The sequence below is a fragment of the Arachis ipaensis genome, chromosome B5, assembly GCF_059453495.1.
Source record: "Arachis ipaensis isolate K30076 ecotype BB chromosome B5, ASM5945349v1, whole genome shotgun sequence".
NCBI classification, from domain to species: domain Eukaryota; kingdom Viridiplantae; phylum Streptophyta; class Magnoliopsida; order Fabales; family Fabaceae; genus Arachis; species Arachis ipaensis.
The window spans coordinates 126699702-126843880 of NC_142440.1; the positions used below are offsets into that span (position 1 = coordinate 126699702).

The window sequence follows — 144179 nt, forward strand, 5'->3', positions numbered from 1 at the left end:
GCACGCGTGGATGGACTTTTTTGCAAATGATGCGCACGCATCAGGGACGCGTACGTGTGAACAAATTTGTGCTTCTAGCACACTTCCTGCCCAAGCCAGCACAACTCTCTGTCAAATTTTGTTTTTCACGCACACATGACTGACGTGCATGTGTCAGCGACGCTTGCGCATCGTGTGCTCTCTTTTTTTTTTAATATAGCCTAAGGTGTTCGGCTCCTGTGATAAAATAGCTGCATGATCAGTAAAACAGTAAAAATTCAATAAAACTTAAATAAGTAAGAAAACTACTATTACGAAAAATAACTAAGGGTACGAGATTATCGGGTTGCCTCCCGACAAGCGCTTCTTTAACGTCACTAGCTTGACACTTGATTATTGAAGTTTCTTCCTCTTCTTCCAGTTGGTTAAAAGAAATGTCTCCAAGGGGGGAGAGTTGAAAATTAGTGCCCCCTAATATAAGTTCCTCCTAACAAGCTTTCTTTTATTCTGATTAGCTTGATTCACCTTGCTTGTTGGGGTAGAGATTGGATTATTTTTTTTTACCTGTTTTCCTTCATGGATATTTTCTTCTGTTTCTTGGTCACAATCCCCTTTTTAGTGCTTTCCTTGGTTATCTTCACTTCTTTGATTTCAACATGTGGGTGTTGTGTGATGGTTAGAGTGTACCCTTCATCAAGAACTTCTTGAATTGGTGGTTCAATAAACTCACCCTCCATGCCACTCTCTGCTTCATTAAAGTGTAAATTCTCATAATTGTTTTCATCCCTTGCAACCTCCTTTGTTTGTGCATCTTCCTTCTTTGTTGGTGAATCAACCTCCTTTGTTCTTGCATCTTCCTCTTCTTCCATGTGTGAGGGTGGAAAGTTCTCTAATTCACTGGAGTATAAACTCCTTTGATTGATTTTCTCACTTTCTTCCATAGGATCTTGCACTATATCTCTTGGGAAGGAATTTGCTTGCTCCTCTTCTTGTGACTTGATAATTGACTGCACATGTTTCTCTACATTTTTGACACTTGTCTTTATATCATGTATGCATTCTTTCATGAGAAGCTTAAGATCTGATGGTATTTGAAATGAATAAGGAGATGGTGGCTTTTGATATGGATAAGAAGGAGGTGATGGTTCTTGATAAGAGTAAAAAGATGATGGTTCTTGTTCATACCCTGGGTCGAGCTATCCGACCCGGGATGTTTAGCGACAAGGTAACCGACCTCTTCAGGTCCGACTATCCGACCTCTTCTCAAAGAGCTCGGCCAAACTGCCAGGAAAGCCCAGTAAAGGGCCCAAATAGAGGAACACGACCCAAGTCCAAAGGCAGTCCAAGCCTATAGAGATAAAGGCGGTTCCCTTGAAGATAAGCTGACCTCACCCAAAGATAAGATAAATATCTAAGAAGGTCAGCCCACACTATTATAAATACACTGGAGCACCCAGGTATAATTCATACTCTGATTCTACTAAATACCTGCTTAATACCTATGCTAACTTAAGCATCGGAGTCTCTTGCAGGTACCCCCCACCCTCCGGTGACGAAGGATCAGCAGCGCATCCAGTCTAACAAGTCAGACACGATAGCTCCGGCCGCCACTCACAGCCGGACACGTCATCTCCGATCAGCACAGAAGATCTCATCCGAGATCGACCTACAGTTTCAGGTAACCCTCGAAACATTGGCACCATTGTCGGGGAACCTGGAAGTCATCCCATCACCATGGCGGACGACCATGACAACGACCACGATTCAGATCTAGAGGATAGAACACCGCACAAAATGCGGACACAACACTGAAAGATACCCCGGAATCTAACGGGGACAAAAACTCATCAAATCTGGGAGTGATAGAAGTGCTTCAAAATCGTTTAAAGCAACTTGAAAAAGAAAGCCAGCATCAACGAGAAGTTGGGAAGGATCTACAAAAGGAGGTAAGGCGACGCCGAGAATTAGAAGACAAACTTCTAAAACTCGAAACCGATCTCAAAGCCAAAGCTACCCGATCTACTCCTGAGGACAACTTCCACCAGGATCAAGATCCATTCATTAGGGAGATCATGAGGACCAAAATCCCAAAAGACTTCAAACTTCCGGATATGTCTTTGTATGATGGCACTACAGATCCCAACCATCACCTCAGCAATTTCAGAAGTAGAATGTACCTCACCGACGCCTCAGATGCAGTTCGCTGCAAAGCTTTTTCAACAACTCTCACAAAGATAGCAATTAGATGGTTCGACAACCTACCTCCGAAGTCCATCTCAAGCTTTGATGACTTAGCCAAAAAGTTCCTAGCCATATTCTCCATCCAAAAAGATAAGGCTAAGCACACCCCCAGTCTATTAGGAATCAAGTAAGGAGATCGGAAAAGTCTTCGCAACTACATGGAAAGATTCAATAAAACATGCCTAGACATACAAAGCCTACCAACAGAGGCCGCCATCATGGGCCTCATCAATGGCCTACGAGAGGGACCTTTTAGCCAATCTATATCAAAGAAGTACCCCACATCTCTGGATGAAGTGCAAGAACGAGCGGAGAAATACATCAACATGGAAGAAAATTCTCGACTAGGAGAAACCTTAAAATCCGGATTCACCTACCGAGACAAAGATTCCAAAAAGAAGAAAGATAGACAAGGGGAAAAAATTAAAAAATATCATAATTACACCCCTCTTCAGGTGTCCCTTGTGGATGTTTACAAAGAAGTCTGCCACATAGAAAAAATACCCCCAGCTCGACCACTCAAAGGCAAAAGAGGATGAGGAAACCAGAACGAATATTGTGAATACCATCGAGTTCGTGGGCATTCCACCAACGAATACTTTGACTTAAAAAACGTCATAGAAAAATTAGTGAGAGAAGGAAAACTAGATCGGTATCTGGCCACCCAGGACGATGAGCAAAGAAAAAGGATAAGGGACGAGGAGGTTGGACGAACCGAGCAATCACCTCGTACACCAGAAAAACATGTTCATATGATACGCGGAGGGTTTGCAGGAGGAGGAATCTCCAAATCATCTCGCAAAAGATATCTCAAAGAAGTATATCATGTCGAAGGAAAGGAGGAAGCACCCGACATCCCTGCAATTACGTTTACCAAAGAAGATGCATCCGGTATCATCTCAGGACACGACGATCCCATGGTCATTACCATTATACTGGCAAATGCAAATCTCCACCGCACACTAATAGACCAAGGGAGCTCCGCCGACATCTTATTCAAAACTGCTTTCGACAAGCTCGGCTTAGAAGAAAAAGAGCTTAGAGCATATCCAAACAGCCTGTTCGGACTGGGAGACACTCTAGTGCAACCACTGGGATACGTCCCACTACACACAACCTTCGGAAAAGGAAACCAATCCAGAACACTCAAGATAAACTACATAGTGGTCGATGTGAGTTCAGCCTAGGTCGGACAACCTTAAATCAACTCAGCGCAATAGTCTCAACTCCATATCTATGCATGAAATTCCCAACTATAGAAGGGATAGCTACGATAAAAGCATATCAGAAGATGGCGCGCCGCTGTTATAACGAAAGTCTAAACCTCAGAGGCAGAGGAGAAGAATTTCACACAATCGAACTTGGTGGAGTTCAGAGGTGAGAAGAACTCCGCTCACAACCTGAAGGTGAAGTAGAAAAAGTCTAGATCGGAGACATCTCAGACAAAATAACCAATATTGGCACGATTCTAAGAGGAGACATAAAAAAATCACTTGTACAGTTCTTACGAGATAACGTCGACCTCTTTGCGTGGAAGGCCGCAGACATGCTAGGCATAGACCCCGAGTTAATGTGTCATAAGCTAGCAGCCTACCCTGGATCTCGGCCAGTACAACAGAGGCGTAGAAAGCTCGGGCTCGAACGATCCCAAGCTGTGGAAGAGCAGGTACAAGCTCTACTGGAGGTAGGATTCATAAGAGAAGTCAAGTATCCACTATGGTTAGCTAACGTTGTCTTGGTGAAAAAATCAAATGGGAAGTGGCGAATGTGCACCGACTACACTGATCTCAACAAAGCCTGCCCAAAAGATCCTTATCCACTCCCAAGTATCGACGCTCTGGTAGATGCCTCCTCCGGATATAAATACCTCTCGTTTATGGATGCATATTCCGGATACAATCAAATCCCAATGTATCCACCTGATCAAGAAAAAACCTCGTTTCTAACACCAAAAGCAAGTGTTCGACACTATAAGGAAGCATGGCATGCAACTCAATCCTGCAAAATGCACCTTTGCAGTAGAAGCTGGAAAGTTCTTAGGTTTTATGCTCACACAAAGAGGAATCAAGACAAATCCGGATAAATGCCAGGCCATACTCAACATGAAGAGCCCAACTTGTGTCAAAGAGGTACAACAACTCAACGGAAGATTGGCAGCCTTGTCCAAATTTTTAGCAGGATCAGCAATAAGATCTCTTCCCTTCTATGCTAGTCTAAGGAAAGAAAAGAGGTTCGAATGGACAACGGAGTGCGAACAGGCCTTCCAAGATTTCAAAAGATTCCTAGAACAGCCACCTATCCTATCTCGGCCACGAGAAGGAGAACCACTCATATTATACCTCGCGGTAGGAAGTCGGGCAGTAGCTTCAGCACTAGTTTGAGAAGACGACAATGGGCAACAACCCGTATACTTCATCAGTAAAGCATTACAAGGATCTGAGCTAAACTACCAAAAAATAGAAAAATTTGCCTATGCTCTCATACAAACATCTCGACGACTTCGTCCATACTTCCAAGCTCACACCATTAAGGTTCGGAGCAGCCAGCCCATAAAAGGGATATTGCAGAAAACAGACCTAGCAGGCAGAATCTTGAAATGGGCAGTCGAGTTGTCCGAATTCGACCTTCAATACGAAACTCGGACGGCCATCAAATCACAATACCTGGCTGACTTCATTGCAGAATTTACAGACACCCCAAAAATCCCACAGAATGGAATCTCTACGTGGACGGCTCCTCAAATAAGACCGGAAGTGGCGCGGGTGTGATGATTGAAAGTAATCAGGGAACCCAAATCGAACTCTCTCTTAAATTCGGGTTCCCTGCCTCAAACAACCAAGCTGAATATGAGGCACTACTAGCTGGTTTGAAGCTGGCTAAAGAGGTTGGAGCTCAAAAACTCATCATCTTCAGTGACTCACAGGTGGTCACTTCACAAATAGCAGGAAGCTACCAAGCCAAGGACCCCACCATGAAAAAGTACTTGGATAAAACCAGGGAACAACTCGGACAACTTGGAGAGTATGAGGTCCGTCACATACCCCGCGAACAAAATGCCCGAGCTGATGCACTCTCAAAACTAGCCAGCACCAAACCAGGGGGCAACAATAGAAGCCTCATCCAGGAAATACTACAGAACCCGTCAATCTCGGAAGAGGAAAAAGTCCTAGCCATAACAGGTCTAGATCAAGGATGGATGACTCCTATAATTAACTACCTCAAAACAGAAATACTTCCTACAGATGAGAATGAGGCAAAAAGGTTAAAATGGGAGGCACAATACTACACTATCATAAATAATACTCTATACAAAAGAGGAATTTCAATACCATTGTTAAAATGCGTACCGACTTTCAACACGAAGGAAGTTCTAGAAGAAATACACAGTGGCATCTGTGGCAATCATCTCGGAGCACAAGCACTCACCAAAAAAGTACTCCGGGCAGAATTTTATTGGCCAACTCTACAAAAAGAAGCCATGGAGTTCGTAAAGACATGTCCACCATGTCAAAAACATGCTAACTTTCACATCGTCCCGCCAGAGGAGCTCATCAGCGTGACCTCACCTTGGCCATTCGCAAAATGGGGACTCGACCTTCTCGGACCCTTTCCTCAGGGATCGGGACAAGTTAAATTCCTCATAGTAGGGGTAGACTATTTCACAAAGTGGATCGAGGCAGAACCTCTAGCTAACGCTACTGCTCAAAGAAGTCAAAATTTCCTATATAGGAACATTGTCACAAGATTCGGGGTTTCATACTCCATCACCATAGACAATGGCACCCAGTTCACAGATGCAGGCTTCAGAAAATTAGTAGCCGACTTGAACATAAAATACCAGTTCACTTCCGTAGAACATCCCCAAGCCAATGGACAAGCCGAAGCTGCCAACAAAGTTATATTGGCTGGGCTAAAACGGAGATTATAAGATGCAAAGGGAGCTTGGACCGAAGAGCTCCCACAAGTCCTATGGGCATATCGAACAACGCCACATTCCACCACAAAGGAATCACCCTTCCGATTAGCATACAGAATGGAGGCAATGATCCCAGTAGAGATTGAAGAAGGGTCGCCTAGAGTGATCCACTACAATGAAGAAGCCAACTCTCAACTTCAAAGGGAAGAGCTCGACCTACTTCCTGAAATCCAAGAGAGAGCTCGGATTAGGGAAGAAGCATTGAAATGTCGAATGGCTTCCAGATATAATCAAAAGGTAGTGCCATGAGGTTTCGCTGAAAATGATCACATCCTAATCTGAAATGATATCAGAACAACTCGACCTGGAGAAGGAAAGCTGGCAGCAAACTGGAAAGGACCCTACCGAGTCATAGAAGTACTTGGGAAAGGCTACTACAGACTGTCCGAACTTGAGGGGTGAGAGCTTCCCAGGTCGTGGCATGCCTGCAACCTAAGAAGCAATAGATCGACAGAAAGTGAAAAATAAAATTCACTGCACGATCACGATAAAAACCAGCAGAGATGAAAACCAAATTCATCTAAAGATCGACTAAACAAGGATTAAACCCACCTTCTACAAATCGACAAAGATGAAAATAGAATAATGCAAGAAGTTATCGAAAGTGATCCGGAGAAAGGACCTGACGAGGTCTTAATGAGATGGATTGCTAAATAATAACTTAAAGACTGGCCGACATTAAGAAGTCAGACCAAGTCAACCAAAGTTATAAGTAAACCCTAGAAAGAGGTCTGGCCAACCCTATAAAAGAGGATTACTTTAACTTAGAAGGGCTCGACATAACGAAGTCGGCCCAAAACATAAAAGTTATAGAAGTAATCCCTGAAAGAGACCTGAACAAGGTCCAAGAAAGAGGATTACAAAAATAACTTAGAAGGGCTCGACATGACGAAGTCGGCCCAAAACAAAAAAGTTATAGAAGTAATCCCTGAAAGAGACCTGAACAAGGTCCAAGAAAGAGGATTACAAAAATAACTTAGAAGAGCCCGACATGACGAAGTCGGCCCAAAACAAAAAAGTTATAGAAGTAATCCCTGAAAAAGACCTGAACAAGGTCCAAGAAAGAGGATTAAAAAATAACTTAGAAGAGCCCAACATGACGAAGTCGGCCCAAAACAAAAAAAGTTATAGAAGTAATCCCTGAAAGAGACCTGAATAAGGTCCAAGAAAGAGGATTACAAAAATAACTTAGAAGAGCCCGACATGACGAAGTCGACCCAAAACATAAAAGTTATAGAAGTAATCCCTGAAAGAGACCTGAACAAGGTCCAAGAAAGAGGATTACAAAAATAACTTAGAAGAGCCCGACATGACGAAGTCGGCCCAAAACAAAAAAGTTAATAGAAGTAATCCCTGAAAGAGACCTGAAGAATGTCCAAACAAAGCAGGATTACTAGAAATAACTTCCGAAGCCTCAAAGGAATCAAAGCCACAAGCAGGAAATACAAAGGCAATCCAAAGAGGTCGAGCAACAAGGCTCCAACACTACCGAAAACCTAAAAAAGGGTACCAAGATAGATAAGGACCGACATGATATTAAAAGCATGAAGTTGTAATAAGAACAAGCTCAAAGAGGCTACCCAAACCAGCCCCAAGAACTTGGAAGCTATTTTTTGTTTTTCAAAATAAAGTTGCTAAACAAGCAACTGAAAAAGTGTCAACAGTCAGCAACATTACAAAAAGAAAGTTTTAAAAGCCCACTGGCCGGGCTATCTACACAAGACATTTACATAATCAGGGAAGATCCGAAGGCTTCTCGGCGGCACAAGGTGAAGGAGGGTGAGTCTGAAGGGGAAATGCATCCATCGTCCCGTCATCCTGATTTAATATCTGACAATCAGGCTCTGGTTCGGGATGACTAACCCCAGCGGGAGGAGCTGAAGAAGTCGGCACAACAGTGGCTTTGGCGACCGGCACAGGAAGGGGTTCGACATCATCGTCATCAGGATCGTCAGGGACAATCTTGCCATCCCTTACAATATTATCCAGACTAAAGAGAGTAAGGTTGGCCTCAGGTGCAAGAACCTGAACCTGCTCCTTCAGGTTCTCATAAGCAGCATTTACGCTGCCTACAAAATGACCCTGGAGCTCGGCATAATCAACCAGGGCAGACTCCAACTCCTCCCTAAGACGCATCACCTCCCTGTAGGCCGTAACATAGCTATCCTTGTGCCTCAAAGCTGTGTCTTCAGCCAACTTTACAGAAGCCGCCAAGGCAATAGAACTAGCCTTCTCACCCTCCAACTCTTTCTCCAGCTTGGTCACCTTCACCTCGAGCTCCCCCTTCAAACCTTTCATCCGATCGAACTCTAATTTGGCCTCCTCCATAAAGGCCTTCGTAGCATGAAGAGGAAGATCTTGGGCAGTCCGATATAAGACCGCCCCCATATGTGCCATCTTGACACTACTCCGAGTTATAAAGTCTAAATAGTGAAGGAGTGACACATCATCCATAGGGAGGGCACCATAAGGACCAATCTGCTGGTCGACAAACCCAACAGCATCGAAGTCAGGGGCATCCAGATTGAAGGGCTCAACAGTTCGAGGTCTTTTGGAAGGTGGAACGACCGGAGGAGAAGATGCAGTAGCAGCAGAAGACTGCGGAGGATCCACTACACGGACTCAAGGAGTAAGGATCATTCTCCTCGGGCAAGGAGAGCTCGGCACGGACGATTTCGACGTCACCTGTGAAGATCCTTCCCCATCCATTTTGGTCGAGATGTTCTGAGCGGCAGCAGCCTTTCTTGCCTTCTTGAAAGCTTTCATCAAGTCATTATTCTTGGCCATCTCTGTAAAATAAAAACCAGCAGTTTTACAGACCAGAAAACAAGAGGAAAGCAAAGCAAAAACAAGAAGCAATATATATCAAGTAATACCCAGTGCAGTTTGAACAAGGGAGGGGTCCCCCAAGGATTTTTTAGTATCTAGATGAGGAGGTTCCCCCCAAAGATCCTCCAAAATAGTTACAAAAGCCTGCTCAATCTCGTCAAGCATTTCCCACGTATATCGGGATACTACTACATTCTGCTACCAACACAGAGGGAAGGATGGCTCATCATTCGCTTCCAGAAAAAAGGGGCGAGCTCCCTCAACAGCTCGAATCTTGAAAAAATAAATCTTGAAGTCCCTAAAAGATTCGTCATACATGGTAAAAACCTTATGTCCTTGTGCAGATCTAAAAGAAACCCACGAGGCTTTCTTTTTCGAAGAAATCCCGGGCTTAGTTAAAACAAACAAATAAAGGAAAAGAGTTTGAGAACGGGTAACATCCAATTCTTGGCAAAGAAGCTGAAAAATCTTAATAAAACCCCAGGAGCTCGGATGAAGCTGGGACGGAGCTATATTACACGACCATAGCAAATCGGTCTCAAAGGAAGTAAAGGGAAAAGTGATGTCCAACTGGCTGAAAAAATAGTCGTAAGCATAAAAGAAAGGGCGCTCCCCTTAGGTCGGGACAGGGAAGCAAACCCTCTCCTCGGAGTCAGGCGCCACCAATTCATAATTCCTCTCTTGATCTCTACTCTTGCAGAGACGATGATGTTTTCTAAGCTCTACGCAAAATTCAGAATTGGCTAAAGAAACATACAGCAACACCAGGGAGTCCAACCAATCAGACATCCCCTCGGGAATCTTAGATGACGCCTCTACAATATTTTTGCGAGAAGACATGGCCAACTAGTCCTACAAACAAGAAAAGAAGATCGGATTACTAAAAAATATCTCGGACAAAAGACAAAACAACTCGGCTAGTATGATTCAGGGAGAACAAACAACAAAAGGAAAACCCCAGGACCCATACAGAAGGTCCAGGGGCATCCTTTGAAGGCAGTCAGGGAACAAGGATTCAGAAAAACCTACAAAACTAACGTCCCAACAAAACTCGCATCAAAGACAGAGATAAACCCTTTCTCAAAAAAGTAGCATCCCTAGAAAGCTACAAATCAAACAAAACCGAAATAGCTACCTTCCAAATTTGCATTCTCAAAATAGCAAAACATATCAAGAAGAAGTCATCAAAGACGCCATCTTTTTTCAAGAGAAATAAATTCCCCCAAAAAAAGCAAAACAACACGAAGAAATAGTTGTTATCTTTCACAAAATTCATCAGCAAAAGCTACCAGCATGACAAAAAGGAACAATCTTTCAAGAAAACAAGTAGTATGAACCCTAGAATACAAATGGACCATTTCAAAAAGCAAGAGAAATCCCCCAAACAGTAAACAAGCAGGCGCACAGTGATATGAAAAGATTCAGATTTTCCAAGTCGAGACGTCAAGAGAAAAATCGAAACTCCATCAAAAGCCGAAGGCAAAACGACGAAAGAAGTACAAGGAAAGAAAAACCAACCTGAACAAAGGAGGAAGCTTCGAAGGAGATTGAAGATGGAGAGACGAAATCGCCCAGAAATCGCCAAAGGACGCCGCAACACAAAAAATGCAAAATTCAGGCAAAAATAGAAAGCGAGAGAGTAAAGGGGGAAGTGACAAAAACGAAGAAGAGAGACCGTTTTTGTGTGTGAAATTCAAAATAAATGAGACAAGAAAAACGGAGCACTAAAAAACAATTAATAAAGGTATTAAACCCTCGCATGTTGCCAAGAACAGAGCGCTAATACAAAAGCATGCGCTTTTAGAAGAAAACGTTCCACATTCAAAAAGGAAGACTCTACAAAGAAAAAAATCGACAAATGCTCGAGTTCGGCTTCACCAAAGAAGGATCGAAGTCCTAAAAAGACTCGACCTCAAAAAGAAAGACCGAGCTCGAGCAGGGGCACTGTTCATACCCTGGGTGGAGCTATCCGACCCGGGATGTTTAGTGACAAGGCAACCGACCTCTTCAGGTCCGACTATCCGACCTCTTCTCAAAGAGCTCGGCCAAACTGCCAGGAAAGCCCAGTAAAGGGCCCAAATAGAGGAACACAACCCAAGTCCAAAGGCAGTCCAAGCCTATAGAGATAAAGGCGGTTCCCTTGAAGATAAGCTTACCTCACCCAAAGATAAGATAAGATAAGATAAGATAAGATAAGATAAGATAACTAACTTATCTTATCTAAGAAGGTCAGCCCACACTATTATAAATACACTGGAGCACCCAGGTATAACTCATACTCTGATTCTACTAAAAACCTGCTTAATGCCCATGCTAACTTAAGCATCGGAGTCTCTTGCAGGTACCCCCCATCCTTCGGTGACGAAGGATCAGCAGCGCATCCAGTCTAACAAGTCGGACACGACAGCTCCGGCCGCCACTCATAGCCGGACACGTCATCTCCGATCAGCATAGAAGATCTCATCCAAGATCGACCTACAGTTTCAGGTAACCCTCGGAACAGTTCTTGGTATGGATAGAGAGGTGGTGGTTCTTGATATGAATATGGAGATGGTGGTTCTTGATAGTTGAAACACAGAGCATTGAAGTTTCTTTGGTTTTGACTTTGCCAACCAAAATTCGGGTAGTTCTTCCATCCACAATCATATGAATTACTACTTGGGTGGGAGTAGTAACCCATGTGATCTCTCTCCATTATTTTTCCTTAGCACAACACACCAAACAGAATTAAACGCACCATGTGGTAAATAGGAAAGCAAAGAAGAAAGAACAGAATTATAAAAATTAAAATAAGAAAAATTAAAATAAAACTAACTAGGAAACACCAAACTTAATTTTAGAAATTAAGAAAAATATTAGTGCTATTTATTTATTTAATTTTTTTTTAAAATAATAACAAAAAAAATTTAAATAAAATTAAAATTAAAACGCCTAATCTAAGTAATCAAACAACTAATAGTTGTTAATCATAGTCAATTCCCCGCCAACGGCGCCAAAAACTTGGTGCGGATTTTCTAACCACAAACTATCCGGCAAGTGCACCGGGTCGTACCAAGTAATACCTCAGGTGAGTGAGGGTCGATCCCACGAGGATTGAAGGACTAAGCAACAATGGTTACTTGATTTACTTAGTTAGGCAAACAGAAAATAGTGTTGACAGTCCAAAAAGCATTAAATATTAAATTCAGAGTTTAAAGACAGACAGGTGAATAGGTTGGGAATAAAATATGAAGAAATAGTTAAGGCTTCAGAGTTATCTATTTTTCCGGAATAACTTTTCTTACTAACTATTTTAATCATATAGGATTTAATTTATGACAAACTATATGTGACTAGACCCTAATTTCTTAGACATTTCTAGTCTCCTCTAAAATTCATTAACTGCCAATTCCTTGGTCAATTAATTCCAATTAGAAGCTGCATGATCAAATTCCAGTTTATATGCCACAAAAACTCTAATTACCCAAGAATAAAAGGATTATATGTTACGTATCCCGTTAAATCCAGATAATTAAAATTTAGGAGAATATGTTTTCAAGATGTTGTTCAAGTAAAGAGCTTTTCCAAGTTTTACAAGAACTCAAATAGAAAGAGGGTCATACTTCCGTTCCACCCAAATTCATAAGATAAAGAGCAAAAACAATTCTTAAATTATAAATCCATACATGAATTAAAATAGAAAAAGTAATAAAATCAATCCATACAAATAGACAGAGCTCCTAACCTTAACAATGGAGGTTTAGTTGCTTATGGTTCATAGTAGAAAACTAGGATTGTAAATTGGAATGGAATAATGTTGTGTTCAAAATGTTGTGGAATCACCCTATTGGAATCCCTTTTATATCTAATCCTAATAATTTAAAATCAAATTTCTAAAACTGAAATAATATCTTTTCCTAAAAATAATATTTGAATTTAAATTTGAATTAATTAACAAGTCTTCAGTTGATGGGTGGGGACCACTTGTTTTGTCCATTCTGCAGCTTCTAATCTGTGTTTTCTGGGCTGGAAACTGGGTCAAAACAGCTCAGAAATCGCCCCCAGTGTTTTTCTGCATTTTCTGCACGTGGCGCATGTCACGCGTACGCGTCAGTCACGCGTACGCATCGATGGTCTTTTTCGCGAGTCACGCGGACGCGTCGGTCACGCGCACGCGTCGCTGTGCAAATCTTCAAATCACGCGTACGCGTCAGTCACGCGCACGCATCGCCTTGTAAAGCTCTAAATCACACGTACGCATCAGTTACGTGTACGCGTCGCTCCTTGCTGCCATCTCCTTTGATTCTTATGCTGCAGAAACTCCATCAAATTCCGCCAAATGATACCTAAAATAAACAAAATTACAAAAGACTCAAAGTAGCATCCATATTAGCTAAAAGATAATTAATTTTTTATTAAACTCAACAAATTAGATGCAAATTCACTAGGAAAAGATAGGAAAGATGCTCACGCATCACAACACCAAACTTGAATTGTTGCTTGTCCTCAAGCAACCAAAATTAATATAGGTTTAGGATGTGAATTTACATGAGAATGAGAGTTCGATTAAGCTCATGTCTCTTCTTATAGTGGGGTTTACAACTGCAATCCTGAATAGTTTTGGCATCTCACTTTATCCTTTGAAGTTCAGAATGATTGGCATCCATAGGAACTCATAATTCAGATAGTGTTATTGATTCTCCTAGTTCAGTATGTTGATTCTTGAACACAGCTACTTTATGAGTCTTGGCCGTGACCCTAAGCATTTTATTTTTCAGTATTACCACCGGATACATAAATGCCACAGACACATAACTGGGTGAACCTTTTCAGATTGTGACTCAGCTTTGCTAGAGTCCCCAGTTAGAGGTGCCTAGAGTTCTTAAGCACACTCGTTTTGCTTTGGACCATGACTTTAACCGCTCAGTCTCAAGCTTTTCACTTGACACCTTATCACCACAAGCACATGATTAAGGACAACTTGATTTAGCCGCTTAGGCCAGGATTTTATTCCTTTGGGCCCTCCTATCCATTAATGCTCAAAGCCTTGGATCCGTTTTACCCTTTGCCTTTTAGTTTAAAGGGTTATTGGCTTTTTCTACTTTTTTTCTTTCTTTTTCTTTATTTTATTTTTTGATTATATATACTTGCAAGCTTCGTGTTTTTCACTGCTTTTTCTTGCTTCAAGAATCAATTTTATGATTTTTCATATTATCAATAACATTTCTCTTTTTTCATCATTCTTTCAAGAGCCAACAATTTTAACATTCATAAACTTCACTATCAAAAATATGCACTGTTCAAGCATTCATTCAGAAAATAAAAAGTATTTCCACCACATCTAAGTAAATAAGACTACTCTTAAAATTTACTCAATTTCTCATGCAATACATCACTTCTGTATTTTTTATTTGAATTCAAGCTCAGTGAGTAATACATGAGACATCTTTTCAGAATTAAAGTAATTAAGAGAAAACTAAACTAGACCTAGGATTCTAACTAATAAAGGATCATGCAACAAACAAAGCAAAAATAGCAGAAAATGGGGACATCATATAGAAAAGGAGGAGAGGAATAAAAAATGAAAGGAACTCAACCACCTTAGTTATCCTAGCGGTCGTTTTATTCTTCAGGTTATGCTCCTCAGTGAAGATGATTCGCCTCCCTTTTGGTGCCATAGGAACAAACAGAAAACCCTTAAGCGAAGCGTCAACACCAAACTTAAAGGTTTGCTTGTCCTCAAGCAAAGAAGAACTGAAAATAGAAAGAGACAAATATTATGATGAAAGAAAAAGAAAAGGATAAAAGAACAAGAGAGAATTAGGATTGGGAGAGGGAGAAATAAAATCAAAAACTGGGCGGCGAACTAGTGTAATTGTGCAGCGTAGACGACGCGTACGCATAGAGCACGCGTACGCGCGGGTCGCAATTTTTCCTTTATGACGCGTGAGCGTCGGGCAAGCGTCTGCGTGCCCTTGGTTTTGTGCGATTCACGCAAAGCCAACTGCGCGCACGCGCAACTCTCTGTTCGCGTGGCTTGGGAACCAACTTTTTCATACGACGCGTGCGCGTCATGCATGTGCACGCGTGGATGGACTTTTTTGCAAATGACGCGCACGCGTCAGGGACGCGTACGTGTGAACAAATTTGTGCTTCTAGCACACTTCCTGCCCCATTCCCTTGAGCTCTTTCTTGACAACTTCTACCTCTTTGCAAGCTTCTTCAATTTCAACCTCTTCCTCTTGGTAGCTTTCTTCCAATTCGATCTCTTCTTCATTGCTTACCAAGGGCATGGGGGTTGTACTTCTTCTTCTTTAATCTCCATCTCTTGATCAACCTCTTCAAAGTCTTCAACCATGATATTCCTTGGAGGTTGTACACCCTCTTCAACATCAAATTCAAACGTGTTTGAAGGAGGTTCTATGACTGGACTTTCCCATGGAGGTTCTGCATCTCCTAAGTCTTTAACCACTTCTTCCTCTTCAATAATTACTGCTTTGTCCAGTTGTTTTAGTATAAAATCGTACTCATCCTTGATGATTTCCTTTCCATGACAACTCCTTTCAACTATTCCTTCATCTTCAAGGGTCTCTCCTACCTTCATCTTTTGGGCCTCCTCTTGCTCTAAGACAATATCAAACTCCTCCTTGATGTCTTCCTTCACTAATTCTTCAACCACTCCTTCGACTTCAAGGGTCTCTACTACCTTCATCTGTAGGGCCTCCTCTAGCTTCTTATGAAGTATGGATTCGCGAAGATCATTCCTTCTTTCTTGTTCCATATCAATAGCATAATTGGGATCATCTTGCTCTTGGATTGATGGATGTGGGTGCTCTTCCATGGAGGGTGGTGATGGGATGGAAAGATCATTATGTGGTTGAAAAAGAAGTGCACTAGAACTTTAGGGTTGAATATTGGAGGTAGAAGGTTGGTTCATGCGGGATATAAGATTTTGGAGTGTAGAGGTGAGACCAATGATGTTAGAGATGAGTGTGTTGTTATCCAATGGAAGTTGGGGTGGATAGGAGGGTTCATTTGTTAGTGAATGGTGGAAATTGGCTGGTGAGTATGGTGGTTCAGAGTTATGTTGAGGAGGGGGTTCATAAGCATATGGCAGGGCTTGTTGGTAACTACAAGGAGGTCCACCATATTCATCATCTTGATATGTACCCTAGAATGGCTCTTGACCATAGTAATTTGGTGGAGGTTGGTTGTCACGAAAGGGTCCACCATAACTGTTGTCTTAGTATGCATCACAGAATGGTTGTTGGTTATAGTGCATTGGAGGGGGTTGTTGCCAAGAGGGTTGATCAAATCCTTGTGGCTCCTCCCATCTTTGATTCTTCCAACCTTGATGCATATTTTCATTATAGTTTCCATTCCTTACAACAACATTGAAACCAAACTTAAAGCTAGAGGAGTGAGAATTTATAGTAGCAATTAAAGACAAAAATTAATAAAAATTAATGAAAATAAACTCCTAAAACTAGAAACACTAACAAAGAAACAAAAAAGCAAATATTTACAATAACCAATAATAAGGCACATGTTTGCAATTCCCTGGCAACAGCGCCATTTTGATGATTAGATTCTTGCCAGTAAAGAAATTTATAAAATTAATCGCGTTGTAAATATAGTTTCTAAACCAACAGAGAATCCTTTCGTACAAAAATTTGGTTGTCACGAGTAACAAAACCCAATAAAATTTGTAACCGAAGTATTTAAACCTCGGATCGTCTCTCAAATAATTGCAGGAAAGTATAATTTATTATTGGTTATAGAAAAAGGTATATTTTTGGGTTTTTGAAATAAGGAACAAGTAATTTAAATGGCAAGAAAAATAAATTAATAATTAGAAAAACTCTTGGCAAGATATGAGAACTGAAAATCCCATCCTAGTTATCCTTATCAGGTGTGATGAGAATTGTTTAGTGCTCCCACTTAGTTAACCCTTACTAAATAAAGGAAAGTCAAGTGGACTAATCAACTTGATTTCTCAAGTCCTAGTCAACTCCTATGAAAAGACTAGCTTTAGAGGGATCCAAATCAATCAGCAAATTCCAATTGTCAATCAACCGCTGAGTTTGACAACTCAAGTGTCACCACGTACTCAACCAAAGCCAAAAGGGAAGAAAATCTATTCGAATAAAAATGCCTTTTCATCAATTAAAGCTAAGAACATAAAAAGCTAAATTAAAATCATAAATCTGAAATACCTCGAATTATATTAATAGAAAATCAAATTAAACATAGGAATTCATAAACCAAATTGGAAACTTCAAGTAATCAACTAAAGCAATAGAATAAATAAAAGTAGAAGAGAACACAAAGTAAAGGAACATTGAACTTGGAATGAAGAAATAACCATAAGCTAAGAGAAATCCTAATTCTAAAAACCTAAGAGAGAGGAGAGAGCCTCTCTCTCTAAAAACTATATCTAAAACCTAAAATTGTGAATGTTGAATGTTGTGTTCATGAATGAATTGATTCCTCCACTTTATAGCCTCTAATCTGTATTTTCTGGGCTGTCTCACGGCATTGTCATGCGTGAGCGTCGTCCACGCGTGAGCGTGGATTGGGTTTTTGCCAGGTCACATGTGCGCGTGATCCACGCATGCGCATCGCCTATATTCGGGGAAGCTATGGCAAATTATATATCATTACAAAACACCGGATGTTAGATTTCCAACGCAATTAGAACCGCATCATTTGGACCTATGTAGCTCAAGTTATGGTCAATTTAGTACCAAGAGGTCAGGCTGGACAGCTTTAGCAGTTCCTTCAGTTTCTTGTATTCCTTCCACTTTGCATGCTTTCTTTCCATCCTCTAAGTCATCCCTGCCCTATAATCCCTAAAATCACTTAACACACATATCACGGTATTGAATGGTAATAAGAGAGGATTAATATTAGCAAATATAAGGCCAAAGAAGCATGTTTTCAATCAAAGCACAAGATTAGGAAGGAAAATGTAAAACCATGCAATTTTATATGAATAAATGGGCAAGGACTTGATAAAAACCACTCAATTGAGCACAAGATAAACCATAAAATAGTGGTTTATCAACCTCCCCACACTTAAACATTAGCATGTCCTCATACTAAGCTTAAGAGAAGCTATAAAGGGGTGAAGAGGAATGGTAGAATGTATGAAATGCAGCCTATCTATATGAATGCAACTACATGCAAAATATTTCTACCTACTTGGTTAAAAGTAAACATATCCTTCAAGAAGAAATATGAACTAGATCTCACTAATTCAAATCATAAATTAAGGTACAAGTAAACTTGCAAAAGAAAATAGCTCGTGAAAGCCGGGAACAAAGAATCGAGCATCGAACCCTCACTGGAAGTGTATGCACTCTAATCGCTCATGTGTTGAAGGTTTGATCTCTTAATTCTCTACTAATCTTGCTTTCTAAGGCTTGCTCTTCTTCTACCACTCAATTGAGCACAAGATAAACCATAAAATAGTGGTTTATCAGGCAAAAATCTCTTTTTCATTATTTAAAACTCTTCTTTATCTTTCACCTCTTTTCTCCTCTTTACTTTTTCTTTTCCCTTTCTTTTCTTTTCTATTTATCATTCTTTTTAGTAACTCAACTTAACTTCACACTCTTCAGTCACCTTTCTCTTACATGTCATATGGAAGGAGAATCACAAGATTATTAATTTAACTTTATTTCTAATGCTTTTAGGAAATCTTATTATTTTATTTTTATTTCTTATTTAGTAATAATAACTTTAATAAAATTATACCAATACAATTAATAATATTTAATATTTTTATTTTAATATTAAAAACAAGTTTGTAAGGCTTTATTCTTAAGTTTTTAGAAATTTTGTTTCAAATCTCAAGCTTTTAAATATTTTACTTTTTAACTCAACATTTTATAAAATTACTAATTTAACTTCATATTTTTAGAAATAATCTTGAACTCTTATAAAACATCCAGTGTAATCTGAAACTTTTACTTTGTACTCAAAATACCCCAAAATTTATATAATTACTATTTTTAATTCGATCTTTTATGAAATTAAATTTTCATATTCAAAAATAATATTTGTGTTGGTGGCAAATACTCTTTTCAAAATCAAAATCTTCTCTTGTGATATTTCAAAATATATACTTGATTTTAAATTCGTTTTCGAGTTTATCGGTTACCGATTTTTCTTAATGTTTAATTCTAATTTCGAGCCACTAAATCACATGGATTCATCATGTTTCAAGCTTATAATCACCTCAACTTTTACATAAATCAGTTTGATTTTTTTAGCTTTTCAAGGAACCGAAATTACAAACTATAAAACATCAGAATTTTAACACAAAACTAACATATAATCATTCAATTTCAATCACACTACAACTAGCCACCATTTCAACAACATAAACACATTCAAATCACAATAAAATTTACCAAATCCTACCTCCATACAAGATCACAATAACCAAAACTCCAGAAAAAGTTTCTAAACGAGAAATTGAAAACAAAAACATCAAAAATCGGCTACTCCCTCCAACCACTCAATTTTGGCCGTGACATGCAAGAGGAGCTACAGCTTTTTCATCGATTTCTCTCGAACAAAAGTAACGTCAACATAAAGAGAATGAAGATACGAACACTTTAATCGGTTTGAATTTTTTATCGGAATTATGAATCTCAAGAAATCAAGCTTGGAAGCTCAACGTTGCCATGGAAATCTCTCTCTCACCCACGGACCTTTTCTCTCTCTTTTCTCCAATTCAGTTTTGTGATGATGATGATTAATGAGGTATAATGGTGCTTAAATAATTAGATGACACATGGGGGTTTGGGTGTTGCATTATGGAGGCGCTAAGTCAGCGATTCAAGTTATAAATATCTTAAACGGATAACTAAGAAAACTGGATATATTAAAATACAAGTAATAAAATATATGAGTTACTAATTTAAATGATATTAGTAACATAAGGATAGAAAATATATGATGAAGCATAAGCAAAGCTAAGTTCATCGAATAGTACTGATATTTACTCATATTGGCAGATTTTAAACTTGAAGTATCAATTACCAAAATTAAATTATAAAATATTCATTATTAATAGATTATTAAAATTATAATTTCAATTATGTAAAATATCTTATTATAGTAAAATTATATAATAGTCTTAATTAATGTAAACTCAAGGTATCATAAAAATTAATGTAAATACTTTTAACAAAATAATTTCTAAAAATAAAAGCTCTAATAAAATAAGTCATAAATTATTCATAATTAATAATTTAAAATATGATGTTTAGCAAAATATCAATCACTTAATTTAAATCATATAATTTTTACCATTCATAAATTACCGAAATTCTAGTTTCAATCATAGTTATCAAATCCGGACCGGACCGGTCGGTTCGACCAAAAAACCAAAAAATCGGACTCCAAACCGGTCCGGATTAACAATTTAACCGGACAAGTATTCAAACTGGTCAAACTCGGAAATCTGATTAAACCCCGGTCTAAACTGAGAATCGAACCGAACCGATTCAACCGCTGATGTCAGCACACGCGCATCACTTTCATTTCAAAAAATTGGAGCATACCCTGCAACCACTTGGACAAATTTGCTTTTTGTATTACAGCGTATCTTTAAATAAATTATTACTAACTATTAAACATATCCTAATTAATAACTTATATATTAATATTGTTAGTCATGCAAATTTAAGATATTTTTATCCTTTTTATTCTAATAAATAGTATTCATATTAATTTAATTTATTTTTTATTTTATATTTATTCTTTCTTAAATTAATTAATTTTTAATTATATATCATTATTAAAATAAAAATTAAACTTTATTAAATATGTATAAATTAAAAAAAAGATAAACAAAAATTTTTTATTAATCATGACATATTTTTGTTATTGATAATTATATAACATCTATTAATATTAATATTTTTTAACATATATTTGATTAATGTAATAAATACTAATTAATTAATGAATTAGAAAATAAGTTAATTTGATATAAAAATAAATTTTATATAATTATTTAATTATGACCAGGTCAACCGGTTGAACCTGTGACCCACCGGTTGAACCAGTAATTCAGTGACCCAATAATTTAGCCAAGTCGATTGCCGGCTCGATTCTGATAACTATGGTTTCAATTATGCAAAATATCACATTTAATAAAATTATATATATGATAATCCTAGTTAATTTAAACTTCAATAATCATAAAATCAATTTAATTATATCTAATAAAACAGTTTCTAAACAAATAGTTAAATTTAATAAAATAGGTCATAGATAATTTATAAGAGAAGTTTCAAAATACGGGTTATTACACCTAAGGTTGCAGCTTGTGACGACAGGAAGTATTCACAGAGATTTTGTTAGACATACTTTTGGCCTGGGACCGCAACCTGTGATGACAAGGGGTGTTCACAGAGCCTATAATGACAGAGGGTGTTCACAGAAGTATGTCAGGCATACGTCAGCGAGGAAAAGCCACCATGTATTGACAGGGGATGTGTATCGGGGGCATGCCAACTGGAAAGCCGTATTCGGATGTGATTACCAGATAATGTCGAGAGCGGGTATGTAACTGACAAATGAACTCATTACCTGCACTAGGAAAAGATATGCATCATAGTTATTTGTGCATATTTTCTGTGAATTTTATTTTCTTATATGATGTGCTTGACTTTCTATATTCTTTAGTTATTATGCTTTGTTGTGTTTGTTGAATATTGTTGTTGACTGAGTATAGTATTAAAACAGACTTAACTAAATACCCTGACCCTACTAAGAACTTCTTAGTTCTTACTCCCTATTTCTACCCTTTTCAGCTACAAATGCGAAGGCTTATTGTAAAGCTACAGGAGCATAGAAAAATATGTTTTCAAGTTGAGTTGTCGTTAGGATTTATTTTTTCCCTCACCTTATTAGTTGAAGTTTTATTCAAAGAGGTAGGTTTTGTAATTAGTTTTGTATGTAATACTATAATGTATTATTAATATTAAGTATATGAATATGCGTTATTTATTCTTGATGGAAAAGTTTTAACCTTTTAGAAAGGTTGACTACAGATTATTGTGTAAAGGCTCAATATTAAATAGATAATATAGGAATTAGGTTACTAACGCTTTACTTTTGGTACGGTCATGCGTTATTTTACCTTAAATAGAATTTTATGCGTTATTTTAATAGGCAAAATTAAATTAATTTTTATAATTATTATTATCATTTGAGTTTGGATTAATTAAAATTATTATATAATTTTACTATAATAAGATATTTTATATTATTAATTTTTTTATAATGAGATATTTCGAGAAAGATAAAAGAATTATTATTATTATTATTATTATTATTATTATTATTATTATTATTATTATTATTATTATTATTATTATTATTATTATTATTAAAATAAGATTTATTTAATAATATTATTATTAAGTTCAAAATTTGTCGATATGAGTAAATATCGGTACTCTTCGGTGAACTTAGCTTTGCTAATGCTTCATCGTATATCTTTTATCATTATGTTACTAATATCATTTATATTAGTAACTCATACAAATTTATCCCTATATATATTATTACTTGTGTTTTAATATATCTAGCTTTCATAGTTATCCGTTTAAGATATTTATAACTTGAATCGCTGACTCAATAACTTTATAACTACATGTGACCTAAGTTTGACATTTAACCCCCTATGTATCACTTAATCACCTTAATTATCATTAATCGTTCATTTCCTTCATGCATGACCGACCCATTCCTTGTGAAAAAGGAAGAAAGAAACTATGAGAGAAAAAGAAAGAAAATTTCATGGCACCGTAAATTTTTGGCATTTGATTTTTTGGGCTCCGTAACTCTGAAAAAAAAAATCTAATCCGATTAAAGTGTTCGTATCTTCCTCCTCTTTACGTTGATGTTACTTTTGTTTGAAAGAAATAACAGTGGTGTCACTGATCTTCGATGCATAGTTCGGGCAGGTGGGAGTCTCGGAGGTGGAGTAATTGATTTTGACGTTTTCTTCTTCGATTTCTCATTCAAAGGGCTTTCTTGGTGTTTCGGTTTGGTAGCTATTATACAAAGGTAAAATTTGGTAATTTCAATATAAATTAAATATGTTCTTGATGTGTGATTATTGGTTTGATGATTATTACTTGAAATTAAGTGATTTTGTGCTTGAAAGTTTGTTGAATTTTGTCGATTTTGATGTTTTAAGATTTGGCCATCATAAATCAGCTATGAAGCAAACTATTTTTGATATATTTGGGGTTGTTTTTGAATTTGAATCTTGAGAAAATTGATGTGGGTTGGTAGTTGAAAAGTTAAATTGAAAGCTGTAAAAAATCAGTAATCGTAAAGCTCAAAAACAAATTTAAAAATTAAACAAAAAACTTGAATTTTGGAAATGGTGTTTGGTCCTTTGGTAAAGTCATAATCATGGAAATAAAATTTATTTTTGAGATTGAAATAGTAATTTAATAAAAATTGAAGTTAATTTTGTATTTATATAAGTTTTGGGAGTATTTTGAGTAAAAAATAAAACTTTCGGGATAAACCGAATATCTTATAAAAATTTAGGGTTATTTTAGAAATATGAAGTTAAATTAGTAATTTTATAAGTATGAAGCTAAATTGGTAATTTTATAAAATGTTAGGATAAACATAAAAATTTTTAAAAGCTTGAAGTTAAATATAATTCCGAAAAGTTTAGAATAAGACGTCAATAAACAAGTTTTGATATAAAAATAATAATGCTAATACTCTTTTATTATTAACACTAGTTTGCTTATAGCAATATAATCTATTATCTTTTTATTAAAGATATTAATTTATAATAAAAAAGTAAAACAGTAATATTCCCTAAAATTTTTAAAAAGTTAGAATTAACCTAAGAATCTTATGATTCTCCTTTCATAAAACATCTAGAAAAATGTGAGAACAAAGTGTGAAGTTTAATTATGAAGTTAAAAAGAGAAAATTAAAAGAAAGATAACAAAGAACTGATAACTAAAAGAAAGAAAAGAAAAAAAAAAAGAATGAAAGATTAAAGAGATCTTTACTACAGTAGAGCAGAGAACAAAGACTAAAGAGAATCTAAAGAACCTCTACTGTAAAAAACCCAAAACTTTTAGAAAATTTCATTATGAGTCAATTTCAATTTATTTATTTATTAAAAATTTTAATTTCAAAAATTATTTTATTAAGGCTAATTAAATCAAGTCTTGATAATTAAATTTGGATTTTCATTTAATTTCATAATTATTGGATAATTTCTATATTTAAATTAAAAAGTTTAGTAATGGTAAAATAATAAAGATTTTATGATTTAATTTAAATAATTCAGATTTTTAAAATTTAATACCTTAATTTTTAGGAATAAAGAAAACTAATCCTATTATCTTAAATTATTGAATTAGAGTATTTATTTGAAAATAATTTGCAAGTTGATGATAAAATGGTATTTTAAAGATAATTGTTTTATACTTAATTTTAATTTAAATTATTACTTTATTCTATTATTTTATTAATATTTTTACTCTACACAAATCCTAATTTTAACACAACAAATCGTAACCTAATACTTTTCTTTCCCGCCATTCTTTTCCCCATCCCCTCACCTTCAGTACATAGCACACACAAACACACTCACACACGGTAGAGGGGGAGAAGAGAGAGTGAGATTCGAGAGAGCAGTGAGGGAAGAGCGTCGCTGGAGGAGAGCCTGGCACCACCGTCGCCACTGTTCGTCGCACCCTTTTGCGCTGTCACCCTGTCTGTAGCGCTGCCACCAAGCCACGCCTCGCCGTCGAAGCTCCACGTCGTTGCCGCTGTTGATTGCGAAGAGAGAGACAGCAGCGTCGAGAATGAGGGCTTGAGAGAGAGGGTTTGCGAGAGGGAGCCGCTGCTGCTGGGTTACCGTTTTGCCTCGCCGCCGTCGGAGCCAGTGTCGCCCAATCGTCGCGCCTTGCCTCTGTTGCCGCTGGGCCGTTCTACTGCCGTCGAAGCCAAGAGTCATCACGTAGCCATCGTTGATGCTGGTCAGGGTTGCTGATGAGCGGATAATTTATACGCTTTTTGACATTATTTTTAGTATATTTTTAGTAGGATCTAGTTACTTTTAGGGATGTTTTTAATAGATTTTGTGTTAAATTCACATTTCTGGACTTTACTATGAGTTTGTGTGTTTTTCTGTGATTTCAGGTATTTTCTGGCTGAAATTGAGGGACTTGAGCAAAAATCAGATTCAGAGGTTGAAAAAGGACTGCTGATGCTGTTGGATTCTGACCTCCCTGCACTCAAAGTGGATTTTCTGGAGCTACAGAACTCGAAATGGCGCGCTTCCAATTGCGTTGGAAAGTAGACATCCAGGGCTTTCCAGCAATATATAATAGTCCATACTTTGGCCAAGAATTGACGACGTAAACTGGCGTTCAACGCCAGCCTTCTGCCCAAATCTGGCGTCCAGCGCCAGAAAAGGATCCAAAACCAGAGTTGAACGCCCAAACTGGCACAGAAACTGGCGTTCAACTCCACAAATGGCCTCTGCACGTGCAACACTTAAGCTCAGCCCAAACACACACCAAGTGGGCCCCAGAAGTGGATTTATGCATCAATTACTTACTCATGTAAACCCTAGTGACTAGTTTATTATAAATAGGACCTTTTACTATTGTATTAGACATCTTTGGACGCCTGGTTCTTAGATCAAGGGGGCTGGCCATCTCGGCCATGCCTGGACCTTCACTTATGTATTTTCAACGGTAGAGTTTCTACACTCCATAGATTAAGGTGTGGAGCTCTGCTGTTCCTCAAAGATTAATGCAAAGTACTACTGTTTTCTATTCAATTCTTCTTATTTCGCTTCTAAGATATCCATTCGCACCCAAGAATGTGATGAAGGTGATGATTATGTGTGACGCTCATCATCCTTCTCCCTTATGAACGCGTGCCTGACAAACACTTCTGTTCTACATGAAATAAGCTAGAATGAGTATCTCTTAGATCTCCTAACCGGAATCTTCGTGGCGTAAGCTAGAATGATGGCGGCATTCAAGAGAATCCGGAAGGTCTAAACCTTGTCTGTGGTATTCTGAGTAGGATTCAATGATTGAATGACTGTGACGAGCTTCAAACTCGCAAGTGCTGGGCGTTAGTGACAGACGCAAAAGGAGGGTGAATCCTATTCCAGCATGATCGAGAACCGACAGATGAATAGCCGTGCCGTGACAGGGTGCGTGAGCATATTATTCACTGAGAGGAGGGGATGTAGCCACTGACAACGGTGATGCCCTTGCATACAGCCAGCCATGGAAAGGAGTAAGACAGATTGGATGAAGATAGCAGGAAAGCAGAGGTTCAGAGGAACGAAAAGCACCTCCATTCGCTTATCTGAAATTCCTACCAATGAATTACATAAGTATCTCTATCCCTATTTTACTATATAATATTCGAAAACACCATTATCACTTTATATCTGCCTGACTGAGATTTACAAGGTGACCATAGCTTGCTTCATACCAACAATCTCCGTGGGATTCGACCCTTACTCACGTAAGGTATTACTTGGACGACCCAGTGCACTTGCTGGTTAGTTGTATCGAAGTTGTGACAATTACGAATTAAGATCAGAGCACCAAGCTTTGGAGCCATTACCAGGATTTGTTCGAGCCTGGAGATCACAATTTCGTCCACCAAGTTTTTGGCGCCGTTGCCGGGGATTGTTTGAGTCTTCGGCAAGCTTTTGGTCCGGTAACATCAGTGCCAGATTCCCTTTTGATTCGGCAACAGCACCAAGTTTTTGGCGCCGTTGCCGGGGATTGTTCGAGTTTGGACAACTGATGGTTCATCTTGTTGCTCAGATTAGGTAATTTTCTTTTTGTTTTTTTTTCAAAAATTTTTCAAAAATCTTTCAAAAATCTTCTCACCTGTTTTCGAAAAAAAAAATTGTTTTCAAAAATATATTTTTCTTCAAAAATTTTAAGAATGAATTCTAGTGTTTCATATAACATGTTTTAGCTTGACTGGCCATGAAGCCATGTCTAATTCCCAGGATTTTGATTGAGGACTATGAATTCATTACTTCCTTTTTCCCAAATGTTTTCAAAAAAATTATACAAAAATCCAAAAAAATTAGAAAATCATAAAAATCAAAAAAATATTTTTTGTGTTCTTGTTTGAGTCTTGAGTCATGTTATAAGTTTGGTGTCAATTGCATGTGCATCTTGCATTTTTTCGAAAATATCATGCATTCATAGTGTTCTTCATGATCTTCAAGTTATTCTTGGTAAGTCTTCTTGTTTGATCTTGATGATTTTTTGTTTTGTGTCTTTTCATGTTTATCATATGCATTCTTGAATTCTTAGTGTCTAAACATTAAAGAATTCTAAGTTTGGTGTCTTGCATGTTCTCTTTGCATTAAAATTTTTTCAAAAATATGTTCCTGATGTTCATCATGACATTCATAGTGTTCTTGGTGTTCATCTTGACATTCATAGCATTCTTGCATGCATTCATTGTTTTGATCTAAAAATTTCATGCATTGCATCTTTTTAGTGTTTTTCTCTTGCATCATAAAAATTTCAAAAAAAAAAAAAATATCTTTCCCTTTTTCTCTCATCAAATTCGAAAATTGAGTTGACTTTTTCAAAAATTTTTAAAATCAAGTTGTTGCCAATGAGTCAAATCAAATTTTCAATTTGAAAATCATATCTTTTTCAAAATCTTTTTCAAAAATCAAATCTTTTTCAAAATTCTTAGTTATTTTCGAAAATTCCAAAAATATTTTTCAAAAATCTTTTTCTCATTTTAAATCATAATTTTCGAAAATAACTTAAACAATTAATGTTTTGATTCAAAAATTTGAAGTTTGTTACTTGCTTGTTAAGAAAGATTCAAACTTTAAGTTCTAGAATCATATCTTGTGATTTCTTGTGAATCAAGTCATTAATTGTGATTTTAAAAAATCAAATCTTTTTCAAAATTCTTAGTTATTTTCAAAAATTTCAAAAATATTTTTCAAAAATCTTTTTCTTATTTTTAGACCAAATTTTCGAAAATAACATGATCAATTTATGTTTTGATTCAAAAATTTGAAGTGTGTTACTTACTTGTTAAGAAAGATTCAAACTTTAAGTTCTAGAATCATATCTTGTGATTTCTTATGAATCAAGTCATTAATTGTGATTTAAAAAAAAAAAATCAAATCTTTTTCAAAACTAATTTCTATCATATCTTTTCAAAAATATCTTCTCATCTTATCTTTTTCAAAAATATCTTCTTATCTTATCTTTTTCAAAAAGTTGGTTTCAAAATATCTTCTCTAACTTCCTATCTTCTTATCTTTTCAAAATTTGTTTCAACTAACTAACTAACTAACTTTTTTGTTTCTTAACTTTTCCAAAACTACTTTCTAAAATATCTTCTTATCTTATCTTTTTCAAAAATATCTTTTCAAAATATCTTTTCTAACTTCCTAACTTCCTATCTTTTCAAAATTTGTTTCAACTAACTAACTAACTTTTTGTTTGTTTCTTAACTTTTTCAAAACCACCTAACTAACTCTCTCTCTCTAATTTTCGAAAATATCTCCCCCTTTTTCAAAAATTTCTTTTTAATTAACTAATTAATTTTTATTTTTAATTTCAAAAATTTTCGAAAAAAAAAAATACTAACAATTTTCAAAAAATCGTTTTTAAAAATCACTAACTCTCTTTTTCAAAATAATTTTCGAAAATTATCCCTCCTTCTCTCCCATCTTATTCTATTTATTCATTCATATCCTAACATCTCATCTCACATTCCAATCCTCACAGTTGTGTTTCTTCCTTTACATCACATCCTTTATCTCCCCCTCTTCTTCTACTTACAAAGGGATCCCTATACTGTGGTATAAAGGATCTCTATTATTATTATCATTTTTCTGGCCATTCTTCCTTGTCATATGAGCAGGAGCAAGGATAAGAACATTCTTGTGGAAGCAGATCCAGAACCTGAAAGGACTCTGAAGAGAAAATTAAGAGAAGCTAAAATACAACAATCCAGAGATAACCTTTCAGAAATTTTCGAATAGGCAGAGGAGATGGCAGCCAAAAATAATAATAATGAAAGGAGGATACTTGGTGACTTCACTGCACCTAATTCCAATTTACATGGAAGAAGCATCTCCATTCCTGCCATTGGAGCAAACAACTTTGAGCTTAAACCTCAATTAGTTTCTCTGATGCAGCAGAACTGCAAGTTTCATGGACTTCCATCTGAAGATCCTTTTCAGTTCTTAACTGAATTCTTGCAGATATGTGATACTGTTAAGACTAATGGAATAGATCCTGAAGTCTACAGGCTCATGCTTTTCCCTTTTGCTGTAAGAGACAGAGCTAGATTATGGTTGGATTCTCAACCTAAAGATAGCCTGAACTCTTGGGATAAGCTGGTCACGGCTTTCTTAGCCAAGTACTTTCCTCCTCAAAAGCTGAGCAAGCTTAGAGCTGATGTTCAAACCTTCAGACAAAAAGAAGGTGAATCTCTCTATGAAGCTTGGGAAAGATACAAACAGTTGACCAAAAAGTGTCCTTCTGACATGCTTTCAGAATGGACCATCCTGGATATATTCTATGATGGTTTATCTGAGCTATCAAAGATGTCACTGGACACTTCTGCAGGTGGATCCATTCACCTAAAGAAAACGCCTGCAGAAGCTCAAGAACTCATTGACATGGTTGCTAATAACCAGTTCATGTACACTTCTGAAAGGAATCCTGTAATCAATGGGACGCCTATGAAGAAGGGAGTTCTTGAGGTTGATACTCTGAATGCCATATTGGCTCAGAACAAAATATTGACTCAGCAAGTCAATATGATTTCTCAGATTCTGCATGGAATGCAAGCTGCATCCAACAGTACTCAAGAGGCATCATCTGAAGAGGAAGCCTATGATCCTGAGAACCCTGCAATAGCAGAGGTAAATTATTTAGGTGAACCTTATGGAAACACCTATAACTCAACATGGAGAAATCATCCAAATTTCTCATGGAAGGATCAAAAGCCCCAACAAGGCTTTAATAATGGTGGAAGAAACAGGTTTAGCAATAGCAAACCTTTTCCATCATCAACTCAGCAACAGACAGAGAACTCTGAACAAAATGCTTCTAATTTAGCAAATCTAGTCTCTGATCTATCTAAGGCCACTGTAAGTTTCATGAATGAAACAAGGTCTTCCATTAGAAATCTGGAAGCACAAGTGGGCCAGCTGAGTAAAAGGATCACTGAAATCCCTCCTAGTACTCTCCCAAGCAATACAGAAGAGAACCCAAAAGGAGAGTGCAAGGCCATTGACATAAGCGCCATGGCCGAACCTGTGAGGAGAGGAGAGGACGTGCATCCCAAGGAGGAAGACCTCCTGGGACGTCCAGTGATCAATAAGGAGCTTCCCTCTGGGGAATCAAAGGACTCTGAGGCTCAGCTAGAGACCATAGAGATCCCATTGAACCTCCTTATGCCCTTCATGAGCTCTGATGAGTATTCCTCTTCTGAAGAGAATGAGGATGTTACTGAAGAGCAAACTGCCAAGTTTCTTGGTGCAATCATGAAGCTGAATGCCAAGTTATTTGGCATTGATGCTTGGGAAGTTGAACCTCCCTTGTTCATCAATGAACTAAGTGATCTGGATCAACTGACATTGCCTCAGAAGAGACAGGATCCTGGAAAGTTCATAATCCCTTGTACCATAGGCACCATGATCTTTAAGGCTCTGTGTGACCTTGGTTCAGGGATAAACCTCATGCCCCTCTCTGTGATAGAGAAACTGGGAATCTATGGGGTGCAAGCTGCTAAAATCTCACTAGAGATGGCAGACAGCTCAAGAAGACAGGCTTATGGACAAGTAGAAGATGTATTAGTAAAGGTTGAGGGCCTTTACATACCTACTGATTTCATAGTCCTGGATACTGGAAAGGAAGAGGATGAATCCATCATCCTAGGAAGACCTTTCCTGGCCACAGCAAGAGCTGTGATTGATGTTGACAGAGGTGAAATAGTCCTTCAATGGAATGAGAACTCCCTTGTATTCAAAACACAAGGATCTCCCTCTGCAACCATGGAGAGGAAGCATGAAAAGCTTCTCTCAAAGCAGAGTCAACCAGAGCCCCCACAGTCAAACTCTAAGTTTGGTGTTGGGAGGCCACAACCAAACTCTAAGTTTGGTGTTGAACTCCCATATCCAAACTCTAAGTTTGGTGTTGGAGAGTTTCAACAAAGCTCTGCACATCTGTGAGGCTCCATGAGAGCCCACTGTCAAGCTATTGACATTAAAGAAGCGCTTGTTGGGAGGCAACCCAATGTTTATCTAATTCTTATTTTTCATGTTTTCTTAGGTTCATGATCATGTGGAGTCACAAAATAAACAAAAAAATCAAAAACGGAATCAAAAATAGCAGAAGAAAAATCACACCCTGGAGGAGCATCTGTCTGGCGTTCAAACGCCAGAACAGAGCATAGTTCTGGCGCTGAACGCCCAGAATAGGAGCATCCTGGCGCTGAACGCCCAGAACAAGCATGGTTCTGGCGTTCAACGCTAGAAATGGCAGCAAAGGGGCGTTGAACGCCCAAAATGGGCACCAACCTGGCGCTGAACGCCCAGAGTTGTGTGCAAGGGCATTTTGCATGCCCAAATTGGTGCAGGGATGTAAATGCCTTGACACCTCAGGATCTGTGGACCCCACAGGATCCCCACTTTACCTCCTCATAATCCTAGTTTTTATTTCCACATCATCTTCTTCATCTATTCCTTCTTCTTTTGCTCGAGGGCGAGCAACATTCTAAGTTTGGTGTGGTAAAACAATTATGTAAAGGATCTATAGCTCAGTGGTAGAACATTTGACTGCAAATCAAGAGATCCCTGAGATACCTCAGGGGATACATTTTCTTCCACACAATTATTGAAAGCAACTAAGGGTGGAACATCAAGAGCACTCCATCATCCTTCATGAAATCAGAGAAGATCTAAAAGCAATGAAGGAGGAGCAGCCAAGGCAAGGAAGAGACATAGAAGAGCTCAAGGACATCATTAGTTCCTCAAGAAGGAAACGCCACCATTACTAAGGTGGATTCATTCCTTGTTCTTATTTCTTCTGTTTTTCGTTTTCTATGTGCTTATCTGTGTTTGTGTCTTCATTACATGATCATTAGTAGTAGTAACTATGTCTTAAAGTTATAAATGTCCTATGAATCCATCACCTCTCTTAAATGAAAAATGTTTTAATTCAAAAGAACAAGAAGTACATGAGTTTCGAATTTATCCTTGAACTTAGTTTAATTATATTGATGTGGTGACAATGCTTCTTGTTTTCTGAATGTATGCTTGAACAGTGCATATGTCTTTTGAAGTTGTTGTTTAAGAATGTTAAATATGTTGGCTCTTGAAAGAATGATGACTAGGAGACATGTTATTTGATAATCTGAAAAATCATAAAAATGATTCTTGAAGCAAGAAAAAGCAGCAAAGAACAAAGCTTGCAGAAAAAAAAAAAGAGAAAAAAAAAATAGGCGAAAAAAAAAATAGAAAGAAAAAGAAAAAGCAAGAAGAAAAAGCCAATAACCCTTAAAACCAAAAGGCAAGGGCAAATAAAAAGGATCCCAAGGCTTTGAGCATCAGTGGATAGGAGGGCCTAAAGGAATAAAATCCTGGTCTAAGCGGCTAAACCAAGCTGTCCCTAACCATGTGCTTGTGGCGTGTAGGTGTCAAGTGAAAACTTAAGACTGAGCGGTTAAAGTCAAGGTCCAAAGCAAAAAAGAAGAGTGTGCTTAAGAACCCTGGACACCTCTAATTGGGGACTCTAGCAAAGCTGAGTCACAATCTGAAAAGGTTCACCCAATTATGTGTCTGTGGCATTTATGTATCCGGTGGTAATACTGGAAAACAAACTGCTTAGGGCCACGGCCAAGACTCATAAAATAGCTGTGTTCAAGAATCATCATACTAAACTAGGAGAATCAATAACACTATCTGAACTCTGAGTTCCTATAGATGCCAATCATTCTGAACCTCAATGGATAAAAGTGAGATGCCAAAACTATTCAAGAGGCAAAAAGCTATAAGTCCCGCTCATATGATTGAAGCTCTGTTTCATTGATAGTTTGGAATTTATAGTATATTCTATTCTTTTTATCCTATTTTGATTTTCAGTTGCTTGGGGACAAGCAACAATTTATGTTTGGTGTTGTGATGAGCGGATAATTTATACGCTTTTTGACATTATTTTTAGTATATTTTTAGTAGGATCTAGTTACTTTTAAGGATGTTTTTAATAGATTTTGTGTTAAATTCACATTTCTGGACTTTACTATGAGTTTGTGTGTTTTTCTGTGATTTCAGGTATTTTCTGGCTGAAATTGAGGGACTTGAGCAAAAATCAGATTCAGAGGTTGAAAAAGGACTGCTGATGCTGTTGGATTCTGACCTCCCTGCACTCAAAGTGGATTTTCTGGAGCTACAGAACTCGAAATGGCGCGCTTCCAATTGCGTTGGAAAGTAGACATCCAGGGCTTTCCAGCAATATATAATAGTCCATACTTTGGCCAAGAATTGACGACGTAAACTGGCGTTCAACGCCAGCCTTCTGTCCAAATCTGGCGTCCAGCGCCAGAAAAGGATCCAAAACCAGAGTTGAACGCCCAAACTGGCACAGAAACTGGCGTTCAACTCCACAAATGGCCTCTGCACGTGCAACACTTAAGCTCAGCCCAAACACACACCAAGTGGGCCCCAGAAGTGGATTTATGCATCAATTACTTACTCATGTAAACCCTAGTGACTAGTTTATTATAAATAGGACCTTTTACTATTGTATTAGACATCTTTGGACGCCTGGTTCTTAGATCAAGGGGGCTGGCCATCTCGGCCATGCCTGGACCTTCACTTATGTATTTTCAACGGTAGAGTTTCTACACTCCATAGATTAAGGTGTGGAGCTCTGCTGTTCCTCAAAGATTAATGCAAAGTACTACTGTTTTCTATTCAATTCTTCTTATTTCGCTTCTAAGATATCCATTCGCACCCAAGAATGTGATGAAGGTGATGATTATGTGTGACGCTCATCATCCTTCTCCCTTATGAACGCGTGCCTGACAAACACTTCTGTTCTACATGAAATAAGCTAGAATGAGTATCTCTTAGATCTCCTAACCGGAATCTTCGTGGCGTAAGCTAGAATGATGGCGGCATTCAAGAGAATCCGGAAGGTCTAAACCTTGTCTGTGGTATTCTGAGTAGGATTCAATGATTGAATGACTGTGACGAGCTTCAAACTCGCGAGTGCTGGGCGTTAGTGACAGACGCAAAAGGAGGGTGAATCCTATTCCAGCATGATCGAGAACCGACAGATGAATAGCCGTGCCGTGACAGGGTGCGTGAGCATATTATTCACTGAGAGGAGGGGATGTAGCCACTGACAACGGTGATGCCCTTGCATACAGCCAGCCATGGAAAGGAGTAAGACAGATTGGATGAAGATAGCAGGAAAGCAGAGGTTCAGAGGAACGAAAAGCACCTCCATTCGCTTATCTGAAATTCCTACCAATGAATTACATAAGTATCTCTATCCCTATTTTACTATATAATATTCGAAAACACCATTATCACTTTATATCTGCCTGACTGAGATTTACAAGGTGACCATAGCTTGCTTCATACCAACAATCTCCGTGGGATTCGACCCTTACTCACGTAAGGTATTACTTGGACGACCCAGTGCACTTGCTGGTTAGTTGTATCGAAGTTGTGACAATTACGAATTAAGATCAGAGCACCAAGCTTTGGAGCCATTACCAGGATTTGTTCGAGCCTGGAGATCACAATTTCGTCCACCAGTTGCCTTCGGTGCTTTGCCATCATAGTCGCTACTGTTGGGAGCTACAGCGCCGTGGCCGAGCCTCTGTCGCCAGAAAACACTGCTGCCACTGCTGAGATCCACCACCGGTGCTGCCACTTCTTAGTTCAGTCATTACTCCTTGAGTATGAGTTACTGTGGTTGCTGCGAAGGTGGTTTTGAGCTGAGGTTGTGGTTGCCGTTGATTTCGGGTTGAGAGAAAATCTTCTGTTGGCGTGTCTGGGTTATAGTTTCAACAAATCGAGGTAGGGTTTTTTTAAAAAGCTATTTTATATTTTGGAATTATTATAAATGGATATTGATATGAGAATTATATACTTTTTAGTGATTGTATAAATCTTATTTATTGTCTGGCTATTTTGAATGGATGTGATTATATGTTTGATTAGATTATTGTTTGGTTTTGATAAATGGACTGTTGCTGATTGTTTCCTTAAAGTTTCGAAAATGAGTTTGATTAGTTGATAATGGTTTGATTTTGAATCTATTTTTCTTGAGAGATGAAAATGCTATGAATGGTTGGATTTAGCTTGCTTTTGAACTGATTTTGATTTTGGACCTGTTGAAAAGGGTTGCGGAATGGTTTGGTTGGGATTCAAAAAGGGTGGCAAAGTCCAAGTTTTAGAGGAGGTGCAGCCGAAATTTCTATAAAAATCTAATACTTTATTTGAAAGATTATTTAGAAAGGTTTGGATTTGAGAAATTATATCATTTGATTTATTAATAAAATAGTTATGTTTTCGAGTTTAATTTATTTAAAAAAATTATATGTCTTGAGTTCGATTTATTTAGAAAAGAGTTACTTCCCGATTTTAAATCACTGAAAAAAAGTATTATGTTCTAATATCGATTTTAAATATAAAAAAGGGCTTATGTTTTTAGTTAGACTTAAAGATTTCGTTCAGAGGAGCTTTTAGTGATTTTAAAGTAGATTGGACTTTGATTGAATAATTGCGTTTGTGACATTTTGGAAGAAGTAAGAGAATTGGTTTTTGAGAGTGAACCTGAAAGTGGTTTTGACTTAAATGGATTGGCTTCATTTTAAGTGAATTAGTTTTGAATCGGGTTTGAGACTTGTGACTTATATGATTCGATTTTATAATAAATTCTGTTTCTATTTACTCAAACCAGAAAGCTATGATTTTAAGAGTTTTCAATTAATTTTTAAGGAATTGAGATAGGTTGTTCTCCCCTAAAGTTTTGGGACTCTGCTGCGCAATTTTATTACTAAATCCTGATTCTAAAATGAATGATTTTGATGACTTTGGAGTTTCAGAAAATGTTACCAAGGAAATGGATTTTTGGTTTTAAAGGAAATTGATTTGAGGAATTGGAAACTGATGATGAGTTTGAGTATGTGGTTGTAAAATGCATTGTTCACCATCGTAGGGGTTGTGGCAGTCTCCCGCCTGCGTTCGAATGTGAGGGTTGTGGCAGTCTCCCGCGCATGTGACATGCATTGGATTGGAAAGTCGCTATGCGCCTTCGGCAACGGCTGTGGCAGTCTCCCGCTTGTCGAGGTAGCGGTGCCGGCGTAGAGGTTGAGGTAGTCTCCCGCCTACATTGAGATGTGAGGGCTGTGACAGTCTCCCGCTGACATAACCTTTCTGCCGCAAGAGTGAACTCGGGCACTATAACCCGAAAGAGTGTCGGACACTATATCCACAGACCAATAGTGTGCAGGGCACTATATCCCTATCATAGTAGATTTTTCTGTTGCATGAGTGTGCAGGGCACTATATCCCTGGCATGGCAGAAAGGCTACATCTCCTGAGATATGTCGGGTTGGCTTTTTTGAACCGACAAGTGATATCACGAGCCAATAGGATAGACATTCATCATATGCATCTATGTGACATTGTTTGAGTGTGCATATTATAATTGGGTTGCCTATTTGAATAATTATGTTTAACTACTAATTGCTATACTTGATGTAACTGCTTTGTTTGTATTTGAACCTCTCTACTTGTGTTTGTAATTGAAATTGGTTGGATTGTGGTGAATTGGATGCTGATTGAGTTGTTTGGGCCTGAGGCCGTGATTGATTCTGTGATGGGGCGGAGGCCATGATTGGTTTGAGTTCCTGGTTTAGTAAAGTATGAAAAATCAAACTGGTTAAGCATAGACTTAATGAACCTATACTTGAAACAGCTTGGTCATTTATACTGTCTAGAAAAACTTTTACTATTTGATACATAAGGTTTTGGATTTTGCATAATAAACGGGTTTCTCTTTTTAAAAGGATTTCAGATTTTTGAATGTAAACCTTTGGTTTTTGAAACGATACATAAGGCGAACAACGGTCACTGTACTCTGAAAATAATTTTATTTTACGTATCTTATTATAGCAATTCTGTAACCCTATAGTGAGAACCTTTTCGAGGACGATGTTCTCACTCCCTTACAGGTATTTTCTTTTTAGGATATGGACGAAGAAGTCACAAAAAGTTTATTTCATTTTTGTTTATATGATGTATTGTATTGTTTTAGATATTATGTTTTTTTCCTCACCTTTATCTTTACACATTTGGTAAGAGGGATAGGATTTGTATTTTGTAATGATTGTAGGTCAATATTACATAAATATATATACATATTCTTGTTAAGTGTTGTATATGGTTGTGAGTATGTATTTGTGTTTTCAAATAAAAATCTTTTGAACGGTTATACGGTCTTAAGTTTTAAACAAGCTCCTATCTTAGTATTAAATATGTTAAGTGTCATTGTAATGTTCGAGCTATTAGAGTGGCGCAGCCGGAAGCGTGACATTCTGGTAGTAAGGGTGTTACATCTGCCACAGGAGAGCAAAGGCCAAAGTTAACAAAAAATAATTGATGCTGAATAATAAAAAAGATTATGTGAGAATCTGCTGTAGAATGGCAGTCAGATAGATGGTGGTGTGACCATTGAGATTTGCTTTTTAGGAAACCTTCAGCCTAGGACCGCAGCCTGTGACAATAGGGGGTATTCACAAAGGTTTTGCTAGACATACTTTCGGCGTGCGGCCGCAGCCTATGATGATAGGGGATGTTCATAAAGGTATGTCAGGCATAAGTCGGTGAGGAAAAGCCACCCTGTATTGATAGGGGGTGTGTACAGGAGGTATGCCAACTGAAAAGTCGTATTCGGGTGTGATTACCGGATATTGTTGGGAGCGGATATGTAACCGACAAATGAGCTCATTACCTACCCTAGGGATAGACATGCACCATATTTGTTTGCGTATATTTCCTGTTAATTCTATTTTCTGTGATTGTGTATGTGATGTGCTTGATTTTCTATATTCTTTAGTTATTATGCTTTATTGTGTTTGTTGAATGTTGTTGTTGACTGAGTATAGTATTAAAACGGACTTAACTAACTACCCCAGTCTTACTAAGAACTTCCCAGTTCTTACTCCGTATTTCCACCCCTTTCATCTATAGGTACAAAGGCTTATTACGAAGTTGCAGGAGTATAGAAGAATATGTTGGCAAATTAAGTTGTTGTTAGAATTTATTTTTTTTCTCGCCTTGTTAGTTGACGTTTTATTCAGAAGGGTAGTGTAAGAACCGGCTTAATTGCTTTAATAAAAGAATAATTTAATTGCCCAGAATAGATTCGAAAATATAGAAATGATATTTTCAGAATAAAAAGGTGAAATTTAATTTCAATGAATTTTTCTGAGTTGGAAAATGTATCTTTTGGGAAAGATTTTTGTAAAAATGTATACCGGTGCTTAAGCCGGCAGTACCGGCTCTAGTCTGTCCGGTATCGTGTTTTGAGAAAAATAAGATTTTGAAATTTATTGTTTTGAAAAGATAAAAATAATTTAGAATCGAAAACCAGACACTAATCTTAAAGGTTTTGGCCCAAAGTAGGTCAAACGGACCTGAAACGTTAACGGGTTGGACCAGATCCAAGTTGAGCCCAAACCCAACATATATATTCACATTTAAGTGGCTAACCTAGCCACTTTCAGTACAAACAAGAGAGGGGGAGGCGCTGAGTTGAGAGAGAAGAGAGGTGAGGGTTTGGTCACTATTCACCACTAACTTCTGGTGGCCATAACTTCAGCTACGGAGCTCCGATTGACGAGCCGTTTATGACCACGTGAAACTCTCATCAAGCTCTTCAATTCTATCTAAAAAACTCGAATCCCAAGCTCCAATGTTTTGTTCTTTGACAGATTTTAGTTATGGCTTTGTTAGATTGAGATTTTCATGGTTTTTTTTTTTTATTTAGAGGTGGTCTAGCATTGGTATATTATTGGGTTTTACCCCTAATACCGTTGGGTAAGGTAAGGTTTCACTAAGCCCTTGTGTTTAGTTATTTTTGTAAACCCTAGGTTTGATGTGATATGTTGTATGATGTTAGATTGAGTTTTGGAGTTTGTTGGAGTGATGCTGGGTGGTTTTGAGCTTGGTAGCTTTGCTTGGTATTTTGAGTTGCATGGAAATTGGCCAACGTATGGTTTCGATTTTTTTGTGTAATATGTAATATTTCTGGACACTTAGGCTAGTTGACCTTAAGATAGGTTTGAATGATGTGATTGTATGATTAATTGTATATAAATGTTATGCTTGATGATGGTTTGGATGGAGTTGAATGAGTTTGATTGTGATGATATATATGTTGGTAGATGATGATTATTAATGAGTTATGTTGGTGGGTGTTGAGGTTTGAAGATGGATGTTGATGATGATTTTGATTGTTGGTTATTGTGGTTCATGTTGAAAATAAATGAGTGAGGAGGTTTGATGAATTGAATGGATTGATTTATGATAATAGGACTTATTAGATGAAAGATTTGATACATGTAGCATTGATGATTGTTGGGAATTTGAATGGTGGTATTAAGGAAATTGGATGTGATATTAGGTTGAATTTAGAGTTGGAGGATGTGAGTATTAAATGGTTTAGATGATTGAATGATAGGTATGGTTAAGGAGTGTTTAGTATGGATTCTTGAGTGATTTTGGTATTGTTGGGTTGTGAATAGTTTGGTTTTGAATTAAAAGTTTTGGTGAAATTGAGTTTTTAAAGTTTTTGGTAAAAATGGATTTTAGGCCAACTTTGGTGGATCATATATTGAGCTACAGTTTTTAAAAATTGATTAAATTTTTATCAAATTAAAGATAATTTAAATAGCTTTAAAATGGTATAGATTTTGTGAAAATTAGAATTTTGTAGAGAAAGATATGATTGTTAGAAGTTAGTGTCAAAAATCTGATTTCTGTGATGTTGCAGAAATTATGAGTTCTGGCATGTGTGCGCATGCACACTGCTGTGCGCGTGCTCTAAACAGTGGCTACGTTTTGACTTGTGCGTACGCACAAGGGTGTGCGCACGCACACCCTGTGAATTTTTTAATGCATGTGTACGCACCCTCTGGTGCGCACACACATAAAGAGAGATGCCTATTGTTGAGGGCATTTGCACACTCTCGTGCGCACGCACACACTGGGAAGTGCATTCTATTAAGGGCGTTCACGCGTATCTATGCGTGCATTTAAAATGAAAACTTTAATCTTCTGTGCGTATGCACACTTTATGAAAATTCTTCTGGGAGTGCGTACGCATAACCCTATGCGTATGCATACTGCCCCTGTTTTTCAAAGAAAATCTTATTTTTAACTGTTTTACCTTCCCGGCAAGCTTGCAAACTTCTGTAACACTTATTTAAAACCTTTTTGCCAGTTTTAGGATCTTGAATCAAGGGAGAAATAATAAGTGACTAAAAAGGGGTATTTTAGTTATGAGTTTAGAGCCGTTGACATATGTTTGGAAGGTTTGTGTATTTTCTAGCTTGAATTGGTGAATGTTGAGTTGCAGAGTTTATGGTTGAAGAGATTTTTGAGAAATGAGAATATTTATGATGAATTTGAAAAGTTGGAAACCGGTAATGGGATTGTTATGATGAGTTAAGAATTCGGAAAGGAATAATGAAATTATTGGATTATATGGGAGTGTGCGGAGCCTATATCTCCGGCATGGCAGATTTTTCTGCTGCATGAATGTGCAGAGCCTATATCTTTGGCGCGGCAGTTTTTTTGCTGCAAGAGTGTGTCCAACACTAATTATTGCTTCCTTCTCTGTTGCATGAGTGTGCATAGCTTATATCTCTGGCGTAGCAGACTCCCTGCTGCATGAGTGTGCAAAGCCTATATCTCTGGGCATGGTAGGAAGGCTACATCTGGAAGGATGTGTCGGGTTGGTATTTATAGACCGACAAGTGATATCATGAGCCAATAGGACAGGCATTCATCATATGCATCTTCTACTTGTTGTTTTCTTTGCTTAATTTCTGTTATACCTAAATGAAACACATGTTTACTTGCTAATTGTTCTAATTGTTGTATATGTACTTGTGCTTTACTTGTCTGCATTACTTGTGTTTTCTACTGGGATTGAGGAGGCTCGGTAGGCGATGGCGATGGGATCGCATGGAGGTTAGGCTAGTGAAGGCTGTGGGACAGCGGTGCTATGCTAGTTAGAAATCTCTTAAGTTAGAATACCCTGTTTATGGTTTAAGTTAATTATTTCTTTTGTTTAACCATGAATATCTGTATTGACGTGAAGTTCTAGGATTGCCTTTGGCATCCCAGAACCTTACATCTTACATAATTGGGCACTGTTACCATATTGAGAATCTTCGGTTCTCATACCATATGTTGTTGTTTTTCAGATGCAGGTCACAACCCACCATGATGAGTTTGTGGATGTGGTGACAGAGCGGAGTATGATCTTCCTTAAGTTTTATTTCACTTTACTTTTGTTGTAGTACTCTCACCTTTGGTATATTTAACGTTGTTGCCTTAGAGGCTTTACTTCTAAAAAATTTTGAGAGATATGTTGTTGTTGTTTTAAACTTCAAAAATTCTGTTGTATTCAGTTTGACTAGCCGGCCTAAACTCCGCAGGCTGTGATTAGTTCTCTTCTTGGTATTTCATACTTATATATATATATATATATATATATATATCTTGTTAATTTAATTATTTATCTTATGTATCCTGGAGCTATCTACAAGGTTTTATATATATTATGTCTTGTTTTATTCGTACCTACGCATTTAGTTATTGTGTGTAAACGCTTCGCATTTCGTAATTTCGCTTTATGCAATTTCAGCTTTTATTCCTTCATCGGCCTTCTAGTATTACTATTTCTTTCTATATATATATATATATATTATACGAGCCTTGGAACTGTCGTGACACTTTGTTATCCTTCGCTTTACGGCACGAGGTAAGGCTTAGGGTAATGGGGTGTTACAGGTAGGTTTTGTAATTGGTTCTATATGTAATACTATAATGTATTATTAATATTAAATATGTGAATATGCATTATTTGTTCTTGATGGAAAAGTTTCAACCTTTTAGAAAGGCTATCTACAGATTATTGCGTAAAGGCTCAATATTAAATAGATAATATAGGAATTAGGTTAGTAACGCCATACTTTTCATATGATCAATGCTCCCTTTGGCCACTCAACACTTTATATCAAATGCAAAGCCAGTCTGATAACATTGCGATAGAATTTACCTTTAAGTTTTAAATGCACTTTTTTATCACAGATAAAATCAGACGCACTCCACCATTTTGACCAACCTGCTTGGATCCTATGATTTACATCATGTTCAATCTCTCCATAATCTTGTATGATGCACCTAAAATACTTAAAACTTTAACTTTTCGTAAGATATTTTCTCCAATCTTCACCTCTATATTAGTGTTTTTCCTTCGGCAGCCGAACTTACATCCCATATATTCCGTCTTGCTACGGCTTATGCGTTGACCATACACTTCTAGAGCTTCTCTCCATAAATCCAACTTCTTATTTAGGTCTTCCCTTGACTCTCCCATAAGGATGATATCATCGGCAAAAAGCATGCACCATGGTACAAGCTCTTGGATATGCTTTGTGAGTACTTCCAAGACTAAAATGAAAAGATATGGACTTAAGGATGATTCTTTGTGTAATCTTATGTCGATAGGAAATTCTCCTGTCACACCACCTTAAGCCTTCACACTAGTTGTATCCCCATCATACATCTCTTTAATTGCACGAATATATGTGATCTTTACTCTCTTCCTTTCCAAAATCTTCCATAATACCTCCCCAGGTACCCTATCATACGCTTTTCGAAATCAATAAACACCATATGTAGATCCCTTTTATTACTAAGATACCTCTCTATTATCCTTCTTAATAGGTATGTAGCTTCAGTGGTGGATCTGCCTGATATAAAACCAAATTGATTCTCTATTACCTGTGTTTCTTGTCTCAGCTTTCGTTCTATCACCCTTTCCCACAACTTCATGGTATGGCTCATAAGTTTAATCCCTCTATAGTTTCTGCAAATCTATATATCTCCCTTATTCTTGTAGATAGGTACCAAGGTGCTCTTTTTCTTACTCATTTGACATCTTCTTTGACTTTAAAATCTCATTAAAAGACTTGGTTAACTAATTGATTCCTTTCTCTCCAAAGCCCTTTCAAACTTCAATCGGAATATTATCAAATCCTATTGCCCTTCTATTTTTCATCCGCTTTAGAGCCTCTTTTACCTCGAAGTCTCGAATCCTTCGATAGTAGTCGAAGTTTTGATCTTCTTCCTCTGTGCATAACCGTCCAAGACTCGGAAGAGTCTTTTATCCTTCATTAAATAACTCGTAGAACTAACTCTTCCACCTTTCATTGATCTTCTCATCTTGAGTCAAAACCTCTCCGTCTTTATTCTTTATGCACTTAACCTGATTCAAGTCTCTCGTTTTCTTTTAGAGTTCTTTGCGGAATCTATATATACCTTTTTCTCCTTTCTTTGTGTCTAAAGATTGGTAGAGACCCTCATATGCTCTTGTTCTGCTTCATTTATAGCCACTTTTGTCTCTTTCTTAGCCGCCTTATATTTTTCCCAATTATTTGCATTGTGGCACAAAGACCACTCTTTAAAGCACTCCCTTTTTGCCTTTATCTTTCTTTTGTTGTTCTTCTAATAACTTCTTCCATCTTCCTCCACATCTCCTCCGTACTTCCATCCCATTTTCACTTTACCTTTTCTCCTACCTATCTTAGGAAGCTTCTTTGTTTCTCACCTTTTATTTGCCACCACCTCGTCCTCTTGGGTTTTTCGTATGATGTCTTTTTCTCAACTTTTGCTCAACACGAAATCTATTACGAGTATCGTATGTTGTATTGTTAAATTCTCTCCCGAAATAATTTTACACTTAATGCAAAATTTCTGGTAGACTCTCTTCAATAAAAAGAAGTCGATTTGAGAGCTTGTCATGCCACTCCTATAAGTTATAAGATGTTCGTCTCTCTTTTTAAAGCATGTATTTGATATAGGAAAGTCAAAAGTTGAGAAAAAGCCTAAAATAGTTTTACCCTCGATATTGACCACCCTGAAACCATGGCCTCCGTGAATACTGTCATACCCAATCACTTCTCTTCCAACATGGCCATTTAAGTCTCCTCCTAAGAAAATCTTATCTTCTGAAGGTATGTTTTGGACCAAACTCTCTAGATCCTTCCAAAATCTTATATTGTGTTGTTCGTCTGAACCCACTTGTGGTGCATAGGCACTAATCACATGAAAAGTACCTCTTTCCACCACAAGTTTTATAGAGATGATCTGATCACCCACCATCTTGACATCCACTACGTCTTTCTTCCACTGCTTATCCACGATAATACCAACTCCATTCCTATTTTCACCTTTTTTTGTGAACTAGCTTATTTACCCTCGTCCGTTCACAAAAATGCAAGAACTCTTGCTTATTTAACACTACACCCGGGCACCGATGTAGCGGTTCTTACTCATTTGACATTGTACGTGAGCCATACAACGCGTTGCTTCCGGGCAATGACATAGTTTTAGCACAATAACGTCTTTGATCTATATCATGAAGGTTCGACTAAGTTTTAATGTTGGCTGTCGAAGGCCTAACACAACATTCCTCCTTTATCCGGACTTGGGACCGGCTATCTACCGCATGTGTAGCATAGGCAGAGTTAGTGATAGAATATAATAATTTTGAAAAAATAATAAAATTAAATATCATTTAAGAAATTAAATATAAAATTAAAAAATAAAATATTTTTTATCCATTAAAATTATAAATAAAAAGTACTTTGAATATAAATTTTTATCTCTTTTTTAAATTGAATATTATTAAAAAATAAATAAATAAACTTAATAACATTTATAAATAGTTAAATTATAATGTTTATAAATTTTTATCTTAATTTTGTTACACATAATAATGACATAATAAATTTTTTAATATTTTATTTAATTTAAATTTATGAATTTAATACATTCTAAAAATTAACTAACTTATAGAATTTTTATATTTGTTTTTAAATATTTCTTATTCTTAAATTTTAAATTATTTTAATAAATTTATAATTTTAAAAATAAAAATATAAAAATTATTTTTTTAAAAAACAACAAAAAAAAAAGTGGTTGAACATGCATACATATCTATTGAACCGCTAGTTTTTATAACACAATACCTATTATGAAATATAAATTGTGACGTATTTATGTGGTAATTTTTATTTTCGTGTAGAATGAAACATAATATAATTATACCTATTTGGTGAGTTAAACCCCATTTTGGTTTTGATATTTGGAAGATGGTTAAGCAGGCATTCTCCGGTGTTACTCTTGATCCGAGAATGATGGAAACTTTACTGGTTCTTATTCCAAAGATTGAATTACCGGTATCTATGAAGGATTTCAGGCCGATTAGTCTCTGCAATGTAGTTTACAAGATTATCACAAAGGTCTTTGTTAATAGGCTCGGTCCTCATCTTGCGGAGATTGTTGGTTCGCTTCAAGGAGGATTTATTCCAAGACGAGAAACTCCTGACAACATCATTATTACTCAAGAAGTCCTCCACTTTATGAAAAAGACTAAATCAAAGAAAGGCACACTGACCTTTAAGATTGATTTGGAGAAAGCTTATGACAGAGTTGACTGGAGGTTTTTAGCTCATACCCTTAAGAGCTTTGGTTTTTCCAGTCCTACTATTAATTTGATTATGAATTGTGTCACTATTTTCTCCTTATCTATTCTTTGGAATGAGAATTGTCTAAATGGTTTTACTCCTAGCCGGAGTCTTAGACAAGGAGACGCTATGTCACCCTATCTCTTTGCGTTGTGTATGGAGAGATTGGCATGCTTTATTAGTTATCAGGTTGATTCAGACTTGTGGGAGCCAGTTGCTGTTTCTAGAGGGGAACCAAGAATATCCCACTTAATGTTTGCGGATGACTTGCTTCTATTCTGTAAAGCTACAAAGAGACAAGTGCAAAATGTGATGTTGGTTTTAGAGGCTTTTTGCAAAGCATCTGGGATGAAGATTAACGTGGAGAAGTCTAAAGCGCTTTGCTCCAAGAATGTCTCTGCAATAAGGAAAGAGATTTTCACTGGGGTATCCTCTATCAGATTTGTCCAGGACTTGGACAAGTATCTTGGAGTTACCCTTAACCACTCTAGGGTGACCCGTTCAGCTTTCAATAATGTCCTAGATAAGATTTGGAGTAGACTAGCAAGTTGGAAAGGGAGTTTACTCAATTGGGCTGGTAGATTCTGCTTGGTTAATTCTGTTGCAGCCAGTATTCCCACGTACCAAATGCAGGTGTCTATGTTTTTCAAAGAAATCATTAGTAAATTGGAGTTTATGATGAGAAATTTTCTTCGGAAAGGACAAGTTGATGGAAGAGGATTGAATCTTTTTAGTTGGAAGGTATTGGTTACTCCAAAAAAATATGGAGGTTTGGGAATTAGAGATCCTTATTGTGTGAATATTGCTCTTCTTGGGAAGCTAGTTTAGACTTTTTTCTAGCAGCCAAACAAGTTATGGGTCCAATTGTTGGATGCCAAATACTGATAATCTCATATGACTGTTTTAGATGTCCTAAGAACAAGGACTCTCCCATTTGGAGGAGTCTTAGAAAGGCTTGGAAAGTGTTGAAGGATGGGTTTGCTTGGTGTATTGGGAATTTGAATCAGAATTTTTAGTTTTCTAGCTGGAGGAAAGAAGGGCAGTTATCTAATGAGATGGATTATGTTCACATTTCTGATTCAAATCTCCGGATACAGGATATTTGGTCGGTTGGTAGGTGGCATTTGAATACTCTTTATTCTCCTTTATCTCAAAATCTGAAAGGTCATATTCTCTCTTACAATTCAGATGTGCAATCAGGTCCAAAAGTGGGTTGATATTGGTTTCGGTCTGCTGCCAAAGTCTATGACTCACGCAATGGTTACTTGTGGTTGTGTAAGCAGCTGTTTTGTTAAGAGGAGCGGGAGAAATGGCTTTGGCTTTGGCGCCAGCTTGTTCCACAAAAGCACAAGTTTTTGGTTTGGCTGTGTCTTAAGGAGGCTCTTCCTACTGCAAGTTTTCGCTTCAGAAGAGGGATGTCATCATCGGATAGGTACCTAAGATGTCTTTCTAGTCAGGAATTAGTTTTACATTGTATTCGAGATTGTCCAAAAACTCAGCTTGTATGGCATAGGTTGGATATTTTTTGTCATCCTTTGAATTTGAAGAACTGGTTCTTGTATCATAGTAGAGAGCATCCATTTAAGTTCTTTTAGGGATTTTGGTGGATATGGCGAGTAAGGAATAATAATGACATCTTTAATCCTCATGAAACTTGGCCTCCGAAAAAGGTGATTTGTCTGGCATTAACTTCAGAAAAGAGCTTAGGAATATTTTTGAATTACAATGTATGTCCCTTCCCTCTACTCTAAATGGTTTTTGGAATTTCCCATCCATTATTACTTTCAAGATTAATTGTGATGCTAGTTATCCTGGTTCGGTTGATAGTGTTGGTTTTGCTTGTGTTATTAGAGATTGTAATGGGAGTTGGCAAAGGGGGTATTTGGGAATGATTAAGAGTAATAGTATTCTTCAAGGTGAATTGTTTGCTATTTGGAGAGGATATCTCTTAACCTGGGATGTGGGTCAACGAGATGTTATTTGTGAGACGGATTGTATAGAAGTGTTTAATCTTGTTACTAATCACCAAGATGGTTTTAGGTTTATTGATCCATTGGTGCTCAAAATAAGAGATATCATGCATTGGAATTTGTAACAGCCCAGACCACCCGCTAGCATGATATTATCCGCTTTGGCACACAAGGCCTCACGATTTTGCCTTTGAGGATAGGGATGATAGTCGAAGCCCCCCACACTCACTCGTCAAAACGCGTCATGTTAGGGAGAGGTATCCACACCCTTATAAGGCATGTTTCGTTCCCCTCCCCAACCGATGTGGAACCTTACAATCCACGCCCCTAAGGGAGCCCAGCGCTCTCGCTGGCATATTGATCTGGGCTCCGGCTCTGATACCATCTGTAACAGACTAGACCACCCGCTAGTATGATATTGTCCGCTTTGGGACACAAGGCCTTACGGTTTTGCCATTTAGGATAGGGATGATAGCTGAAGCCCCCCACACTCACTCGTCAAAACGCGTCATGCTAGGGAGAGGTATCCACACTCTTATAAGGCATGCTTCGTTCCCCCCTCCCAACCGATGTGGGACCTTACAGAATTGGCGTATTGACTTTCGTTTGATTATGAGAGATGCAAATACGGTGGCAGACACTATAGTAAAGATGGCGATGAAGTTACAACTTTCTCATGTGGAGCTTCCTTCACCTTGGGAGGAGTTTAAGAGTAGTCTTAAACGGGACTGTCCCTCTATTTAAGCAGTTCATTTGTTTTGTTTTTCTTTGTTTAGTTTATTAAGTCACAAAAAAAAATCCTATTTTGGTCTTTGAGATTGGCAAGTTGCACTAATTTGGTCCCTGACTTCTCAATTGTTACAATTTGGTCCTTCAGATTTAAAAAAGTGCACCAATGTAGTCCCTCGTGTATCTTCTGTCGTTAGAACTCAACTCTGTTAGGTAGCGTTTGTTTTGAGGTACTGAGACAGAGACTGAGACTCAGTATCATGTTTGTTGGTTCAGAAACTGGTACTAAAATTTTTGTCTTTGTCCCTAAAATTTCAGTATTTCAGTACCTCCAAAAAGTAGGGACACATGGGACTAAAATTTTTAGAGATGAAGACTGAAATTTTAATAACATTTTATACTTAAAATATCCCCATTTCAATTAATTAATTCCAATTTTACCCTTTGTACAAATTAAATTAGAATTTCATTCTTGTTTCAATTTCTGTCTCCGACTTTGCACCAAACAGAATACTGAGATTTATTTCAATCTCTATCTCTTAGTCTCTGTCTCTCAGTCTCAGTCTTTCCGTCTCTGTCTCTCCACCAAACGCTTAATTAGTGACGTAACTCAAGTCTTGTCACGCTAGACATATTAAAACGACGTCATATGCGTTTTGGCGTTAAAGAATGCACTAAATGACGTCGTTTGAGAGTTTGAACAATACTAAAACGTTATACCCCTCCCTTTTAATATTGTTCAAACCCTGAAATGACATCATTTAGTACTCTTTTAGCGTAAAAACGTGTACAACATCGTTTCAATATGTCTAACATGGCAAGACTTGAGCTATCTCACTAGCGGCATTGAAGAGGGATTATAGTGGTGTACTTTTTGTATTTAGAAACCAAATTGTAGCAATTGAAAGGTTCAGAGACTAAATCAGTGCAACTTATCAATCTCAAAAATTAAAATGGAGCTTAACTCCTATTCAGTCGCTAATATTTATAACGTGGTTACATATTATGAAATATAAATTGTCACATATTTATGTGACAACTTTTGTTTTTTTTTTTTAAGAATGAAAAATAATATAATTTTTAAATTTATTTAAATAAAAAATTTAATATTTATGATATGCTAATTGATATATTTATAAAAGTGAAAATTTATGTAAAGTTATTTTTATATAAATTTAATAATTGAAATAATTAAATAATTTAATAAATTTAATTCATTATCATTTAACTATGGTATTTTGACTATTTTCAATTATTAACTTTCTACGAAGACATTTGAGTTTTTACCGTTTATGAAATATTTTGAGTTTTGATAAACAATTTATAAAACAAATGCATTTTACGTAAACATGTGGTGGAGGCCATATTAGTCATTTCGTTGCGGAATCAACTCTCATCGTCCAACGCCACACGAAACACCGTTCTATTCGAATGCGAAGAAGGGGAACAATTTCCATAGAAAGAAACGATACTCTCGCCATCATCGACATCCGCTTCCTTCTCTCAAAACTTCCGAACTTCCTTTCTTTTGTTCTCTTGAAGCCACCACCGCCACCATCATCTTCGTTGCTTCTTCTTCTACTTCTTCCATTTCGGGTTTGATATGGGTGCCGAGGTTAAGATCTGGAATCCCGTGGAAGTAGCAGAGCAAGCCCGCAAAGACTATGCCTCGCAGATTCATTCTTCTCAGCTCATCATTGACCCTTCGCTCTCTTTCTCTCAAATGAAGCCTCTGATCATGTTCGTATTTCTAACGTTTCTTTTCTTTTCTTTTATTTATTTTTTTCGTGTGCTTCTTGGACCTGCCTTGTTTTCTTCGTTTCGTTTCTTGTTGGATTTCCTTTCTTTCATTTTATGGTGCGTTGAGTCGAAGCTTTTTCCATGAGAATGGGGAGCTTACTTTCAGTTGATATTGACCGAGTCAGACTTTTGCAATTCCCGAGTTTTGGGAATGATTCTATTCCTTTTGATTTGGTATTGTGTGGGTCTTGTAAATCGTTGTTTGTTAGGGTTGTTTATTAGTTGAAGGTTACTTCCCTGTTTCTTGAATTCTGTTCGTTACATCCATGCTACGCCTATATATATGATTTTTTGATACGTCGAGTTGTGGCTTTGTGCAGCAAGTTGTGTAAGGATATGTTCAAGGATTGGTCAAATTTGGATGATTCTTGCTTTGATGTTGATAAAATATCTGGAGGCATAACAAATTTGTGTAAGTAATTTCTCGTTATTCTTTACATTTGATTTTCCACTAAATGAATCGCTTTCTATGGCAAAGGCTTACTTGTTAGATATCATATAAATATAAATAACGTTGAGATTGATTTTTATCTGGTTGCTTAGTTAAATCTTATTCGCTGTTACCATTTTGGTTATTGATATAGAACCTAACTAGTAATTTGGCGTTGTCAGTACTCAAGGTCAGAGTTAAGGACGGAAGTTCTGTTGATGACATTATTACAATCAGACTGTATGGACCAAACACTGAGCACATTATTGATCGTCACAGGGAGTTGCAGGTTAGATACTATAACCATTACTATCTTAGTCACTGAATTGTTCTGCATGGCATAATTGAGTGAAATTTTGGTTCATTGTGCATTATTTTTTTATTTTTTGTTTTCTTTTTCTAATGCACTGAAAACGTTTAAAAGTTTGTTATAAATATTCAATCATGTATTGTCAACAACCAACTAGTTTGAAACTCTTAAGAGTACAAATATATAATTAGATTTCTGTTTCCATTGGAAAAAAAGAATTATGTGATTTAATGTTAAAAATCTTATTATAAAACCAGAGCTTTTAGGATAGAGGATGTTGCATATAAAGGTTCAAGTTATTTGTAGTTTCCTAGAGTTTGCCTATAAATTTCATTCAATATTAATACATCAATGCTTTTTATCTATTCCTGAAATTCCATTATTCCACAATATGCTTGATAGGTCAAATTTTTCAAATAAGTTAGCAAGGGATAGGCAGACTTAAACTCCCGATAACAATAATCTCAACTTGAAGAATAATCCCTTTTAGATGCAATGGTTCTGAGGCTTATTTACTTTTGGAAGAGAAACTCCCCCAAGGAAAACCAATGAGCTTTGTTCTACTCATCAAGAAAAAAAAGTGAGCTTTGTCCTACCCAATGAGGTTGCACACGTATCTGACACACCAATGTCTTTGATCGTAAACTAGTAGGCTGTTTTGGTTAATGTCCATGTCTACCAAAGACATGGACATGGTGGTATGCATCTACCTTTGGTTAGAAGACTCAAATTTTGTTGGGACAGGCTGATGCAGAAATGCGCCCAAAATCCATTTATTCTTAGTCCTTCCATAATTCTTAGATACAGAAATTGGACATGACTAAGATATGTATTACGAGTTTGTCCCTTAATTGGTAGATTATCGAATGTGCACATAGTATTTCAGTTTTGATTGAAGAAAAGTATGATTCTTAATTGTTCACATGTCTGCCAAACGTTGTGGTTAGATTGATTTCTTCACTGCATATACTCATTAACTGCCGTTTTACTTTGTGAATGCTTGTGAAATTTGGTGTTTAGGCTACCAAATACATCACATCTGCAGGATTTGGGGCTAAATGGCTTGGAATTTTTGGAAATGGCATGGTGCAATCTTTTATAAATGCACATACTCTCAGCCCATCAGGTACCCAAAAAATAAAAACTATTCAAAATCCTGTTTGGAGAAGGACTGACATGTCATAAATGCTGGGTTTTTTCAAACTACCCGCTTTGGAGTGTTAATAAATATCTGTTAGACACTAAGTATCTCTAAACAGTTTATCTCTACCCTGTATTGCATTTATTATATATACATTGCTGTAGGATATATGTGACATTCTTGGCTGTATATGTTTCATTATGGGAATAGTGTGAGGGACTATAGCTTCTACTTAAGTCCTTACTGGAAAAATTTAACTCTTACCATATTGCAATCACTGGGTTTTTACCATATGATTGGAATCACTATGTTGCAGTGGATCCTATTATTGCCTAGAATAAATGCTGGAAGTTTGAGCTTGCCTTCCCTTAACAGAGAATATTGTTGTTTACTCTTAACCTGACAAGGCTCCTTGAAAAGTTATAATTGTTACTTAATACTAATTTTGTAACTTAAAAGCTAAATATTTTATGTTAGCATGATATATATAATATTTATTCTTTCTTATGTGTTTATGAAGTACCATGTGGTGTAAAGCTTTGAGTCTGTTAGTAGCTCACATAGATCATACTTAACATGTTCCTTAATAAATGCTTTTGGTGAACCCTAGACCTGTCAAGAGTGTGTTTCATCATACATACTGGATTAGTTATGGAAATAAGAGTATTTCAATAATGGATTATAAGCTTAATTAATTACTTTATAATTAATATTAATGTAAAATCATTCTTATGTTTGGATATATGAAAACATTATTCAATAATGGTAGGAAGTGATTTCTTTATGATTTATAATGTTTGATATTTAAGATTCATTTTTTGAAAATTTTACAACTCCCAAATAGTGCTTAAAATGCATTCCTTAAAAGAACTTTATATTGTCTTGTGTAAGTAAGATACATACCAATTTTACCTATATTTCTGAAATTCATCAAATTGCATTTAAAACATTTTCTAGGTGAAAATGCAAGTGATAACTCTCCCTAACATGCACAATTGATGAATTCTACTATATTCTGGCAGATATGCGGGAGCCAAAGTTGGCTGCTAAAATAGCAAATGCATTGAGAAGATTTCATCATTTGGAAGTTCCTGGTTCTAGGGAACCCCAATTATGGAACGATGTTTGGAAGTTCTTTGAGAAAGGTCCCTTAAATTTCCTTCTTTATGTTGGATAGAACAACTTTGACTTTCTAACTATAATTCTAATATAGAATCTATTTTGATAAAGGAAAAGTGTATCTATTTGTTCGTTCTGCATTAATCTTAGTAGTTGATTTAGACATTTTTCATATGTTTATTTTACAGCTTCCACTCTAAAGTTTGATGATAGCGAAAAGCAAAAGGCTTATGAGACTATTTCATTCAAGGAAGTTCACAATGAAATTGTTGAACTGCAGGTGCTACCTTGTTCTCAAAAATATCTTGATGTTTTGTGTTTGTATTTATCTTTCATTTAGTCAGCTTTCAACATGAACAGTTTCAGATATTAGAAACTGGTTCTGAGTTAGTTAGAAAAAGGTTTATAAAAGGTGTTAGAGAAATAGAGAAGAGGTTGACAAATTAGAAATTGGGAAACTAGGAGAGCAAGGGCCTTCTTGAATATCTATTCTTAGCAATAATAAATACTTCGTAGCATGTTCTAACCCAGTTCCTTTCAGTGTATTTACTATACCAATTGAATGAAGGTATTTAATCATTTTTATCTTATATATTCTAGTGGATTAATTGGCACATTAATTGATCCTTTTATTTATTAAATGTGTGTAATAATAACAAATGTCTCCTGCACACTAATCTTCATAACCTGGATACAAGATTGGGCTCTGATATGAACCCATCAAGTAAAAATAAGAGGGGAGGTGTGCCTGCAGCCATGTAGGCCTATTTGTAGTCACTCATAACAGAGAAAATTGGTTTAGAGGGATAAGCCGTGTACATCAGATAGTGAAGGGGATGGAGACAAATAGTGATATAATAGAATGGACAGAGCATAGAGAGTATTTGGCAGTAATGGCATATGGAAAGGGGCAGAGGAGATAAGTACCCAAGAAAAGTGTGGAACTACACTTTAAGAGGTAGCTCCCTCCTCAAATACAACATGAAGCATCCCATAGTACTCAATGTGGGACTTTGGGCTTCCCATAGTATGATACCATGTCTCTAACAATACACCCGCCCATGGAAAGCTTTCGTCTGCAATGGCTTCACTCTATCGGCACTCTATCGCTATTTGGTATTCACCTTAATCCAACCTAGAGGTAGCCCCCTTTCTATGGCGCTAACAACCTAGCCTTGATGTCATTGTTAAGTACTAGAAAAAATTGTAAACCGCTTGGTATTTGGTTATCACTACTTGGTATTCACCTTAATCCACAGTAGCCATTGTTAACTATCTAAGGAAAGTGGAGAACCACATGTTTAAAAGCTAGCTCTTGAGGGTGTAAGAACTTCTCTCTTAACATCAAACATCTCATACTACTTGATGTGGGACTTTGGGCATCCACCCCCATGATACCCAAGTCCTTAACAAAAAGCCTCAGAAATTTTCCTCCTTAATCTTAAAGGGGATTAATTGGGAAAATAAGGTATCAATAAAAGTTAGACTGCAAAGACGTAAAGCAAGGCATGGGTTTAAACAATTTCATATAGGCATTGTTCATGATAAAATGACGTCATTTATGAAAAAGTTAGAAAAACTTGAATTCAGTAGCTAACGACTCATTTTATTTTTGACAACAATTTATTCTCGACTGAATTTTATTTTATTTTATTTTTTTGGGTTGTGCGACAGGAGTTGACTGACTGTCTCAATTCTCCAGTCATCTTTTCTCACAATGACTTGCTTTCTGGAAATATAATGGTTAATGCTGAAGAAGGTATTAATATTCTTTGATTATAATAAGCATGTTTGTGCTTCCACACTATGATTTTAGAAGTAAAAGCATGTTTCCACCCCCCTCCCCTCTTTTTTCTTTTTGGGGCAATGAACTATTCCGTGGTTAGTGCCTTAAGTAGTTCACTTTGACATCTATTTTGCTAAAATGCATGAATGGTATTGAAAAGTGACCACCTATGAGCCAACTGTCAATGCAGTTTACTTATTAGGGAGCATATTTAAATGTAATGATGTAGCACTGCTTGTTAATAAGTTCTAGCATTTAAATTTTACTTAAAATGTTGCTTTGTTGTTTAGTACAAAATTAGTTCAAAGTTTAGGAGCATGACCTTCGATTTTCACCAATATTTACTTATTGGGTTTATTTGTTTACTTACTCTTGATAGAAAACTGAATTTTATTAAGATAGAGAATAATATACAAAAGAGGATGAGGATTAGATATCCTCACAAAAATATAAAAACGGTTAAGACCATGTAGTAGAGTATGCCAATCCCTTTGAATGTCGGCTAAAGGAACTCTCTTAAACGAACCATGTGCAAAGTACCAAAGGGAAGCATCAAAGGTAACCCTATCCTAGATAAAGTCAAAATTCGAAAGGAACTATTAATTGGAGTATGACTACTGGTGATACTGGATCTCAGCTCACAGTTGAAGGGAAGATAGAAGACAATTAGCAAACGGTCAAAGGGAACTAGGGCACTTAGCAGCCCTACTCTCTGAAGCCAATTCCCAAATTCTGCCTCCTCTTTCTTCTTTTTCTCTACCCACTTATATCATTCTTTCCCGTCACAGAAAACATACATGCAGTCTGAGCGCACTCTGGCATTCTGATGCTCTCAATTTCTGCCTAACTTAGTTAGGCCTTGGGGACCCACTCAGTTCTCTCACTCCCTGATATTGCTTAGTTTCAAAAATGCCTCTGAACCTCTTATGCATATACACTGGCAGCTCTTTGTAGATATTATCCTTAAAGCTAATACTCCCCTTAGGAACTACTCCCTTGTCCTCAAAATGGAAGTCAGGGAAACTGATTTTAATATCAGCTGCCAGCACCCAAGAAGTTTCAAACTCTGCAATGTTCTACTATTTTACTGGAACCTCTAACTCACCTCGAGTGTTCTGCCACACTGCCAAAATTTCAGCAGGATAGACATGTAATTCTCAATCTTCTGCAAGATCTTGGGGTAACATTTGACGGGGAACATATTCTGCAATGCACTTCTTAACAGGGATACATGAAAGAAGGGGTATAACATGTGCGGGGAGGGAGTTGCAACTTATATGCCACTTCCCCCAATACTTTCAGCAACCTCACCTCAACATTCTGGCATAAGCGATGCGATGAATATGCAGTTGCTTTGGAAAACCAGAGAGAATGCAAGGGGCCGAGAGAGAGAACAATCACTAGAGAGTACGTGCTCAATACTAAAAAACGGTAGAGAGTATGCGAGGTGGAGAGAAAACTAGAGAGTATGTGAGGGGGCGGTAAACACTTGGGTGGGCTAAACAAAGAATTATAGATTCTAGGGTATGGAAGACAGATGAATCTAGAAGATTAGATGAAGAACCCTACACCGTTTTTATTGGGAACTTGCCTCATAACATATCAGAGAATGAAATTCTTCAACAATTTAAATGGATACGGGGAGATCAAGGATGGATATCTATATGGCAAAAACAGAGGAAGGGATATTTTTATGTTTGCTTTTGTAAGATACAAGATGAAAAAGGGAGCAATCAAAGCAATTCTGGAGATGAAGGACAATGTCCTGAGAGGGTGCCGAACGGAGGTTATAGAGGCAAAGTATGGAAAGAACAAAGGGATCATCTAGAGAGCACATGGTTGGAAGGAAAAATGTTAGGTTAGCATGAAAAAAAGAAGCCATAAATGGGTAAGAAAGAGGGAACGGGAAAATGATGATGATGATGAGAAAGAGAGGAACCATAGAAAATAAAACTCAACAAAATGAGTATGATAGGAGGAGAGAGCAAGGTACAATATTGGTGGAAGGAGAGGTAGTTCATGAAAACATCCCATGGCTCAAGAGGAGCTTTATAGGAGGAAAAACTTCGCCAATGAGTCTAGAAACGTTGTCAAAGATGCTAGAGGATGTGTGGAAGGATGAAATAGTTGTGGTGAGGGAAGCAGGGGGCTTATAAAATGGTGGTTTGCTTTCTTGATATGGATGAAGATGAGATTCAAATGGAAGCATGAAGGAGGGAGTTGTGTTCTTTTTTCTATGATGTTTGGTTGGAATGCTTTGGGATGCCATTTCATGCCTGGCCTCCAAGAAAATTTTTTAAAAGAGGGAAAGTTTGGGGATCATTTGTGAAGTGTGATGAGCTAACGGAAGAGGGATTTACCTTATAGCTCTGGAAAGCTTCTTATTGACTCTTGTCAGATGAACAGAATTGAAAGAGAGGTTTGGATGAAGATTGATGGAAGATGCTATCCGATTCAGGTTAGAGAAGTGGGATGTGAAATGTGTGGACCTGAATGCTTCCCAGACAAAAGGATTGGAACAGAGATGCTGTTCTCGGATGAAGAAGAGATCAACCGTGAAGAACACATTCAAGTGGAAAGCTTTGAACAGTATGACGCTGGCATAGGAAGGAAGAAGGAAGAGGGACGAAATGGAGAAAGTGGAGGCAAATAGGATGGCTGCCATGGAAAAGTCCTTGAAGATGAGGCATCGTGGTGGTTGTGGTGGTTGAAGAGGAGTACGGCGGAGTGCTTCCTGATGAAGTTGGAGCACGTTGTATTGGGAAATGAGTGGAAGTTTGATTTCCAAGAGAATAGCAACGATAGGGAAGCATTACAAGTAAGAAGCGGCGTTAGTGCAATGGCAGAAACGAGTGAAGAAAGTGACTTTGAAGAACATAAATCGATAATTATAGGGTGGAAAATTAGCAGAAGAATCAGGCTTTGAAGCTATTGATGAAGATGAAACACTAATGCAGATTTCGAAGATGAAAAATGTGAAGATTGAAGAGCAAAGAAAATTGAAGAAGGCAAGGGATAGGGCACGTAGAAGTAGAGGAGCCAACAAGAGAAGGGTTGGTAGTAAAATATCAAATGATTATTTCTTCTTGGAATGTCGGGTTAGGGGGGAAGGGAAAGACTGATATGATAAAGAAGTTTAGGAAAGCAAAAAACCAATGATACTAAGTATTATATAAACTAGGGAGAGCTTGTCATAGTGGGAAGTAGCTGGGATTTGGGGAAGGAAAGGATTGCAAATGGGAAGCTGTGAAATCTGTTGGAGCGTCAGGGGGGCATATTAGCTATGTCGAATCTTCTGTATTTTTTTGTGTGGATTTATGTGAGAAGGGGGAAAGGTGGCTGTCTTTGAAAGGATGCCTAAGGGAGGAGAGTTTTGAATGTGCTGTTTGTTTCGTTTATGGAGTTTTTGATAAAGGAAGAAAAGACGTGGGAAGAGTTGAATAGGATTATTGAAATGTATCAAGTGCCCATGATGATTATTGCCGACTACAATGAGATCTTGAAGACTAGTTACAAAAAAAGGTGGTGGAGCTTTAACAACTACGGCCAAAAGTAAGCTGTTTTATCATTTTTGGAATTCGGAAGGAGCTGAGAATAAGCAAAAGAAAAATTAATATGCATAGGTTTGTTTGGTATATGGACAAGAGGTAGTGGTTCGATTTTGGATGAGTTTTTGTGGTTTTCTAAACTAGCTGATGGATGGCTATGCCGAAGGTTGGGATTAGGAACCATGTATTAAGGAATGGAAAAGGAGGAGACTGGGAGGATTTGTTTGAATCAGAGGATATAAAATTGATGTATTGTTGTCTTTGCTATCTTTTATGCTTTATGTAGTTAGGATTGAATAAATATATTTGTTGAGTTCTTTTGTGTAGTACTAGGTACGTACTCTCTGATATTGTTGTACTCTGACTAGCAGTTTGGTCTCGCTATAATGATTCTATTAGAGTTTCTTTGTAATGGTGAAAAAAAAAATCCAGCAACCTCAAACGGGACATAGAACTTAGGACTGAGCTTTATCCCCCCAATACTTATCTGCATATTGCACCTCCTACACTTGTCGGCCTTATTCTTCACGTGGTATTAATTTGTCTAGGACTGCATCCCTTTTTGCAAGCATTTGGTTAACTTCCTTTACTGCAGAAGCAAATCACCCCTTCAGATGAGAGTGGGAGGGTTTCTTCTATATAGGCCATGGATGGAGTTGTTTTAGTAGATGCACTGCAGGTGGTGAACCACAATTCTGCCCAGCAGAGAAGTTTGGATCACTGCTTGGGTTTTATGACCGCAGAACACTGTAAATGTCTCGAGGTACCTATTCTCCTTCTCAGCTTGGCCATCATTCTGAGCATGGTATGCGGTGCTTTATTTTAGCTTAGTTCCTGCGCTTGAACAGCTCTGACAGAAGGAACACAGAAAAGCACTATCTATTTGTAACTGCCAAAGAAAATCCCTAAACCCTTGACCAAAGGAAATCCCGGACCAAAGAAATCCCTCATGGTTTTTCAATCCGTACAGCAAGTATAAGGGAAATTTAGATAAACAGTGAGGGTGATATTACCTCCCAGAGATAAATGAGCAAGTTACCAACATTCTAGCTTCTTAGGTGATATTCGTGTCGAGTTTTGAAGGGGAGGGAGGGTTTGGAGAGCTTGTAGTGTAAAATTTACACTACAAGCCTTCTCTTCCCCTTAGAGATCTTGAATACCACAAGATCCCAAAAAGAAAGAACTCAGGGATTTCCTTCCAAAGGAAAGCTACTCGGTAAGTGAGTTTATTTGATGACTGAAATGTATGATATGAATATAGTGTCAGTTTTATAGCGAAGTATCAAGGAGACAAGCATGCCTAATTGGGAATACTGTAACCTTCACATGTTAAGAGATAATGCTTACATTATTAATTCATTCAAGGTTTTCCGTCTTCAAAATTTCATTATTTGTTCTGACAAATCTCCAGATAAAGTTTACATCATTGATTATGAATATGCCTCGTACAACTACAGAGGCTTCGACATTGGAAACCACTTTGCAGAATATGCTGGCTTTGATTGTGATTTTGAGTTGTAAGTTCTTTGCTTGCTTCGCATCCTTTACTTAGGCATGATTTGTTGCTACTTCTTGAGCATCTTTCTCATGCAGGTACCCAAACATGAATCAACAATACCATTTCTTCAGGCATTACATACAACCTGACAGACCAAATGAGGTACACAAAAAGGGCCTTTTTTTTTGTGGTTTGGATGATCAATCCTATATAAAATCAAATGCATCTATCAGTTACAGAGTTAGATATTTAGCAAAGGATTTAGTTTGGATTGTTTTAGCCTTTTAGGTTAAAGACCACTTAAGGCTACTTATCATTTATAAGGATCTCCTAATTATTTTTTTTTAACTCTATGCCTATTGGGTCTTAAATAGATTTTTCTGTAATGATCTCTGTGTTTCTGCTTGCTATAGAAGTAAATTATCTTTTATTTATTTATTATTAATTCTTTTACGGGGTGGAAGACTGAAATTAAGTGCAGTGGTAAAGTTCCTGGCTTTATAATGGAAAACACTTAAAAAGTGAAAATGGAATATTTTCACAAGTCAAACAAACTTTGTTAAGAAAAGAGAACCTTTGAAGTCCCATATGTTGGAGGGTCAATGTTTCCACATATCTGCCTCTTGACACTATTTGATGTTTTGTTTTATGCTGATATAGAATAATTTTTTACTTTCCCATCCAATACCAGTCACTGGAGATAATAACAAAAATAATTGGTCAAAAGCTCTCATCATCTCTTAACATGAGATTCTATTCTTGTGGTGCGTGCTTGGGAACCAAAAAACATTTACATTAAAGCTGATTTTCTTCTGTTTCAAGACATCCTCTCCCATAACTACTTTTCTCAGTTTCTCATTTGTCATATAAACAAAGGACACACAAGAATATAAAACTTCAGGTGTGATGGGCGAAGTATGAAATTGACCCATTCTTCCTACCTATGGCACACTTGGATAAATTCACTTGCCTATCATTGATTAATCTCCGCTGCCATCATACTGATTTGATTAGTAGTGGTGATTACATTTTTACCCAATACATTTTATTAGATTTCCCTATAATGTAGTCACTTCTTATTTCTAACCTAACCCTTTTGTTTTCCAATATGTATGTTTTATGGTTAATCTTTACTGCTATCATCAGACGGGCAGTGTTTTGAGATATTAGCCTGGGATCTCCAGGTTAAACTACACAGTAACCTCGTTGTATGCAACAAGATTCAATTATTTGCATGCAGATAAAAATGTAAACTTATATATGATGCATTTTAGCTATGCGCATTAATGTATTTTGCTATCTCATGTGTCCTCTAGCTAATTTTATACTCTTCTTTTGCTATATTTGTCTTTAATAAATCATTTTATACTTGTAAATACAGGTTTCTGAGAAAGATCTTGAAACATTTTATGTTGAGGCAAATACATATGCATTGGCTTCGCACCTTTTCTGGTCTTTGTGGGGGATAATTCAGGTAGTGTATTGCCTCCTAATATGTTACATTTTCGGAGTAATGACTTCCATGTCTATAATTGTTTCGTTCGATATTTCTCAGGCAAGGATGTCGCCGATCGATTTTGATTATCTTGGTTACTTTTTTCTTCGATACAATGAATACAAAAGGCGGAAAGAAAGTTTTATGTTGATGGCGCGATCCTATATTTCTGGTGGCAAGAATAAATAGAATATGCTTAATCAGCCACAAATGTAACCCCCCCCCCCCCTCTTTTCTTTTTTGCTTTTTCTTTACTTTTTCGGTCAAATTTGTTGTACGATGAGGCTCCAGAGTCCAGAGCCATGTAGTTCATTATTTTTGTAAAATATCTTGTGTAGCTGCTGATGAGAATAATGGCAATTTTGTGCGTCTAGTTTGAGCTTTAGAGGCTCTTTGCTTTTCATGTAGTCCTGTTACTCTTGCTTTCTGTATGTTATTCTTTCTCCTTTAGTCTTCTACAGTGACATTAACACATTTTTTTGGCTGTTAAGTGCAGTCCTTATTGTTTGTTGTAAGAAATAACATTTAACAGCAGTAGAAAGAACTATTGATATTCTCAGTTGTGATATATATAGCTCGGGCAGAAGGATTAATATTCGAAGGATGATATGCAATAATTTGGTCATAAGCAGAAAGATTAATATTCGAAGGATATGCAATAATTTGTTCATAACTAATTCAATTCATAATTGATTCAAATTAATTTGTAACTGTTTCATGATTGATTCATAAATAATTGATTTATAACTACATCAGATATTTAACTTATCAGCCATTTCTCTGTTAGTAAGTACAACAAACACGAGCGGGTTTTTAATTGATAAGTATATTTTAGTTTTTTTTTTTTTTTAAATTAATCTTACGAAGCTATTTTTTGTCAAAATATTCAATATCCTTTTTAGTCTTGGGTAAAGTGTTTTTTGTCTAAACATTTGTGATTTTTTTTTTTAAATATTCTTAATATTTAATTTTATTTTATTTTAATTTTAATGTTTTCAATTTGTATCAAAATTATTTCTAAATGTTAACTTTATTTCAAATGTTAGAATAAAATTAAATGAATAAAAAATATTAAAAATAAAATTAAATCAAATTAAATATCAAAGATATTTTTTTAAAAAAATTATAAATATTAGGACAAAAAAATATACTTTAGTCTTTCTAGAACATTACTCAAAAAAATATTTTAGTCTTTTCACATTATCCTTAATTAAGAGGAATATGACAAAAACCAGTTTTTTTACTGTTAGGGGTAATAAATTTTGTTGGTCATATAATATCTCTCTAATAATAATAACACTAGAAAAAGTATATAAAATTAGTTTTAATTTTTGTTTTTTTTTTTTTCAGGATTTATGACTTAACTAGAATTTACTATCTAAAGTTTAAGTTTTAAAATTTAAAATTTAAAAATATTCACGGATATTTTATGAAACACAGAGATTTTGTTTAGTTGCTGTGTTGGTGTTAGGGGTGGCAAGCGGGGAAGCCCGCCCCGCCCCGCCCCGCCCCGCCAGAAGCCCGCCCCGCCCCGCCTAGTGAGGCGGTCCCAGAATCCCAACCCGCCCCGCCTAACGGCGGGCTGGCGGGCTGGCGGGCCGGCGGGCTAAGCCCGCCAAGTATCATCTTTTTTTTTTTTTTTACTTTTAACTATTAAATAATATATATAAAAATATAAAAAAATCTTTTCTATTTTTTACTTTTAACTATTATAATTTCTAAAGGCATAAAAATTATATTTTTTATATTCATAAACATTAAAATCTTTTTAATTATAAATATCTAATAAACATAATTATAAACCAAGTTTTCATCCAAAACATAAGTATAAATATTCTCTCCAAAGCAAAATAAACATAATTTAAAACATAATTATAAATATTGTCTCCAAAGTAACATAAACATAATCCAAATCATTCAATTTTTATCTTCATACTCTTGTAAGTTAGGTTGGGGGAAGTTAGGTTTTGGCAAAAAAATTGTAAAAATACCCCCTCACTAAAAAAACACAAAGCCCGGCGGGGAAGCCCGCCCCGCCCCGCCAAAGCCCGCCAAAGCCCACGGTTTAAGCGGTGCGGGTTAGGCGGGTTTTTGTTATTTGGCGGTCCCAATTTTCCAGCCCGGCCCGCCTTTTTTGGCGGGTTACGCGGGGCGGCCCGGCGGGTTTAGGCCCGTTTGCCACCCCTAGTTGGTGTGCACGTATCTTCCGTATTTAAACGTATTCTGTCCAAAAAAAAACAAAAAAAAAAGTAGCCGAACATGACCCATGTGTTTTGAAACGTTCTCTTCAGTTTTACACTTTTACTTTGACAAAAAGTAAAAAACTTAACTTTCCACCATCACTTCTCATATGGGAATTGATCATCTCAATTGTTAAAAAAAATTGAGTGTAAAGTGTGATTTCTAATCCTTCATTGTTCTATCTCTTATATTTATTCTTGGTCCCACTTATAGAATTAATGGTGAGAGATCACACTTTATTTACTCATTAAAAAAAATGAGAGGATCCATCCCCCGACCCGTCTCTGGCTCCACTTTCACTCACCCTCTCCTCACTGCCGGTCTGCCGCCACCTTCAGTCGTCGCCGCCACCTCCGGTCGTCGTCGCCGTGGGTGTTCGTCGTCCCTCTCCACACCCACTCAATCTCAATCTCATCATCTCCTCTTCATTGCCGCCACTTCTGCGGTGCTTGTCGTTGCTCACTGCCGTTCGCTGCCTCTCTGGTTGCCACTTCCACTGTGCTCTTCGTCGCTATTCCCATGCTTGCTACTGTGTTCGTCACTTCTCCAGCCACCATTTGTTGTCGTTGTTGCTCCAGTTCTCACTGCCGTGTTCGCCGCCTCCCCAGTAGCCACTTCTACCGTGACCGTTGTCGCTGCCCCCGTGCTCTTCCGACGTGCTCTTCGTCCTCCATTTCAAGTAAGGGAGAATGTTTATTTTTCCATCAATCGATTTCTGGTTCTGTATTTCAATTTTGCTCTGGCTTCTATGCTTCTCTTTGGTTCTGATTTGTTTTGTCAATTTTGTGCTTCTATTTGGTTCTGGACTTCTATTTTGTTCTATGCATCTCTTTAGTTTTGTTTTATTTTATGTTTCTGGAATTAAATATTGTTAGAGACTTCTTTCAAAATTTTTTTTTGGCTACTATGAGAAGATTAGAAAGACACAGAAAAAAGACAAGAGGAAAGAAAATTGGATTGATTGTTAATGTGTTTTTTAGCATATATAATAAGAAACTATTTGTTTTATTAAACTTTTCATTCATATCTCCTAAGTCGTAAAAGAGGCATGTTTATATTTGGTAGTATACTGATGAGCGGATAATTTGTATGCTTTTTGGCATTGTTTTTAGGTAGTTTTTAATATGTTTTAGTCACTTTTTATTATATTTTTATTAGTTTTTAAATAAAAATCACATTTCTGGACTTTACTATGAGTTTGTGTATTTTTCTATGATTTCAGGTAATTTCTGGCTGAAATTGAGGGAGCTGAGCGAAAATCTGATTCAGGCTGAAAAAGGACTACTGATGCTGTTGGATTCTGACCTCCCTGCACTCGGAATGGATTTTTTAGAGCTACAAAATTCCAATTGGCGCGCTCTCAATTGCATTGGAAAGTAGACATCCAGGGCTTTCCAGCAATATATAATAGTTCATACTTTACTCAAGGATAGACGACGTAAACTGGCGTTCAACGCCAGTTCCATGATGCATTCTGGCGTTAAACGCCAGAAACAGGTTACAAGTTGGAGTTAAACGCCAGAAACAGGTTACAACCTGGCGTTTAACTCTAGAAACAGCCTAGACACGTGTAAAGCTCAAGTCTCAGCCCCAGCACACACCAAGTGGGCCCCAGAAGTGGATTTCTGCACTATCTATCTTAGTTTACTCATTTTCTGTAAACCTAGGTTACTAGTTTAGTATTTAAACAACTTTTAGAGATTTATTTAGCACCTCATGATATTTTTAGATCTGAACTTTGTACTCTTTGACGGCATGAGTCTCTAAACTCCATTGTTGGGGGTGAGGAGCTCTGCTGTGTCTCGATCAATTAATGCAATTATTTCTGTTTTCTATTCAAACACGCTTGTTTCTATCTAAGATGTTCATTCGCACTTCAATATGATGAATGTGATGATCCGTGACACTCATCACCATTCTCAATCTATGAACGCGTGCCGGACAACCATTCCCGTTCTACCTTCGATTGAATGAGTATCTCTTGGATTCCTTAATCAGAATCTTCGTGGTATAAGCTAGAATCCATTGGCAGCATTCTTGAGAATCTGGAAAGTATAAACCTTGTCTGTGGTATTCCGAGTAGGATTCAGGGATTGAATGACTGTGACGAGCTTCAAACTCACAAGGGTTGGGCGTAGTGACAGACGCAAAAGGATCAATGGATCCTATTCCAGCATGAGTGAGAACCGACAGATGATTAGCCGTGTGGTGTGACGATTGGATTTTTGACGGTTTAGAATTTCACAAATGAAATCTCGTTGAAGTATAGTCTCTAAACCAACAATAATCCTTTCATGCAAAAATTTGTTTGTCACAAGTACAAACCCCTAAAATCTATAAACCGAAGTATTTAAACCTCGGGTCGTTCTCCCTAGGAATTGTAATGAAGTGTCTTGTTATTGGTTGTGAATTATATTTGGGGTTTTGATATGAAGCATGAAAGATAAATGGTAAGAAAGTAAACTAATGGCTAAAAAGGTCTTGGCAAGGGTTGGTGGTCAAAGATCTCTATCCTAATCACTAATCACAATATGAGAATTGGCAAGGATTAATCTCATTAAATCATCCTCTAACTAGTAGTAAAGGAAAGTCAAATGAGCTATATCAATCCTACTCCATAAGTCCTAACTCTCCACTAATTCAATTAGTGAGAACTAGAGTTAATGGATCCCAATCATCAATTACTTGGACATTAATAACTCAAGAGTTCCTAAGTTACCTTTCCAAGCCAAGAACATAAAACTCTACTCTAAAATCCAACCAAGCATTTCATCAAACACTTGGAAGGCATAAAAGGAAAGCATAGTAAAATTGCAAGAAAAGTAAATCTACACTACTCAATTTGCAAGGAATTAAACAACAACAAATCAAATGAACACAATTATTATGATTTACCTTGAATTGAATTGAAAGAGAAAGGAAGGAACAATACTAGATCTACAACAAAATATAAGAACAACATAAAGGAAATTACAATAAAAGAATAGAAGAAGATGAATGTAGCAACAAAGAATTGAGAGATAGAAGGAGATGAAAGCATGAATTAAAATCTAGATCTAAGAACTAAACCTAATCCTAATTCTAGAGAGAAGTGAGAGCTTCTCTCTCTAGAAACTAACTCTAACTACTTCTCAAACTAAACTATGACTAATGATTAAAGTATATTGATCCCTCTTCAATCCTTGGCTTAAATAGCATCAGAAATGAGTTGGATTGGGCCCACAAGGCTTGTAAATTCGCTAGCCACGAGTTTGCATGAAGTGAATCACGTGCACCAACGGCACGTACGCGTACAGTGCGCGGACGCGCCCCCATGCGCGATGCAACTATGGCAAATCTTATATCATTTCGAAGCCCCGGATGTTAGCTTTCCAACCCAACTGGAACCGCATCATTTGGACCTCTGTAGCTCAAGTTATGGCCGATTAAGTGCGAAGAGGTCGGCTTGACAGCTTTCCGGTTCTTCCATTTCTTCATGAGTTCTCCAACTTTTCATGCTTTCTTTCTTCATTCCCTTGATCCAATCTTTGCCTCCTAAACCTTAAATCACTTAACAAACATATCAAGGCATCTAATAGAATCAAGGTGAATTAAATTTAGCTATTTTGAGTCCTAAAAAGCATGTTTTCACTCTTAAGCACAATTAAGGGAGAAGTTATAAAACCATGCTATTTCATTGAATAAATGTGGGTAAAAGGTGATAAAATCCCCAAAAATCAATACAAAACAAACCGTCAAATTGGGGTTTGTCAACCTCCCCACACTTAAACCAAGCATGTCCTCATGCTTAAACCAAGAATGAAGTAAGGGTATGGCATTTATTCAATGGAAACTAACTAAATGCAATCTACCTATATGCAACTATCTAAATGAATGCAAGTGTTTGGTCAAAATAAATCAATTCCCAAGAAACATATATGCACAAGGGCTAAGGACTAGCAAGTCTAATCCACAATTGAATTGAGTTATTAAATATTTTTACAAACTTGCATGAAGAATGATGATCATAGGTGAAAACATGTAATTGAGCATCGAACCCTCACCGGATGTGTTTGCACTCTATTCGCTCAAGTGTTTAGGGTTGATTCACTCAATTCTCCTCTATTTCATGCTTTCCAAGATTTGTTTTTCTTCTAACAATCAACATTTATTTCATGCATGCATACAAGTATCATGAGGTCTTTTCATTGGTTGTAATGGGGCTAGGGTCAAGGTAGGATGCATATTTGGTCAAGTGAGCTTGAAATTTGAATCTTTGATAAGTTTAAACTTCCCACCTAACCTATGACATCCTATACAATTAAGTTCTAATCTAGCTACCCATTTTTCACCTTTTCACATACTCATGCATTTTCTTTTCATTTCGTAACTCATATGCATTGATCTTATTGAGCTTCACCTTGGGGCATTTTGTCCCCTTTTTATTATTTTTATTCTTTTTTTTCTTTATTTTTCTATTTTTTTCTTTTCTTTTCCATATTGTTTTTCTTATTTTTTTTTTCTTTTTATATACAAGAACCTCAATGCATAAGGTTTTACATTTGATCAATACATGAGTATGTACCCAATTCCCAATATTTCCAATAACATTACAAAACTACCCTTTTATTCACCCAATGTCCCAAGGTTCCCACACTTGAATGATACTCACACACACTAGCCTAAGCTAATCAAAGATCCAAATTAAGGACATTTATTGTTTTTCGCTTTAAGGCTAGTAATGTGCTAAATTAAAGAATAAATGGGTTAAGCGTAGGCTCAAATTTGGCTAACAAAGGAAGATAAAAGGTAAGGCCATTTGGGTAAGTGGGCTAAATGAAATGATGGCCTCAATCACATAAATGCATGAATACACAAAATAATGGACATAAAGAATCAAACAAATCAAAGATTACAATCATAGAAAGAGAATAATGCACACAAGAAGGAAAAATAAGTGGTTATAAGATGTAACCACACCGTTAGGCTCAAATCTCACTTGCTTGTGTTCTTAGCTCAAAAATCATGTTCCACAATATATATATATATATATATATATATATAATTCAAGCAAGTTCTATGAAAAGTTTTTTTTTTTACTCAAATCAATTGGTGCCCTATAGATAGAAATCTTGAAAAATTTCATTATTTTGACTAAACTTATTGTGTATACATATGCAAAAATAAGAAAATGCAACAAAAATCCAAAAAACCTAAAATGAACTGCAAAAGTGTTGGGATTAGAAATTTGTCACCCAAAATCGCCGACCGGTCGGACGACCTCCCCACACTTAAAAGTTTGCACCGTCCTCGGTGCACTCAAAGATGAGCAAGGGGGTGCGGCGACTCTCCGGATTGCTATGTGTTCTTTCTTCCACTTCCATGGTTGCTTGTGGTGCATTCGTTATGAAAAACAAAAATATAACACCATAAGATGAGAAGATATAAAAGCAAGGAAGCATACATTGTTGGAATGAGGTAAATCACTAGAATGAGGTGAGTGAATTAGTGTGACATTAAGAAATATTAGGTGTGTGAATTCTAAATTGCGTGGTTTAGAATACACATTAGCATAAAAGCTATGTCACAAAAGAAGCATGCACTTCACTTATCCTAGTGTGCTTGAGATGCTTTAAGTAAGCTTGTAAGGTAAGACAAGCATTAGAGAAGCATGAAAGCATTCAAGTCAAACATATGGATGGATATAATCATGAAATACAATGCATTAAGGTAAATGCTCAACATTATCCATCAAGAGATTGCCTAATCGAGGGAAAAGGATCCAAATCACATGGTGGCTAGCTACAACATGCAATTCAAAAGAGTTATAAGCTCGAAGACAATTCTCATCACTTGGTATTTTTCAAAAGGTAAGCATGAAGAACTCAAAACCAAGTAACAAAATATAACCTCAATCATAGAATCCAACAAAGATTATCTAAAAACATTCATGCTAAAATAGCATTTAGGCAATAAGGGATATAGCAATGTATAGTAAACAAAGTCAATACTCCAACACTTATAATGAAAAGAGAGAAAATAAAATGAAAGCTAAACTAAAACTAGCTAATCAACTAACCAACTAACTAATTAACTAACTAAAATAAATGGTTATCCATGGTGTTTGGAAGTGTTGGATGAGGGGTAGGAGAAGGGAAGAAGAAAGGAGAAGGAAAGAATTGGAAGGAGGAGAAGAAAAGAAAAGTGGATGGGAGAAAGAAATCCGCGCAGACGCACACATGGCGCGCGCGCGTCGTTGGCTTATTTCGAGAGTGGCGCGTACGCGTCATGTGCGCGTATGCGCAAGTGGGGTTTGTGCCAGAGGCACAATGTTGGCGCGGCGCAGGCACAACTCTCTGGAAAATGTATGGAGGTTGGAACTTCTCAATCCGCGCGTATGCACGCATGGCGCGCGCGCGTGGATGGTCGAAAATGCTGGAAGTGTGCATATGCGCCATGTACGCGTACGCGTGGATGGTGCTCTGTTTTTCAAAATTTTTTCTATGTTTTTGCACCAATCCAAGCATTCCAAACCTCCAAACAGCTACCAAAACACCATAAAACCTTATTTAACATACTTAAACTACCAAACATACTCAACTAACTAAACAAAACATGAAATTAAGCTAATTCTACCAATATATACAAAAGAGAAAATGAAAGGATTTTACCATGGTGGGTTGTCTCCCACCTAGCACTTTTGTTTATTGTCCTTAAGTTGGACTTATGGGGAGCTTCTCTCAAGGTGGCTTGTACTTGTACTCATCTTGGAACTTCCACCAATGCTTGGACTTCCAATAAGCTCCATCATTCAAGATTAATATCTCCAAGCTTTGATGGAGTTCTTCACAAACCATGGGCTCCCAATGTTGATCCTCATGTGTTCCCGGATCCCATATTTTGTCTTCACACCCATCTCCAAGTTGATTATCATTAATCCATGTGGGTGGTGAGCAAGGTGAATTCTCAACAAAGTGACTAAACATCCTTCTAGACCCATGTACTCTAGTTATACACCAACCTTTGCTATCAAGCTTTGGACATGTGACCATAATGAACCTAGAAGGATGCTTCCAACCACTAACCATCTCCTTTTTACTCTTGAATGAGAGAATGGATGGTGGTGGCTTGGGGAGAGGTATCTCCAATGTGCTAGCGAGCTTCACTCCCTTGTGTGCTTCCTTGTCAATCTCCACCTCTTCATAAACTTCTTCATTTTCAATCCTTTGTTCATTAACTTCCTCTAACTCTTCAACATCACTCAAGTCATAAATGGGAGGTTGAGAGAAATCTACCTCCACATCACTTTTAAATTCATTGGGAGAAGGTTCTTAAAATTCAAAGGATTCTTCACCAAGAAGATTGGGTGCATGATCTTCATCACCAAGGGAACTCAATTCTTGCTTCATTCTCTCCAAGTCTTCATATAGAATGTGCCTCGGAGGTTGTGCACATTCCTCCTCAACATCAAATTTACTCTTCTTGGAGGGATTTTCTTTGATTTTAGCTTCCCATGGAGGTTCCGCATCTCCTAAGTCTTCAACCACTTTTTCCTTTTCTTTAATAATCATAGGCTCCTCCAATTGTTCTAACACAAAGTAGCATTCCTCCTTTTCCACCGGAGTTTCCAATCTTTTCTTCATGCTATGCTCTTTAATTGGTTCTCCACATGTGACCATGGGAGTGCTTTGAGTGCTCAAGCATTGGGAGGCTAAAATGCTTACTACCTTGGTCAAGGTAGCCATAAATTCTAGTGTCTCCCTTTGCATTTCTCCTTGCCCTTGAAGTATAAGGCTAAGGGTTTCATCCATTGAGAATTGGGGTGGATAAGAGGGTTCATTGTCTTGGAGAAAGAGTTCATTATAGGAAGGTGGTTCTTCTTGGTAAGGTGGTGGTGTGTATTGAGGTGGTTCTTGGGAGTAGTAATCTTGGAATTGTGGTTCCATGTATGGCTCATATGGTTCAAAAGGAGGTTGGTATGGTAGGTAAGGATCATGGTCATATGGAGGTGTTTGTTGAAAATAGGCTTGTGAGTGTGGTTGAGATTCATGTTGAGGATATGACTCATAGGCATATGGTGGTGGTTCTTGAAAGTCACAAGGAGATTCACCATAGCCATTGGATTGATATGCATCATAGAATGGCTCTTCTTCATAGTGCATTGGTGGGGGTTGTTGCCAAGAGGATTGATCATAAGCATATGGCTCCTCCCACCTTTGGTTATCCCATCCTTGACACACATCTTCATTGTAGCTCCCATCACCTACAACATAGTTGTAATCATACTCATAGCCAAAATGAGAATTCATGGTGAAAAGATAAAATAAAAACAAAAGCTAATAGAAAACAAAAGAAACAAAATTCTACAACTAGCAAATAAAGCAAAAAGCAAGATATTCACACTATTCACATATGTACAATAACCAATAACATAACACCATTGCAATTCCCCGGCAACGGCGCCATTTTGACGATTGGATTTTTGACGGTTTAGAATTTCACAAATGAAATCTCGTTGAAGTATAGTCTCTAAACCAACAATAATCCTTTCATGCAAAAATTTGTTTGTCACAAGTACAAACCCCTAAAATCTATAAACCGAAGTATTTAAACCTCGGGTCGTTCTCCCTAGGAATTGTAATGAAGTGTCTTGTTATTGGTTGTGAATTATATTTGGGGTTTTGATATGAAGCATGAAAGATAAATGGTAAGAAAGTAAACTAATGGCTAAAAAGGTCTTGGCAAGGGTTGGTGGTCAAAGATCTCTATCCTAATCACTAATCACAATATGAGAATTGGCAAGGATTAATCTCATTAAATCATCCTCTAACTAGTAGTAAAGGAAAGTCAAATGAGCTATATCAATCCTACTCCATAAGTCCTAACTCTCCACTAATTCAATTAGTGAGAACTAGAGTTAATGGATCCCAATCATCAATTACTTGGACATTAATAACTCAAGAGTTCCTAAGTTACCTTTCCAAGCCAAGAACATAAAACTCTACTCTAAAATCCAACCAAGCATTTCATCAAACACTTGGAAGGCATAAAAGGAAAGCATAGTAAAATTGCAAGAAAAGTAAATCTACACTACTCAATTTGCAAGGAATTAAACAACAACAAATCAAATGAACACAATTATTATGATTTACCTTGAATTGAATTGAAAGAGAAAGGAAGGAACAATACTAGATCTACAACAAAATATAAGAACAACATAAAGGAAATTACAATAAAAGAATAGAAGAAGATGAATGTAGCAACAAAGAATTGAGAGATAGAAGGAGATGAAAGCATGAATTAAAATCTAGATCTAAGAACTAAACCTAATCCTAATTCTAGAGAGAAGTGAGAGCTTCTCTCTCTAGAAACTAACTCTAACTACTTCTCAAACTAAACTATGACTAATGATTAAAGTATATTGATCCCTCTTCAATCCTTGGCTTAAATAGCATCAGAAATGAGTTGGATTGGGCCCACAAGGCTTGTAAATTCGCTAGCCACGAGTTTGCATGAAGTGAATCACGTGCACCAACGGCACGTACGCGTACAGTGCGCGGACGCGCCCCCATGCGCGATGCAACTATGGCAAATCTTATATCATTTCGAAGCCCCGGATGTTAGCTTTCCAACCCAACTGGAACCGCATCATTTGGACCTCTGTAGCTCAAGTTATGGCCGATTAAGTGCGAAGAGGTCGGCTTGACAGCTTTCCGGTTCTTCCATTTCTTCATGAGTTCTCCAACTTTTCATGCTTTCTTTCTTCATTCCCTTGATCCAATCTTTGCCTCCTAAACCTTAAATCACTTAACAAACATATCAAGGCATCTAATAGAATCAAGGTGAATTAAATTTAGCTATTTTGAGTCCTAAAAAGCATGTTTTCACTCTTAAGCACAATTAAGGGAGAAGTTATAAAACCATGCTATTTCATTGAATAAATGTGGGTAAAAGGTGATAAAATCTCCAAAAATCAATACAAAACAAACTGTCAAATTGGGGTTTGTCATGGTGACAGCGCACCTGGACCATTTTCACTGAGAGGACGGATGGTAGCCATTGACAACGGTGATCCACCAACACACAGCCTGCCATAGGAGGAACCTTGCGTGCGTGAAGAAGAAGACATGGGGAAAGCAGAGATTCAGAAGACAAAGCATCTCCAAAACTCCAACATATTCTCCATTACTGCATAACAAGTATTTATTTCATGCTCTTTTATTTTTCGCAATTCAAACTGATAATCATAATTAATCTCCTGACTAAGATTTACAAGGTAACCATAGATTGCTTCAAGCCAACAATCTCCGTGGGATCGACCCTTACTCACGTAAGGTATTACTTGGACGACCCAGTGCACTTGCTGGTTAGTTGTGCGGAGTTGTGAAAATTGTGAATCACAATTTCGTGCACCAAGCTTTTGGCGCCGTTGCCGGGGATTGTTTGAGTTTGGACAACTGACGGTTTATTTTGTTGCTTAGATTAGGAAAAATTTTTCTTTTTTGGTTTAGAGTCTTCTATCATTGTTTTTGGTTGAATTTTTTTAAATTCTTATTTTCTCTTTTTAATTTTTTCGAAAATTTTTACAAACTAATAATTGAGTTTTCCTGTTTGAGCTTAGTTTCATATTTTAAGTTTGGTGTCAATTGCATATTTTTATTTCCTTTTAAATTTTCGAATTTGTGTTCATTGTTCTTTCTTAATCTTCAAAGTGTTCTTGAGTCTTCCTTGTGTTTTGATCTTAAAATTTTTAAGTTTGGTATTCCTTGGTGTTTTCCCTCCAAAATTTTCGAAAACAAGGAGCATTAGATCTAAAAATTTTAAGTTGTGTGTCTTTTGTGTGTTTTTCTTTCTCATCATAAAATTCAAAAATAAAAAAAATATCTTCTCTAACTATTTTTGAGCAAATATTTCGAAATTTTTTTCAAAAAAAATTCAGATTTTTATTTTAAAATTTCTATTTTATCTTATCTTAGTTTTAAAAATTTCAAAATTCAAATTTTTTTTCAAAAAAATCATATCTTTTTCAAAATTTTATCTTATCTTATTTCAAATTTCAAATTTCAAATTTCAAAACTTAATTTTTAAATTTAAAATTTAAATTTCAAAACTTTTTAATTTAAATTCTTTATCTTCTATTACCTAGCTTATCTTATCTTTTCTAATCTCAAATCTTAAAATTCAAATTCTTTTCATATCTTTTATTTTATTTTATTTTATTTTATTTTCTTACAAGTATCTTTAATTTTAAGACATATCTTTTTCAAAACTTCCTAACCAATTTCTCTCTCTTCATTTTTTTCGAAAATTCTCACCACATCTTTTTCAAATCTTTTTAATTAATTAATTTAGTTTTCAATTTTCTTTTATTTCTTTTTCTTCTAATTTTCAAAAATATAGTCAATTTTTCATTTATTTTATTTTATTTTATTTTATTTTACTTTCGGTTTTCAAAAAAAATTTATTTACAATCCGCATCATCTCCCTTTCTCCATCATGGACCTAAGTGGAAATGAACAATCCAGAAGGACTCTGGGGTCATATACTAACCCCATTACTGCTGCATATGGGAGTAGCATCTGTATACCTCCCATCAAAGCAAGCAGTTTTGAGCTAAATCATCAGCTCATTGTCATGGTGCAGCAAAATTGCCAGTATTCTGGTCTTCCACAGGAAGAACCTATTGAGTTTCTGGTGCAGTTCTTGCAAATTGCTGACACAGTGCGTGACAAAGAGGTAGATCAGGATGTATACAGGCTGTTACTATTTCTGTTTGCTGTAAAAGATCAAGCTAAAGGGTGGTTAAATAACCAACCCACAGCAAGCATAAGAACATGGAAACAGTTATCAGACAAATTCCTGAATCAATATTTCCCTCCAAAAAGGATGACACAACTAAGGCTGGACATCCAAGGCTTTAAACAAGAGGATGATGAATCCCTTTATAATGCCTGGGAGAGGTACAGAGGGATGCTAAGGAAATGCCTCTCTGAAATATTTTCAGAGTGGGTGCAATTAGACATCTTCTACTATGGGCTTACAGAAAGAGCTCAGATATCTCTAGACCACTCAGCTAGTGGATCTATACACATGAGAAAAACTATTGAAGAGGCTCAAGAGCTTATTGATATAGTTGCTAGAAATTAGCATCTGTACATAAGTAGTGGGTCCTCCATAAAAGAAGAAGCCAAAGCAGTGTCTACTGAACTTGGTCCTCCAGAACAAGTTGCTGAACTCAATCAACAATTGTGCTTTCTAACAAAACAGCTAGCAGAATTCAAGGAGATGCTATAAGACACTAAAAATGCTAATAAAAATATGGAGGCACAATTGAATCAGACAAAACAGCAGTTATCAAAGTAGATAATAGAAGAGTGCTAGGCAGTTCAATTAAGAAGTGGAAAAATATTAAATACCTCACTTCAGAGCAGCAGAAAGCCAAGAAAAGAACAACTGACAGAGGATGAGCAAAATATTATCCAAAATCCCTCTGAGGATAGTAAGGGCCCAGAGAGGAACAACTCTGGCGTTCAAATGCTAGAAAAGGATGCAAGGTTGGCGTTAAACGCCCAACCCACGCGCAGTTCTGGCATGAAAACGCCAGGAACAGGCAAGGAGCTGACGTCAAACGCCCAATGGAAGCTCAGTTCTGGCGTTCAAACACCAGAAACAGGTAGGAAGTTGGCGTCCAACGCCAATCAAGCTTCCAACCCTGGCATTCAAACGCCAGTGAGGAATCAGACACACACAAGTGCTGATAACAACCCCTCTAAAAAGGCTTCTCCAACCACTTTTGTAGGAAATAAACCTGCAGCAACCAAGGTTGAGGAATACAAAGCCAAGATGCCTTATCCTCAAAAACTCCGCCAAGAGGAGCAGGATAAGCAATTTGTCCGCTTTGCAGACTATCTCAGGACTCTTGAAATAAAGATTCCGTTTGCAGAGGCACTTGAGCAAATACCCTCTTATGCCAAGTTCATGAAAGATATCTTAAGTCATAAGAAGGATTGGAGAGAAACTGAAAGAGTTCTCCTCACTGAAGAATGCAGTGCAGTCATTCTGAAAAGCTTCCCAGAAAAGCTTAAAGATCCCGGGAGCTTTATGATACCATGCATATTAGAGGGTAATTGCACCAAGACATCTTTATGTGATCTTGGGGCAAGCATCAACCTAATCCTTGCATCCACTATCAGAAAGCTTGGCTTGACTGAAGAGGTCAAATCAACCCGGATCTATCTTCAACTTGCTGATGGCTCCATTAAATACCCATCAGGCATAATTAAGGACATGATTGTCAAGGTTGGGCCATTTTCCTTCCCTACTGACTTTGTAGTGCTGGAAATAGAGGAGCGCAAGAGTGCAACTCTCATTCTAGGAATACCATTCCTAGCAACTGGACGAACCCTCATTGACGTCCAAAAAGGGGAGATAACCCTGAGAGTCAATGAGGATGAGTTTAAGTTGAATGTTGTCAAAGCTATGCAACATCCAGACACATCAGACGACTGCCTGAGCGTTGATATTATTGACTCCCTGGTGAAAGAGGTCAATATGACTGAGAGTCTCGAATCAGAGCTAGAGGACATTTTTAAAGATGTTTAGCCTGATCTGGAGGAACCAGAGGAAATAAAAGAACCTCTGAAAACTCCTCAGGAAGAGGAGAAACCTCCTAAACCTAAGCTCAAACCACTACCACCATCCCTGAAATATTCATTTCTGGGAGAAGGTGACACTTTTTCTGTAATCATAAGCTCTGCTTTAGAGCCACAGGAAGAGAAAGCACTAAATGAGGTGCTAAGGACACACAAGACAGCTCTTGGGTGGTTCATAAGTGATCTTAAGGGCATTAGCCCAGCCAGATGCATGCACAAGATCCTATTGGAGGATGATGCTAAGCCAGTGGTTCAACCACAGAGGCGGCTAAATCCCGCCATGAAGGAGGTGGTGCAGAAAGAGGTCACTAAGTTACTAGAGACTAGGATTATTTATCCTATTTCTGATAGTCCCTGGGTGAGTCCTGTCCATGTTGTCCCTAAGAAGGGAGGTATGACAGTGGTTCATAATGAAAAAAATGAACTGGTTCCTACAAGAACAGTTACAGGGTGGCATATGTGTATTGACTACAGAAGGCTCAATACAGCCACCAGGAAGGATCACTTCCCTTTACCATTCATAGACCAGATGAGACTAGCAGGTCATGAATACTACTGCTTTTTGGATGGCTATTCAGGTTACAACCAAATTGCAGTAGATCCTCAGGACCAAGAGAAAACAGTATTCACATGTCCATCTGGAGTATTTGCATATAGAAGAATGCCTTTTGGTCTGTGCAATGCACCTGCAACCTTTCAGAGGTGCATGCTCTCTATCTTCTCTGATATGGTAGAGAAATTTCTGGAAGTCTTCATGGATGACTTCTCAGTATTTGGAGACTCATTTAACTCATGTCTTAACCATCTAGCACTTATTCTGAAAAGATGCCAAGAGACTAACCTGGTTCTAAATTGGGAAAAATGTCACTTTATAATGACTGAAGGAATTGTCCTTGGGCATAAAATTTCGGACAAGGGAATAGAGGTGGATCAAGCTAAGGTAGAGGTAATTGAAAAATTACCACCACCCACCAATGTTAAGGCAATCAGAAGCTTTCTGGGGCATGCAGGATTCTATAGGAGGTTTATAAAGAATTTTTCAAAAATCGCAAAATATCTGAGCAATCTGCTAGCTGCTGACACGCCATTTGTGTTTGACACAGAGTGTTTGCAGGCGTTTGAAACCCTGAAAGCAAAGCTGGTCACAACACCAGTTATTTCTGCACCAGATTGGACATTACCTTTGGAACTAATGTGTGATGCCAGTGACCATGCCATTGGTGCAGTATTGGGACAGAGGCATAACAAGCTTCTGCATGTCATTTATTATGCTAGCCGTGTTTTAAATGATGCCCAGAAAAATTACACAACCACAGAAAAAGAGCTGCTTGCAGTAGTTTATGCCATTGACAAGTTTAGATCATACTTAGTAGGATCAAAAGTGATTGTGTACACTGACCATGATACTCTTAAATATCTACTCACAAAGTAGGATTCAAAGCCCAGGCTCATAAGATGGGTGTTGCTTCTGCAAGAGTTTGATATAGAAATAAGAGACAGAAAAGGGACAGAGAATCAAGTAGCTGATCACCTGTCCCGGATAGAACCAGTAGCAGGAGCATCCCTCCCTCCTACTGAGATCTCTGAAACCTTTCTGGATGAGCAATTGTTTGCTATTCAGGAAGCTCTGTGGTTTGCAGACATTGCAAACTATAAGACACAAGGTTCTCCTTCTGTAACCATGGAGAGGAAGCATGAAAAGCTTCTCTCAATACAGAGTCAAACAAAACCCCCACATTCAAACTCTAAGTTTGGTGTTGGGAGGCCACAACCAAACTCTAAGTTTGGTGTTGAGAGGCCCCAACCCTGCTCTGATTATCTGTGAGGCTCCATGAGAGCTCACTATCAAGCTATTGACAATAAAGAAGCGCTTATTGGGAGGCAACCCAATTTTTACTTATCTATGTTAATTTTCTATTTTCCATTTTTATTTTATGTTTTCTTTAGAATGATGATCATGTGGAGTCACAGAAATCAAAGCAAAGTCAAAAACAGTATTAAAATAGCTCACTCTGGAGGAAGAGCTTACTGGCGTTTAAACGCCAGTAAGAAGCATCAGATTGGCGTTTAACACCAGAAAGAAGCATCAAGCTGTCGTTAAACGCCAGAAACAAGCACCAAGTTGGCGTTCAATGCCAAAAAAGGGGAAAAGCTGGCGTTTAACGCCAGAAACAAGCAGCAGTCTGGCGTTAAACGCCAGGATTACACACTAAGGGCGTTTTACATGCCTCAATGGAGCAGGGATGCTAAGTCATTGACCCCTCAGGATCTGTGGACCCCACAGGATCCCCACCTACCTCACCATTCCAATTCAAACCATTCCCCTCTCATACCCACCCATTCACACACCTCCTTCTCCTCCACTTCTCCTTCTACTCCCTTCTATCTTCTTTTGCTCGGGGACGAGCAAACCTTTTAAGTTTGGTGTGGAAAAAAGCGTTGCTTTTTGTTTTTTCATAACCATTTATGGCACCTAAGGCCGGAGAAACCTCTAGAAAGAGGAAAAGGAAGGCAGTTGCTTCCACCCCCGAGTCATGAGAGATGGAGAGGTTCATCTCAAGGGTCCATAGTTCAGTGGTAGAGCATTTGACTACAGATCAAAGAGCTATGAAGAAGGAGCAACAAAGACAAGGAAGAGACATAGAGGAGCTCAAGAGCACCATTGGTTCTTCAAGAAGAGGAAGACGCCACCCTCACTAAGGTGGACCCGTTCCTTAATCTCCTTGTTCTTATTTCTCTGTTTTTCGTTTACTATGCTTTATGTTTATTTATGTTTGGGTCTTATTACATGATCACTAGTATCTAAGTGTCTATGTCTTAAAGATATGAATGTCCTATGAATCCATCACCTTTCTTAAATGAAAAATGTTTTCTGAAAAAGAAAAAGAAGTACATGAATTTCAAATTTTAAAATAGTTTAATTATTTTGATGTGGTGGCAATACTTTTTATTTTCTGAATGAATGCTTGAACAGTGCATATGTCTTTTGAATTTGTTGTTTATGAATGTTAAAATTGTTGGCTCTTGAAAGAATGATGAAAAAGGAGAAATGTTATTTGATAATCTGAAAAATTATAAAAATGATTCTTGAAGCAAGAAAAAGCAGTGAAGAACAAAGCTTGCAGAAAAAAAAATGCGAAAAAAAAGAGAGCAAGTAAAAGAAAAAGCAAGCAGAAAAAGCCAAAAGCTCTTTAAACCAAAAGGCAAGAGCAAAAATCCAATAGCCCTTAAAACCAAAAGGCAAGGGTAATAAAAAGGATCCAAGGCTTTGAGCATCAGTGGATAGGAGGGCCTAGAAGAATAAAACCCTGGCCTAAGCGGCTAAACCAAGCTGTCCCTAACCATGTGCTTGTGGCGTGAAGGTGTCAAGTGAAAACTTGAGACTGAGCGGTTAAAGTCGAGGTCCAAAGCAAAAAACAGAGTGTGCTTAAGAACCCTGGACACCTCTAATTGGGGACTTTAGCAAAGCTGAGTCACAATCTGAAAAGGTTCACCCAGTTATGTGTCTGTGGCATGTATGTATCCGGTGGTAATACTGGAAAACAGAGTGCTTAGGGCCACGGTCAAGACTCATAAAGTAGCTGTGTTCAAGAATCAACATACTGAACTAGGAGAATCAATAACACTATCTGAATTCTGAGTTTCTATAGATACCAATCATTCTGAACTTCAAAGGATAAAGTGAGATGCCAAAACTGTTCAGAAGCAAAAAGCTAATAGCCCCGCTCATCTAATTAAGACTGATCTTCATAGATGTTTTTAGAATTCATTGTATATTCTCTTCTTTTTATCCTACTTTATTTTTAGTTGCTTGAGGACAAGCAACAATTTAAGTTTGGTGTTGTGATGAGCGGATAATTTATACGCTTTTTGGCATTGTTTTTAGGTAGTTTTTAATATGTTTTAGTCACTTTTTATTATATTTTATTAGTTTTTAAATAAAAATCACATTTCTGGACTTTACTATGAGTTTGTGTATTTTTCTATGATTTCAGGTAATTTCTGGCTGAAATTGAGGGAGCTGAGCAAAAATCTGATTCAGGCTGAAAAAGGACTGCTGATGCTGTTGGATTCTGACCTCCCTGCACTCGGAATGAATTTTTTGGAGCTACAGGATTCCAATTGGCGCGATCTCAATTGCATTGGAAAGTAGACATCCAGGGCTTTCCAGCAATATATAATAGTTCATACTTTGCTCAAGGATAGATGACGTAAACTAGCGTTCAACGCCAGTTCCATATTGCATTCTGGCGTTAAACGCCAGAAACAGGTTACTACCTAGCGTTTAACTCTAAAAACAACCTAGACACGTGCAAAGCTCAAGTCTCAGCCCCAGCACACACCAAGTGGGCCCCAGAAGTGGATTTTTGCACTATCTATCTTAGTTTACTCATTTTCTGTAAACCTAGGTTACTAGTTTAGTATTTAAACAACTTTTAGAGATTTATTTAGCACCTCATGACATTTTTAGATCTAAACTTTGTACTCTTTGACGGCATGAGTCTCTAAACTCCATTGTTGGGGGTGAGGAGCTCTGCTGTGTCTCGATGAATTAATGCAATTATTTCTGTTTTCTATTCATACACGCTTGTTTCTATCTAAGATGTTCATTCGCACTTCAATATGATGAATGTGATGATCTGTGACACTCATCACCATTCTCAATCTATGAACGTGTGCCTGACAACCATTCCCGTTCTACCTTCGATTGAATGAGTATCTCTTGGATTCCTTAATCAGAATCTTCGTGGTATAAGCTAGAATCCATTGGCAGCATTCTTGAGAATCCGGAAAGTATAAACCTTATCTGTGGTATTCCGAGTTGGATTCAGGGATTGAATGACTGTGACGAGCTTCAAACTCACAAGGGTTGGGCGTAGTGACAGACGCAAAAGGATCAATGGATCCTATTCCAGCATGAGTGAGAACCGACAGATGATTAGCCGTGTGGTGACAGCATACCTGGACCATTTTCACTGAGAGGACAGATGGTAGCCATTGACAACGGTAATCCACCAACACACAACCTGCCATAGGAGGAGCCTTGCGTGCGTGAAGAAGAAGACAGGGGAAAAGCAGAGATTCAGAAGACAAAGCATCTCCAAAACTCCAACATATTCTCCATTACTGCATAACAAGTATTTATTTCATGCTCTTTTATTTTTCGCAATTCAAACTGATAATCATAATTAATCTCCTGACTAAGATTTACAAGGTAACCATAGATTGCTTCAAACCAACAATCTCCGTGGGATCGACCCTTACTCACGTAAGGTATTACTTGGACGACCCAGTGCACTTGCTGGTTAGTTGTGCGGAGTTGTGAAAAGTGTGAATCACAATTTCGTGCACCATATACTGGGATTATATAACAATTTACATTTCGTAGTATTACTAAATTCAGCTAGTACTCTGTTGAATTTTGCAATCACAAATTCTTTCTTTGGACTTCTAAGTACTTAGATCTTTTTTTAATTATTTTAGTGATTATCATTTAAAATTAAAAATAGTGTAAGAAATTAAGTGTCTTTCCAATATTGTCAAAAATGAATTTATATGCTTATCAAAAATTGAATATTTTAGTAAACAATAATAGCTGAGAATGAACTCAGCTCACTTTGTTGATATAACATCTTTGTTCATATTATTATTTAGGTTTAATTACTCTACAGGTACTTATAGTTTCACCGAATTTTTAATTAGGTCCCTATACTTTTTTTCTTTTCAATTGGGTCTCTATACATTATTTTTTTTCAATTTAGTCCCTGTTAACATTAAACGTTAAAAAAATATGAGTGAATTGTGAAATTACTTGTATACCCTTAGGAACCCAATTGAAAAGAAAAAAAATATAGGGACCTAATTAAAAATTCGGTGAAACTATACATATTCAATGAAAGATATTCCTATAATCCCTATTCAATGATTTTATGACATGAAAGATATTCCTATAGTCCCTTTTATTTTGTCAATATCATTTTTTTGCTTATTTATATACAAATTTTATGAAAAATACCTTTCTTTTTTTTTTAACTTTCAAAATACCTTATCTTAAGAACATACTAAAAAATGAAGGGATAAAATGAAACAGAAATAGTAGTAATAACGTATATGTAAAATTCAGTTTTCATCATTCAAGTATTTATTAGGATCATGTAACATTTTATATTTGTGTAGATTTATGGAATATAGTTTGTGTCTTTATCATATCATAGTACACCATAAAAAATCAGCAACTGGGGTAGCACCAGCATGGCTGCAGTCTTGATTCTAGGAACCCTAAATTTTTTTTGGACCTTTGAGCATCATTGCTAACGCTCAAATTTTGCCACTTATTCTAAATTACCACAAAAGAACAAAAATTAAAAACCCTAAACCCTTTACTCAATTTTCTAACACTCAAATCACTATTTATCCAGAATTAGGAGAATTTTGTAACGTGGAGTGAAAAAGGGTGAAAATTGGAGATCTTTGAGAATGTTCTTCCACTTTTCTTCCTCCAAATATTTTAGTCCATGCCCTATATCATGAAACTTGCCACTATGATGTATGTCTATGGTAAATTCCGAATCCCCCATCACTTACATTAATAAAAACAGAAACAGAATCCATTTAAAGCATCATCATCACAGCAACAACAATCAACAATCAAGAATAAACAAAATTCATCATCAACAAAACTAATTTATAGGTCAATTCACCAATTAACAAAATTCCTGTATATAAATATTCATATTATAAACCCTAAATAAACTATTATATCAAAACAATCCAGAATTCAATTCAACAAATAGATAATCAACCAATGCCATATTTAAAAAAAAATAGCATAAACATCAAGTTTTAAAACTGAAAAAAAGAGGATTTTTTGTCACCTGTTTGCAGACAGTTCGAGTACAGGGAGATGGAGCAGAGGCACAACGCGGGGACGGGAGGCCAGGCGCTACGAGGCTCGGCATGGTGCGGCGCAGCCACGTCAGGCGAGGGACTTTACTGCAAAAGAAGGCGACGGCTTGGACGGACAAACGGCAGAGAAGGCCTCCGAATAGAAGAAAGCGGACCAGACCAGCGCAGAGGGAAGGAAGCGACAGACAGCAAACCACCAAGCGTCCATTGCAGATGATGCCAGAGACGGACGCCGACGACGGACCGACCCAGGAGACGAGGGACGCGATCTCCAGAGAGCAACTTAGGGGTTTTTTTCTTTGGGATGAAATGCAATGTGTGCTTTTGGTATTTTGGAAAAATACATGTTTGTTCAGCTTGCCACTCCAACCAAATGACAAGAATATTCATTTTTTATCAAGAATATTCTGTTATCTTAAACGTTATACTCACGGCAGGGACTTAATTGAAAAAAAAAATTAACGTATAGGGACCCAATTGAAAAGAAAAAAAGTATAGGGACCTAATTAAAAATTTGGTAAAACTATAGGGACCTGCAGAGTAATTAAACCTATTATTTATCTTGAATCGGATGGAGAACTGAATAAATAGCAATAAAAAACTTACACAAATGTTTAGTATTATATAATAATTTTCTTTGGTTTTGTTTTCTCTCTTTTTTTTTGTTTTGTTTTGTTCAAGAAATTAAATTGTGAAAAAATAATTTTGGTTCTTAAATTATTGTAGGATTATAAGAGATGAGTTTAAAGAGTGTTTCAAACAATTTTGAAGAAAGTGTTGATAAACCTTTATGAAAATTTTTAACAAAGAAAGATAAAATTGAAGATGGTGAAAATCTTGAAATCAATGTAAATTTTGCAAGGTTTTATTCAGTGGTTCTTTTACTAGAGTAAAAACACATTTATTGAAGATTTCAGAAAAAGAAATTAGATTTTGTGAAAAAGTTATATCAACAAAACTTGAAGAACTTAAGAAACTTGATAGTGAAAGTACATTGTTGCATGAAAGTAAAAAGGCCAAGTCAATTTCTCTTCCACCCATATCTAATACAAGTGAACTTGATTAAAAAAAAAAAAAAAAGAGCCACTGGACCTTTAGAAAAAGCTTTTAATGTGAATGCAAGGGAGACTCTAGATTTATATATTGTTAAAATATTTTTTTCATCTAGATTACTTTTTCATCTAGCAAAAAATCTGTATTTTGTCAAAGCTTTTTCTTATGCTGCTAATAATTATATTGATAGTTATATTCCTCCTAGATATAATAAATTGAGGACAACTGTGCTTGAGAAAGAGAAGCAATGTGTGGAGAGAATGTTAGGACCTACTAAGAATTCATGGAGTGAAAAGTGAGTGAGCATTGTAAGTGATGGATGGAGTGATTCCCAAAGAAGGCCTCTTCTTAATTTTATGGCTGTAACTGAAAGTGGGCTTATGTTTTTGAAAACTGTAGATTGTTCAGATGAGATCAAAGACAAAGATTATGATGCATAGCAAATAAGAGATGTGATAAGAGAAGTTGATCTCTCAAATGTAGTGCAGATTGTGATTGATAATGCACTGGTTTGTAAAGCTGCTGATTTATTGATTAAAGCTTAATTCCATCTATTTATTGGACTTCTTGTGTTGTTCATACTCTCAACCTTACTTTAAAGGATATTTGTATTGCTAAAAATACAGAGAAGAATAATTTTGTTATCAAAAAATGCTCATGGTTACTCAAATTGCTGAAGATGCTTCTTTCATAAAAAATTTCATTGTTAATCATCATATGAAGTTATCTATTTTCAATGAATTTAATACATTAAAGTTGCTTAATGTTGCTCCTACTCAATTTGCTTTTACTATTGTGATATTCAAAAGATTTAAGTTGTTAAAACAATGACTCAAAAAGATGGTTATAAGTGAGAAGTGATCTTCATACAAGGAAGATAATATTGGCAAAGTTGAGTTTGTTACAGAAAAGATTTTGAGTGAAAATTGGTAGCAAAAAATTGAATATATTTTTACTTTCACAAATTCTATTTATGATGTTTTAAAAAATACAAACACGGATGCACTTACTCTTCATTTGGTCCATGAGATGTGGGATTCAATGATCAAGAAGGTAAAAAATGCTATATATCGCTATGAAAGAAAAGATGAACAAGATTTATCGTCCTTCTACAATGTTATGCACTTAATATTAGTTCAAAGATAGACACAAAGTAGCATACCTCTTCATTGTTTAGCACATTCATTGAATCCAAGGTAACCTTTTATATATATTGTTTATAACGTTTATTTATAAGTGAAGATAATTGAATTATTACTAATTTCTGTTTAACCACTAATTATATAGGTATTATAACCACTAATAGTTGAGATAAGGTCCTACACGAGTTTCTCCTCATCAAGATATTGAGATCACTAATGAGAAAGTTAAATGTTTGAAGAAGTATTTTCTGATGAAAAAAAAGAGGAGAAAGATAAACATTGAATTTGCAAGCTTTTCTGATGGTAGAAGTGTCTTTGATGATTATGACTCTTTGAATGATAGAGACATAGTTAATGCAAAATCTTGGTAACTAATTCATGGTTGGTGGTAAAGCAAAATTTCTTCAACCAATTGTTCTTAGGCTACTAGGTCAACCATCTTCATCTTCTTGTTGTGAAAGGAATTGGAGCACTTATTCTTTTATCCATTCCCTAAAATGAAACAAGTTGAAGCATAAATGTATAGAAAATTTAGTATTTATCCACACTAATCTTCGTCTTCTTTCAAGAAAAACTCCACAATACAATAAAGGAGAAACTATGATGTGAAATATTGCTGGAGATATTTTTTCACCAATTGATGAAGAAAATGGTGTTCTTGAAATTGCTCACATTTCTTTTGATGAACAAGAGTTGGAAAGAGTAACTTTTTCTAATGATGAAGATATCAACCATATATGAAAAATAATGACTTTAGATAATTTTTTTTGTGTACATGTGGTGTACAAAATTCTTACTATCTCTATTAAGATATAGGAGTTTAAGATTTTATCTTTTGAATACCTATACATTTTAGAAAAAAAATGCGTATCATATGATTATTTTTAAAAATATCTCTATTAAAATATATCTCTATTTAATAAATATATTATTAATATATGTGTGTCCTCGTGTCTAACAACTTTTTAAAATTTGTATATTGCTGTGTGGTGTCCCATGTCTGTGTTCATGTCTTTGCTTCATAGTTGATATTTAATGAAAAATTAAAATTGACTTCGTTCTTAACAACAACCATCTGGATAATGCAATTACGTCCACGAGAATGCAACATTAATTATTGAATTGGACAAGTAGAATCTATTCTCATTTGAACTCTTATCTTTTATATTTATGGTTCATTTATTATTCCCTTATTTATTTGAATTTAGAAACTTATATTTTTTTAAATGAATCTAAAATAACTCAGAAATTATTTTAAAACCAATTTAAATTTATTGAAAGATCTCAAAAACTATCTTTTTGATATCTCAAAATCTGGATTAACAAAACATAAAACAAATTTGTGTTTAAAGATGCTAACTTAAATTTTCATGGCAAGCAAATAAAGACCTGAAAAGTTTTTTAAATTTACTTTTAGATAAAAAAGAAATTAAGTACTTTTAGTCTTTTTTCATATAGATTTTACAACTAAAATAAAATACTTAGAATAATTAAATGGGTTGAATTTAAAATAAAATAAGAAGAGATATAATAGCAATATGTATTTATATTTATGTCTATTTAATTATTTTTTTGAAAAATTCTCTTGTTAACTTTTAATTAAAAATTAAAACTATTTGATTTAACTACTATTTCTAATAAAAAAATTTAATGAATTTGCTGCGGCCAACACCCAATCATCCAGGTAATCAACACTCAACCAGTCAACTATCAGCCAATTTGTCATTAATTAATAATCTTAATTTTTTAAATATTATTAATTAATAATTATTTAAATTTTATTATTTAAAAATATAAAATCAATAAGTATTAACGACACAACACGATACGGAATACGCCGACACGTGAATTTTAAAATTTTATAAGACATGGCGACACACATATATATAACATATAAAGTATTTTTTAGATAAATTATAATGATGTTTTGATATTTTATTGATATTAAAATATAATTTAATTTTTAATTATTTTTAATGTCTTATTTTAATTATATCAAATAGTTAAAATATTTTTTGTTTTAATAAATAATAATATATATTATATCTAAATTTATTTCAAGAATATATGTTAAAAATAAAACTGGACACGCTGACATGTGATGGTACTTAGGTGCGTCCGGTGACGGTTAAACACAACAGACACGCGGACACGATAACTTAACGAAGTATTCGTGCTTCATAGGTAAAAAATGTCTGCGAACCAAATTAATATGGAGTTCCAGTGGCTCACCGGAACCTGACGACGTAACTGTTATCTAAATCTTTTTATTAACATTAGATGTAGATTTATTTGTTGTAATTTTTTACAGCAGGAGTACATAAAGAGTACATAATATCAACAAATATTTTTTTAAGGATTTTTTCATTCTTTTCAAGATGAAAAAAACTTTTTTTCTCTCTCAATCCCTTTGCGGTGCCACATTTAGTGTGTGAATAAGGATCAACCTGCACTTTGTTCATAAAAATCAGGTTGTTCTGGTTGAGGATGATGCTTATGTTCTTCTTGAGGCTCACCATGTTGATGGCGTAGAAGATCGTATGTTCTTAATTATGGAGCACCGGTGGTTCTTGAAGAGTATCCAAGTGCATTGTCTTTATTTTCTGTAAAAAATATATTTAAAATATTTATGTTTGAAGAATTATATCTTTTCATAGAGGTGTGATTTATTTAAAAGTTGTAATTTGTTAAAAAGTTATTGTTACTAGATTATTTTTTTATTAATAGTAGATGTAAGTTTATTTGTAATTTTTTTACAGTAAAAATATATAAGGAGTACATAATATATAAGGTGTAATAATTTTTCTTATTTTAAAAAGAATGAAAAATCTATTAAAAGAATATTTGAGTTATTACACCTCATATACGTACTCCTTGTATACTCCCACCATAAAAAAAAGAATTCTGCTAGAGAATTAATAAAGTATTTGTACAATGTATACAATGAGTTGTTTAATTGACCTATATAAAATAAAAATAAAATTTACCTACATTTATCTTAATTTCAAAAATAACCATTACCACATAATTTCTTTCATTGTACGCATTGTACACTATATATATTGGCTTCTCCATATTTTTTTATATATATATTTATCCCTTTTTTATTTAGGGAGAGATGGATTGATTTCAAGTAATAAAATTTCATTTCCGATTACAAAAAAAAGACGAAAGGAAATACAGGACAAGTATAACATTTTTTAATGTCAATTGATAAGAATACTTTTAAATGTTCATAATATAGGAGTACTACTCGAATACTCGAATAGAAAGTTAGAGTATTTTAACATCGACAACAACAACAGCAATAACAATAATGCTTTGATGATTGTTTATTTATTTATTTATTTTTTCATGAGAAATTAGGATGTAGATTTTGGATATCAAAGGGTTGGTTTGATCACCATTTAAGTCTACCTAGTTCTTCTACCAAGATTCGTGGCATGGAAAAGCTTTTTCAAATTCAAGGATCTGCTCCTAGGGGTGAGTATGGATAGCGGGTACTCGATTATCGGTCCAAATCCGAATCGAACTAATTAAATTGGTTCTGAAATCAACGGTAATCGGATCCAATCCGAACTAAACCGATGACTTTTGTTAGTGATTGGTTCGGGTATCAGTTTTGGGGGTGCAGAACCCGAACCAACCCACGAACCCGATCATATATTAATTAAAAAAAAAATAAAAAAATATATATGACTTTTCTATTAGACAATGATTATTCATTATTAATATGTTTGGATTTTAATGAGTTTAGTTTTTAATGTATTTGGTGTTTAACATGTTTGGATTATTTCTATTGATGTTACATGTTTATTGTACTTGTTGAATTTTTAAGATAAAAATTTGGTTTTTTTTATGAATTTCAAAGTCATCGGGTACCCAATTACTTGAATCGAACCAATCCGTTCTTAATCGGTTTGGTTTGGTTCGGATACATGTACAAAAAAATATAAATTCAAACCAAACCGAACCAATTATATTTTGATCGGTTTAATTCTAATTTTACCATAAACCTGAACCAAATCGACCCATGCTCACCCCTATCTGCTCCATGTAAGATTCGAGCCAAAAGAGGATTTGCCACTCACCCAAGAAGCATTGCAGAGAGGGTAATTTAATCATACATACTTGAATTACAATTTAGTTTTAGAATTTTTTTTCCATAATACTCAAATTCTCGCAATCCGTTTCAACACTCGTTATGTCATTATAAATTTTAAGTATAATTATTGCTAGACACCCTAAATTTTTATTTTCTTTTATCACTAGAGATTGAGTTTGATGTCCACAAGCGTCAAATTTTTAAGCGTTGAATTTACCATTTTTTAGACAAATTCATATGTCATTCGATTTAAAACTTTTAGGAAAGAAAAACAAGAATAAGTGCAAGAATCAAGAAACTACAGGACCTTTTCCCAAAATCGGACGAGGTAACCTTAATAGCACATGGATTTTTATTTTTCTTTATTTAATTTTATTTGAAAATTCATTAAGCAATTTGATTGATGATATCATGCTTCTTTCCCTTTAATTTCGCAGCAAACAAGTACTGCAGATATGTTGGATTTGGCAGTTGATTATATCAAAGGCCTTCAGAAAACAAGTCAAGGTACAAAGAAATTTAACATAGATCCTAAGAAAAATTTTAAGCTTACATATCCACTATCCTTTTATTTTAGAGTGAAACAACAAAATATAGTCTTTCAATAAAATATATTAACTCACTTTTTTTGTGATAATATAGATACTCACAGATACAAGGGCAAAGTGCAACTGTTCAAGTAATAATCAGAAAGAACAATAATATAGTCATTGCTTGATTCCTTCTTTGTAGATAACAAAATGAAGGGAATTGTTTTTACTTCTTGTATTTTTTTTCCCTTCACTTATTATATAAGATAGTGTTGATAGTGAGGATCTGATATTGTCACTCCCCAGTTTTCCCTCACTGTTTTCTCTTTGTTTTGTTTGTCTCTCTTCTTTTTTTTTTTTTTTTTTTGGGTTTTTTTGGGGGGGTTTGGTTTAAGTATCATAATGTATCAACATTCATCCAAAATCAAAGAAAAGAAAATCAAGATGTATTAGCATGTTTACAATGATAATTCTTTACTCTATTTTTCTTATTATGACTTTTGATGATATTACATAACATATAATGAGAAGCTTCAAAATAAGATCACTGCATTTATGGCCAAAAGAGATTGTTGTTCGAAGGGAGCAATGCTAGAATGCCAACAATTTTAGTAGAAAAAATGGAATAAAAAATTTAAAGATGGAATTAACTCTATTCATCTTCATAAAAGTTATGAACACTAATTAGAAGCTAAAGAATGAAGGTAGAAGTTGAGTGTATAATAATAAAGTCATGAAAGAAATATAGGGAAGAGGAAAAAGAAAACTCTGTAAAACTAAAGTCAACTACATTCAAAGTAAATGTTTCTTGGCTATAAAGTAAGCCGAATATAATTATGTTCCACAAAACGTGTTGAAAAATTCATCATGTATAAATTACATGCTATAACTTTGTAAATAAACTAGCTTTAAAGATCTACAAAGCCATGAGCCATCATGCAGGTATCATCATGTGTAACAATACCAAAATCATCATCCAATAACTGAGTGTTGCTAATTTGATGTGTTATTCTTTCAATTAAATGAGACAATGGATGAGACAAATCACCTTGATAGAATTTATGAGCCCTTCCTCCAATACTGATCCAGCTACAACCAGGAGTTTTAATCAAACCTTGTTCTCTCATTCTTTCTCTAACAGTTGCAATTCCATCAAGCATACCATGAGACTGATAGATGCCACATAGGGCTATGTAGTTACTAGCATTATTTGGTTCTAATTGGAAAAGATGATGAGCTGCAATTTCCGCAATCTCAACATTCTTGTGCATTACACAACCAGCAAGAAGCGCACCCCAGATGCTTCCCGTTCCTAACGATTTCATGCTCCTCAACAACTCAAGTGCTTCAACAAGATACCCAGCACGGCCGAAAAGATCTACCATACATGCATAGTGTTCAGCACTTGGCTGCAATCCATAACCGGAACTAATTGAATTGAAAATTTTCTTTCCTTGGTCTATCAGACCAGAGTGGCTACAACTAGCTAACACTGCTGTAAGTGTGACAGAATTTGGTGTAATTCCTCCATTAACCATCTTTTGAAATAGCAAGAGCGCTTCCTCCCCATTTCCATGCATACCATAACATGATATCATGGTAGTCCACGTAACCACGTTCACGGTGCGCATTGTCTTGAAAACCTTCTCTGAATCATTTAAGCATCCACACTTCCCATACATATCAATTAAGGTGTTACCAATGGGAGTATCCACATCAAACTCGCAATTCTTAAAGACGTACCCATGAACTTCTTTCCCTTTCATTAAGTCTCCTTCCCTCCCACAAGCAATTAAAATGCTAGGAACAGACATGGAATCCATCTTCCCCCCATTTGTAAGCAGCATTTCTCTGAAACAATCGATAACACGCAAATACAAGCCAGCCCTTAAAAAGCCAGAAATCATCAAATTCCAAGCCACAAAGTCCCTACAAAGCATCATGGAATACACCGAGTATGCCTCGGTTATCAACCCAAATTTCACATAAAACTCGAGCACAGAACTAGCCACAACAACATACCCCTCATAGCCAAGCTTTATCACCCAACCGTGACACACCTTACCAAAACAAGCATCACCTACTCCTACACAAGCCTTGAAAAGTTGAGGCAACGTATAATGATCTGGAACAAGATTGCAACTCTTGAAGTCACGAAAAATAGCTAAAGCATTGGAACACAAGGAATTCTCAATGTAGGAGGCAATCATGATGTTCCATGAATGCATGTTTCTTACGGGCATTGTGCCGAACACCTTCCGAGCATGGCGGAGAAGGCACAATCTACAGTAGGCTAGCAAGAGATCTGTCTGAAGAGTGAGATGCGGAAGCAATCCTTGGAGAATAGCTTGGGCATGGCATTGCTTGACTTGCAGGACTGCAGAGCACCACACACAATTTCGGAGCAGAATCGACAACTTCAAAGCTTTGTTCCTAGTTCCTACACATTTTGATCGTGTCATGGGTTCTTCCTATAACAAACAACTAATTAGTGATCACCGTGTAAAAGATTGATCAATTGTGTTAAAAAGTTCATGTTATCCTTCATCATGATTAGGGAAGCCTGGAACCTTTTCTGTGAAATTTTCATATAGAAACATCTCATTTCTAGAACTAGCCCTATGCAATTACCTAGATGTTACTTGGGAGAAAGTTTAATCCAGTAGTTGCAACTTATCATAGAAGATAAATAAATAATCATATTTTCCTACATGTCCACAAGCAATTATTAAAGAACTCCACGATAACTCAAAACGAAAGAGCACAAAAGTTTCAAAAATAAAATGGCGCAATAATAATTGATACTAAAAAAGTAAAAACTTAATTGCTTGTTATTTGTTTAGATGAAAAGACGAAGCATATATTATATATACATGAGAAACATTAGAGAGCAAATACTTTTTTTTTTATCAATATTAACGAATATTTGAAGTCAACAACTTATTATACTACTATGATTAGGTTTGGAGGAAGAGGAATGAGTTCATTTTCAAAAAAGAAAATATATTATTTTTATTAGCTAAATTTTTTAATCTTCAATTCTTGATTTTTTTTAATGTGCGTATTCTTTTTTAGGTCGAGTGTATCTTTTTATAGAATTTGAAAGTTTGTATTAAATGGAACAAGTTGTATTTAAATAATTAAAGTTTTTAAGATATGATTACTTTATTTTCCATTCTCGTAAAGTAAGATGCTGAATGTTTGTAGCACCCTACGTTTTATCATCTATTTTACTTTTTAAACGTGCATAAATACTTACATCTCAGATATCATTAGAAAGTAAACCTTTTAGACTCTAATTTAATCTCTTGGATCATCAATTTTAGAATTTTAAGGGAAAAACAGATCATACAAAATTGCACTTGCCATGGCTCTAGATTAGCATAATTATTGTTTCAGTGGATAAGGGGGAGCATGTTTGCATGGAAATAAGTAAGGCCATGATAATGAATCTCAACCTCGCTATGAATAATCATACTTTTTAAGGTTGAGTTCGATACACTGTCGGATATATTATATATGAAAATTCAATAATCAATATTACCATGATTTTGATTCGATATTCTAGATGCTTTTAATTTGTTTCAGAATCTTTCAGGAGCAACTCGCCTTGCTTATATGACTAACTACTTATTACTTGAAATAAAAATCACAAATTTACAGTTAGTAACACAGCATTAACAGCTACAACCTTATACATATGGACTCCATATGAGTCTTAATGAATACAAAGATATAGTTGGCTGAGCTAGATTTTGCAATATTCTGTGACAATTTTCACAGTGAATTACTGCATTTTCGGTTTGTTATCTCATCCAACAAACAATTAACGGTGTTCTTCAATGCCTATTGCAGACGCAGCTGGTTCTATTGATGGCCTAACCAAAAAAAAATAGTTACTTGAACTGTTGTGTATAAAGCATTATTCATTTTTTTTCTGAATTAGAGTCTGGAATAGTACAGTTGAAATTAAAGAAGAGGAAGCATGTGTTAAGCTATATATATGTGAGGTTCATTTGAATAAGGGAAGACAATAACAATAACAGTACCTTTTGGTGTTCTTTATTGGAGGAAGGGGTATGGAAGGGGAGGGAGTTAAGCATGTACACGTATGGAGGAACTCATGGAGACGCAGCCTTTTAAGCGTTCAATGAGGTTACTGCTGACAAGTCTTGAATGATGAGTTAAGGGAAGTCCCTCCTTCACACATTCATCGTACTTCTCAAGAGTGGCCACTATGTCCCCGAAGTCCGGCCTCTTCGATGGGTTCGCCGCCCAGCAACTAACGCTTTATGAGGTGTGCTAGTGCTGGCTGGCAACTCTCCGGCATTGGTGGCCTCTCATTCTGCTCCAAACACAATTTGCAATTAGGCCTTCCTTTATTATTAAGTAGTGAGGTGCACAAAGATTTTATACATGCATTAATTCAATTTAATGCCTATTCTAGGGTCCTTAAATTACTCCATATTTCTATGTCTGGAGTGTTAGCTACTGTGCTATGTAATAACTGATCACAATATAAATGTATTAAAAACTAAACTTACATTTATTTTTTTAGTAAGTTTAAAAGACACATATTAGCTAAATTAAAAATATATATATATATATATATATGAAACACATGTGAAAGAATATTAAATAAACAAATAATGACAATAATTTTCTTTTAATACACTGCTTATATTGAAATTCAAATCTATAACCTAATTTGTGAAATTACATTAATAGATGACCCACTCCTTACAGCTAAATAATTATTATTACAACTATAAATATAAACAAACACATTTGGGAACTACATATAATAACACGACGTAGCCAACTAATGGAACAAAATTTACATGTAAATAACCTGCCCAAACTGGAAGTAAAAAGCTTTAAATCCAGAAACAATCTGTTTAAGAAACACTAAATGTGAATACTTTTGTGGTTGGGATTTCAACTGCGATTCACCAATGAGAGGATTAGCTCTTTCATAAACCATGCCACCAATTGTATATAGCAGGATGTTGAAGTGTGTAATGTGTATTGAATTTAAGACAATTTCTCAAATGCCTGAGCGTCATGGGCAACCTTGATGAAGACATCTTCCAATGTGGTGTCAGCTAAACCCCATGCAGAGACTGTGAAGTTTCGCTTTGCAATTTCGACGGCTCGGAACACACTAGCTATCCTGACCTCTTCTTTGGGGAGCTCAAACTTCTGGGTGCCAGAGATGTGGTAAACCTTCTTAGCAGCCGGGTAGAGTTGTTGCACCATGCTCTCCACATCTTTCTCATGATCCATAGTTGTTGTCATTGTGAACACATAAGTTCCCCCATATCTGGCTTTCAGCTGTGAGAAACCAACACAAGTATACACAAGCATGGTTTAGATATGTGCAAGTTTTAATTTGCATGATTTTGAAGATTAATATTGCATTTAGTTTGCATTTTCATTTTCAATATTCTCTGTTTTAAAAATTTTGTGGAAAAATAAAAAACAGAAACCGGATTTTATTATTTTTATTGTTTTCTCTTTTTACTTCACAGAATCCTAAAAACAAAAAACCCTTAAATTGAATATAGAAAATAAAAATACAAATCAAGCACAGGTAAGGAAAAAATACTGTCCTTACATAATGTGAAAAATGTCTACATGCATCAACATTGAACTCTTAAAATTTCATACTAAGGAGCTTATTATCGAGAATGAAAGTAAAATGTCTATGGCCATAGATGGCCCTAAACCCATTTATTGAATTCATAGCGTGTACTTGAGTTGGCTTATTTCATGTTCAAATATTTATAGATAATTAATACGAACATAAGGAATTGGTTTTGTTAAAGCATATATCACTTTATGTATCATACCTCCTTTGGATTTCCTATGCACTGCAAGCTACCATCGACGAATATTCCTAACCGATCACATAAGACCTCTGCCTCTTCCATGGAATGTGCTGAAAATAAAGCATGTAAACAAGTTGAATCAATGTATTTATGCATAAAGTAAGGAAGAAAACATTTTAATCATGATGTTATGTAACAATAAGCTAAAATATCCAATCCAAGAAAGCAAGCAGAACAATGGATATAATAAAAACACAGCAGCAGAACAATTTATATCAGTGCTTCAAAAACCAATGTGTAAGAGCTTACTGGTGAGGATGATAGCACGATCCTGTTTCGCGCGCCTAACAACATTCCACAAGTTGTTTCTTGATGCTGGGTCCAATCCAGTACTTGGCTCATCCATGTAAACAACCTTTAACAAATTTATTAGTATTCACAAAAATAGATTACATAGAATGAATACTCTATTTCTTTCTTTTTTTTTTTTTTTCATTCGTCCAAATTTATATGTAATAGAACTGTTTTGGCAGAAAGCATACTCTAGGATCCCCGATCAATGAAATTGCAACACTAAGCCTCCTCTTCATTCCCCCACTGTATTTTCCAGCATGTTTATCAGCAACTCCTCCGTGGAAAAGGTTTACACTCTTCAATGATTCTTCCACTGCCTGTAGCATTAGATTGGGAAATTAAGTACTTCTCAAGTCTTATCCGCTACATAAATGTTTGAAGAGATAGTTGTACAATTTGTATCCACACTAATTTCTCTCGCTCAATTCTCGAATCTAAAGATTTAAGAACCTCTCAGATTATAAGAGTAAAGTATCGTTTTTGTCCCCAACGTTTGGGGTAAGTCCTATTTGTGTCCCTAACGTTTAAATCGTCCTATTTGTATCCTTAACTTTATAAAAGTGATTCAGTGTTATCCTACTATCAATTATACTAACAAATCAGATTATATTTTTCAATTATTCTCACTTGGATGCATTCATTCTCAATTAGGTCTCACTTGGATGTGGTCGATTTTAATATTATACCCATTATTTGTGTTTAGATTCAATTATGTCCCTAAAAAAGTGAATTATGTAAATTTTATAGGAATTAGTTTCAACATTTGATGAGTTATTTTTTGGAGTAGATCATCGATTCTATCCCAGACATTTGTATTCTAACTTCAAGAAGAGACTTTTAAAACTCAAATTAAAGCGCTCATGTGTAATTGACGGCAGGATAACATTGAATCACTTTTACAAACGTTATGGATACAAATTGGACGATTTAAACGTTAGGGACACAAATAGGATTTACCCTAAATGTTGGGGACAAAAACGATACTTTACTCCAGATTATAATATAAAGAAAGCTTACTTGTGTTAAGGCTGAACCCTTAAGATTCTTAAGTCTTCCATAAAAGAGTAGGTGTTCTCTTCCTGTCAGGGTTTCCCACAGCAAGCTATAATATCAGATTTAGAAGAGGAAAAAAACATTAGATTTCTCATTCGTTATAAATGCAAGATGAGATAGAGAACATAAAAATAGGAGGAGAATCCAACTTACTCATGTTGTGGACAGACACCCATGCTAGTATATATTCCATCCATATGAGTTCTTATGTCCAGACCTTGAACAAATGCTGTACCAGAGGTTGGCTTTGTGAGGCCGATCATCTGTAAGCATGATCAAGCTGGTCAGGTTTCCGAATTAAGGAGAACCGGTCAATAAAAGCACAACATTTATGACATTTTATCAAATATCTTTAAGTATTCATAAATTGGAATTCTTTTTATCAAGGTATTTTATAAAATTATTCTTTTCTACTACAAAATAGACTCGCTTTAACTGACCATATTGATAAAGGAGGTCTTCCCAGCACCATTGGGACCAAGCATACCGAAGCATTCCCCGTTGGGCAAAGCAAGGGATAAGCCTCTTACTGCAAACTTCTCTGGATTACCATCCCTCCCGGGATAGACCTTTTTTAGGTTGTCACATACGATTGCTTGATTAATAGTTGGTTCAAGTAGCAGTTGCTCCACCTTCTCCCTCTGAAGAGAAAAAAAAAAAAGAAAAAGTAACACATTAGTGTAACTAAGAAACCATATTGAGTAAGCTAAATCACATCTTCGGGGATGGGAAGATGCAGCACATGGTTCTTCCACCAAGAAAATACCATTAGATTTATAGGATTTGGGTCCTCTAAAAGTCAAGAGACTTGAAAAATGAAAAACTGTTAGGATAACTATCCTTTGATCAATGACTTCCATAATAAGTGGGTACTCCATTATTTTATCACTTTATAAGTTTCCTCAATTTAAGAGTGCATTTAGTTTGCGTTATTATTTTCAGTATTTTCTATTTTCTGGATTTTGTAAAGAAAAGTAAGAGAAAAGAACAAATCGATTCTTGACTTTTTGATCCGCGGATATTTAAGTCCCTGAGGATTTAAAAATACATTTAAGTCACCGACCTCTTCAAAATCTGGACATATCGATTCCTGAGTCTAATTTGTTCAATTTTAAAAACTCTCTCATGTGTCGTATCAACCAGGTCAATACAACAGAAGTCACGTTTGATTTTTCCATTGAGTCTGACCGACCCAAATGAACATGAGGGATCAATATGTCTAGGTTTTGAAAAGGTTAGGGACTTAAATGTATTTTTAAATCCTCGAGAACTTAAATGTCTGCGGATCAAAATGTCAAGGACCTATTTGTACTTTTCTCAAAAAGTAAAAATAGAAAGTGAAAACAGAAAATAAGATTTTATTGTTTTCACTTTTTTCTTCACAAAATCCAAAAAATAGAAAACACTGAATGAAAATAGAAAATAAAAACGCAAACCAAACGCACCCAAGTGATCCAAAACAAAATGTATGCCTAGTCTAACTTTAATGTTGCCTTCATTTTTTCCATGCCTATATTAAACTTCACCAAGCTATGCCAAGTTATTCAAGTATTGTGCATTTGTACATAATACTACCACTATTCACAGGTAGCATCATCACACCAAATTCTAAATCCAGAAAGCAAAACCCTTTACTGATGGACATCCATTTTTTCTATCCATATAGGATCCTGCTTTTAATTTCTATAACCAGTAATCAAGACAAGTGAAACTCACCTCTTGGCTAACATCAGGTTTATCCATCTGAATGAAAACTTTAGATCCCTGCTTTCCCAAACTAGGCTTCCGAAAAGAAGAGAGTGGCTTTTTCTGAAACCCTTTCAAGAAAAAGAAGGGACTTTTTGCACTTCCAGACAAAAAAACTTGATCAATGTAATAAGCAAAGAAAAGGACGAATATCCATTCGACAAACATGATAATTAAGACATCCTTCATGCCATTTGTGCTATCGCTTAGATCTCCCCAGCGCATACCATGAGTCTCCAATTTATCCCCACTGAAGGCAGATTGCGAAAACTCATACAGACCACGATATAAACTAAAACCAGGATACAATTCCAAAACAATGATCCACCCTCCTGAGAAGTAGCAAAGGCAATCAATAAGCTAGAATAATGTTTATGTAAAGCCAACTGATACACGACACATAAAGATCACCGACATGAAATACAATACAAGTACATGTAAATTCTAATGACAATGATCATGTTAGTCCATTGGTTACTAGAGGATTAAACGGGGTGTGCCCTTCAATTCATCAATACAATGTTAAATGCTAACCCACATCATTCAATGTGACTCTGCTTATCTTGAACAAAACCCACATCACAGCCGTTTTTGTCAATAAATTTATTGAGAATATGTAATTATTATGATGAATATTTCATAGAAAATTGTCTAATTCTGTTAAAAAACAATTAGCATCCATCCATCCAGCAATAATTCCTTCAGAATGACCATACATGAATGATCAAAGATGGGTGAACTAACTTACTTGGGAATGATGTATCCTGGACAAAAAACTGGAAGAGAAAACCACCTAACAGCCCAGTTCCAAATACCCCTATGTATGCAGTTACTGCAGTTATTTAAAAACGCATCAGAAATCTGATCCGAGAAGAGAAAATATTCATCAATTGATTTCGTGAACAATGTGGAGTAATTATCATCAAACCTGTAGCGGTCTTGACATTTGAAAACATGGAAGCCAATAGAAATGCCAGCGAAATTTGTAAATTTATATAGATGAAGTAAAACACGAATTGGATGCTGTAGTCATTCTTTGTAAAGAATTTTAACCCTGAAATTGAAAACCCAGTTGAATTGAAGAGAAACGGAAAAAGTTGGAGGGAAAAAAAATGAAAGGAAATAGTTTGCTGGTTACATTCTTACCTATGCCTGAACCAAATAGCACAAAACACAGCATGTAGATCACAGATAGTGCAAGAAAATAACCATATGAAATCATCCAATATGGTCCATCACTAAGACCATGCATTTTCATCATGATTCTTAACTTTTGTTGCTTCTCATAAACTAGAGATGTTAGAACAACCTACATCAATAAATGCACATGTAAATAATTAAGGATTGTGTTTGATTGTGAAATTTGATTATTCTAGAAACACTTTTACAACTTTATAATTTTATATAGTAGAAAAAAAGCTGAGAACTGAATTTAATCAGATGCTGCTTGATTTAGCTTTTACAAAAAAAAAAAAAGGCTGAAACGGAATTAGTTCTTATAAACTCTTACAGGGAAAAGCTGTAGGACGACCCATGTAAAGAAGAGACCACCCAAAAGAGAAGCCAAATCAAACTTGATCTTGGTCTCAGGTTTTGGCATTTCCTTCACAAACTCAAACAACAGTTTGGTATTAGGACCCATCAAAAATTGAAGGTAGGCATTTGATACCTGCAAGAGAAATACAGACATGTCAGTCCCTTCATAATCTGTCAGGTGCACAAAGTTAGATACCCAAATGTTAATTAAAGTGGAAAAAGGAACATTATAACACCGAAAATAAGCATCACTTATCATCTTAGAAACAATGGTTAAGTTTAGCCATTGATTAATTTCAAATTTTCAAAACAACAGTAACTGAATACTTCCTTCATTTATCACCATGATCATAATTCCACTTACTAGTTACTACTTACTCAAATATGCTTTTCAAAAATAGTAACGATTAAACAGGGGTCTTGTCGAGAAACTACATAGTTTCCTGGCTAATCCAAATCTATTCTTGCAACACTGATCAGTCAATTATCTGTTTTGACTTTTAAATATGTGTTCAATTTAAGAGAATAAATAAAAAAGAATAGATTCACTACATTGACTAACAAGTAAGTAGTAATTTTATATACTGAGGACTGAGAACATTCGAGATAACAATCAATGTGGTCCCTGAGTTTTGTAACCAAATCGGGTTAGTCCCTCCCATACATTCCATCTTGATGCCATTACTGGGATGCTGATGTAAACCGTTAAGTATCAAATTGATTATTATCTCAAGAGCATTGAGTTTCACAAGCTTTATCAATTATTCTGATAATAACAATAAGGATGTACAAATAGAAGAAGTCTTTTACACATACCAGATTTATGGAACGAGGAACCCTTGCCAATGCAATAGGATCAAAGCCAGTGTCATTTTTGTAGGTTGAGTTGTACCATATGCTGACATTATATATATTGTGATTGGAATTTAGAAAATCGTAACCTGTTAAAAGAATATAAAAATAAGTATACCCTTCCAAAATTTATATAAATAGACGTAAATCATAAGTATCTACCTGCAGCTATCTCATTGATCTGTCTCTCGGAGTTCCCTTTTCGATAACCTTTATATAGCTCATTGTTCACTTCAGAAGGACTATTACGCCACAAAGGTAAAACCTGAGCACATGTTACCTCTAAAGAGAGTTGGAAAAAATATATATAGCATTAGATACAAACCTTGAACATAACCAACCTAGATATTCAAAATGACTTTACCCTATGAGTGTGTAAAGAAAAGGATTAGTATACTCCATGCAAACAAATAAAATGATTTGCGGGAGCACTTATTTGCCACAAGAGTAATATCCTTATGAAAGTGATTCAAATGCATCCAAAAAGTTGCAACCATGGCCTTTGGACATGTAAACAAGAAACTCTAGTGCAGTATTTTATGTTGTATACTTTGTCAATATACATCATAGAGCATCATCTATGATTAAGTAACTTTCTCATTGACTGTTAAGTAAGTTTAATGATCCTTAATTAAATTTTCTCATTGACAAAGTAAATACTCTATGATTAGTCAAACTGCATCAAGCAAGCACTAAGCTACATACACAAACCAATACATTATGCAAAGGCCAATTATAAAGCATTTCTTCCACTTCTGATACCATTATCATAACTTCCAGCTAGTTCAATTACTCTTCAGCACATGCATATTTATCGATGATTCACAAACAGGAATGGCAAAAGGGATTGTCAATTTTCATTATAATAACCGCTTAAACAGCACAGCCATAAGCCCATAACTATCGATTCACTTTTCAGTTACCACTTTCATACACGAAATCTTATCAATACAGGAATGTCCCATACCTTGCTGTATACTATAGGATTCTATCTGGAGTGGAAAGGAAAATGTAGAGTTCTCTGTGCATTGCTTTTGTAGATAATAAACAGGAAGGCCTGAAAAGAAAGCGGATTCAAGAAAATTGGTGTTTTCTGTCTTTGATGCTGATCCCTATTTTGATATTTGCAGCAGTATCCAATTTTCACATAGAAAGAACACAAAAATTGAAATCAAAATTAGATTTACACTTAGAAACTAAAACTTTGCCATCAACAAGAGAACATTGTAAATTAAAATAAAAAAATAACTCACCAGCAGATCTGTGGCCAAACTAGCCATCACATTAGATGTATTCATAGTAAAGTTACTAGGGATCATATTCCTGTACAAAACTGTCAAAAAGAAGAAACGCACAGGGTTAAGAAATTTAAAAGTTTGAACCTCATCATGCTATTCAAGTAGTACGCAAGAAAAATTGGAACAAGTAACACAATGCAACTGTTTAGAGATTAATTTATAACTAGAAAAAATGGCAAGAAGTAATTCAATTTAAAGGCTACAATACAGCAGCCAAAAAAAAAAAGAAACGAAATAAGCACAAACAATAAAAAACAAAACGAATTCTTAAGATGGCATTTAATCAAACCGCCGTCGTTTAGATCCTGACTCTTGAAACGGTACAAAGACGCCGTTCTGCTCCTCCTTCTTATCTCTATTATCAAAAACGATAAACCCTTGAGCTTCCAAACTGCAATCCCTTCTCCCTTTTCCGTTTTGTTTCTTTGCCCAATTTGGATTTTAAAAATTCTGTTTACTGTAGTACTAGTTATCCAAAAGGTTTAGGATCGTAACTGTTAAATTAAATCGCTGTGTTTTTTCATTCAAATGCTTACTTCAGATTTTATATTAATCACTTTGTGTATCTAGCTGCTTTGACTTATTTTCACGCATTTTTTGTTTTCTGTTTCTATGAATCTTTTGTTCTGATGCTTAACGGCTTATAATATTATGCCATGGCAATAGCAATGAATATATAGGTAGACATACTTTGACCAAATGATTGGTTGTTTCCCGTGAAGAGCATGGTGATAGGACAAGAGCCGTTACTCCTGCAGGAGGGGTTTGGAAGATCGGACTCGGAAATAAAGTCAGCGGAGACGGCTCTGTAATTAGGGGCAGGCACTTGTTGCACGGGAGGCCACTCAGGAGGATTGGGAACGGCACAAGCACCAACTTGGTCCAAATCTGAGTACTGAGCACCACACACTTTCTCAAGGCACTGGCCATCTTCTGACTTGGTACAGGTGCAACCACACTTGTATTTGTCCTTGTCCAGCTGGTTGTCCACCAGCTTCTGGAGAAGCAGCAGCAGCAGGCACAGCACGAATGGGAACATGATTAGCCTCACGTTTGTCTTCGCATTCCTCTTCTGCAAGAAACAAAAAACAAATATTAATCTGGCTCGATATGAAGAGAGAAGAAGAGTTTGCTCAAGGACCTGGAATGTTAAATTCTTCCGGAGGAGAGCGTTTGCTTGAGTCCAGAAACTTGCAGGTTCGCTGGCATGATTATCCATTGTATCTCCTCTGTTTCTTTTCTTCTTCTTCTTCCTTTCCTTTTTTTTACCTTTTCCCTTCTAATTAGCTTTAAAGATCCTTTGGAGTTTGGATTACGCTCCAAGAAACTTGATTCTGCTTAGCCAAATTTCAGCGGAACATAAACCTCAACGAAATTTTGAACTCTTTCAAATGGTTTTATAGATAAAAAAATGCATATCATGGTTTTCTACTAAATCATCCCTCAACTTCAACTTATTTCGAGTGTGAACTGAGGCTTGCTTTGACTCGATAAGTAGTGAATTTTTGTCTACCAATTATGCCGTATTGCCGTCTGTGGAGTCGCGACTCACGACAAATCTACAATGCCCCTAGTTCACTTGATGCGGAATTGCTGAGTAATTTATGGCTTTAATTGTTATGGTAATCTATATAATTTTATTTTATTCATTTTTAGTTAATTCTTTATAATTTAAAAATTTATATATTTGATAAAAATTTATATATTATGGACGAATTAATTTTCGTAAAAATGAAGTGACTAATATTTTTTATTGTATTTATTTTATATAAATTAACAGTCAATTTTTTTTTTTATTGAATGTGCTGTTGGTCTTTAATATTTTCTTATTTTCATTATTATTATGTTCTATTGTTAAAAGTTTAGTTAAAAACAATTAGGTTTGCAATTTAATAGTTAAGGTTTTTTACATTGTTTATTTTAAAATATTTATTATTATTATTATTTAATATTTTAAATTTGATTATAATAATTGGAAAATATTAGTTATACGATTTTAAGTATTATTACCTTTTTTTAATATATGTAACTTTAGTTTTGAACTATTATTATCAGGTAGAATATTTTATTTAATATGAAATTTATGGTTTGACTTTTATTTTTTTCTTTTGGAAAAGTTTAGGAGTCAACAATTTTATTGAATTTTGGCCAGCATATAATCAGCACAGAAAGATGAGTCATTATATAAAATTTCGCACCAATTTCACACCATTAGATCATCATTGATAGTTATTTGATGACTACCAATAACAAAAGTTGTTGGTCTCTCTCCCCTCCTTTTATCAACTTTGGTAAGCAAAAATAAAAGTTTAGCTTGTACAATAATAGCAGTATATATAGGATGAGTTGTTAGCACTACTAATTTTTTTTGTCATATAGCATCGCTCGCACTTTTAATTTTCTGTCGAATTATGTTAAGTAATCAATAACTTTTTTATTTACCAATTAAATCAAAATATACTATACCTCTAAATTACTCATCTAAATTTTAATATTAGAATAATTATCCATACACCTAGTGAAATGAACATCGATATATTCACATTGTTTAGTATTTTTATTGTCTACATATACTTTACCTTTTTTGAATTGTTCATGTCTAATTTATTTTAGAGTTTTAAAAAATACTCTAATATTTATCATTAAACCCTATACTAATGTTTATTTACTATATATTATTATATTAGTGGTAGTAAAACTAATAAATAAATTAATATTGTTTGAAATGGAAATAAATAAATAAATTATTAGTAATTTAGTATCATAACTAATTACGTCATAAATTCTTTTCTATATAAAAAAAAAGAAGAAGAATTATTGTTATGAGTTTACAATTTACATCAATTAAGTATACTTAAGAACGAAAAGTTAATTAGTTATTCGAATTAATAATAATATTTTCATGTAATCCAAAAATAAATAATAATAAGTACTAAGGTTAACAATTTAAATTATATATTACATAAGTAATGCCAGTGTAACACTCTAAACAACACACCGTTATTATATTAGAGTGAAAGTTACCAACGAGCTCACTTAGTCTTTTTTTTTTTTTCTTTTTTTTTAATCCTATAACAATGTAACGAAGCATATAACGTCTTTTAATATATATAAACTAGTCCATCTTTTTGGCCTTTGGAAAAAATAGAAAGTGCAATATTCTTTAGACAATATTTATAATATAATAATTATTTTAAATTATAAATTATGACTATTATCAAAAGCTAAGAGTATACTTAAATAAATACTTAAACAGCGGGTACTTAATTGAACTTTAAATAATTTAAAATTATATTTAACTTGTTATTAGGACTGTCAATATAGCAATAGGCAAATGGTATGGTGCAATAATAGCTCAACCCTTCTTGTTATATGACTAAAATGTTCTCTTTTTTATAACAATTCTTAATCCATACGCACACAGTCACAAAATATTATTTAAAGGTCAAATATAAAGATTCATATATTATTTAAAGGTCAAATCATTTTAAACATACAAGATTTTTTACATCTAGTAAAATATATTTTTTGTTTTTAAAATTTATTAAAATTTTTTAATTTTTTTATTAATTTTGTTCTAAAAAATTTTGATTTGTATTAAATATATCATAACAACTAAATTTTGAAAAATATATGACTAATCTAATAATAATAATGCCTGACAATTATATTTTATTTATTTATATTAAAGATTATTCTTATAAAATTATTACTGAATTAAATCTAATTTTTTTGAAAAATTAATCATTATATATATATATATATATATATATATATATATATATATATATAAATATATATATATATATATATATATATATATTATGCAAATAAAAAATTTATAGAATAAAATTAAAATAAAATAAAACTAAAAAATATTTTAAAATTTTTAATAAATTTTAAAGACTAAAGATATATTTTATCCTTTTATATATTATCTATCACGTGAATCTATGATAATATTATTATTATCTAATAGTTTTGTGTATTAACAAAATCAATAATAATTAAAATTCTAATTTTAGGTTTTTAAATGTAATGGCTATATTATAATTTTATACCAGGGAATTTAACAAGTCTCCATTGAGTGAGAACCTCTTTTCCGCTCACCCATTTATTCATAGAGCTTATTTCCATCCCATAGAAACTTGACTAATCACTGCTTTTCTTTCTATAATAATAGATAACTCCTGCGAACATACGTAATGTTTTTTTTTTTAATCCCTATTGCTTACCATCACGCACCAGTTAAAATATGCCGAATTGTGAAGTCCATATGACCATATACAATTATACATCAATCCATTTTTGAATTTCATTCAATTCTTAACGCGATATCTCAGGGTACCGAGCTAAGGAAACGATCGCATACCAATATACCATTTCTTGCTAGTTGCTATAGACGTGTGTTACGTCATCAATCAATTTATACTTTATAGTAATATATGAGTATATTTAATTATATTTTAATGTAGCTAGATTGAGTGAGATTTGTGATGAAGTACATAGTATGATAAAGAAAAAAATAATAGAGAGATAAAGATATTTTTTTTGTATAAATGATTAGATATCTATTTTATTTTTATTAATTTTTTAAAGTTGATTACGCTTTTTTTTTTTTTATCTCTTCACACGAAAACTTCTTTATTCTAGAATTATTTATGCGATGATGAGAATATAGTATATGATATGACATATGATCAATTTCCAGGAAATCACATAATAAATTAAGATAATTTGACTTTTCACTTCGTTCAAAATCCACTTCTTGGTCGTAGCCGCGTCGATTGTTTTGTTTAACAGTGTAATATTGCATGATTTCAATAACATATACATACATATAACATTGGCCTGCACGTGATATATATAAGCTATGCGAGGCTTATAAAATAATCTAAATTATCGCGACTTTAACATTTTGCACTTTGCTTTTTGCTTTTTCTTCTATCCTGTTATTAGGATTGAAATTCAATGCCTTCTAAGTGCCGCAATTTGATCTCCTTAAAGATATTGTTAAGAAATAAATTATGTCAGCTATTACAGATCCGAATGGCTATATGATATACTTCTTCTTTTTTTCCATTTTTTTAGTTGGGGCAGTTGATTTCCTAAAGGTTATATTTATTAGTATGAAGTTGCTTTCAGACATCAAATGGCTCTTGTTTGCCAATTGCCATGTAAAAAAACCTCGAAGTACAATTTCCCTTTTATTTCTTTAATTCCTATAACACCCATAATTTTCTGCCGTCCAATGCGACAGAAAAAATATTATTCCCACGGAAAACACTTATTACTTATTTGTCATCAGTCAACATTGGAATTATTTTTTATTTTTTTTAAGAGTTGTAAAAAAATAGATTTTTTTCGATTACCAGTGGTTTTGACCACAAAAACAGTATTTTGACTACAGAAATACAATAGAAATAGGCAAGTCGAAGAAAGATGGAACAAAGAGCGTTAGAGCCAGAACGGTAGTTATTTCTTTTTTTTTATCATCAAGGCTTGTTGCTCAGTCTTCAAATTGAGTGGAGGACATAGGTACAAAATTTGAGAAGCAAGTTGAAGAAACATGTGACTTTGAAGATCAAGAAAGATGTGGGTGTCAAAACTTGGGGGTTAAGATTCTTTATGTCAAGACAAGGTCATGGCCGAGAAAAAGAAGGAAGTAAGATAGTGGACAAACATGCTCCATGGCAAGTCTATTTCCACGATCTATAAATAATAGAAACTCAGAGGAGTTCGGGGACTTCAATCAGGAATAATAGATCATCATATAAGCGTATCAAATTTCCAGTCTCCGTGACGCAACAAAAGAACATGGAGTGCAAAAGCATGTGAGTGTTAGAAGTCAATTTTTAACTTGTTTCCTTTTGTTTATTTAGTTCAGATTCATTTAATTTCTTTGAATTTCGTTATTTCTTTGTTTAAATTAATATTTGGTGCTTTTATTCTTTTGTTGTTTATTATAAAGTTTACCACTAGCAATCTCGACATAGATTGCCTTGACACTAATTAAGTAATTTTTGGGTCGAGCTCACTCTTTTTAGAGGATTCATGTCTGCTCCCCGATACTTGAGATCTTGATACAAGCTCGTTTCAAGACCACCTGTCGAAGTTGACTAAAAAACGAGTGAAATAAATTGGCACGTCCAGTGGGACCCCTGAGTTAAATTAGTGTTAAGTTGTGTATGCAATTATGCAGTGGTAAGCTAATCATGACGGACAGAGCTTCAACTTCAACGGATATGTCGAATAATGATAGTGGAAATTCCACTAGAGGCCATGAAGTAGAGACAATCCCTTCGACTAATCTTTCAAGCCAACATTCGACAGAGGGCATTCAGACGGCCATACCCATAACATGGCTTTATTATGGATTACCTCCAACTTATTCACCACGTTTAGAGAATCCTAGTGCCATATGTTCTAGAGGTATGAACACTATAAGAGATAATCCTTTGTATAATCCGACACTTCCTTCAGGATATCTCCGTTCTTTAATGGGTACACACAATCAATACTACCCTTACATGGCAAATTATAATGCCTATCAACCCTTAATAAATAAGCTTTCATATCTTGGGTCTGTACTCATATCACAATCAAATCCTACAGTATCAAATTTTATTCTAATATAGAATATAGGAGTCCCTAGAATGTCAATAAGAGGGACCCGTACTTCAATATTTCTCGAAATGTTGGGGCAGATTCCTATAGAAACATCTTCGCCTAATACAGTCGAATCTTTGGCTGTATTTAGACACCAAATCAAGAAAAGCTCTGACGATTTAGTAAACATATTGACACAACAGATGACTATAGTATTAAATTTAATGTTAGAAAATAACAATGCTCGAATAGAGTAAGTTGCTCAATGTGTCGATGATATTGTGGGAGCAATTAATCGACCACTAGCCCAACCGTTTGAGGGAGTTTGTGTTAATAACCCTCTTGTCATTTTGACTAGGGGTGATGATCAAAATAGGGTATTGAACGACACTAGAGCAAATAATGCTGCTCAAGCTTATGGTCAAAATATAACTGAAGCGGTCGAAAAAATCTTGAATAAAGCTGGATTAAATGTTGGGGTAACTAATCAACCTTGTTTTATATCTCCCTTTCTTGATTATGTCTTGAAAGCTGAACTCCCAAGAGGAGTTAAAACTCCTAAACCCCTCACGAAGTTTGCAGGGAAAAATGGAGAATCGACTATAGAACATGTTGCTCGTTTTTTAGTAGAACTAGGTGAGTTGGCCAATAATGAATATTTGAAAATGAGATATTTTCCCTCTTTACTAACAAAGAATGCTTTTACTTTATTTTTAAACCTGCAACCGAATTCGATCCTTAATTGGGTTCAACTAGAAAGAAGTTTTTATGATTAGTTCTTTAGGGAAGAAATGAAAGTAACACTGTCAGACTTATTCACGGTGAAGAGAAAGAAAGTCGAGTCAATTGATGACTATCTCATCCGGTTCAAAATTATGATAAATAAATGTTACACACTTATTCCTGAACCTGAAATAGTCAAGATGGCTATCAATGGGCTTGGGTTTAACATTCGAAGAAATTGGTGAATCAACAATTTCTCGACTTAGCCCAGTTGGATGATAAAGTACAACAAACTGAGAAATTAAATAAAGAAAAAGAAGAACAAGAATCGAGTAAAAGAAATCTCTTTTTTAATAAAAAGGTTAATTATGTCGACTGCGTGAGTAAGGAAGAGTCGAATAGTGAATCTGCTTTTGCTGCAGAATTAAAAAAAGGACCTCCTTATGTGTGTCGATCTCTTAATCCAGCAAAAGATAAGACTCTTTTGTCAGGAAAAAAGAATTATTCCCTTGATTTAACAAAAGTTGAATAGATCTTCGACATGTTTCTAAAAGATAAACAGCTTGTACTCCCTGAAGAAAAAAGAATGTAGTCTGTTTCGGAAATAAGAAATAAAAAATTTTGTAAATTTTATCAAGCTTCTAGACATTTTACTAATAATTATTTTTATTTCACGGACTTGATACAAAAGGCTATTGATGAAGGTCAACTTAAGCTTGTTGATAAGCCTGAAATGAAGGTGAATTTCGATCCCTTCCATGTCACTTCAAATTTTGCTGAGATAGAAGAGGTGGCATTCATAGTAAACATGGCTTTTGTCGAACCTATAAAGAACGATGAACAATTCGAACTAGACATGTTTGAAGCAGAAAGGTCTATTTACCCAAAGGTGGGAGAATATCTGCTAGATTTTTTGTTAACACAAAGGAGAAAGAAGGAAATGTGACCATATGTCCACATTGTAGTGCTTTGTTCGACACTTCAGCTGCAAAATCTTTTGACTTATACAAAAAGAGTAAAGAGTGTGTTCATCAAGAAGAATTAAGACAAACTCGACTAAAACATGGGGCTAAAGGTCGAGAGATGATAGCTACTCTTGTCAAACAGCACATGCGCACAGTGGTCACAATTGACCAGAAATCTCAGGAGTGTCGAGTCAAATTAGAGTTCCTCCATCAAATGTATCGAATAATAAGTGGGTACAGAAAAATGCTCTAACTTACTCTAGGAATTATAATTTCAACATTCCTAGAGGTGATTTTGGAAATTGGGCTAGGGCCTAAAAAAGAGGAGGTTCTCGACGAGGAGCAAGTAGAAGGGGTAGTAGTCGAGGAAGGTATCGACACAATTTTTCAGAAAGAGCTTCCTTCATTCCAAAGGTTGTAGCCTAAACACAAAACGCTTATGTTGACACACAGGGGCCATATCCAGAATTGACCAAAGAAAGTACAAAAGCAAGAACAGGAAGGACACAAGATATCAAAAGAATTGCAGGAGATAGCGGCTATCAAATCGATCCCCAAAAGGAAAGAAGAAGAAGAGGTGCTGACAGAAACCTTCGACTCTGGGTTTGAGGATGACCTCGATGTGATGTTTGGAGAAATTGATTTTGGGTATGTTGGCACAGTCTCGGTCTTTCCATTTGACTTTCAAGGTAATCCTGAGGGACCTTGGAATTGTCTAGAAGGAGTCTGTGATGATATAATTCCAGGTGATGAGTGCCGATTTGTCAAAAATGGCATGATTAAGGAAGGTTTATAAAGCCTGATGAGATCACAAAAGGTCATCTTCAAACATTGCACATTAAGGCAAAAGTTGAAGGATTAGTAATTAATCGTATTTTGGTCAACGGTGGAGTAGTGATTAATTTATTACCTGAAAGTATGCTCCCATTATTTCAGAAAATAGTCAAAGAACTGATTAAAACAAACTTGGCTGTCATTGAATGGTAAGTCGACAACTATCCTGGGAATGATCTCACTCAGGGTTAAGGTCGGAAGCATCGAATGACCAACAGTGTTTATAGTGATATCCACTAAGGCAACTTTTAATATGCTTTTGGGAAGAGATTGGACCCATGGTGTAGGGACAATTTCCTCAACTCTGCATCAGAAATTGGTGTTGTGGGACGAGGATGGAAAGATTGAACAAATTGAAGCTGATGATAGCCCCTGCTATGTCGAACAAATGAATGTCAGCTTCAAAGAATATCATACCAGTGTTCAACCATTGGATATTGATATGAGCACCTTTGACCTTACTCTTATTAAAGGTTGCTATGTAGGAGCCCATGGTATGAAGTTGGTCCCTAAGGCCAATGAAGACTTAATCATTATATCTACTTAAATGGATATATCAAGCCATTGGGCTCGACTCTCAGCCTACATGACTGAGAAGAAAGAGTGCACAGGGGAATGTGTACAAGATTGTATATATGACCTCGACCCTTTAGGGTTTGAAAGGTCCAATTAATTTATGAAGATTACACGATAAAAAGATTGAAGTACAGGATCCTCTTGATGAAGTCGAGATTGGTGGACAAGGGAGAGTGACGTATATTAGTCGATACCTAGATCCTGAATTCGAGGAAGATTTGATCGAGGTCTTAAAGAAATATCAAGATTGTTTTACTTGGCAGTATGAAGAGATGCTTGGTTTGGACAGATCGTTAGTCAAATTTAAACTTCCTCTCATTGAGAATGCTCGACTAATTAAACAAGCTCCTAGACATTTCGCTCCTTTAAAATTATGGTAAAGATCAAGGAAGAGGTTGAGCGTTTACTAAAAGCTGGATTCATCTTCACAACCAGGTATGTTGAATGGATTGCTAATATTGTTCCTGTTATTAAGAAAAATGGAAAATTAAGAGTGTGTATTGATTTCAGGGATTTGAATAAAGCTACCACAAAAAAATGAATATCACATGCCAATTTGCAGAATCGTTGGTTGATTCTGCCGCAGGAAGCAAATTTTTAAGCTTCATAGATGAGTATCCAAGATATAATCAAATATTCATATCCTAGAAAGATGTGTCAAAAACAACCTTTTGATGCCCTGGAGCCATTGGCATTTATGAGTGGCTGCTGGAGCAACTTATCAGAGAGCCATAAATTCAAATTTTCATGATTTTATTACTAAGTTTATAGAAATTTATATTAATGATGTGGTAGTTAAGTCAGAGTCAAAACAAGCTTATTTAAATAACTTAGAAATTACTTTTAAACTAATGAGACATTATCGACGCAAGATGAACCCATTGAAATATGCTCTTGGTGTATCTGTAGGAAATTTTCTTAGTTCATTGTGCAAAAGAAGGGAGTGGCTGTCGACACTAACAAATGGCAAGCAATTTTCGATTCATCCCCTCCTAGGAATAAGAAAGAACTTCAATCTTTCTTAAGTAAAGTCAATTTTCTCCGATGTTAATGCAAATGGATGAATGTCTATGATGGAAATGATTTTTTGTTGAGATTGACATGTTGTGTTTGTCGTTGAATTGATTGATTTCTGAATTTTTGGTAAAAATGGAATGAATATGTTGATTTTGGTTTTCTTTAATTTAAATTGATAATGATTGGTCTTGAATTACGGATTTGGAAACGTTGACTTGAAATGTTGGTTTTGCTGAGTTGAGGTTGAAAAGAGAGGACCTGTGATGGGTGGCAAACTCCGGTTTTTAGGGGACGTACTGTCAAATTTTTTCTAAAAATTTGAAAGATTTTCGGTTATGATTTCGAAAATGGGTTTGATTTGAATAAATTATCAAAATAGATAAATCTTGAATACTTTTATGAATTTTAAAGAGAGTCGAATTTTCATGATTTGGTTGAATTGTGATTTTAACTTATTTGATTTTTAATAATAACAAAAAGAGATTTGATTAACTAGCTAAAGACTTTAAAACAGTAATTTAAGTATAAATTCAAGAGTTTGAGAATAAGAGAGTGAGTTGGAAGGTTATGCTTGAAGTTGAGATGTGATTAGTGATAATTGGTTATTATTGAGGAGTTGATACGTGAATTGGATGATTTTGAGTTTGGTCGATTATGAATGAGTGATTTGGGAAGGTTTGGAAATCATTATAATGAGTAGAAACTGATAAGGCTTGTGAATCTTTGGAAAGGTTGGTAAATTCTATTTTTGGTTCAAACTGATTTTTGGCTAACTTCGGTGGGGCGTAACTCGGCTCTCAGAGTTGAAAAACTTTACAAAATTGGATTTTTATGAAAACTTAGTTATCAATCTTTCCAACGGTTCAAGAATGGTTCAAAAAATGAATTTTCTGAAAAAAGTTATGAAGGTTTGAACTTTGGGCTGAAAAATGGTTTCTGAAGCATATCAGAAATTTTGAAGTTCTGATATGTAATGCATACGCGAACATGAGTTGCATACGCGACTTTGTCATGTTTACACTCATGCGTATGCGACGCAAGTCCTGCATATGCAAGTGAGCTCCACTGCCCAAACCTTCCGCATACACGAAGGTGGTTTGCATACGCGAGTTTTGAAAATTGACATTCTTGCGTATGCAAGTATGTGCATGTATACACGACCACCCCTGTTTTCTGAAAAGTAAATTTTTAAGTTCTCAACCATTCCTCGAACTTTCTAAATTTTTATAAACCCTAATACAAGTCTAGAGCCAGCGGAATTAAGGATAGATGATTTAAGAATGAAACCTAAAGAGTTGAGTTAGTGAATTAGAGGAAAATGAACAAATGTGGAATAATGTATGGTGAGGATAATTGTGATGATGAATGGTAACTAACTATGATGATGAAAGATGATGATGAGCGAGTTTAAATACTAAAGTATGAGATTGATAATGAGATTAAGAATGGAAAGTGATAATGAAATTGATATTGATAATGATTCTGATATATATATATATATATATATATATATATGCAGTGGCATTGATCCACTTGTTCCGGGTTTGGATTGAGTCTCCCGGAGTAGATATGGTAGTTCACCCCACTTGCTCCTGGTTGAGAATGATATGTGATTTTAAAACTTTATCTGATTCCTAAATTTCCCTAGGTAGATGCAGTGGGTCGGCTCCACTTGCTCCAGGTTGAGAATTGAGTTTCTGTTGACCCTCCATCACAAGATGTAGCCGGATACTTAGACATTTCCAGATGGTGCCCCCAATACATTTGATATATGAATATGAATTTTGAGCTTGGGGATGCACGCACGCAAGGATTGTCCAATGGTTAGCTACTAGGACATGTTGGGTTGGCTATATAACCGATAGATGAGCTCATTAGCCATAGGACAGACATGCATCATTTGTATTTGTGTGTATTGTTTAGGTGTAAATCTTATTCTTGGTTTGACTAATTAAGTAATTGCATCTATCTGCTAGTTGATCTAATTGCTCTATTTATACTCTCTATTTGTGTATACTTTGCATTATTTTGTCTGTGTTTGACAACTGAGAGATCCTTCATGCTGGCTGATGAGCGGATATTTTATACGCTTTTTGGGGATAATTTCATATAGTTTAGAGTATGTTTTAGTTAGTTTTTAGTCTATTTCTAGTAGTTTTTAGGAAAAATTTATATTTCTGGACTTTACTATGAGTTGTGTGTTTTTCTGTAATTTCAGGTATTTTTCTGGCTGAAATTGAAGGAGCTGAGCAAAAATCTGATTCAGGCTGAAAAAGGACTGCTGATGCTGTTGGATTCTGACCTCCCTGCACTCAAAGTGGATTTTCTGGAGCTACAGAACTCGAAATGGCATGCTTCCAATTGCGTTGGAAAGTAGACATCCAGGGCTTTCCAGAAATATATAATAGTCCATACTTTGCACAAAGATAGACGACGTAAACTGGCGTTCAACGTCAGTTCTCTGCCCAATTCTGGCGTTCAGCGCCAGAAAAGGATCAAAAACTGGAGTTGAACGCCCAAACTGGCACAAAAACTGGCGTTCAACTCCACAAATGGCCTCTGCACGTGGATTGCTTAAAGTCTCAGCCCCAGCACACACCAAGTGGGCCCCAGCACACCAAGTGGGCCCCAGAAGTGGATCTCTGCATCATCCATCATAGTCCACTCATATTTTGTAACCCTAGGCTACTAGTTTAGTATTTAAACAACTTTTAGAGACTTATTTTGTATCTCATGACATTTCAAATCTAAACTTTGTATTCTCTGACGGCATGAGTCTCTAAACCCCATTGTTGGGGGTGAGGAGCTCTGCTGTGTCTCAATGAATTAATGCAAGTATTTCTGTTTTCCATTCAAACACGCTTGTTCCTATCTAAGATGTTCATTCGCGCTTAACTGTGATGAAGGTGATGATCTGTGACATTCATCACCTTCCTCAACCCACGAACGTGTGCCTGACAACCACCTCCGTTCTATATCCGATTGAATGAGTGTCTCTTAGATTCTTTAATCAGAATCTCCGTGGTATAAGCTAGAACTGATGGCGGCATTCATGAGAATCCGGAAAGTCTAAGCCTTGTCTGTGGCATTCCGAGTAGGATTCAAGGATTGAATGACTGTGACGAGCTTCAAACTCCTGAAGGCTGGGCGTTAGTGACAGATGCAAAAGGATAGTAAATCCTATTCCAACCGGATCGAGAACCAACCGGTGATTAGCCGTGCTGTGACAGAGCGCGTGAGCGTAGTTTTCACTGGAAGGATGGAAGGTAGCCATTGACAACGGTGATCCACCAACACACAGCTTGCCATAGGAGGACGTGCGTGCGTGAATCAGAAGACAGAGGAAAGCAGAGATTCAAAAGACAAAGCATCTCCAAAACTCCAACATATTCTCCATTACTACACAACAAGTAACTTTTAATTTATGCTCTACTGGTTATTCATAATTCAACTGATAAACATAATTGACTTCCTGACTAAGATTTACAAGATAACCATAGATTGCTTCAAACCAACAATCTCTGTGGGATTCGACCCTTACTCACGTAAGGTATTACTTGGACGACCCAGTGCACTTGCTGGTTAGTGGTACGAGTTGTGAAAAGTGTGATTCGCAATTTGTGCTACCATGTTTTTGGCGCCGTTGCCGGGGATTGTTCGTGTTTGAACAACTGACGGATTATTTTGTTGCTTAGATTAGGAAAAATCTTCTCTTTTTTTGGTTTAGAGTCTTTTATTATTTATCCCTTGTTAAAACACTTTAAATTTATAGCTCAGTTAATTAGAACGTGGTGTTTATGTTCATAGTAATTGGCTATCATATTTTTAAAAAAAAAAACCTTTTTCAAAAATAATTTTTCTATTAATAAGGTCCCATAACTCATTTGGCTAGAACATTAATTTGATTGGGTTAGAATCTTTTATACTCTTTTTAAAACCTTTTTCAAAAATAATTTTTCTATTAAATCCTGTGCCAAACTTTAAGTTTGGTGTTTTCTTGTTGATTTCCCTTTGATTTTCGAAAATTTTGTTTGGTTTTCAAAAAAATTTTAAGTTGGTGTTCTTCCTTCATGTTCTTGTGTTCTTGTGAGTCTTCAAAGTGTTCTTGAGTTTTCCTTGTGTCTTGATCTTAAAATTTTTAAGTTTGGTGTTCCTTGGTGTTTTCCCTCCAAATTTTTCGAAAACAAGGAGCATTAGATCTAAAAATTTTAAATCTTGTACTATCTTATTGTTTTTCTCTCTCCTCACTAAATTCAAAAATATCTTTTCAAAATATCTTTTCTAACTCCCTATCTTTTCAAAATTTGTTTCAACTAACTAACCAACTTTTTGTTTGTTTCTTAACTTTTTCAAAACTACCTAACTAACTCTCTCTCTCTCAAATTTTTGAAAATATCTCCCCTCTTTTTCAAAAATTTCTGTTTTTTTTAACTAATTATTTTTAAATTTTTTTTACGAAAAAAAAAATTTTTTATTATTTCAAAATTCAAATTCTTTTTAGTTATTTTATTTTATTTAAGTATTTACTTCTTATAAAATAAAATAAATAAAAAGATAAATCAGTCCAAGTTATATCCATAGAGATCCATCATGGACATAAGTGGAGATGGACAGTCCAGGAGGACTTTGGGGTCATATTCTAACCCCTCTACTGCTTCATATGGGAGTAGCATCTGCATACCCTCCATTGGAGTTAGTAGCTTTGAGTTGAATCCTCAGCTCATTATCATGGTGCAGCAAAGTTGCCAATATTCCGGTCTTCCACAGGAAGAACCTACAGAGTTTCTGGCACAATTTTTACAAATTGCTGACACAGTACATGATAAGGAAATAGATCAGGATGTCTACAGAATATTACTGTTTCCATTTGCTGTAAAAGATCAAGCTAAGAGGTGGTTAAATAACCAACCTAAGGCCAGCATAAGAACATGGAAACAGCTGACAGAAAAATTCCTGAATCAATATTACCCTCCAAAAAGGATGACACAGCTAAGGCTGGACATCCAAGGCTTTAAACAAGGAGATAATGAATCTCTTTATGATGCCTGGGAGAGATACAGAGAGATGCTACGAAAATGCCCCTCTGAAATGTTTTCAGAGTGGGTTCAGTTAGACATCTTCTACTATGGGCTTGCAGAAGGAGCTCAGATGTCTTTAGATTACTCAGCTGGTGGATCTATCCATATGAGAAAGACAATTGAAGAAGCTCAAGAGCTCATTGATACAGTTGCCAGGAATCAGCATCTGTATCTAAGCAGCAACCCTTCCATGAATGAAGAGGTTAAAACAGTAACTGCTGAATTCAGTACTGTAAAACAAGCTGCTGAATTCAATCAGCAATTAGATTTTCTAACAAAGCAGCTAGCTGAATTCAAAGACAGGTTACAGGAGACAAGGATAGCTAATATGCATATGGAAGAACAGTTTAAGCAAACAAAGCAGCAGCTATCAAAGCAAATAGCAGAAGAATGCCAAGCAGTTCAATTAAGAAGTGGGAAAACATTAAATACCCCACCTCAAGGCATCAAAAATTCAAGAAATGAGCAACCCACCAAAGATTCCCCTGAGGACAGTAAGAGCCCAGGGAAAAATAATTCTGGCACTAAAACGCCAGAAAATAGGTGGAAGGCTGGCGCTGAACGCCCAGACCATGCCCAAAACTGGCGTTCAGCGCCAGAAACAAGGCAGGATTGGCGTTCAACGCCAGAAATGGGCAAGAATCTGGCGTTGAACGCCCAAATGGGGCAGAATCCAGCGCTGAACGCCCAACAGGGGCACATTTCTGGCGTTCAGGCGCCAGGAACAGACAGTAAGTTGGCGTCTAACGTCACTCCAACTTCTAACTCTGGTACGCAATTGCCAGTGAGGGATCAGACACACATAAGTGCTGATAACAACCCCTCTAAAAAGGCTTCTTTAACCACTAAGGTTGAGGAATATAAAGCCAAGATACCTTATCCTCAAAAACTCCGGAAAGAGGAGCAGGATAAGCAATTTGCTCGCTTTGCAGATTATCTAAGGACTCTTGAAATAAAGATTCCATTTGCAGAGGCACTTGAGCAAATACCTTCTTATGCCAAGTTCATGAAAGAGATCTTGAGTCATAAAAAGGAGTGGAGAGAAACAGAAAGAGTTCTCCTCACTGAAGAATGCAGTGCAGTCATTCTGAAAAGCTTTCCTGAAAAGCTTAAAGACCCTGGGAGCTTTCTGATACCATGCATATTAGAAGGTGATTGCACCAAGACAGCTTTATGCGATCTTGGGGCAAGCATCAACCTGATACCTGCATCCACTATCAGGAAGCTTGGCTTAACTGAAGAAGTTAAACCAACCCGGATATGTCTCCAACTTGCTGATGGTTCCACTAAATACCCATCAGGCGTGATTGAGGACATGATTGTCAGAGTTGGGCCATTCGCCTTTCCCACTGACTTTGTTGTGCTGGAAATGGAGGAGCACAAGAGTGCTACTCTCATTCTAGGAAGACCCTTCCTAGCAACTGGACGATCCCTCATTGACGTCCAGCAGGGGGAAATAACCCTGAGAGTCAACGATGACGAGTTCAAGTTGAACGCTGTCAAAGCCATGCAGCATCCAGACACATCAACAGACTGCATGAAAGTTGACCTTATTGACTCTTTGGTAGAAGAGATCAACATGGCTGAGAGTCTCGAATCAGAGTTAGAAAACATCTTTAAAGATGTTCAGCATGATTTGGAGGATTCAGAGGACATGAAAGAGCCTCTGAACTTTCTTCTGAAAGAGGAAAAACCTCCTAAACCAGAGCTCAAGCCACTGCCACCATCCTTGAAATATGCATTTCTAGGAGAAGGTGACACTTTTCCAGTGATCATAAGCTCTGCTTTAAATTCACAGGAAGAGGAAGCACTTATTCAAGTGCTAAGGACACACAAGACAGCTCTTGGGTGGTCCATAGGTGACCTTAAGGGCATAAGCCCAGCTAGATGCATGCACAAAATCCTATTGGAGGATAATGCCAAACCAGTGGTTCAACCACAGAGGCGGCTAAATCCAGCCATGAAGGAAGTGGTGCAGAAAGAGGTCACCAAATTACTAGAGGCTGGGATTATTTATCCCATTTCTGATAGCCCCTGGGTGAGCCCTGTTCAAGTCGTCCCAAAAAAGGGAGGCATGACAGTGATTCATAATGAAAAAAATGAACTGGTTCCTACAAGAACAGTTACAGGGTGGCGCATGTGTATTGACTACAGAAGGCTCAATACAACCACCAGAAAGGATCATTTTCCTTTACCATTCATAGACCAGATGCTAGAGAGACTAGCAGGTCATGATTATTACTGCTTTTTGGATGGCTACTCAGGCTATAACCAGATTGCAGTAGACCCCCAGGATCAAGAGAAAACAGCATTCACATGTCCATCCGGAGTGTTTGCTTATAGAAGGATGCCCTTTGGGCTATGCAATGCACCTGCAACCTTCCAGAGATGCATGCTCTCTATTTTCTCTGATATGGTGGAAAAATTTCTGGAAGTCTTCATAGATGACTTCTCAGTATATGGAGACTCATTCAGCTCCTGTCTTGATCACCTGAAACTTGTTCTGAAAAGATGCCAAGAAACCAACCTAGTTTTAAACTGGGAAAAGTGTCACTTCATGGTGACTGAAGGAATTGTTCTTGGGCATAAAATCTCAAACAAGGGAATAGAGGTGGATCAAGCAAAAATAGAGGTAATTGAAAAATTACCACCACCTGCCAATGTTAAGGCAATCAGAAGCTTTCTGGGGCATGCATGATTCTATAGGAGGTTTATAAAGGATTTTTCAAAAATCGCAAAACCTCTAAGCAATCTGCTAGCTGCTGACACGCCATTTGTGTTTGACACAGCATGCCTGCAGGCGTTTGAAACGCTGAAAGCTAAGCTGGTCACAGCACCAGTCATTTCTGCACCAGACTGGACATTGCCATTTGAGTTAATGTGTGATGCCAGTGATCATGCCATTGGTGCAGTATTGGGACAGAGGCATGACAAGCTTCTGCATGTCATTTATTATGCCAGTCGCGTTCTAAATGATGCCCAGAAAAATTACACAACCACAGAAAAAGAACTACTTGCAGTGGTTTACGCCATTGACAAGTTCAGATCATACTTAGTAGGATCAAAAGTGATTGTGTATACTGACCATGCTGCTCTTAAATATCTACTCACAAAGCAGGATTCAAAACCCAGGCTCATCAGATGGGTATTGCTTCTGCAAGAGTTTGATATAGAAATAAGAGACAGAAAAGGGACAGAGAACCAAGTGGCTGATCATCTGTCCCGGATAGAGCCAGTGGAAGGGACGTCCCTCCCCTTCCTTGAGATCTCTGAGACGTTCCCTGATGAGCATCTATTTGCCATTCAGGAAGCACCATGGTTTGCCGATATTGCAAACTATAAAGCTGCAAGGTTCATACCCAAGGAGTACAATAGAATACAAAAAAAGAAACTAATTACTGATGCAAAGTACTACTTGTGGGATGAGCCCTATCTCTTTAAGAGATGTGCAGACGGAATTATCCGTAGGTGTGTCCCCAGAGAGGAAGCACAGAGAATCCTATGGCATTGCCATGGATCTCAATATGGAGGCCATTTCGGAGGTGAGCGAACAGCCACCAAGGTCCTCCAATGTGGCTTCTATTGGCCCACACTCTATAAAGATTCCCGAGAGTTTGTACGTAATTGTGACAGTTGCCAAAGAGCTGGTAATCTGCCTCATGGTTACGCCATGCCTCAACAAGGAATCTTGGAAATAGAGTTGTTTGATGTATGGGGAATTGACTTCATGGGACCTTTCCCACCATCATACTCAAACACTTATATTCTGGTGGCAGTTGACTATGTATCAAAATGGGTTGAGGCTATCGCCACACCCTCCAATGATACTAAAACAGTGCTGAAATTCCTCCAGAAACATATCTTTAGCAGGTTTGGTGTCCCTAGAGTGTTAATCAGCGATGGGGGCACTCACTTCTGCAATAAACAGCTTTACTCTGCCATGGTTCGGTATGGAATTCGCCACAAAGTGGCCACTCCATATCATCCACAAACCAACGGGCAAGCTGAAGTCTCTAACAGAGAATTAAAGAGAATCCTGGAACGGACAGTAAATACCCGTAGAAAGGATTGGGCAAGGAGCTTGGATGATGCTCTGTGGGCTTACAGAACAGCATTCAAGACCCCTATAGGGACCTCTCCATACCAACTCGTGTATGGTAAGGCATGCCACTTGCCCGTGGAACTGGAACATAAGGCCTATTGGGCAACCAGATTCCTAAACTTAGATGCCAAATTAGCAGGAGAAAAATGATTGCTCCAGCTAAATGAGCTAGAGGAATTCAGATTCACAGCTTTTGAAAATGCCAAGCTTTATAAAGAAAAATAAAAAAAATGGCATGACAGAAAGCTATCATCTAGAATCTTTGAACCAGGACAGAAGGTCCTGTTGTTTAACTCTAGACTCAGGCTATTCCCCGGGAAACTGAAATCCCGGTGGAGGGGACCATACGTGATTACAAGTGTGTCACCATATGGTTATGTGGAGCTTCAAGATATTGATTCTGATAAGAAGTTCATTGTCAATGGACAGCGAATCAAGCATTATCTTGAAGGCAACACTGAGCAAGAATGCTCAAGGCTGAAGCTAGATTAAAAGCTCAGCAAGGTCCAGCTAAAGACAATAAAGAAGCGCTTGCTGGGAGGCAACCCAGCCATGGGGCAACAATCCTCTAAGCATTTTGCCCTATTTTTATTTTTATTTGTTTATATAAAGTTCACTGACACTAAGGTAAAGAATCATTTGCATAAGTTTACAGGGTTACAGAAGGAATCTACACACAAAACAAAGATAAGGAGCTTACTGGCAAGAAAACGCCAGTGAAGGCCATTTTGGGCGTTCAGCGCCCAAAATGGGCATCCAGTGGGCACTGAACGCCAGTAAGGATAGCTATCTGGCGTTCAACGCCAGAAAAGGGCAACAACTGGGCGTTGAACGCCCAGGAGAGCAGCATTTGGGCGTTGAACGCCCAAAACAGGCAGTGTTTGGGCGTTCAAACGCCAGGATGGTGGGGAGGAGCTCTCCTTCTACCCATCTCCTTCTTTTTCTTTTGCTTGAGGACAAGCAAAGCTCTAAGTTTGGTGTGCTTATCCGTGATCACTAAGATCATGGCCCCTAAAGGAAAACAACCCACTCCAAGAGGAGCAAGGGCGTGATTTAAAGGAACTAAAGCGCAGAAATTCTCTCTTGAAGGACCAAGCACCTCACAGACTAGAGGAACATCCACTTCCCAAACCTCAAGGTTGTTGAGTTCTAATCTTAGCCTTAACTCTGTGATAACTGTTCTTATTTTAATTTTACCTTAGGAGTCATATAGTAGTAATTAGTATCTATTTTGATTTTATCTCCAATTAAGCTATAGTTTATTTTTCTCATCATCAGCAAACATGAATAAAGTAGTAGATCTTTTGAATAAGAAGCAATAAAATTTCGAGTTTTAATAAGAGAAATTCTAATTAGTTAAATGTGGTGGCAATGCTTTCTGTCTTCTGAATGAATGCTTGAACAGTGCATATGTCTTTTGAATTTGTTGCTTAAGACTGTTAAATATGTTGGCTCTTGAAAGAATGATGAACATGAGACATGTTATTGATAATCTGAAAAATCATAAAAAATGATTCTTGAAGCAAGAAAAAGCAGCGAAGAACAAAGCTTGCAGAAAAAAAAAGTAGCGAAAAAAAAAATAATAATAATAATATAGAAAGAAAAAGAAAAAGCAAGCAGAAAGAGCCAATAGCCCTTAAAACCAAAAGGCAAGGGTAATGAAAAGGATCCCAAGGCTTTGAGCATCAGTGGATAGGAGGGCCACGAAGGAATAAAAATCCTGGCCTAAGCGGCTAAACCAAGCTGTCCCTAACCATGTGCTTGTGGCGTGAAGGTGTCAAGTGAAAACTTGAGACTGAGCGGTTAAAGTCAAGGTCCAAGCAAAAAGAAGAGTGTGCTTAAGAACTCTGGACACCTCTAACTGGGGACTTTAGCAAAGCTGAGTCACAATCTGAAAAGGTTCACCCAGTTATGTGTCTGTGGCATTTATGTATCCGGTAGTAATACTGGAAAACAAAGTGCTTAGGGCCACGGCCAAGACTCATAAAGAAGCTGTGTTCAAGAATCATCACACTGAACTAAGAGAATCAATAACACTATCTGAATTCTGAGTTCCTATAGATGCCAATCACTCTGAGCTTCAATGGATAAAGTGAGATGCCAAAACTGTTCAGAAGCAAAAAGCTACTAGTCCCGCTCATCTAATTAGGATCTGAGCTTCAATCAAAAACTCTGAGATATTATTACTTCTCAACCTATTAGTCTTCTATTTTATTTGTCTAGTTGCTTGAGGACAAGCAACAGTTTAAGTTTGGTGTTGTGATGAGCGGATATTTTATACGCTTTTTGGGGATAATTTCAAATAGTTTAGAGTATGTTTTAGTTAGTTTTTAGTCTATTTCTAGTAGTTTTTAGGAAAAATTTATATTTCTGGACTTTACTATGAGTTGTGTGTTTTTCTGTAATTTCAGGTATTTTTCTGGCTGAAATTGAAGGAGCTGAGCAAAAATCTGATTCAGGCTGAAAAAGGACTGCTGATGCTGTTGGATTCTGACCTCCCTGCACTCAAAGTGGATTTTCTGGAGCTACAGAACTCGAAATGGCATGCTTTCAATTGCGTTGGAAAGTAGACATCCAGGGCTTTCCAGAAATATATAATAGTCCATACTTTGCACAAGGATAGACGACGTAAACTGGCGTTCAACGCCAGTTCTCTGCCCAATTCTGGCGTTCAGCGCCAGAAAAGGATCAAAAACTGGAGTTGAACGCCCAAACTGGCACAAAAACTGGCGTTCAACTCCACAAATGGCCTCTGCACGTGGATTGCTTAAAGTCTCAGCCCCAGCACACACCAAGTGGGCCCCAGCACACCAAGTGGGCCCCAGAAGTGGATCTCTGCATCATCCATCATAGTCCACTCATATTTTGTAACCCTAGGCTACTAGTTTAGTATTTAAACAACTTTTAGAGACTTATTTTGTATCTCATGACATTTCAAATCTAAACTTTGTATTCTCTGACGGCATGAGTCTCTAAACCCCATTGTTGGGGGTGAGGAGCTCTGCTGTGTCTCAATGAATTAATGCAAGTATTTCTGTTTTCCATTCAAACACGCTTGTTCCTATCTAAGATGTTCATTCGCGCTTAACTGTGATGAAGGTGATGATCTGTGACATTCATCACCTTCCTCAACCCACGAACGTGTGCCTGACAACCACCTCCGTTCTATATCCGATTGAATGAGTGTCTCTTAGATTCTTTAATCAGAATCTCCGTGGTATAAGCTAGAATTGATGGCGGCATTCATGAGAATCCGGAAAGTCTAAGCCTTGTCTGTGGCATTCCGAGTAGGATTCAAGGATTGAATGACTGTGACGAGCTTCAAACTCCTGAAGGCTGGGCGTTAGTGACAGATGCAAAAGGATAGTAAATCCTATTCCAACCGGATCGAGAACCAACCGGTGATTAGCCGTGCTGTGACAGAGCGCGTGAGCGTAGTTTTCACTGGAAGGATGGAAGGTAGCCATTGACAACGGTGATCCACCAACACACAGCTTGCCATAGGAGGACGTGCGTGCGTGAATCAGAAGACAGAGGAAAGCAGAGATTCAAAAGACAAAGCATCTCCAAAACTCCAACATATTCTCCATTACTACACAACAAGTAACTTTTAATTTATGCTCTACTGGTTATTCATAATTCAACTGATAAACATAATTGACTTCCTGACTAAGATTTACAAGATAACCATAGATTGCTTCAAACCAACAATCTCTGTGGGATTCGACCCTTACTCACGTAAGGTATTACTTGGACGACCCAGTGCACTTGCTGGTTAGTGGTACGAGTTGTGAAAAGTGTGATTCGCAATTTGTGCTACCACTGGCGGTGGTGACGCTGAGGGTTGTTTATCATATGTGCTGATGGAGGTTGAGGCAGGTGGACTAGGCGTTGCTTTATTACTCTAATTTATGTATTGGTTGGTTAGGAGTGAGTGATGTAAGTTGAGTACGTAGGAAGCACTTAGGCACGTCCTTGGTCCTTTTCATTTCTTTAAACTATTCGCCTTACTAAATTGAAAACTAAAGAAGTTTCTTTATGAATTTTCAAAATAAGTTTTTCCATAATGCTTTTCTAAAAGGTTATTTCAAGGTTAAACTGTTTTATAATGAAATTAATTCTATTTGCAAGTATTGGTTTTCTTTGATGGTATTTCCTTCCTTACTGAGAACTTACGAGGATGATGTTCTCACCCCCTACAGAATTTCTTTTTCAGTGATAGGTTCAGAAAGTTTTAGCGCGAAGTTACGACCGATCTACAAGCATTATATATATGTTGTATTTTCTGTTTGTTGGTTTAGTTGAGATTTTACCTCTCGTCAATTGTCATTTTGAGATTTTAGAGGGGCAGGACTTGTATTTGATAATTTTTGAATAAGTTTATGTATTTATTATTATGTAAATATAATTATGTGATTAAGTTAATAAAAAAAAAGACTTTTCGATTTCGTAACTAAGGATTTGGTTTATATTTGTGAAAGTTCAATATTAAATAAATATAGTATGAAAATTAAAGGATTAGAGGTAAGGAATGCCTGAACTTTTAGTATGATCATGAGGTGTTAAAAGTAAGGGTATTTCAAAATAAATATCCAATCATATCTTTTTAAAAATTTAATTTCAAAATCCTTTTCTAACTTCTTATCTTTTCAAAATTTATTTTCAAATATTTTTCAATTAACCACTTGAATTTTTGTTTGTTTTAATTTTTCTTATCTTTTTCAAAACCACCTAACTACTTTTCTCTCTCTAATTTTCGAAAATCACTAATAACTTTTTCAAAATTCTTTTTAATTAACTAATTGTTTTAAATTTTAATTTAATTTAATTTCTTTTAAAAAAAAGAGAGAAGGCGAAAAAAATAAAGAAAAAGAAAGAAAAAGAAAAAGCAAGCAGAAAAAGCCAATAGCTCTTTAAACCAAAAGGCAAGAGGAAAAAGTCAATAACCCTTTAAACTAAAAGGCAAGGGTAAAGAGGATCCAAGGGTTTGAGCATCAGTGGATAGGAGGACCCAAAGGAATAAAATCCTGGCCTAAGCGGCTAAATCAAGCTGTCCCTAACTATGTGCTTGTGGCGTGAAGGTGTCAAGTGAAAAGATTGAGACTGAGCGGTTAAAGTGATCTAAAGCAAAAAGAGTGTGCTTAAGAGCTCTGGACACCTCTAGCTGGGGACTCTAGCAACGCTGAGTCACAATCTGAAAAGGTTCACCCAGTTATGTGTCTGTGGCATTTATGTATCCGGTGGTAATACTGGAAAACAAAATGCTTAGGGTCACGGCCAAGACTCATAAAGTAGCTGTGTTCAAGAATCAACATACTGAACTAGGAAAATCAATAACACTATCTGGATTCTGAGTTCCTATGGATGCCAATCATTCTGAACTTCAAAGGATAAAGCGAGATGCCAAAACTGTTCAAAAGCAAAAAGCTACTAGTCCTGCTCATCTAATTGAAACTAATCTTCATTGATATTTTTGAGATCTATTGTATATTCTCTTCTTTTTATCCTATTTTGTTTTTAGTTGCTTGGGGACAAGTAACAATTTAAGTTTGGTGTTGTGATGAGCGGATAATTTATACCCTTTTTGGCATTGTTTTTACATAGTTTTTAGTACGTTTTAGTTATTTTTATTAGTTTTTATTTAAAAATCACATTTCTGGACTTTACTATGAGTTTGTATGTTTTTCTGTGATTTCAGGTATTTTCTGGCTGAAATTGAGGGACCTGAGCAAAAATCTGATTCAGAGGCTGAAAAAGGACTGCAGATGTTGTTGGATTCTGACCCTCCTGCACTCGAAATGGATTTGCTGGAGCTACAGAAGCCCAATTGGCGCGCTCTCAATTGCGTTGGAAAGTAGACATCTTGGGCTTTCCAGAAATATATAATAGTTTATACTTTATCTGAGATTTGATGGCCCAAACTGGTGTTCAAACGCCCACCAGAGATTTCTGGTGTAAAACGCCAGAACTGGCACCAAAACTGGCGTAAAACGCCCAAACTGGAACCCAAACTAGCGTTTAACTCCAAGAACATCCTATGCATGTGAAAGCTTCAATGCTCAGCCCAAGAACACACCAAGTGGGCCCCGGAAGTAGATTTCTGCACTATCTGCACTTAGTTACTTACTTTCTGTAAACCCTAGTAACTAGTTTAATATAAATAGCACTTTTAACTATTGCATTCAAATCTTTTTTCATCCTTTGTCTACCCTAAGACTTGGGAACCATTGTTCACATTTGGAGGCTGGCCTCACGGCCATGCCTAGACCTCTTTTCACTTATGTATTTTCTACGGTGGAGTTTCTACACCTCATAGATTAAGGTTAGGAGCTCAGCTGTTCTTCATGAATTAATGCAAGTACTATTGTTTTTCTTTCAATTCATGCCTACTTCTTCTCCAAGATATACTCTTGTACTTAATTCAGTTAAGTCAGAATGAAGGGGTGACCTGTGACAATCACCCACTATCTTCGTTACTCGCTTAGCCAAGATCCGCGTGCTTGACAACCACAAGCGGTCTACATGATATTCAACGTAGTCATTGGACGACAACCGGAGTATATTCTCTTGGATATATAATACACGGACCGAGTCCATGAGATTAGTATCTTCGTGGTATAGGCTAGAACCATTGGCAGCATTCCTGAGATCCGAAAAATCTAAATCTTGTCTGTGGTATTCCGAGTAGAATCTGGGAAGGGATGACTGTGATGAGCTTCAAACTTGTGAATGTTGGGCACAGTGGCAATGTGCAAAAGGATAGAGAGATCCTATTCTGACGCTAGCGGAAACCGACAGATGATTAGCCGTGCGGTAGCTGTACATGGTATTTTTCATCCTAGACGAGAAATCCGACAGTCGATTAGCTGTGCAGAGATCGTACCTGGTATTTTTCATCCGAGAGGATCATACAGCTTTCCATGGAAGGGAGCACGCATGATTGGAAGAAGGCAATAGGAAAGCAGAGGTTCAGAAGCAACAAAACATCTCCAAACGCTTATCTGAAATTCCCACCAATGAATTACATAAGTATCTTTATTTTATTTTATATTTTATTTACCTTTTAATTATCAAAACCTCATGACCATTTGAATCCGCCTGACTAAGATTTACAGGATGACCATAACTTGCTTCAAGCCGACAATCTCCGTGGGATCGACCCTTACTTACGTAAGGTATTACTTGGATGACCCAGTGCACTTACTGGTTAGTTGTGCGGAGTTGTGAAAAATGTGAATCACGATTTTCCACACCAGAGGTCAAAGGTAGCTAATTCAAAGGCATACACAATATTTAGAGATTCGCAAATCGACTTATACACAGGTGCTAGTCGAGACATCCAGGTTGAAAAAAGAGGACTCAAATTCTTAGGGGAAGCAGTTTTGAACACTCGACTAGCAAAATATGAAGCCTTGATGTTCTTACAAAAAATCAATGATAGATGTTCTAGTGATGATGGAAAGAAAGAAGAAATAGAATCAATCTATTCTTGGGTTTCCAAAGGTCTTAAAAAGGAATACAACACTCTATTAACTGAGAATGGCAGAAGTACCTGACGGCGCCAGAGACTAGAGGTTTCTAGATTTGGATTTGGAGCTCTTAAAGCTTCATCTTCATCATAAAGCTGTGCTATTTTAGCTACTAATGGAATAAGAGGAAGGATTTTATCTCCTTTTTCACGAGAATGAGAAGTAGCGGCCATGGATGTTGAAGAAGAAAACGTGGTGATGATATTTGGCGTAAAGGTTGAATGGAAGAGCAATTAAGAAACTGTGGAAAGCGCATTGCCCAGAGAGAAAAAAGATTAGGGTTTTCAAGAAGCAACTTTCTTGAAAATTGGGAATGATTTAATTCAATTTGTGAAGCAATTCAAGGAATGACCCATTAAAACCCAGGGGACGTTATGTGCTTCCAGATAAGCCTGCGTCATTTTAAATAGTGTGTAACTGTCCTTTCAAATTTTAAGATTTTGAAAAGGTCGCATGTGCCTGGCACAAGAAATATTAAAATTTGTATTTTTGAATAAAATAACAAATTTTAAAAGGATAATTTGTTGGTACAAAATAATGAATTTTTTCGACTATCAGTAGTTTCAACCATAAAGTAGTGTTTCGACTACAGAAGTAGAAATAGGCAAGTTGAAGTTGAAGAAAGATGGTACAAAGAGCGTCAGAGTCGGAAGGGTAGTTATTTGTTTTCTTTGATCATCAAAGCTTGCTACTCGACCTTCAAGCTGAGTGGAGGACATGGATGCGAAATTTGAAGAACAAGTTGAAAAAATGTGAGACTTTGAAGACCAAAGAAGACGTGGGTGTCAAAATTTGGGGGTCAAGATTCTTCATGGTCAAGGCAAGGTCATGGCTGAAAGAAAAGAAGGAAGTAAGATAGTGGACAAACATACTCCATGGCAAGTCTATTTCCACGATCTATAAATAGTAAAAACTCAAAAGAGTTCGAAAACTTCAATCAAGAACACTAGATCATCACATAAGCTCATCAAATTACCAGTCTCTGCAACGCAACGGAAGAACATAGAGTGCAAGTGCATGTGAGTGTTATAAGTCAATTTTTAACTTGTTTTCTTTTATTTATTTAGTTTAGTTTCATTTAATTTTTTTTGAATTTTGTTATTTCTTTGTTTAAATCAATATTTGATGCTTTTATTCCTTTGTTGTTTATCATAAAGTTTACCACTAGCAATCTCGACATAGATTGCCTTGACACTAATTAAGTAATTTTCAGGTCGAGCTTACTTTTTTTTAGAGAAGTCGTGTCTGCTTCCCGATACTTGAGATCTTGATACAAGCTCGTTTCGACACTACCTGCCGAAGTCGACTAAAAAATGAGTGAAACAGTAAGGTATTGTGTAACAATTATTTTGACTCCTCGGACAGAAAAAATATACTGTTGATATAAATTTCGACCCAGTAGAGATTTGACTCATAAGTAATCAAAATTTGACAAGTATCACTTGGTTATAGAAATTCTCTTTCGACTATAGAAACAAATGACACTTGAGGGCGAAAGATTGATGGTCCAAAGCAAGTCGAGAATACCATCTGGATCGACATCACATGGTCAAGTACAGGCACGATGCAATAATGTGGGACTTAAAAGACAAGACAAAAGAATGCGAGAGCATCACGATGAAGATTTTTCACGGTCATGACAAGGTCATGACCTGAAAAGAAGGAGGAACCAGATCGTGGTCAATATTATTCAGGAGCAAGTCTGTCATTGTGATCTATATAAATAAGAGGAACTCAGAAAGATTTAGGACTTTAATCAAAAACACTAGATCATCACATAAACTCATAAAATTTTCAATCTCAACGGCATAACGGAAGAACATGGAGTGCAAGTGCATATGAGTGTTAGAATTCAATTTTTAATTTATTTTCTTTTGTTCATTTGATTTATTTTCTTTCCTTTCCTTGCATTTTCATTATTATTCTGCTTCCATTGAAATTTTGACGGTTTCATTTATTTAAAGGTTTTTTTTATTTAATTATTTATTTATCTATTTTACTTTATTCGTTATAGATTCGTTATTAGTATCTCGTGCAAATTGTTTCGACCCTGTTTTTAATTTATTCCTGAGTCAAATTCATTTTTTTTAGAAGAGTCGTATATGCTTCTCGAACTGAGATCTTGATACAAGTTCGATTTAACATTTTGTCAAAAAATACCAAAATTCGAGTGAAGCATATACAGAATCAACTTTTAGTTAGTTAAGATTAATAATTTTTTAATTTTAATTTTAAAAATTCTTATTTTTTAAATATGTAAAACTAAAGATTTATAATCTAAAATTTTTGATAAATAAAATAATTTCAAAAAATCAGCTATAAAAAATTAGCTGTTCACATCATTATTCCGTCGTAGATGCGCGGCTAATTTTGTCAAACAAACAAAATGATTTTCAATTACACGTTATACTGTATTAAGAAAAAAATGTCCGTGTTTCATTTTCATGAGAATAAACGAGTGTGTTAAAAGTATTTTGGAATTTTGGATATTTAATGAAGTGTTGACTTTGTACATATATCATTACTCATTTTAGAATATAAGTTAGCCTGTGTGCTATTATTGTTATTAACTTATTATTCTATCCTTTCGAATTGGAAAGTCAAATGGAATTAAAAAAATATATTCAAATTTATTTGAAGCATTTGTGTTTGACTAGGTTGTCAAAAAAATAAAATAAAATAAAATAAAATAAAAATAAAAAACAAAATAGAATGAAACAAAGGGTCACTTCCACAGTTCCACTGCTTATGGGTGATGATGATCACACGTTTAATACGGAACGGAAGTAAACGTACAGTTTGCTGGTTTTTTTTTTTTCAAAAACAAAAATGTTATATTTATACTAAAAAAGTAAAAATTAATATTATGTATTTATATATAAATATATATTATTTAATTTATTTTTAATATATATTTATATTTTAATATATTATATATAAATAATTAATTTAATAATTGATTTTTCAAATATACATAATATGATTTTTTATCACTCCATGCATGAGCTCAATTTCTCAATATGATAACTGTTACAATAAATTAGAATTAAAAGGTCATAATAAACTTAATTTTAATGCAACAAAATAATATTTTTATAATTTTGTGTGTATATATATATATGATGATAAAAGAATATTTTGAAAAACAATTCTACACTAGCTCTTTTTTATATTTCCATTATATATAACATGTATTAATATTAATAAGAAGTTGCTTTCAGAGTTCAGACTTCAGACACCAAATGGCCCCTGTTTTATTTCTTTAATCCCTATATCACCCATAATTTTTTTCTCGTCATTCAATAGGAACAGAAATTTCCCGGGATAACACTCTCGACCAATATATATAGTCATTATTGGAATATGATTATTTTTTTTAAAATAAATATCTTTTTCGGTTTCTAACAATTTGTTCAATGAACTTTACATTCTTTAACAAATATAAAAATTCAAATCCGTTCTTATCTATCTTGATATATATATATATATATATATATATATATATATATATATTTTAATCCCTATAAATTGGTTTTGAGCAGGTCACTTGCTGACCTGTCAATCACTTGCTTAGCCATCTTCTTTATTATTGTAGGAACAAATTACTGGCACATCAACAAGTGATCTACTCGAAATCAGTTACAAAAACTGAAACGTACGTATATCAAAGTAGATAATGACCAATTTAAATTTTTATATTTATTAAGAGTTGCAAAATCTATCGAACAAATAGTTAGAAACCGAAAAGAACATTTACTCTTTTTTTTTCCAAGGTGTTGTGGAACGATAATTTTGACTAGTCATAGATGCACTCCAAAATTTGTCACACAAAATCATTTTTATATATAGATAAACAAATATTTTATATATCAATATTCGTAATACTAAATAAATTAATGTATTAAAATACTTGATTACATTTTGAATACGTTGTATATAAGAAAAATTAAGGCATATCTCGAATACACAGCGCATTTAAAATATGCAATATTTAGATTTTTTTTTTTTTTTTTTTTTTTTGGTGACATGCAATATTTAGATTTGGCTTGATCTAAGTGGAATCGGAATATGTAATGTTATTAAAAAAAACGTATCTGCAATGCCTATGAGACATGAGTTTCATCTTGGAGCCACCTTATTATTTTCAATTTAAGTTAATGTTTAATAATAATAAAAACCTAATAAATTTCAATAAAGACCAACCTATAGGATAATTAATTTACTTAGTCTGTCAAAAACATCAACAAAACATGTGGGCACAGTGATTAACTCTTTCAAAAATCACTGAAAATTTGCAATAAATAATTGAATATGGACACCCAAAACGAATAGAGAAACTTAATTAATTGAAAGAATTAAACCGACTAAATTCAAGAAAAATAACTCAAACACAAACAAAACCGTAGTCCCGAATTGTTGATTGTTGCTCCAAGGAATAAATCTGCTTCCTAAAAATTTATGTAAAACAACATGGGAGAACAATGGTGCATTACAGGTAACGGCATAACGCAAATAGTTATGAATTTGAGTTGTAATTGTTGTAGATTCAGATTCTAGTCTTAGCGGTCCAACGACGAATGCCACTTTCAAGTTTAAATTGGTTTCTTCGGTCCAAAAATTCGAAATTTTTCGGACTAACTCAATTCGTTCATTATGATTCATGTTCAGATGTGAATCAAATTTTTCTCTATTTAAAAGATCTCTAAAATCAGGAGAGTACTCATATAAGGAGAGTTACATATTCCTAATACGACACAAAAATCCTAAAATCTTATTTCTTAGATCCATTTTAATTTGAACGTTGGAATGTCTTTAATTTATAGGACATCTCTCCTCTTTTCACACTACTAAATCAAGCGTCCCAAAATTCGTCACCCTACTAAATCGTAGATCTCATTATTTAAGATAATTCCCAAACATATATCAATAATACAGAAAGCTCATATAAATAGTAAAAGCTATATTTTAAAAGTTCTTCTTAAAATTTGTTTGCCAAAAAAGATTAAAAAATTAATGGTAATACTCTAGTTAGTTTTGAAGAATTTTAGTTGAATACTTTAATTATCAGAAAAAATTTAATCACCAAAATTTTGTTAAAATATTAGTACTCGCATCAAATTAAAAAAAATATTAGACACACAAGTTCTTGTTTAATAAAAACATAATTATCATTAATAATATTTAAAATGTTCAGATTGATCTTTTTATATAAATAAATAATTTAATATAAATTAATTTATCTAACGAAATAAAAATTTAAAAATTAAATTTGTTAAAAATTAAAACATTTTGTTATAAATTTCTCAAGACGGCCTGGGATATTGGTAAAACATTAATATATTGTTAATGCTCGAAAATTGGTTGCTTGGGTTGCAAGTAAAGTAAAAAGGTCATATCTCTACTCGTGCAGTGGTATCCGCGTGTAGAAAATTGCGCCGCGTAAATCAACATGCATATTTTTTTTTTATTTTTTTTATTATATTGTGACTAAGTTTTATTTATTTATTTTTAATTCTGTTTGACTATTGTATTTTTATAAATTTTATTTAGTCATCAAAGTTAACATTGAGTATATTATTAATGGTACAATATATATATATATATATATATATATATATATATATATATATATATATATATATATTCTTATCTAACTACATTTGTTAGTCACAATCTTTGAAATAATCAATAATAAAGTCGGAATACCTTTATTTATATGATAATATGTGAAGAATCATTATGAGAAAATGGTTCTAATAATATAATATAGAAAATTTAAATTTATATAAAAAACAAATTAAATAATCTTACCTTTTAATCCATTATAAATTTATTATTCTTTTATAAATGAATTAGATGTATATGATAATTTGAGATCCCATGAAACTTGTTTAGTCATTTTCTTTCTACCGGGGTTTCATCATTATTAAATATGTATAATAGAAATTGATCAATTATGATACACTATATTAATAATAAAACTATATTGATAAGAAACATTAAATTATATATCAGGGTATTATCAATATAATTAACTTCCATTTTTATATATTAGAATAATTTTCGATTTTTCGTGGCAACTTTAATTTGGAAACGAGTTGCTTTCTCCTGACAAATAGCAATGCTTTTCTACAAGTATTTTATGACCATTATTCTCTTGTATTCTGTTTTCTATTAGAAAGCGTAACTTTGAGTAAGTGTTGTCATAAAATTCACAAATACAACGTTTGGTGTATCACTCATGTTAGATATACACAAAAATAAGCTATCATATATTTTTGTATAAATATATATACTACTTAACTTATTTTTAATATATAATTACTTTTTTATTGTCATATACTTTATTGAAACACTTTTTATGGGTTCTTTCTTTTGTCCAATATTGATATAAAATATTATAATTATTGAAAAGTTTTATCATAATTAATTTTTAAATATTGACAAATATAATCATTTAGAATTGATAATTTTAAAAATAAGAAACAGAAAAAAGAAGTAAACAGACTCGAATAAGAATCCACTGCGTTAATATGTTTGGGCAAGAATATAATTTATTATGAAATAATATAATAATAATAAGGTGAAAATTCAAGTACAGTCGACTTTATGTAAAGTTAATAGTTGAGAACCGTTAAATGAATTTGACTAAATTTTTATCTAACGACTTTTATCTATTAACTTTACGTGAAGTTGACTGCACTTGAAATTTATAATTGAAAATTAGATAAAAATTTAGTTAAATTAGTCAAATTATCTAACGATTCTCAAATATCAATTTCACGTGGAGTCGATTGGCTGAATTTTGACCTAATAAAAATTTACGTACAATTATGTTGATATAATTATGTTGATGGCAAGTTGATTGTTGAAAATAATTAAATTTAAATTTGGTCGAATATCTCAAAGCATACCTGTTTAAGCTAATGATAGGGGTATTTTGTGGACTTTTTAGAAAATGGAGAACGATGTTAATAGTTTACTCTTAAAAGGAAATTAGACATAGTAAAAAACACCAACGACAACGACAATAACCAAAACAAGAACAGGAACGTTGCTTCTTCTGCTCTGTCTTGCGTTTACTTGAGCACCTTCCTTCTAACTCTCCATTCACATTCTGGAAACAGCAAAACCATAACAAGCCACGGGAAGAAGAAAAAAAAAAGTTACCAAAAATGGAAGTGACGAGCGGTTTGGCACTGCTCTTTCAGCAATTCAGCGCTCTCTTACGGAAGAACCTTCTGCTGTCATGGCGAAACAGGAAGGCGACGCTGCTTCAGGTTCTGTCACCACTCTTCTTCATGTTCCTCATCTTCGCCATTGACAAGGCAATTAAAGCTCAGTACTCGAACACAACTTACTACAAGAGCGTCCCTGAGCCTCCGCTTCGCCCTTCACCTTCCATCCCTCCATGCGAGAACAAGTTCTTCGTCAAACTCCCTTGCTATGATTTTGTATGGAGCGGTGATCGCAACCCTAGAATTCGGACCATTGTTGAAGCTATCATGAACAATAACCCTGGAAGGACTATACCTCCCTCTAAGGTACCTTACTTACCTATCCATCAATTGGAATTTTGTTTGTTTAAATATTCTTTTGGTGATCAATTAGCTTGGTTTGATAACCAATACGTAGTTGATCGAAGTGATAGAAGGACACCTATCATTTGACCAAAAAATAAAATTAGGTTTGTTTGAGAGAAAAAACAATTAATGGAAGCAGGAACATAACAAGTAGTATACTATTGCGTGACTAACTAAGGATTGGTTATGTGAGGCTTAAAATTTTCATGGAAGAGTTGGTCCTGAAAGAATAAGTCTAAAATAGAGGGCTTGATTCCGTGATCTCGAAGTCACAAAGGAGCAACAGTACTGTTGCATCGATATTGACCTCTTGCATAACAATTGGAGAGATCATGAGGGATGTGTCACTATGATTTTATTTGTTTCATTTTTTTTTTGTTTCTTGTTTTGCAGGTGAAATCCTTTAGTGATAAAGCTGCAGTGGACGAGTGGCTTTTGAACAACCCTATGCACTGTCCAGGGGCTTTGCATTTTGTGGAAAGAAGTAAAACTATCATCAGCTATGGTTTACAGACAAATTCCACATATGTTCAAAAGAGAGGCAAATATGAAGACCCCACTTTTGCATTTCAACTTCCGCTTCAGCTTGCTGCAGAGCGAGAAATAGCTAGGAACCTGATTGGAGGTGTAAATTTGTTCATTATTTGAATTTTGCAAATTATCTTCCTTGAATGATAAAATTATTCCGTTTAGTGCCCTTTATGTTTTGCTTTTGAAAGCCATGATCTAATTTATAACTTTTAAAAACTTCAGACTCGAACTTCAGCTGGAATGTCTTTTTGAGGGAGTTTGCACACCCAGCCACGGCACCTTTCTCAACAGTGAGTTCCGTAGGTCCAACATTTTTCCTTGCGATTGCCATGTTCAATTTTGTGCTTCAGATGAGTTCTTTGGTTACAGAAAAAGAGCTTAAACTTCGCCAGGTATTTAACGTTTCACAAGTTAAAGCCCGCAATTTCAACATTTTTCAATCATAGTTTGTAGTTATTCTTGTGTGTACTTAATGTTGTTGACACAGGCAATGACTATGATGGGACTTTATGATTCTGCTTACTGGTTGTCCTGGCTCATCTGGGAGGCATTCATTACTCTCCTGTCATCCCTTCTCGTAGTTCTCTTTGGAATGATGTTTCAGTTTCGTTTCTTCTTGAAAAACGATTTTCTGGTCGTGTTCTTTGTGTTCTTCCTATTTGAACTCAGTATGGTAAGAAAACTTCTCAGATTTCTCTCAATGTACCATGTATAGCTTTTGCTTGTTCATCGGGGTTTTTTTTTTTTTTTTTTTTTTTTTTTTTTTTTTGTATATTGGGAATAATTTCTCATACATATCAATTCTGTTTTGTTTTTAGACTGGCTTAGCTTTCATGCTATCTGCTTTCATTAGTAAATCCTCTTCAGCGACAACAGTAGGCTTCTCCATATTTATTGTTGGCTTTGTGACTCAGGTATGACTCCCTATTACACTATGTAGACTAGGTTTACTGAATATAGAGAAAGAAAGATCACTCATACTATCCTTGTTTGGAATTCTGCAAATTGCAGCTTGTTACACAAGCAGGATTTCCTTATTCAGATAGCATTTCCAAGACTTTCCGAATAATTTGGTCTTTCTTTCCGCCCAATCCCTTTGCTCAAGCTCTATATATTCTTTCTGAGGCGGTCTCAACTTCTGAAGTTCATGGTATTCGATGGAGTAAACGGGGACAATGTGGTCCTGACGATGAAGACTGTGTGATTACAATTGTATGCAATAATTTATAATTTATACCAACACCCCCAAAATCAAATTAAGAAGCTTTTGACTACCTATTCTACTATGGTTCTATATCCCCCTTTTGCCATTTCCCTTCATTTTTTATGCAACAATTATGATTTCTTCTTTCATGGACAGAATGACATTTATCAATGGCTCTTAGCTACATTCGTTTTGTGGTTTGTTCTGGCCATCTACTTCGACAACATAATCCCCAATGCATCTGGTGTGAGGAAATCGATGTTATACTTTCTAAATCCGAATTATTGGATGGGAAGAGGAGGCCAAAATGTGAAAGGTGACTGAATATTTTGTGATTTAAGTTGTGTTATTTCTTCTTAACAGCTACTTTTGGCTGAACTTGTCTTCCTTCTTTCCTTAACTTGCTTTTGCAGAGGGTGGGGTTTGTAGTTGCTGCATAGTTTCAGTGCCTCGTCAAGAGCATGTTACACCAGATGATCAAGATGTCCTTGAAGAACAAAATACTGTCAAAAGACAAATAACAGAAGGTGTGGTTGATGCAAATGTTGCTGTTCAGATACGTGGCCTTGCAAAGACATATCCTGGTGCTTGTAATATTGGTTGCTGCTGTAAATGTAAAAGAACTAAACCTTACAATGCCGTTAAGGTACACAATTCTTCAAAAAGTTCTGGTCTTTGTAGTTTGGGAGATGTAAAGAACACTTCTCTGGTCCTTTTTGCTGTTTACTTGCAACATATTTCATTGCTGAAGCCGTTTTCTTCGTGGTCTGGGTGCTTTTCTGTTGCAAGATGGATCTCAGTATCCATCTCTTAGACGGTCGTAGAAACTAAGCATGCAGAAATCTTTTTAACCTGATTTCTTTCTGGATCATGATTTACAATTTACCAGTTTGGCTATTTCTCTGTATGCTTCGTCTTTCAATTTGGCAATATAGTGGGACTGCTTTATAATTTACTTCTTCGTGAAACTGACTCATTTTTGGATGATGTACAATGTGCTGTTCTTGAACTTTTCCAGGATTTATGGGTGAACTTTGAAAGGGATCAACTATTTTGTCTTTTAGGACCTAATGGAGCGGGTAAAACTACGGTTATTAATTGTTTGACAGGGATAACTCCAGCAACTGATGGAGATGGTGAAACTCTTTCTCTCTTATTCTCCAATCATTAGTAAAACTATATTTCCATCTATAGTAACAATTGCATCTTTCATATCAGCATTGATTTATGGACATTCCATCCGTAGCTCCACTGGCATGTCAAATATTCAAAAGCTTATAGGAGTATGTCCCCAGGTGTTTCTCTCTCCCTCTCATTTGCCAATGACACTCTCCTTCTTCTCTGTAGCAAACTGATTGACCTTTTATTAAACTTGCTCTTTTGCAGTTTGATATCTTGTGGGATGCACTGTCCGGCGAAGAGCATCTTCAACTCTTTGCTACTATCAAGGGCCTAACCCCAAGTTCCATCAACTCAGTATGTGTTCTCCTGAATTTTTCTTTCATAGTCACACACAATTGCATGCATATATGGCTTCTCCACTAGAATTTATTTATCACTGACCTCATTGAGGTTATGCGACATTACACATCATCCCCTTTAGTTAGTTATGGCTACATAGACACCACTCCAGGGTTGGAGTCATGCCACAAGAATACCATGTGTCATTTTGCCAACATTGGTTGAATGTAATATCGCTTGAATCTCAAAGGGGATATTGCAATTTTCAAAATTATAAGTTAGTCATGTATAATATAATACCTTCTTACCTTGAAATTTACACTCAAGTTCTTTTTGAAAAATATAGATTACCCAAACATCACTGGCAGAGGTGAGACTCACTGATTCGGCAAAAGTGAGAGCGGGAAGTTACAGTGGAGGAATGAAACGTCGACTCAGTGTTGCAATTTCCCTTATTGGTGACCCTAAATTGGTTGTTTTGGATGAACCAGTACGTATGCAAAGTTGGATACTTCTTTTTTTTGTGAATTTATTCAATTGGATTGATTACAAGATTCATCTCTTGATTTTAAAATTTAGACTACTGGTATGGATCCAATAACAAGGAGGCACGTATGGGACATAATTGAGAATGCTAAAAGAGGTCGTGCCATTGTCCTTACCACACACTCTATGGAAGAAGCTGACATTCTCAGTGACCGAATAGGAATCATGGCAAAGGGAAAGCTTCGCTGCATTGGCACCGCAATCAGATTGAAGTCACGCTTTGGAACTGGTTTCATTGCTAATATCAGCTTCTATGGAAACAATGTTGAAAGTCGTACAGACAATAGGGATGCTGTTTCTACGGTACATCAGGAGGCTGTGAAGCAATTCTTTAAGAATGTAAGATAATAATAGAATTTAATTTTTGATGCACTTTTATTGAAAACTATTTTACATAGTAGATATGATTGAATGATAACTTAAAAGATAATTCTTTTACACTGAAAGTGTATAAAAAGTACTCTAAATAATAATGGGGTGTTTAGAGTTCTTCCGTGTCAAGCAAAAGATTAATTTTTGACCTCTTATAATATTTTGACAGCATTTAGATGTAGTGCCAAAGGAAGAGAACAACAACTTCATCACTTTTGTGATTCCTCATGACAAAGAGGGGCTCCTGACAGTAAGCTTTGTTTCTTTTATGGTTTTCGTTTCTATTTCTTTAAATTCATTTTTAAGATGAGGGTGACTATTGATCTAATACTGATCAATACAGGCAGATCTTGGTTCAAAAATTGGTTATTTATGTGGTGTATCTTGTCTTATATTGCTGTTTCTTCCCAAGCAGAATTTTTTCGCGGAGCTCCAAGATAGAGAAGAAGAATTTGGCATATCTGACATTCAGCTTGGTCTGACAACTCTAGAAGAAGTTTTCCTGAATATTGCAAAGCAAGCAGAGCTAGAAAGCGCTGCTGCTGATGGGACCCTAGTAACTTTGACCTTAACATCTGGGGAGTCTCTGCAGGTATGTGCAAACCCTCTTTTGCTTTCAATTATTCTATATATGAGTTGAGCAATGCTATATGACAAACAAAATTTATTATTTTGTTGGCCAACAAAAGTATTTTGATACTAAATTTTAAACCCTAGACCTTAGACTCTAAATCCTAATAGAATAAAAAAAAAGTGTTGGCACAAAGTGTTGGCTAATATTGATAAAAAGAATTGGCCTCATAACATTTTTCATATGGGTTATACGTCTTAACAAGTCGAGTTTTGTTCAAACTTCAAATTCAAAAATGCTATTTGATCAACTCAAAATAGCCGTGTGAAGGGGCCATAATCTTCATTTTTTATTTTTGGTTCAAATATAGTTTTTTATTCAAATTATAGTAGTTGTATTGATTGTTAGCAGAAGATGAATATCAAATGTTAATTTATACACACTTGTCAAGGGTTTACACCGTGAACAAACCAAGTTGA

General features: G+C 35.8%; 4 protein-coding genes, 1 long non-coding RNA gene and 1 pseudogene across 7 annotated transcripts in view; 4 read left to right on the forward strand and 2 right to left on the reverse strand.

Annotated features, from left to right (window-relative positions):
* Positions 1 to 49935: 49935 nt before the first annotated feature.
* On the forward strand, positions 49936 to 62272 carry LOC107643884 (putative ethanolamine kinase). The gene is made up of 11 exons (XM_016347633.3): positions 49936 to 50334; positions 50715 to 50806; positions 51007 to 51113; positions 52155 to 52260; positions 53298 to 53420; positions 53583 to 53674; positions 55069 to 55153; positions 60140 to 60245; positions 60322 to 60388; positions 61608 to 61700; positions 61782 to 62272. Exons 1-11 carry the CDS (start codon positions 50198 to 50200, stop codon positions 61908 to 61910), a joined length of 1137 nt encoding a protein of 378 aa, XP_016203119.1. The 5' UTR covers positions 49936 to 50197; the 3' UTR covers positions 61911 to 62272.
* Positions 62273 to 64218: 1946 nt separating this feature from the next.
* Positions 64219 to 87435, forward strand: LOC148565708 (uncharacterized; annotated as a pseudogene).
* A 3404-nt stretch (positions 87436 to 90839) lies between these two features.
* Positions 90840 to 91796, forward strand: LOC148565709 (uncharacterized). Its single transcript, XR_015883143.1, has 3 exons — positions 90840 to 91127; positions 91237 to 91306; positions 91442 to 91796. It is a non-coding gene; the product is annotated as an uncharacterized LOC148565709 (long non-coding RNA).
* A 282-nt stretch (positions 91797 to 92078) lies between these two features.
* LOC107640937 (pentatricopeptide repeat-containing protein At3g57430, chloroplastic-like) lies at positions 92079 to 94153 on the reverse strand. Of its 2 annotated transcripts, none has more exons than XM_088488393.1 (2): positions 93352 to 94153; positions 92079 to 93258 (listed from the first exon to the last, which is right to left on the reverse strand). In XM_088488393.1, exons 1-2 carry the CDS (start codon positions 93789 to 93791, stop codon positions 92238 to 92240), a joined length of 1461 nt encoding a protein of 486 aa, XP_088344519.1. In that variant the 5' UTR covers positions 93792 to 94153; the 3' UTR covers positions 92079 to 92237. The 2 variants fall into 2 exon arrangements, with proteins under 2 accessions (XP_088344519.1, XP_020979972.1); XM_021124313.2 differs by having other exon boundaries at positions 92079 to 93454; positions 93567 to 93703.
* A 1835-nt stretch (positions 94154 to 95988) lies between these two features.
* LOC107643885 (ABC transporter A family member 7-like) lies at positions 95989 to 105576 on the reverse strand. 2 transcript variants are annotated; one of them, XM_088487877.1, is made up of 18 exons: positions 105141 to 105576; positions 104690 to 105071; positions 103955 to 104034; positions 103669 to 103813; positions 102864 to 102983; positions 102666 to 102790; positions 101824 to 101982; positions 101460 to 101622; positions 101242 to 101367; positions 101062 to 101145; positions 100284 to 100645; positions 99008 to 99208; positions 98721 to 98830; positions 98532 to 98616; positions 97703 to 97831; positions 97470 to 97575; positions 97182 to 97270; positions 95989 to 96663 (listed from the first exon to the last, which is right to left on the reverse strand). In XM_088487877.1, exons 1-18 carry the CDS (start codon positions 105216 to 105218, stop codon positions 96364 to 96366), a joined length of 2844 nt encoding a protein of 947 aa, XP_088344003.1. In that variant the 5' UTR covers positions 105219 to 105576; the 3' UTR covers positions 95989 to 96363. The 2 variants fall into 2 exon arrangements, with proteins under 2 accessions (XP_088344003.1, XP_088344002.1); XM_088487876.1 differs by having other exon boundaries at positions 104690 to 105360.
* A 32726-nt stretch (positions 105577 to 138302) lies between these two features.
* LOC107643886 (ABC transporter A family member 2) overlaps positions 138303 to 144179 on the forward strand; it is a 6469-nt gene continuing 592 nt past the window's right edge. The window contains exons 1-15 of the mRNA XM_088487832.1: positions 138303 to 138976; positions 139409 to 139640; positions 139769 to 139938; positions 140034 to 140219; positions 140365 to 140460; positions 140558 to 140758; positions 140907 to 141066; positions 141164 to 141396; positions 141769 to 141886; positions 141969 to 142045; positions 142137 to 142226; positions 142558 to 142701; positions 142791 to 143096; positions 143299 to 143379; positions 143545 to 143721. Of these exons, the coding sequence (XP_088343958.1) occupies positions 138608 to 138976; positions 139409 to 139640; positions 139769 to 139938; positions 140034 to 140219; positions 140365 to 140460; positions 140558 to 140758; positions 140907 to 141066; positions 141164 to 141396; positions 141769 to 141886; positions 141969 to 142045; positions 142137 to 142226; positions 142558 to 142701; positions 142791 to 143096; positions 143299 to 143379; positions 143545 to 143721 (2640 nt within the window). The 5' untranslated portion in view covers positions 138303 to 138607. The remainder of the gene's footprint in view (positions 138977 to 139408; positions 139641 to 139768; positions 139939 to 140033; positions 140220 to 140364; positions 140461 to 140557; positions 140759 to 140906; positions 141067 to 141163; positions 141397 to 141768; positions 141887 to 141968; positions 142046 to 142136; positions 142227 to 142557; positions 142702 to 142790; positions 143097 to 143298; positions 143380 to 143544; positions 143722 to 144179) is intronic.

Excerpts from the sequence above, each read along its gene's own strand:
- LOC107643884 (XM_016347633.3), top strand. The coding sequence starts at position 50,198 with ATGGGTGCCGAGGTTAAGATCTGGAATCCCGTGGAAGTAGCAGAGCAA. Across the intron at positions 53,421-53,582 it reads TTGGAAGTTCTTTGAGAAAG|CTTCCACTCTAAAGTTTGAT; the intron begins GTCCCTTAAATT and ends TTTATTTTACAG. Across the intron at positions 55,154-60,139 it reads AATGGTTAATGCTGAAGAAG|ATAAAGTTTACATCATTGAT; the intron begins GTATTAATATTC and ends ACAAATCTCCAG.
- LOC107640937 (XM_088488393.1), bottom strand. The coding sequence starts at position 93,791 with ATGACACGATCAAAATGTGTAGGAACTAGGAACAAAGCTTTGAAGTTG. Across the intron at positions 93,259-93,351 it reads ATAAAGCTTGGCTATGAGGG|GGACTTTGTGGCTTGGAATT; the intron begins GTATGTTGTTGT and ends GATGCTTTGTAG.
- LOC107643885 (XM_088487876.1), bottom strand. The coding sequence starts at position 105,218 with ATGGATAATCATGCCAGCGAACCTGCAAGTTTCTGGACTCAAGCAAAC. Across the intron at positions 102,984-103,668 it reads ATCCTATAGTATACAGCAAG|AGGTAACATGTGCTCAGGTT; the intron begins GTATGGGACATT and ends AACTCTCTTTAG. Across the intron at positions 97,271-97,469 it reads TCGTGCTATCATCCTCACCA|CACATTCCATGGAAGAGGCA; the intron begins GTAAGCTCTTAC and ends CTTTATTTTCAG.